The sequence below is a fragment of the Cetorhinus maximus genome, chromosome 12 (genome assembly GCF_964194155.1).
Source record: "Cetorhinus maximus chromosome 12, sCetMax3.hap1.1, whole genome shotgun sequence".
Taxonomy (NCBI): Eukaryota; Metazoa; Chordata; class Chondrichthyes; order Lamniformes; family Cetorhinidae; genus Cetorhinus; species Cetorhinus maximus.
Window position 1 is genome coordinate 113,323,895 of NC_135890.1, and position 144,179 is coordinate 113,468,073.

General features: G+C 42.2%; 3 protein-coding genes across 4 annotated transcripts; 1 reads left to right on the top strand and 2 right to left on the bottom strand.

Moving 5' to 3' along the window:
* Positions 1-12,792: 12,792 nt before the first annotated feature.
* On the bottom strand, positions 12,793-59,907 carry lrrc74b (leucine rich repeat containing 74B). The gene is made up of 14 exons (XM_078554457.1): positions 59,857-59,907; positions 58,327-58,503; positions 54,014-54,167; positions 51,579-51,721; positions 45,635-45,767; positions 42,658-42,864; positions 38,005-38,114; positions 33,984-34,099; positions 31,702-31,780; positions 27,990-28,085; positions 21,857-21,973; positions 20,004-20,132; positions 14,962-15,047; positions 12,793-13,743 (listed from the first exon to the last, which is right to left on the bottom strand). The coding sequence occupies exons 2-14, from the start codon at positions 58,498-58,500 to the stop codon at positions 13,713-13,715; spliced, it is 1,575 nt and encodes a 524-aa protein (XP_078410583.1). The 5' UTR covers positions 58,501-58,503; positions 59,857-59,907; the 3' UTR covers positions 12,793-13,712.
* Positions 59,556-96,790, top strand: chek2 (checkpoint kinase 2). Of its 2 annotated transcripts, none has more exons than XM_078554458.1 (14): positions 59,556-60,065; positions 66,651-66,775; positions 67,938-68,085; positions 70,029-70,119; positions 71,020-71,128; positions 72,824-72,892; positions 72,973-73,037; positions 75,057-75,156; positions 82,527-82,613; positions 84,072-84,235; positions 85,420-85,535; positions 86,207-86,292; positions 91,227-91,307; positions 93,010-96,790. In XM_078554458.1, exons 1-14 carry the CDS (start codon positions 59,837-59,839, stop codon positions 93,103-93,105), a joined length of 1,566 nt encoding a protein of 521 aa, XP_078410584.1. In that variant the 5' UTR covers positions 59,556-59,836; the 3' UTR covers positions 93,106-96,790. The 2 variants fall into 2 exon arrangements, with proteins under 2 accessions (XP_078410584.1, XP_078410585.1); XM_078554459.1 differs by lacking the exon at positions 59,556-60,065 and adding an exon at positions 62,119-62,266.
* Positions 96,791-105,299: 8,509 nt separating this feature from the next.
* On the bottom strand, positions 105,300-115,470 carry gstt2 (glutathione S-transferase theta 2). Its single transcript, XM_078554460.1, has 5 exons — positions 115,185-115,470; positions 113,695-113,782; positions 111,784-111,934; positions 107,886-108,062; positions 105,300-105,759 (listed from the first exon to the last, which is right to left on the bottom strand). Exons 1-5 carry the CDS (start codon positions 115,306-115,308, stop codon positions 105,619-105,621), a joined length of 681 nt encoding a protein of 226 aa, XP_078410586.1. The 5' UTR covers positions 115,309-115,470; the 3' UTR covers positions 105,300-105,618.
* Positions 115,471-144,179: the final 28,709 nt, after the last annotated feature.

The following is a 144,179-nucleotide window of genomic DNA, read 5'->3' on the forward strand; positions in this document are numbered from 1 at the left end:
GTGTGTGTGAGAGAGAGAGGAGGGTGAGTGAGTGTGTGTGAGTGTGAGAGAGAGGGGGGTGAGTGTGTGTGTGTGAGAGAGAGAGGGGGGTGAGTGTGTGTGTGTGAGTGTGAGAGAGAGGGGGGTGAGTGTGTGTGTGAGAGAGAGAGGGGGGTGAGTGTGTGTGCGTGAGAGAGAGGGAGGGGGGGTGAGTGTGTGTCTGGGTCACTCCCAGTCTCAGGGCTCTTATTCACTCTCACCCCCAAACACCGAGAGGCATTGCCACCCACTCACACAGGGGGCGAGGGTGGGTGAGGACCCTGAGACGGTATAAGCTGGTCACACACACTCTCACCCTTTCACACTCTAATAGTTGCCTTTACTTATTATTCATTTTAAAAAATAATCAGTTTATTGTTGTGACTTTTTTTTTTGCTCAGCAAGTTGTTTCTTTTCATGAGTCAGCGTCTTAAAAAGTATTCATGGTTAATATTGTCCCGAACCTTATCTTGCTGAAATTTGTTCATCGCTGCCCTCCCCTCCCCCACCCCACCCACCCCCACTGAGTGTGAGAAAAATTGAAATGTGCCCCCCCACATGTGTTGGCCAAACCTGCCATAGAGCCAGCTGCTGCAGCCAGGACTGCAACCTCCGGACAGGGCTGAGGATGGCACTGTCAGAGGCTCTGAAGGTGATCGTGGTCAGGAACGTCTATGCTTCAAGCTCCTTCCAGGAGGGAGCAGGCAATATTTGCAACAGCTGGAAGTTTGTCGTCCACTGTGCCATAAAGGAAGTGACTGGAGCTCTGTATTTCAAGGGAGCTGACGACATTTCATTCGCTCTTGCAAGAGGGAGGCAGACAAGGTGAGCCCACAGCTTCACAGGGATCACAGGTTTCCCCAAGGCGCAGTCTCTGTGGGTGATACATGTCAATTCTGAGAATTGCGCTGCCACCGACAGGGATTCCACTCTCTCAACACCCAGTTGGTGTCTGATCACAGGCAGTGAATTATGAAGGTCAATACCCGGTATCCTGCCAGCAGTCATGATGCCTTCATTCTGCATCATTGAACTTTTTGCGGCATTGCTTCCAGGTCCTTGGGAGTTCGATGGCTGGCATTGACCACCACGGCTATCTGGTCCAACTGCCCTTACAAAATTTACCTGGAGAGCCTCCTGGTCCCTGTGGATAAATTGCATCTCTCCTCCTCCTCCGACAAGATGTCCAGTGCAGCGTCAGCGTTAGACCATGCTCTCTCCCCTGTTACACCATATTCATTCTCTTGTTCCTGCTCTGACTCTCTCCCATGAAGTTTTGGTGCTGTTTTCATGTGAAGCGGATTGCGATCCACCTGTTATTGAAGGCAGTTGAATTTTGCCCAGGATAGCTGTACCGAGTTATTTATAGACTAAATCGCGTTTGTCAAATGAATTTTAGACTCAACTTTGTGGATTGATTGTTCATTGTTTTGTCAAGTTCGCTAAAGATGAAAATACCTTGGTCCTATGGTTTGAGTGACAGGTAGCGGTTTGAGTGACAGGTAGCGGTTTGACTGACATAGCGGTTTGCCTGACATAGCGGTGTGAGTGACAGGCAGCGGTTTGACTGACATAGCGGTTTGAGTGACAGACAGCGGTTTGAGTTACAAAGGCTGTAATAAATAGCTTGCCACATGACAAAGATAGACTGTGTTTAAAAAATAAAAACACATGATTCAGAAGTCAATGTCTGATGCCACTTGCAGATACCTCTAAGAGGTCCTCCATGTACCACACCACCCGAGGTTATACTCCATGATGCTGTTCTGTCTCCAAAGAAGCTAGAGTCATCTTGTCGGGAATCTCCATACTCGGTTCTGCGTGCTACAAGATATGGATATTGCAATGCCCCTACTGCTTTATCAAGGCTGTGAAAATGCCCCTTTAAGACACTGATGGTCCATTCAGACAGAGGCAGGTATCTCATTGCAGCTGCACTACTTAGAAGGTCAGCAAGGGGTCCCCGCAAATCATCCATTCACATGATTCTATTCCTTTAAGTGCTCAGCGAATTGCTAAAAACATTGTCAACCTCTGGCAGTGATATGAAGGATTATTTGCATTTGGCCACACACAATCTGGATGGCCCTTTCTATTAAGCAAGTTGAGCAGGTTAGGTTTAGGATTTCATAAGGGCGTGTATTGCTAACTGCTGCAGCTTGTGCTTTGGGAAATCCGGCAATGTGGAGAGACTTGATAGCTATATTGTTTATTCTTTCTGGAATGGGGCATCACTAGCAAAGCCAGCACCTGTTTCCCATTCCTAATTGCCCTTGTGGCTTGCTAGGCCATTTCAGAGGGCAGTTGAGAGTCAACCACATTGCTGTGGGTCTGGATGCTCATGTAGGCCAGACCAGGTAAGGGTGGCAGATTTCCTTCCCTAAAGGGCAGTGAACCAGATGGAGTCTTTATGACAATTAATGATAGTTTCATTATCATCAGAGTTTTCAATTCCAAATTTATTAATTGAATTTAAATTCCTGATGTGGTGGGATTTGAACCTGGCTCCTCAGGGCATTAGCCTGGGCCCCTGGATAGTAATCTCACTCCAGTGACACTAACACTATACCTCCATCTCTTCCTACTTAATACTGTTCTGTTCCCTTGCTGTCATACTGAAGCTGCTAAACTTTGCAGCTCTCTTAAAACGTATTAGTTACTTTATTGATACAAGCCCAGATAGCCTCGTGGGTGATGTTGCACGGATCCCGAAGGTTGCTTGCAGCACAGAAGTTCAGTGTATTCATCACATTCACAGCAACGTTCAGGGCTGCCTGGGCACATGATCGTGGCCAAGTAGTAGCTGCCACGTCTCCCCCATTACCTCTTTGTTGTTGAAGGGTAGTCTTCTAAAACAGACTCCTAATGAAGGTGTTCACAGGATCTTGGGGGGCGCGGGGTTGGTGGTGGGGGTGCTGTGAAGGAAAGGACTATTGTGTAGTAGGGCACCTTCCATTTAAATGCTGCTTCACTCTTCTTTCCTCTTGCATTTATAAACTGACTTTCGTGACCTCAAATGCTTCAGTCAATTAAGTACTTTTGCAGTGTAATCACTGTTGCAACAAATACTGCAGGGAATGTGTGCACAACAAGGCTCTACAAAAAGCAACATGAAGACCAGATACAAAAATAAAAATACCTGGGAAAACTCAGCAGGTCTGGCAGCATCTGTGGAGAGGAACACAGTTAACGTTTCGAGTCCGTATGACTCTTCAACAGAACTAAGTAAAAATAGAAAGGTGAAATATAATCTGGTTTAAGGGGGGAGGAGGGTAGAGCTGGATAGAGGGCCAGTGATAGGTGGAGATAGCCAAAAGATTTTTATTTTTGTTTTGGATTTCCAGCATCCGCAGTTTTTTGCTTTTATCTTTATGAAGTCCAGATAATCTGTTTTAGTGAGGTTGGTTGATTGCATACTAGGGATTAGCAATTTAGAATCATGAAGCGGTACTTCAAACTATTTAGAGTGGGTGGAGTCAGAGGATTTCCAGTCATCTCAGAGGACATCAGATGCCAGAACCAAGTCCAGCTAATTCCAGGTAGCAAAACAAACCTGCTTTAAAACACCTTCTGCTGCTTCAGCAAGCTTTCTTGATAGTCGACCCCTCATCCTGAGACTAAGGGCCAGATTTCCATGGAGACTCCACAGACCTTTAAAATTGGCAGGCAGCTCATGCATTTAGAAGTCCCACCCCCCAATTCATTCAGTAGAGAAAAGGGGTATGGGGGTGCAGGTGGTCTGGCTCATACACAAGGGAAACCTGAACATTTGAAGTCAGTGCTGTGTTCAGACAGACCCCATTTTCACTGTAGCAAAGGCCTCAAGTCACAGTGTGGGAGCCACAAATTTTTACAGTGGATGTAAATGTTCATGAAGAGGAGATAAGGTCTATAGAACTGTCAAGCTGTGAAGTTATTTAAATCACCAGCCCTTTAAAAGTTAAAAGAAAAGCAGCCTGGCTGTATAAAGGGGGAAAAAATGTTCTAGGTCAGTAAGAGGTGCATGGTCAGAGAGGGGAGACTTAAGCCTGAGTGAGACAGAGACTGAGTTAGGAATTTGGTGCACAGGGGGAAAGAAATGCTTTAGGTAAGGTTTGCTGCAAGAAGTAAAGTGTGCTGAGTGGGGAGTTCGGTGAAGGGTGGGGGAGGAGGTGCATTTTTTCTTCTCTTTTTCATTCTCCAGTATTTGATTTCCACTTTAGTGCAGCAGAAGGAGCAGGTAAATCAATAACTGGTGTTATTAGTTTTATTAGTATTGTAAGTACTGTATTGTCTTATCAGTATTGTAAAGTTCACTGCAGTGCCAAAACCCATTTAATTTATTAATTATAATTAATCATCAATTATTAATTAACACATATTGGAGATTGCAGGGCAGGTGATGTGCTGTGATTGCAGGATGTGGGGACTTCTGGATAGCAGTGTGATCTAGGACAAACACATCTGCAGTAAGTGTTTGCGGCTACAGGAACTTCGGCTCCGAGTTATTGAGCTGGAGGCCGAGCTGCAGACACTGTGGCATATCAGGGAGGGGGAAAGTTACCTGGACACTTTATTCCAGGAGGCGGTCACATCCCTTAGGATAGGATCTTCTGATTTGGTCAGTGATCAGGGACAGGAGGGTGTGACTGCAAGTGAGGCAGGTAAGGGGACCCAGAGGGCAGGAGTGCAGGAGCATCAGCCCTTGCAACTGCCCAACAGCTTTGAGGTTTTCTCAGCTTGTTTGGATGAGAGTGGGGGCTGCATGGTGGATGAGCTAAATGGCCATGGCACCGTGGTACGGGAAGCCATTCAAGTGGGGGGAGTTACAAGGAATGTCGTGGTAGTAGGGGACAGTATTGTCAAAGGGATTGACACCATTTTCTGCAGCAAAGAGCGTGAGTTCAGACGGCTATGGTTGCCTGCCTGGTGCCAGTGTTCAGGCCATCTGCTCGGGGCTGGAGAGGAACTTGCAGTGGGAGGGGGGGTAACCCAGTCATCATGGTCAATGTTGGTACCAGCAACATAGGCAGGACAAAGAAGGAGGTCCTGCAAAGTCCGTATGAGGAGCTCAGCACCAAATTAAGAAGCAGGACCTCAAAAGTCATAATCTCTGGATTATTACCCGAGCCACGTACAAATTGGCATAGGGTAAATCAGATTAGGGAGAGGAGTGCTTGGCTCAAAGTCTGATGTGGGAGAAGTGGTTCTGGTTTATGAGGCACTGGCACCAATATGGGGGAAAGTGGGATCTGTACCGTTGGGATGGTCTACACCTGATTCCGTGCTGGGACTGGTGTTCTTGAGAACCACATAACTAGGGAAGTAGAGAGGGTTTTAAACTAAGCAGTGCGGGCAAAGGCACAAATTTGGGAAGATGTGGTAAATCAAAGTGTCAAGACAAGGCAAAAAAGAAAGGTATTATTACGGGAAATGAAACACAGACCATGACATGAAGGGATAGAGAGTACACATCTAACAGTAAATCAACATAACAGACTAGAGGTTATAAAAAGAATAAAAGGATCAAACTAAAGGCTCTGTATCTGAATTCACGAAGCATTCGAAACAAAGCAGATGAACTGAGAGCACACATAGAGATAGATAAATATGATTTGATAGCCGTTACAGAGACATGGCTGTAGGAGGACATGGATTAGCACCTGAATGTTAAAGGGTACAGGACATTTAGGAAGGACAGGAAGTGAGGAAAAGGTGGAGAGGTGGCTCTGTCAGTTAATGATGGTATTAGCACAATAGAGAAGGATGACCTAAATTCAGGAAACCAGGATGTGAAAACGGTTTGGGTGGAGGTGAGAAATGGTAAAGACAAGAAGTCACATGTTGGAGTCATGTACAAGCCCCCTAATTGTAAACACATGGTAGGATGGAGCATAAAGGAAGAAATAATGGGAGCTTGTCAGAAAGGCACAGCGATAATCATGGGAGACTTTAATGTACATGTAGACTGGAAAAGTCAGATGGGCAAAGGTAGCCTAGATGAGGAGTTAATAAGAATGTTTCCGGGATAGTTTCTTAGAACAGCATGTTCTGGGGCCAACCAGAGAGCAGACTATACTAGACCTTGTGCAATGAGATGGGATTAATTAATGATCTCACAGTGAAGGTGCCCCGAGGTGCATAGTATGATTGAATTTTAGATTCAGTTTGAGGGGGAGAGGAGTGGGTCCAAGGCTATGTTTTTAAACTTAAATAAGGGCAATTATGAGGGCTTGAAAGCAGAGCTGGCTAAAGTGAATTGGCAAATTAAGTTAAGGGATAGGTCAATAGAGATGGTGGAAAACATTTACGGGGATATTTCAGAATACACGGAGGTACATTCCAATGAGAAAGAAAAAGTCCAAGGGATGGACACATAGTTAACTAGAAAAGTTAAAGATAGTTTCAAACTTAAAGAAAAAGTATATAATTGTGCAAAGATAGGTGGAAGGCCAGAAGATTGGACAGAATATAAGCAAAGGATGATTAAAAGATTAATAAGGAAAAAAAAACTTAAAGAGAAAGCTGGGGGGGTGGGGGGGGGGCGGCAATTAAGGCTTATGTGCGCGAAAGAGCGCTTCAATTCTCCTGAGGCTCGAAGCTGCCTCAGGGACATTGAGTCGATGATCAAATGATTAAATAAATGGTTGAAACATTTATTTAAACATATCCCCTCGTTTGACTGTGTCACATGAGATGGGACATGTTTTTATATTTAGGAAATTTAAAAAATTTATTTAACGTTTACATATCAATGGGCGCGCAGCCGACTTTGGTGTGCGCCAACTGAACGAAGTATCACGGGACTGCGCGATGACATTGGGACGCACGCCCGTCATTTTACGTGTTGGGCCTGTCCCTGCACACCGACTGAAAAATACTGCCCTATTATTAAAGAAGCTATAGCAGGTGTCAGGAAACTAACTAATCTTTTTCCATTATATTATTATAGTTTATTGTAAAGTAGGTGTATGGGTGTGAGTGTAGATGGTTCTGTCTGTGTGATTTAATTGAATTAGAGTCAGATAGACTGCACGCTTGAAATGATCAAAAGTAGTTAGGGGTAAAAGACATTTAAAGTACTAATGAGTAAACATGGATGAGGGCATGTCGGGTGTGAAGGAAATTTGCATTTTTAGATACGTGAAGTGGTTGTTTAGGTTTCAAAGGGATGATAGGATGTTTACAACTAACAAGATAAGCAAGGCTAAGCAGCATGTTTATTTTTACATAAAGGTACTGACCATATTGGCAACATGAAAGATTTTTATATTACGGGCAAAGTGAATTTCCAAAGACATATAGAAGAGAGAGGTTATGTTGGGGTTGGGGATGGGGGTGGGGGTGGCATGTAAGATCCACGAGGACTGTGTAAAACAACTTTGGGGAAGCCTCCAGCCAATTTTACAGATGTTTGATGTGTCCAGTAACCAAAGGTGGAGGAAAGCCTTTGGAATTGCACTGTCCAGTGGGTGCTGTGGTAAACTTGCTGGCTTGCTATGTAAATTTAAAATCTATTTTGGACAGTTGCCTTAAAGGGGGTGTGTAGTTGGGAATCAGGTTAATTTGGAATTTGGGGATTTGTATTAGGTAACTAATCTTATGTATGTGTTGGAAATTTTGTTTTGTTAATTTTTAAAATCTGTAAAGGGGCTAGTGGACTCCTTAATTCTGAATTCAGTGCACAAATTTTCATGCAAAATAATAAATACAAATTGCAAAACCACAGTGATAGTATGGCCATTTCCTTGTAGATTTGGTCTGCATGGTCCACCTGCCATGTCCTAATGCAGGACATTTGGATAAGTTCAAAGTAATCAGGCAGAGTCAACATGGTTTGTGAAAGGGAAATCATGTTTAACCAGCTTATTGGAGTTCTTTGAGGGAGTAATATGTGTTGTGGATAAAGGGGAACTGGTGGATGTACTGTACTTAGATTTCCAGAAGACACTTGATAAAGTGCCACATCAAAGGTTATTGTGGAAAATAAAAGCTCATAGTATAGGGGGCATATTGGCATGAATAGAAGATTGGCTGGTTAACATGGAGAGAGTAGGCATAAATGGGTCTTTTTCAGGTTGGCAAGATGTAATGAGTGGTGTGCCACAGGCATCAGTGCTGTGACCTCAATTATTTATAATTTATATAAATATCTTGGATGAAGGGACAGTTGCCAAATTTGCTGATGACAAAGAAAAGTAGGAAAGTAAGTTGTGAAGAGGACATAAGGAGGCTACAAAAAGATATAGATAGGTTAAATGAGTGGGCAAAGGTCTGACAAATGGAGTATAATGTGGGAAAATGTGAAATTATCCATTTTGGCAGGAAGAATAAAAGAGAAGCACATTATCTAAATGGTGAGAGATTGCAGAGCTCCATGATGCAGAGGGATCTGGGTGTCTTAGTGCATGAAGTACAAAATGCTAGTATGCAGGTTCAGCAAGTAATTAGGAAGGCTAATTGAGTGTTATCATTTATTGCAAGGGGAATTGAAATTAAAAGTAGGGAGGTTATCCTTCAGTTATATGGAGCACTAATGAGGCCACATCTGGATATAATGAAGGATATAAATGCGTTGGAAGCAGTTCAAAGAAGGTTTATCAGACTAATATCTGGATTAGGCGCGTTGTCTTATGAGGAAAGGTTGGACAAGCTAGACTTGTATCTGCTGGAGTTTAAAGAGTAAAAGGCGATTGAAACATAAAAGATCCTGAGGGGTCTTGACAGGGTGGATGTGGAGAGGATGTTTCCTTTTGTGGGAGAATCTAGAGCTAGGAGTCACTGTTTAAAAATAAGGGGGTCACCCAGTTAAAATGGAGATGAGGCAAATTTTTTTCTCTGAGGGTTGTGAGTCTTTGGAACTCTCTTCCTGAAAAGGTAATGGAAGCAGAGTCTTTGAATATTTTTAAGGCATAGGTGGATAGGTTCTTGGCAAGCAAGGGGGTGATAGGTTAACGGGGGTAGGCAGGATGCAGATTTGAGGTTACTATCAGATCAGTCATGATCTTGTTAAATGGCAGAGCAGGCTCAAGGGGCTAAACGACCTACTCCTGATCCTTGTTTGTATGTTTGCAGTAGATACATTAGCTGTTTGTTGACATTTCCCCAAGGGCTATTGCTATTTCTTTATTAATGCTTGGCTGCTTTCTAAAGTGTATAATTATCTCAGCAGGCTGATCACAAGTTCAGTTTGACACCTCAAAGAGGTTATGAAAGGATTAGCTGTCTTTGATGTGGGATTATAAATACAAATTTGTTTGCATAAGGGGTTTTATAAGGGGATGTAAATGTTTTGAATGGGTTTCTATGAATGGAAGTCTTTTTTAACTATATCAAAGACTTTAACAGGTTTTTAAACCTTTATTTTATTTAATCTCAATGTGGCTCCTGAAGTCTGTCCATGGTGGATGCTGCGTGAGTTGGCATGGAAACTGTGAGGGCAAAAGCTTGTGGGGGCATAGGTTGGCATGGGAGCTATAAGGGGCCATGGGGTGGTTGGGGAGCATGGGCTGTTATGAGTTGTATGGAGGTGGATTGGGGAGTCCGTGGCAGGGAATAAGGGATGAAGGCCAGACTAAAATTTAAGGAAACAATTGAGACAAATTCCCAGAGAAAAAGCCTCCGATCTGTGCCCAGCAGTGGTTGACCTGATTTCATCCCGCACCAGCATCCCTTAAACAAAAAAATTGGATCTTCAGAGGTGGGTATGGAGAGCCAGGAAATTTCCCAACTCGCGCTACCTGCCTTGGGAGCAAAAATCCGATGATATGAATCCTCATTCTAGATTCTCTAGATGGGGAAACAACCTCCCGTCTACCCTGTTAAGCCGTCTAAGAACTTTAACATTTCAACTCATTGTTCTAAATTCCGTAGGCTCATTTTACTCAATCTCTTATAAGACAACCCGTCATCCCCAGACATGCCAACTTTTATGATTTTATTGTAAGCAGTGGGATTTCTCAACACAATTAATCCTCTCTCGTAATCTTGCTTGAGGGCTCTGAAGTCTTGGGATTTTTTTTGAAGGCTGCTACATCCTCGAACAAATATGAATAATTGCCTTCAGATAAAGTCTTCTTAGAAAATATTTATTTAACTTCTGGAGGCACCACTTTAGTTTGAATATTTGGAGAACACATTAAAGCTGTTAACAATTGTTAAATCCTTGCTCTATTTGGCTGACTCCAGCACAGTCTCTGCACCTTTACATCAGATTAGAATTAAAAGAAAAACAAGCCGCTGCTTCTACTCGGCTTTTTTTCAGTGTTTCCTTTTGATTGCTGCTCAGGTAGCAGTCTGTACTGGGTTGCTGACTTTATCTGCTGACTGGCTGCTTGGTTACAGGGAGCAGGTCTGCAAGGACATGACACTGCCGCCGAATGTTTTTTAATATGGCACTCAGTCCCTGACCGCTTCCAACAAAGCAGCGCTCATCACTTTCAAAGAGGTTAAGTACCCTATTATTTTTAAAGCCACAGTACACATTAATCGTATCAAACAATTGTGGCATTACAATTACTGAATAGTTTGTAAATATTCCTACACCCAAATTTTGCACAAAGTGTACAATATGACAGCCCATGTTTAACTCACATTAAGTAAAAGCATCTGTAATAGAACAGATTTTATGGTATTATATCAATTTATAATTTTTTTTTAATGATGGAATTAATTTGACTCCACTTCTGGAATTTAGAATGCTAAAATACTGATTCTGGATTTTCCACCAAAATATTTATCCAAAGTTAATACAAGAAAAATAATCATTTTAGCATCCAGGCAATTAGCATGGCCATGCTTCAGCATTTAATCTGCTGTTACTAGGATGGTTTATAGCGACAGGGCTAGAGCACCATTAATGTCACTTTCATATAAATGAGAGTAATACTTGTACCTTGACATCCTGTGTTTACATTGTAATATCTACTACTGTATCCCAGCAGTAGAATCATGGGCCCATGAAAATCTCAGCTAGACAAGGGAAGCAGATTTAGCAATGTTATACAAGGGAGCAAATGCATATCATTCACTCTCTGATATTTGTTAATTCTGTAGTTTTGGTCATAAGAGCATGGAAATCGACTTCTTTCCTCATAAGAACGCTAGTCAGTTTTAATTTGGAAAGGAAGTAGGAAGAAAACTAAATGAGGTAAGGGGTGCATGGAGATGAAGGAGCTCCAGAATCTGGGTCTGCTTTTGTAACTGTAATTAAATTATTGGGTTCAGTATAGCTTCGCATGACCTGTTAGATAGAGATTGAATAAGCTACTGAAAACATTTAGAAACGTAAAATGACATGTGGTGATGTCGAGCATGCATCCAGACATCACCGCACGTCATTCCGATCTTCAGTTCGGCGGGTGCACACTGGAGTCGGCTGCGCGCCCGAACTGCCAAAGGCCTGTTAAGGCCATTAATGAACTAATTAAAGTACTTGTCAGGGCTGCCCATCCAACCTTAAGGGGACATGTCTGAGTAATTTTATTTTTTAATTTTTTTCAATGTTTTATTATGAAGTTGATCTCTGAGGCAGTTCCGTGCCCCAGGGAGATTTCTGCACTCTTTCGCGCACGGGCCCTGACTCTCCCTCCTCCCCCTGCCGCACAGGTGGTGCTGAGCGGTTCTGGGTAAGCGTCATGCTGGGCGGGCCTTAATTGGCCCACTCACGTAAAATGGTGGCCCGCCTGACAGGGAGAAAATTCTCCCCCCAAGTGTTTATCTATATTGCTTCATGTTTGAAAAAAGAGCGACACAGTAGGGTTGGTGTTACTGCATCCCAGTGAGTAATTTTGAGGAAAAATACATGAAACAGCCAGATTTTCCTCCTGAGAACAGTCAAAGTTTCCCAAGTCAGACTTGTAAAGAGGTTATACTGCAATAATATCAAAATACTTACAGAAAGCAAATCTATTAAAAGGTCAATATTTGAGCTAACCCAGAGTACAAGTGTAGGTTTTGAAAGAGTGAGGTGTCAGATGTACATCACTAAGGCTTGGCAAACATATCAGCAAAATACAATTCAGTTAGAACCAAGATTTTTCACTGGAGAAAGTAAAATGTACACCAACATTGAATTAAGTCCCAAATAAAAGATAAAAAAAACTTGATTGTTCAAATTTATGTTTTGATTATATTAAAATTAATTTAAGGGTTTATTTATATTTTCCACTGTTTTTATCAAATTAATATTTAATTCTAAAATTTCAATCATGAAAAGATAAATTTAGGCAGTATTCTCTTGTACAAAGAGCCAAGCTGAACAAGAATGTAGATTGGGTGTACAAGTCAGTGCACTTGATTTGAGGTGTTCCTGTTTCTTTGAGTCATTAAAGTTAATTGCCACAACATGGGATTGCCCTGCGTCAAGTGCATTGACATCTGCATACAATTCTCCAAACTGCATTTCCCCATGAACCTCGTCTCAAGCTGTAACTTAAAATGTACAAAGTACTAAAAGATAAAGAGAAAATGATAGTGGAAAAGATAGCAAAGTATAGAAGTAATTTGGTTTACGTGACATGGTATATTTGAGCTTGATACGTAAGAGGCCCATGGTCTATCTTAGATGGTCGCTTGGGATGCCTGAAAAATAGCCTGACCCAACATGAGGTCGAATGTCTTTCAGATATTTCCCATGTTCTTATGTATCCTAGGAAGCTGATCCATGTGAAACAGACAGATTTCTACTTCCAAAGACTCCTATGATTATGAAGTAATTATAGTTTGGTATCTAATTAAGACAGGCTTATTTGCAAAGCTATTAGTTTCTGAGCAGCAATTTGTTTAACTCTGAAATAAAAAAAGTAAAATTGTTAACTTTATTGAAGGTATTACACATGAGGCTCTTGGATAAATAATTTCCCCAACAGTGATAGCATTGTCCCTCGACTCCAACTGTTGCGTCTCCAGTTCATATGATTTCATTTTTAAATCTGTACTGGCTGTAATAAATCATCTGAAACATATATTTTACAGACACAGCGGAACATATTGATAGAAAAATGCATTCCCAACCATTTCAATTAGGGGAAGGTAAATTTCATTTTCCGACCTTTCTTCCTGAAGGCACTCTTGGTGGGAAACAGTCCAATAGGTGGCAGGAGCTATCTGATACCTTTTAGAAGTCTTCAAGGGCGAGGCCATTCGAGCATGGGAAGCATCAATTAAGTCCGAACTTATTCCTACCTCTGCAAGAGCCAAACGAGTGCGTTCTCCTGCAAGAGCCAATAGTTCCCAGTCGGGAGCAGAATCCTCAGCCCAGGGGCGTTGAGTCAGTTACAGTGCCCCAAATGTTGCTACAGTTGAGAGCAGCAAACTCTGCCAAAAGGGTGGAGTGTGTTCAATATCTTATCAATTACATTGTTAAGGTTTGTTAATGTCATTTACATTGTTAAGGGAAACAGGTTGGTGGAGAAGCTGCAAGATGAAACTCTTCCTTTCAGGGAAAATAAAAACTCAGTATATACTTAAAATGAATGTAAACACTTACGCCACTAAAGTGCTTTTTTTTCCTTTTTGACTGTTTGACTATAGAAAAGAAGTCATGGTAAAGAAAAATAATAGTGTCAGCTCTAGGAGTGAGAAAGTGATGACGCAGGGCTAATGCTTAAAAAAAAACACGCATTTCCTTTCATGTCCATGCAGGTGAATTCTTAAGATTCCTCTGGTTATGCGGCTACAACATCTCATTAAGACAGGCTTTGCTTGCACTGAGATTAGTTGCTTAGTAGCAAATTGTTCAATTCACTGAAATAAAAAAATGAAATTGTTAAGATGATTGAAGATAGTATACAGATGAAGCTCTTGGATATTATTCTGCGAGACCAGTAACATTGTACCTTGACTCAATTGTTGCAACCCAGCTCACACAATTGCAACCTTCTCAACTTTGATAAAAATATTTTTCTAAGAGTTTGAGGGAAAATAGAATATCAGTGTTGCACTACCAATTTATTGATTTTACATTGTGGTGTTTTTGTACACTATTCATGGGGATAGGCAGGAAAGAGAAAAATAAACATGCCTCTCGCCCTTCTGTGAAATCTGACCATTAAATGGACGTTGCTAAATCAATAAATTGTTAATGAAATTGCCAATGTTGGTAACACTGTGAAGTTCACAAAACAGCAATTCTGGAAGGTGTTGATGAGGTTTAGTTCACTTTTTTCCCTACCAGTTTATACTCTAGAATCTTGCCTGCATGGTCATTTTTCAAGTGTTTTCCTAGGCAGTGACTGTCAGCAGGTTATTCAAACATAGGGGGCAGCACAGCAGAGAGGCTTCAGACCACACACTTGCCTTTCCAGCGAATGCATAATGATTAGTGAAACTTGGACAATCCTTTAGACAGGGTCTCAAAGTTAATAGCAATGCCCCTTACTGTAACCCAGCTGAGATCGGCCAAATCATCAGGGCTAGTGATAAAGTCTGGAATCTTCCTGGTTTGTGTAACTCAGCTAATTACTGGATAAACTCAGTGACCAGGAAGCTCATAGCTCCCCAGTAAGGATGGGGTCATCTTCCTTTTTAAGAGGCAAACAGTTTACAACATAGGGTTAACTTTATTGAAGTTTATTCAGTAGGTTTTTTGATTATCTAGAGCATACGGCTAGACAGTGGAACATCCACCGTAGTGCTTCATTTTCATTATGATAAATAATGGATGTTTCTCTATCCAGCTAGTTGCTATCATGTTTATGGATTGTGACTGCAAAAGAATGAAAACAGCACTTATTAGTACTGAAATTATATTGATTAAAGATTTTTGAGAGGTTATTGTGAAGGCATCATGTGGAGTAATACTGTCAAATCAGATCATAATAGGAGTTAATTTTCATCTTCAAGGCAAAATTACTGGGAAACTGATTATGACGATCGTTAATATGCCTTATTGGCTATCAGCTCTTGGTGTCTTATGCAACGGTGAATAAAACAGAATTTCATTCTGTAAATAGAGTCTTTTACCTGAAATCAATCTCGCCATCCTTTTCTTTGTCCAGTAAATCTATCAGCTTTTGCTGTTCAACCTCATTTAAAGGGACTCTAGCATTCTGAAACAGATAGGAGTTATCACTTTATAACCAAGCAAACATTATCTTTGCTTACACATTATCCTTTGGCTCTATAACGATCAGATTGATTCCACTTTGCAGCGGACATAGACAAAACAGCTGAATTCCAGAGGTCAGGTAAAAGTCACAGCCCTTGATATCAAGGCAGCATTTGACTGAGTGTGGCATCAAGGAGCTGTGGCAAAATTGATGTCAATGTGAATCAGGGGGAAGACTCTCCAATGGTTGGAGTCATACCTAGCAAAAAAGAAAGACAGTTGAGTTTGTTGAAAGCCAATCATTTAAGCCCCAGGACATCACTGCAGGCATTCATCAGGGCAGTGTCCGAGGATCAGCCATCTTCAGATGCTTCATTAATAACCTTCGGCCCATCATAAAGATCAGAAGTAGGGATATTCACTGATGATCGTACAGTGTTTATTTCCATTATCAACTTGTCAGATAATGAAGCAGCCTCATGCAGCAAGACCTAGACCACATTCAGGCTTCAGTTGATAAGTGGCAAGTAACATTCGTGCCAGAAAAGTGCCAGGCAATGACCATCTTCAACAAGAGAAAGTATTTCCCATGACATTACCATCTTTCACGATCTACATCCTGGCCGGGTTGGGGTGTGGGGGGTGGCGGTGGTCACCATCAACCAGGAACTTAACTGGACCAGGCACATAAATTCTGTGGTTACAAGAGCAGACCAGAAGCTGGGTATTCTGTGGCAAGTGACTCACTTCCTGACTTCCCAAAACCTGTTCACGATCTACAAGGCACAAGTCGGGAGTGTGATGGAATACTCTCCACTTGCCTGAATGAGTGCAGCTCCAACAACACTCAAGAGGTTCGGCAATCTGCCTGATTGGCACCCCATTCACCATGTTAAACATTCATTGCCTCCTCAGTAGCTGCAGTAGGTATCATCTACAAGATGCACTGCAGCAATTCACCAAGGCCTCTTCAACCTAAAATCCATGACCTTTACCACCTAGAAATACAAGGGTGGCAGGTACATAGGGACACTGCTACAAGGTCCCCTCCAAGCCACATCCTGAGTTGGAAATATATCACTGTTCCTTCAATGTAACTGGGTCAAAATCCTGGAAATCCCCACCGCTGTACAGGACTGTGGAGCACCTTCACTACATGAATCTATAGCATTTCCAGATAGTGGCTTGTCACCACCTTCATAAGGGTCCTTGCCAGTGAGGTCCACATCCGATGAAGGAATAGAATAAAAATACAGTATGTATAAATTGCACCCTCTGGTGCTTCAAATTATGCACAACACTTGGGTTTGGAAATGCACCAGTTCTTTTAATGCAAAGGACACAAGATTTCCACAAGTTGCGTAGTTTCCATAGCCATTATTTTTATGATGAAAAACATTATTTTCTATTTTAAATCATTAGCAGAAGGTTGGACTTTGGAATCAAAAGCATAATTTCTCAATTTGTGGATGACATCAAATTGGGGGTGGTGGGGGGGGGGAGAATAACCAATACTGAGGAGGACTGCAACAAATTACAGGAAGATATGAATAAATTGGCAGAATGGGAAATAATTTGCAAATGAATTTCAACACAGATAAATGTGATGTAGTAGATTTTGGTAGGAAGAATAGGGAGGTCATTTATTACCTGGAATATACAAGCCTAGGTGGGATAAGAGAACAAAAGGGATCTCAGCATAAATAAAAGCTGCATGACAGGCTAGAAAGCTGTAAAAAAGCAAAGTAAGCAATGGTTTTATTTCTAGAGGGATAGAATTGAAAAGCAGAGAAATTATGCTAAACTTGAATGTGAACCTTGGTTATTCCACACTTAAGAGTATTGCATGCAGTTCTGGACTCCAAATTATAAAAAGGACATAAGAGACACTGGAGAAGATACAGAGGAGATTTACAAAGAAATGCATGGATAGACATGTCAGGAAAGGATTTTCAGGCTGGGTCTCTTTTCTCTTGAGAATATAAGGCTGAGGGATGAACCAACAGAGGTGTTTAAAATTATGAAAGGTTTTTATAGAGAGAATGGTTTCTCTTGTGGGTAAGAGCATAATTACAGGCCATCAGTATAAGGAATTCGAAAGAAACTGCTTTACCGAAAAAGTGGCAAGAATATGGGATTCGCTACCACAGGGAGTGGTTGAAGCAAATAGTACAGATGCATTTAAGGGGAAGCTAGACAAGCGTATAAGGGAGAAGGGAATAGAGGGATATGATGATAGATTTAGATGAGAAAGGTTCGATTGGAGCATAAATACCAGCATGGACTGGTTGGGCCGAATGGCCTATTTCTTTCCTGTGTACCTTACGTAATATGATTATAAAAGGCAACATTTAGTTTATTAGTATATTGTCCTTGATCATATCAAAGTATCAGCAGTGGCCATTTACACTTGTTGGCGATGTTGCTTTGCACCTGGAGATATAAAACAAGAGCATCTCACAAGGTGGTGCTCCCAGTCTCCAGGAACATGCACACTAGCTCACTTATACAGAGGTGCAGTCTGCAAAGACAGAGATTTGGTATAAATGAGATATCAGGTAGGGTGTACAGTGAAGCTTGTAAATCACAGACACTTTACTGATTAGCATCAGCTATCCTTATTTTAAAAGTGATCAAAATATGTATGGTAAATCTTTCAGTAGGATGGAGCGTTCTTTATCAATAATGGATACTGGTTAAAGAGCTCCCCATTCCATAGAAGCCACTTCTTTCACAAAATCCACTGCCACCTTGCACTGACCAGCATGTCCCACGTTTTAAGTTATAAAAGATATGGTGCATTAAAGGTTGCCTGCAGTTCTGAATTTGCAGTGTCAGTGGTTTCAGAGTGCATTTTGCATATTTTCCATCATTGACATCCATCCATCTTCATAAGATGATGGACATGCAGCAAATCTTAAACACTGGGGATGGGGGTAGCTTCATGTGGTGCATTTTTGCTAATGGCTGAAGAGACCAATCCGTAAGAGGTAGGTTCTGCTACATATGAAGTGGTTATCATGTGTGTTGCCACCGGTTACCCAGTCACTGTAGCCACTGATTGTCAATATGGCACATTCCAGCCCATAAGTGATGTCGCCATTTCCTTCTGTCATCAGCTAGTATCTGCCAGGTGTGATAATCAATATTTACAGCCTTCATGTCACGCTTGCAAGCGTTCTTGAAATGGAGATTTGGGCTTCCCTCTGGTCTTCTGGCTCCAGCTACTTTGCTGTACAGAAAATACTTGGGTCTACATCCATCTTCCATTCTGTGAATGTGCCCATGCCAGCAAAATCGCCTCTGCCTGATGAGTGCCAACATAGCTACTTAGTGCTGATGTGGGGTTTACTGAGGGGGGTTTGTGCTGGGATGTGGGTTTCATTGAGCAGGTTAAAGTTTTGAGGTGGGGATTATTGGGGGAGTTTAATTGCTGAGGTGAGGGTATTATTAAGGGGGTCTATTGTTGAAGTGAGGTCTTTATCGAGGGGAGTAGTGATAAGATGGGTCTCGTTGGCTGTCATGGGGGGTTGGGGGACTGGTCACTGTGGAAGGATTGTAGGCTGACTCATCTGCCTCAAGAGGCAGCTTTCTACTGGCTTTGTATTCCTTTTCCCTCATATCCAGACCCTGCTGGATGGCACCTTTAACTTTAACAACAACAACATTGAGAATGAAAGGCTAACAGAAAACCCGACATGAAATCTGGAGTGGAGTCCCATTAGGCAGTTGAAGTTTCCTTCAAGTTAACACCTTCTGGAAACTCCTGCTACCGATTAGGCCCCAGATGTATTGTTTTTCCTCTAGATACTATCATGCACAGTACAGACATGTCATATTATGAACTTTCAGTCAATACTTTTAAAAATTGGATACAAACAAGCTGTTACGATTGCTGCTGCAAATCATGTGACTTTTGGCATTTGGACTACAGTCTCCGGTGAATATCTAATTAAATCTGGACATAAGTGAGGGTACCTGACAGCCATTTGTGGAATTCACAGATCTCATTGTTTAAGGATGTATTTCCAGACTGCCTGTCTCCATGTTTCATTTTGGACAAAAGGGAAGATTGAAACTCAATGGCCATTATGAACTTCCCATTTTATCTTGATCGCCACTCCCATCTAAACTAGGCTGGGGAGGGAGGGGGTCTCAGAAGCATTAACCCAGCAATCATGTGATTGAAGCTGTTTTCAGGGACTGCACCCCTATTATCCCAGGACCCAGCATGTCCATCTGTACCATCCATCATCAGCTAGTCTGAGAATCAGACTCTGAACTAGTTACAAGTCATCAAATCGCCAGAATACTTAACCTGTTCCAGTTTCAAAGTTCACCTGAGAACCAACCTCCTAGATATTCAACTACAAGAAACCTCACAACCCGCTGAAACCCTTTGCCTTACAAGCCCCTCAATTCAACTTTAAATCATCAAATCCATTCAAGAAATTACAGGCCTGTCACGTGGGAGACCGGAAATCAAACCAGAGACTGAATTAACTGTAATTTGTAAAAGTGCACTATCTTTACTTATATTCAATCTTTGTGCGTTTCTGTGATGTTACATTGATTCTGTGTAGGTGTGTGAGAATAAATAACCTTCTTGATTTTTAAACTCACAAAAGCTTGCTGCTGAATTATTTAATTGGAACACACTCCAAGGGTAAGAAAAGACAAACTTCTTTCCATACAAAACCTTGATTACGGGCAGTAAAAGAGCAAATACATTCTGTTCGTGACAATACCAACCTATGATATCAAGGTGGGGGGGCGGAGTAGGAGAGGTGGTGAGGGGTGGTTCAGATGCTAGGCAATCGTGCATCTCCTAAAACCATGCCCAGGCTATGCTACTATATGCATTTTACCATGCAAGTTATTTGGGTGTTTTGATAAGTGTTATTTGAGAGTGTCTGTTTATAAAATTTTCAGTAAATTTTGATTATAAAGAACTGACCTTCAGTCCCTCCCAGAAATCCTTTACGTTGATATATTGGTTCTCAGTTTTATCAAAGTTGTCTACGAAATGCTCCAACTGCAGGTGGTGCTGCTTCATGAATTCTTTCAGTTTAGTAAGAGGATCGGCCTGTGACAAATGAAAAGGAATTACATGAGTCAGCATCAGTGGAAATGTAGTACAGTTCGGCTGTGTCTAACTATGTTTGGCCAATAAAACTCCATCTCAGACTTCCTTTTCTGTGTTTTTTGGCATTTGTTTTCCCTTGGCAATGTTTTTCCTTCATTTCCTCACTTGAAGGTACTGATTCTCCTCTGCAACGTGGGCCATTCGTCACTCACACGTCAGCTTGGTCAATAAAGTTTTGGCAGAATAACCGCTGGGGCATTACAGCTAACCTGACCCTGTTTTATTAGCCATTCACACCTCTCTACTTCTAACAGGAGTGGGGGTTGGGGTTGGGTGTGTTGGCAGGTGGGGCGACAAAGTCATTGGACGGCAACCAAGAGCAGGAGCCCTGGTTGATTTTTTTTCTCCCTAATCAAGGATACACTCTCAATGACATTTGCTAACTCAACACAGGTTAGCAATCAAAGATGGGATATTCCATATTTACATGTCTGAGCTGTGATGAGATAAGCTTAATAAGACATGTGGGAGCACTATAATGGATTTTTAAAAAGATAGCTGTTGGCATTACTGCAAATTCTTAAATATTTACATTAAACATCACCTTCAGAAAGTATTAATTTAGATTTTAGATAAAGTGGATTCTGGTTATAATCCCTTTGTTAGTGACAGATTTCTAGATCATTTAAAAACCTAAGAACATATTTTATGTGACTGAATAGAACAAGTGAAATGAAAAGCAGCGAAATAACCGGGATTATGGGAAGAAATCATCTGTGGGATTCATTTTGGATTGTAGCAAGTGCTGCCATGGATACAATGGTATGAATGGACTTCTTCAGTAGTTCTAAGATGCTCTTGCACACAGATGAGCCACAGACGATGCTCACCAAATGGTACTGAGAAACTTCACCTAAAAAGAGAATTAATCCAAGTAGCTCTCCTGCTCCTCCTAGGGGAGAAATTATAGAACAGCGTCGCCTGGGGTCAGGAAGCAGATCACCTGCTTGCCCTCACATAGTAATGCCTGTTATACTTGGGATAGCAATTAGTTTGCCTCCTTATGTCCGTCCTGCAACATTGTGGATATACGATTAAATCTTCAAATTACACATAAATGAATTTTCTGCTGATTTTGCTTATTTCAATGGCTAGTCCATCCTATAAATGAGAAAGAATTAATTTAAAAAAAACTCAGAGTAGAAATACATTTACCATCTACTTAACACTTTTCTCTGTAGTGAATTTTATTACCAACACAGAGGGAACTAAGAAAGTGATTTACCAGAACTAATGACCCATCCTGAGGGATTGGTGTTCGATAGCAGGAGGGGGAAAGTAATCATTTTGTTTTGAATGAAATTGCACCTTGATGACATATTGGTGAGGAATAATGTTGCATTCGGTGGAACTTAACATTATCATGTTACCAGGGTGAGGGCAGAAGACAGACCGTACACCATGTAAGCTACTTCTCAGAGACAGTTATAAAGCATTATATGCAGAAGTGGAAGATGATCAGGTAACATCAGCAGATGGAGAAGTATATTTTATAACATATAGGGTTCATTACAGTTCTTCTTTGTGATACTTGAATTCACATGACCTGAAGAATTTATAATATATCATAAAACAATAGGTATTACAGGTTAGGTGAAGTGCACAAACTACTGAAAATATTTTTTTTTGCCCGACAGAAAATTAATGGGAAAGTATATTTTTACCTTGGATCTTGGTCTTCTAAACTGATCTGCATTCTTCTCATGTTTCACTTGAAGATTTGGTATTTGTTGTTTCACATCATTGAACAAGTCCTCAAAGTCCTTATTAACTCTGATATCCTGTATAGAATTATAATGATTTAACATGGGGACACACAAAGACAGTTTAAGTGGAACACTGATCTCAGTGGTGAAACAGCTCATGTCTTCATTAGCACTAAATAACATAAAAGTCTTATGTATACTGTACATTTATTGCCACCTTTTAAAGCCTGAAAACACTGCATCAGGGTGATACACCTCAAGGTGTCATCATGGAACAAAGGTTAACAATTAGCTGAGATAAAAACCAGTCCTACTCCGGTCCCCTCCCACAACTCTTTCTCCGGTACATCGATGATTACTTCGGTGCTGCTTCATGCTCTCGTCGGGACCTGGAAAAATTTATTAATTTTGCTTCCAATCTCCACCCCTCCATCATTTTCACATGGTCCATCTCTGACACATCCCTTCCCTTCCTTGACCTCTCTGTCTCAATTTCTGGTGATAGACTGTCCACGAATATCCATTACAAGCCTACCGACTCCCACAGCTCCTCGACTACAGCTCCTCACACCCCGCTTCCTGTAAGGACTCCATCCCATTCTCTCAGTTCTTTCGCCTCCGTCGCATCTGTTCTGATGATGCTACCTTCAAAAACAGTTCCTCTGACATGTCCTCCTTCTTCCTTAACCGAGGTTTTCCACCCACGGTCGTTGACAGGGTCCTCAACCATGTCCAGCCCATCTCCTGCACATCCGCCCTCACGCCTTCTCCTCCCTCCCAGAAACATGATAGGGTCCCCCTTGTCCTCACTTATCACCCCACCAGCCTCTGCATTCAAAGGATCATCCTCCGCCATTTCCACCAACTCCAGCATGATGCCACCACCAAACACATCTTCCCTTCACCCCCCCAGCGGCATTCCGTAGGGATTGTTCCCTCCGGGACACCCTGGTCCACTCCTCCATCATCCCCTACTCCTCAACCCCCACCTATGGCACCTCCCCATGCCCACGCAGAAGATGCAACACCTGCCCCTTCACTTCCTCTCTCCTCACCGTCCAAGGGCCCAAACACTCCTTTCAAGTGAAGCAGCATTTCACTTGCATTTCCCCTAACATAGTCTACTGCATTCGTTGCTCCCAATGCGGTCTCCTTTACATTGGAGAGGCCAAACGTAAACTGGGCGACCGCTTTGCAGAACACCTGCGGTCTGTCCGCAAGAAAGACCCAAACCTCCCTGTCGCTTGCCATTTTGACACTCCACCCTGCTATCTTGCCAACATGCCTGTCCTTGGCTTGCTGCATTGTTCCAGTGAAGCCCAGCGCAAACTGGAGGAACAGCACCTCATCTTCCGACTAGGCACTTTACAGCCTTCCGGACTGAATATTGAATTCAACAACTTTGGATCTTGAACTCCCTCCTCCATCCCCACCCGCTTTCCATTTCTTCCCCCTCCCTTTTGTTTTTTCCAATAATTTATATAGATTTTTCTTTTCCCACCTATTTCCATTATTTTTAAATCTATACCTATAATGCCTGGTCAGTCTTTCCACCCCACCCCTACTAGAGCTGTACCTGTGTCCTGCCATCCATTCTTAATTAGCACATTCTCTTAGATAATATCACCACCTTTAACAACTCTTTGTTCCTTTGTCTGTAACATCTTTTGATTATCTGCTCCTATCACTGCTTGCTTGTCCCTACAACCACCCCACCCCCCACCCACCTTAAACCAGCTTATATTTCACCCTTCTCCTGATATTGCTCAGTTCTGTTGAAGGGTCATGAGGACTCGAAACGTCAACTCTTTTCTTCTCCGCCGATGCTGCCAGACCTGCTGAGTTTTTCCAGGTAATTCTGTTTTTGTTTTTGTTAACAATTAGCTGGTCTGTTTCAATCCGTCCAGAATTCTTACTGCTGAAACCTGACTCAATTCTGTTTCTACTTTGATTGTTTGATTTCTGCTGCTTCTAAGTTTGAAATTGGTAACTTTGAAAAAAGTTGGGCAGATTGACTTCTCAGTTTTCTATTCTTTCTTTATTTGTACCGACTGATCAAATCAAAAGCAGTTTGATTAGTTCTCATTTAATTAAATTGATACTCGGGTTGGTTGAACCAACCATTTTTGCCTTAAGTGTATGAGACATTTTTAAGATGTTACGACATTGATCATGAGGCCTTTGAAAAAGATGATGCATAAATACAAACTTTTAACTTGTTAGAATCATCTCTCTCAAGATTGAAATTTTCTTTTACAAAATTCAAGGATTTGGCGTGATCTTGTCATCTGAAAGCTAACCTGGGATTTTTTTTTAAAGGTAGGTCATAAGTTCACCTTTAAACTGTCAACAAGTAGGCCTCTTCCAAGAAATCACCTGACCTATATGGTACTTGAGAAGGAGTTGTTTGTTTGTGTTGAACTGCAAAGCACTTTGATTAATGAAAAGCTGGGAGACAAAATGCAATCACATGGGAGAGAGGAAAAAACTAAAGTTGTAAACTGCTTGATTTGAAGGTAGTCTTGTTGAAGAACAAGCTAAGAAAGGAAGGCTACCTTGACTGGCTTCCCTCTCTCTACCTTGCCTAAAATTGTGTGGTTATCAACCTGTAGCCAGAGAACCCTTATCTGAGTGTAGCTAGTCTGCATTTGGACCTGCAAAGCTGAGACCAGTGGTGAGAACTTCCAGACATCCACCGGGACCAGTGGCCCGCCTGCACACAAGAGAACTCCAGGTGGACAGTGTCGAGACCCTGCAGACTTTATCCTTTACTTTTTATAACACCCATTCTCCAAAGCCCATCTTTGCAGAGAGACTCTGTTTGTCCTTTGTTTGTCTGTGTGTGTGTGTGTGTCTACGTGTGTGATGGAAAATTCTTTCGGAAGAGATAGATAGTTATACTTCCCGATTACAATTGCGTGTTACCCAGTACTTGCAACTTGTTAAAAGAAGTTTTGTTTTAAAAATAAATTAATCATTCTGAGTTTTTGGAAGAAGCCTGGTCAGAGTCTCTTTTCTTCTAGCTACTGGAGGTATAGTACACAATTGGCCATTTCGGAGAGAGAATTAAACATTTAAATTAATGGTATGCCCTGCGGGGTAGTGGGGCTTGATAATTCGCTCACTCCTCCCATCCCGGTCTTAACAAGCTGTATGTGCTAAATTAAGTGCTCAAGCTGTATAGCGGGGCCTAAATCTACATTCTTCTAATTCAGAGGAAATAGTTCTACCAGTGAACCAAGGCTGATACGCCCTCTCATGCCTCCTATTCAGATGGCACAAGGTTCAAGTCCTGATCCAGAGACTAGAACGCATAATCTAGGCTGATACCTCAGTGCTGCACAGTCAGAGATGCTGCCTTACAGCTAAGATGTTAAATCCAGGCTCTATCCTTCCTCTCACGTAAAAGATTGCACAATACTATTCAAAGAAAAGCAGGGGGTTCTTCCTGGTGTCTTGGTCATCATTTGTTCCTCTACCAAAATCACTAAAATAGATTGTATGCTCCTTTAACTCACTGCTGTTTGTGGGACCTTGGTGTGTGTATATGTTGGCTGTCATGTAGCCCCATATTATAACAGTGAATACATCTTATGTACTTCAATTGATATACATCACTTTGGGATATCATGAGGATATGAAAGATAACAAGAGCACAAATATTAAACAATCACAAAAATTTAAAGGGGAGGTTGTTAACTGGATCCCTGCCAGTTGCTGAAGTTAAAAACTAAGACACAGCAACTTTCTTTGCTGGAGAGAGTTTATTGACTTAGTTCACAGTCAACACTACTCCACTCCATCAGTGTCCCAGCTATCCCCATTTATACTCTTTCGAGTTATCAACAGTCACAGATTGCAACTCTTTGAGTACAATCACAGTTCTTGGTTTTCCGGGAGTGGGACATGAACCCACAACCCTCTGATTCAAAGGCGAGGGTTATCCCCATTTATAGGTGTACAAATACCCATCACCTGCTTAACAATTAATTTCCATTAAACCTTAACAATGTAATTAATAGGACATTGACAGAGGTTAGAAAAAAAAACCATAGAGAGCGATTACAACATGAATCATGCATCACAAACTGTTTAAGCATAGTTCATAAATTCTTTTAGGTGAGATTTAGTTAGGTTATTGAAAAGAAGGAATAAAAAAGCGGTAAGAAGAGTGGAAGAGTACAGGAATGCTCCTCCGAGCTCCACAGCAATCCAGATTGCCACTGCAGACTGCGAAAAAACTTTTTCACACAATGAGTGGTTTGGGTCTGGAATGCACTGCCTAGAAGGGTGGTGGAGGCAGGTTCAATTGAGGCATTCAAGAAGGCATTAGATGATTATTTGAATAGAAACAATGTGCAGGGATACGGGGAAAAGGCAGGGCAAAGGCACTAGGTCACAATGCTCATTTGCAGAGCTGGTGCAGACACGATGGGCCGAACGGCCTCCTTCTGTGCTGTTAAGATTCTGTGATTTCCACTACTCCCTGCGTCCCCCCAACAACTGCTATTGTTTCCCCTCCTCCATGTGACTTACCAGAGGCTACTGTTGGTGAGGTAAGCAGCCTAAGATCCAATCCTTCTGAAGGGAAAGCTGCCTGCGTGGGTACAACAGGTGCTGGAAGCTGGCCTGGGATATTTACATAAAACCCAAAACCAAATTTCGGGAGGCATCAGGCTTCTCGGTTAAGGTTTTTTAATGTTTCTGTGTATTCTTCAATACTGCTTTTCACATAAGGAATCCACAAAGTAGCTGATAGAATACTGCTAAAGTATACCAAAGTTAGCTACCAATTTTTCCTTCAGAGACTGCAAGCCAGGACATAGTGTAAAATATTGCTGAAGAACAAGACTTTGCAGTCCCCACTAGCCCTGGTAAAACTGGTGACTCCTCATCCACTGTGTCATTCACCCTTTCTATTACACACAGCATTTCAGAGACATTCAACCAAAAGGATAGAGGTAAGGTATATAAGGAATTGACACCTGGTGAGATAGAGCTTAAGGAAGTCAGATGATATTGCTGTGGAAGTGGGCCCTGATGTACTTGACTGGAGAAGGCAGACATGCTATCCACTGACCGAAAAGTAAAATGATGATGATCCCAGAGCTCCTGTCATGAAGAGAAGTATGCTAACAAAGCATCAGGCACAACTGGCATCTTCTCAAGATGCTGCTTGAGTGTTTCCAGCATATTTTGTTTTTAATATGGTCTAAGACAGTGGTTATGCTTCACTTGAGGCTCTTCCCTTTTTACTTCATCAAACACCTTTAGCATATCCTTCTACATCATTGCCCCTTATGTACTTATCTAGTTTCATCTTACTTCTGCCTTGCTGTATGAGCCTTGGCAAATTGCAGCTCTCAAACAGTGGTGCAAATTATCAAGGGTTGTTGGAAAGATGGAAGTCCTAGAATTTATCTGGGTGAGGCCATTCAACCATAACTCTGTAATTTGCATGTCAGTGCCATGATTAGAAAAACTGCTTCTTATGACTCCCCGTCACTAAACTAAATTTCTGCATGAGTGAGATATAAAATATTCTTATTTTGAGTGGATTATGTGATATACAAATGAGTGCGACAAATCAGATAGCTCTTTCAAAGAGCTGTCATGAGCACGATGGGCACAAATGCTGCATAATTCCATAACTTTACAATGTAGCTTTGGTATATTTTCCACAGTTGTACTACAGTGATGTGCAAACCATTGCTAACTTGAAAACTGGTGTGGCACAACAGTAAAAAAACAAAAATTGCTGTCCCATGTTCTGTGAGAAACATTGTAGGAAATTTGAATAAAAGGATGAAACCGTAGATGCTGGAAATCTGAAATGTAAAGAGATAATGCCAGATTCGGCCAGTAAGCAGTTGTGGAGGAATAGAGATGATAACAATTCATGTATGGAATTGAGGAAGAAGTTTGGGAAATGAGCTAGTTTCGGTTTTAGACAAGAGAGAGCGACAGAAAAACTTGCATTTATATAGAGGCTTTCACGACCACCGGCCATCTCAAATTGCTTTACAACCAATGAAGTAATTTTGAAGTATAGTTGAAATGGTACTATTTAAAGGAGCAGAATAATACTTACAGAGAAATCCAATAATTCTATGGCACTTTTGGGATTTTCTTTTAAGGCTTTCAATATCGCATAGCATCCAGCACTCTGCATGGGATTCCGGGCCATCTGTGAACACAAGATCACAAAATTGTAATTACTTGAAGTAACATTTAAAATGATTGAAATCACCTTCTTCTCAATTTGCATCCCTTCTCCCTTGAAGGGGCCAACTCTTGCTGGGGTGCATTTCCATTGGCGCTGGCAGCCTTGAGTACCTTGTTCAAGTGTCAATTCTTCATGTGCAAGTTATAACAGAGGATAAGCTATACTTTCCTGAGTGGGGAGGCATCGAATACAAGGTTCATCATGTTTTCACCCAACACACTCATATACCTTCAGGCAAAAGTGCTGAGTGGATGTTCTTGCTCAGCCACTTCCTGAGGTCCCCATTGTGTCAGATTCAAATCTTCAGCCAATTCGATTCACACCATGTGATATCAAGAAATGACTGGGTGCACTGGACATAGCTAAACTATAGGTCTTGACAATATACCAACTATAGTGTTAAGGACCTGTGCTTCAGAACAGCCGCATATCTAGCTGAGCTGTTCTTTTCTCCAATCATAAGGTCAGAATGGGGATGTTCGCTGATGATTATACAATGTTCAGCACTATTTGTGACTCCTCAGATACTGAAGCAGTCCATGTTGAAATGCAGCAAGACCTGGACAATATCCAGGCTTGGACTGACAACTGGCAATCAACATTCACATCACACAGTGCCAGGCAAGGACCATCTCTATTGCCCCTTGACATTCAATGGCATTACCATCACTGAATCCCTCACTATCAACATCCTGGGGGTTGTCATTGACCAAAAAGTGAATTGGACTAGTCATATAAATACTGTGGCTATAAGAGCAGGTCAGAGGCTAGGAATCCTGAGGTGAGTAACTCACCTCCTGACTCCCCAAAGCCTGTCCACCATCTACAAGGCACAAGTCAGGAGTGTGATGGAATACTCTTCACTTGCCTGGATAAGCGCAGCTCCAACAACACTCAGGAAGCTTGACACCATCCAGGACAAACTAGCCCACTTGATTGGCACCCCATCCACAAACATTCACTCCCTTTGCCACCGACACACAGTGGCAGCAGTGTGTACCATCTACAAGATGCATTGCAGGAACTCACCAAGGCTCCTTAAACAGCACCTTCCAAACCCATTACCATTACCATCTAGAAGGGCAAGGGTAGCAGACGCATTAGAACATCGCCACCTGGAAGTTCCCCTCCAAGCCATTCACTGTCCTGACTTGGAAATATATCGCCGTTCCTTCACTTGTCGCTGGGTCAAAATCCTGGAACTCCCTCCCTAACAGCATTGTGGGTGTACCTACACCACATGGACTGCAGCACTTCAAGAAGGCAGCTCACCACCACGTTCTCAAGGGCAATTAGGGATGGGCAATAAATGCTGGCCTATTCAGTGATGCCCACATCCCATAAATGAATTTTAATAAAATCTGGTGGATCGCACTTGCAGAAAAAACTCAACTGTACGCTGAGAATGGCGACATAAGTAGCTTCCATGAAGCACTAAAATCTGTCTATGGACCAGCATATCAAACTCAAAACCCCCTAAGGTGCACCAATGGCAAGACACTACATACCGACAAAGAGTCAGTACTGGATCACTGGTCAGATCACTTTGTTACACTCTTCAGCGTCAAGAGTGCAATGCATGATAGTGCATTGCATTAATTGCATCCAACGACTGCCTGTCAAAGAAGAACTGGATGAGAGCCCAATTCTGGAGGAAGCTGTGACTGTCATCAACCAGATGAAGAGCAACAAAGCCCCTGAAGTCAATGGAATTCCACCCAAAGACTTGAAACAAAATGGTCCTATCCTACATACCAAGCTTCATGAGTTTTTCATGGCCAGTTGGGAACAGGGCAGGCTTCCACAGGATCTTCGTGATGCTTTTATCATCACCACGTAGAAAAACAATGGAGAAAAGTCAGACTGCTCCAACTATCAACTACCCTCATTTCTATTGCTGGGAAGGTCCTGGTTAGAATACTTCTGAACATATTTGTACCTATAATCATGGATGAAATCCTCCCGGAAGGCCAGTGTGGTTTCAGAGCAAACAGAGGCACCACAGACATGGTATTTGTAATCAGACAAATGCAATAAAAATGTTGTGAACAAAACAAAGGCCTGTACATCACTTTCGTAGACCTCACGAAGGCATTAGACATTGTGAGCAGAATTGGACTTTGGAAAATCCTTGAAAAACTTGGGATGCCCACCCAGGTTCCTTGCCATGGTAAAACAGTTTCACGAAAATCAGTATAGACAATTCAAACACAACAGCAACCGCTTGAATCCCTTCCAAATCTCCAATTGCATTTAACAGATATGTGTGCTGGCCCTGACTTTATTAACCATCTTATTCAGCATGATGCTGCAGCAGGCAACAAACGACCTTGAGGAGGGAGTGTACGTCCGCTTCCGGACCGTTGGAGGACTTTTCAACCTCAGGCTCACACAAAGACACAAGAAAAGCTCATCCATGAACTTCTTTTTGCTGATGACTGCTCTCTCCTGGTCCACAGTCAGACAGGCCTGCAATGTATAACAACAGATTTTTCAAAAGCGGCACAACTCTTCAGGCTAAAAATCCGTTTAAAGAAAACTGAAGTCCTGCATCAGCCTGCACTCCAAGAAGAATATAGACCACCAATCATTGTTAGCGAGGGAACCGAGCTGAATGCCGTCAGGTCATTTACCTATTTGGAGAGCGTCATCTCATTTGATGTCACCATAGACAAGGAAGTGGACAATAGGCTTTCAAAAGCAAACAGCACATTCAGCAGACTCTACAAACAAGTGCGGACCAACCACAGCCTCAGAGCACAGACCAAACTCAAAAAGAGTACAAAATCGTAATCCTCATCACTTTTCTGTATGGTGCCAAGTCATGGGTCCTGTACCACCATCATGTAGGCCTTCTAGAGCGCTTCCATCAGCACTGCCTCTGCAGCATATTTAGGACTGCATCACAAACAATGAAGTCCTGGAAACGACCAACAACATCAGCATCGAGGCCATCCTCCTGCAAAGTCAATTGTGTTGGGTCATGATGCCTGGATGGACGACAGTCGCCTGCCCAAGATTGTGTTGTATGGAGAGCTGACTACTGGTAAACGGAATAGAGGGGCCCCACACAAAAATTTCAAGGAATCTCTGAATAAGTCACCCTGTGTGCCACATCGACCATCACCAGTGGGAAGCACAGGCCATAGATTGTGATGCCTGGAGATGCCACATCAGGAGTGCTACAGACACCTTTGAGACTGAGCAAAGAGCCAGCATGAAAGAGAAAAGGAGAAGGATAGATCCAATTGCCCCCAGCAGCGACTACACCTTCACCTGCACCCGCTGTTGGAAAATCTGCCTGTCACAGATAAGCTTGACTAGAATCAGCAGGCCTGCAATCGATGAGAAGAAAAATACAACCTTCCTAAAAACCTTTGTCCATGAGGAAATGCCAATAAGAACATGGGTCCTAACCGGACCAGGACGTCTGTACATCTCACCTGTTTTCGCATGCTATCCAGTTTCCACACAGAGGTTTGTTGAAACTATAATTAATTATTTGATGCAATGGTTGGAATACCTCTATTAAAATGAGCCATTTGATAAGCATATACCTGTTTGGTAATTTACTTACATTAAGCACAGTAAGTGTGGTATTGCTTCTCAGTCCAATGGATAACCACACTGCTCCTTCTGGAGAAATACGATTATTACTGTAAGAACAAAATAAAATATAAATCGCAAAACTTTCAAATCTCAAATCCACACACATCACAGGTTGGATATCTAAAGCAATATGGTATATTTATTGGACCAAGGTAGAAGTTAAGCTTGTAATGATTGTAATTATGCATGCTGATTATAGTTTCTTCTCAAATCACAAAAAATCCAATTTTATTATAGTTTTTACAAATTTATCACAGTTGGTAGCACTGTTGCCCGAGTCACATAGTTTTGAGTTTAAACTCCAGGGTTTGAGTACATGAAACCGGTTGATAGTTCAGTGTGATATTGAGGGAATGCTGCATTGTCAGAAGTGTGCTTCTTTGAATGAGATATGGCATCTGTTTTAGTGGATCCTAGAAATGCCATTGACATTATTCAAACAGGATATTTGAATATCCTGGTGTGTGAGGCAATATTTTCCCAATAGCAATAAAACAGATTATCTAGTCTTTCATCTCTTTTCTGTCTGTGGGTTTGCGCAATGAGCAAAATGGCTGCCCCATTTGCCCACAAACTGCTTTCCAAAGAAATTCACTATATATGTAACATATTGAAAGATGTGATAAGATGCCATATAAGTACAGATAAATGTATTTTCTCTTACAAAAACATTGTCTGCAGCCTCGTCACAATTTCACATGTAGTCCAGATTACCAAAATACTTTACAGCATTTTGTAATAACAAATATCTGCTACAACTGGTTATGGGATCCAGGGTTTTTTAAAATTTTAATAATGAAGAATGAAGTGTTGCTCGTTTACTTCTCTCTTCTTCTGCAAATTAAATCTTAAAATTCAGTATTTTCATATTTCACAGGAGAACCAGGTAGGTAAATCTACCACATATTGTGGTATTCAGTCAGACAGGCTAAAGAAGTCCTAAGTTTCACCCTGGTCTGTACGGAGTTAAGGAAGTATGGAACAGGAAATCCATCAGTGCATTTACTCTCAATTGTTATCCGGTCCCTCTGCCTGAGAGTGCTTGTAAATAGATGTTGAGTGAGACGAGTCTCAGCTATGATTCCCAATGGCTGAAGGACTTGCTGACACTCATTGTTTAGGCTCCCACATGATGAATAGCATGATGGATGAGGAAGTAGGAGGCTCATAGTGTCCAGCATAAGTGTTTTCAGAACAGCAGACAAACATTTTTCTTTAAAAAAATGTCAGTAAACCTCTGTCACGACTTACTGGGAATAGTGCACTGTAATATCAAGCCCCACTGTTCCCGAGCAGCAACAAATGTGAAAAGTTTGACCAAACCACTAGATTGCCCTAATTCTACCTAACTTTTTAATTTAGGTTCACAGAATATGAGCACCAGGTTTGTAAATTTAACAAGTAAATAACTGTTTATTGAACAAATTGGTCTTTAACTTGGCAAAAGAAAGAAACATCACTAACTTCTAACACTACAACTTAAATGCTACCTTCTAACACTATAACTTAAATGCTACCCCCCTTCTTTCTTAAACGTACACGCCACACACACACGCCACATACACAGACACGTGCCACACGTCACATACACACATGCCACACACACGATTTTAAGGGTGGGATAAAACAGTTCAAAAGCACCAATCCAGAGTCCAGGGCTCCTTCCTGGCACCATCCTGTCTTTCATGGCACACTCTGTTCCAGGACTGCAACATTGTATATATCTCTCATCCTGTTCCAGTGGACATGTATTTCAACTTGCAGCCATTGTAATGCTAATCCACAATCCAACAGAAAATAAAAAGATATGTTCTTTACAGCAGTCCAGCAGAGATAAAAAGATATGTTCCTTACACTTCCTAGTTCAGTCCCTTTTAATGTCACCCCCCATCCATTCACTGATACTGTCACTCTTTAGGACCATTCAGTCCCTATCCAGTCTAGGAAAGAGACCTCCCTCCAAAGACCTGCCTTTTCCCAAGGCTCAGAGGCCAACTAAGATGCCCGATACTGTGGTGTGCGGTTTCCAGCAGCCCAATTTTAATGGGCTGTGGCTCCTGCCAGCACTATCTGCTGATCACCAGATCCTTTTTTTTAAAAAAAGGGGAAAAAAATAATTTCTGCAAACTATAAATTCTTACTTGAATAAACTATTCCAATCAACACCATGATAGCATGCAAATAAACTGCCTTATACAAACAGAAAAATGGTACCCAATCTGCAAGAAAAGAACGTAGATGTTGATATACCTGATATTCAGTTGTTCAAGCACATTATTAACTTTAAGGGCAGCACCGAGTGCTTTTGCTCCATCATTCCCAAATCCATTGTAGGACAAATCCAGTACTTTCAAATAAATATTATCCTAGGGGAAAGAAAATAGTTTTCACTCAACTGCTCCTTCTAATGACAGAATTTGTAAATTTTGGTCAATTCAGTTTCCCAGACCTGACATCAGATTTAGGCAAAGGTTTATCCCAGTGAGAAAGAAAGACTTGAGAAGGATGCATTATCTGGGGCTAAATAAGGAAATTAAGGATACTGAGAAAACTAGTAGATCTAAAGATTGACAAGTCCACAGGAATTAATGGCTTGCCTCCTAAGGTCTTAAAAGAAGTGGCTTCAGAGACTGAGAGGCATTAGTTAGAATCTTCCAATCTGGAAGGGTCCTAGTGGATTGGAAAATAGCAAATGTAACACCTTTTTTTAAGAAAGGAGGCAGACAGAAAGCTGGAAAATTTAGGCCAGTTAGCTTTTTGTCATAGGGAAATTGCTAGAATCCTTTATCATAAAGTTTTAGTAGGATACTTAGAAAATCGTAGTGGGATCAGGCAGAGTCAGTATGATTTTATGAAAGAAAAATAGTGTTCAACTATTTTTAAAGAGTTCTTTGAGGACATAACAACCAACATGGATAAAGGAGAACCTGTAGATGTGGCATATTTGGATTTCCAAAAAGCATTTGTAAGGTGCCACATCCAAGGTTACTACACAAAATAAGAGCTCATGGTGTAGGGAGTAACATATTAGAATGGATAAAGGACTGGTTAGCTAACAGAAAGCAGATAGTAGGTATAAACGGGTCTTTTTGCATTGGCAGGCTATAATCAGTAGAGTGCCACAGGGATCAGTGCTGGGGTCATAACTATTTACAACCTACATCAATGACTTGGATGCAGGGACTGAAGGAATGGTAGATAAATGTCCTGATGACACCAAGATAGGTGGAAAGAAACTGTCAAGAGGAGGTAGAGTCTACAAACGGGTATAGATAGGTTAAGTGAGTAGGCAAAAATTTGGCAGATGGGAGTATAAAGGGGGAAAGTGTGAACTTGTCCACTTTGACAGGAAGAACAGAAAAGCAGTATCCTATTTAAATGGAGAGAGATTGTGAAACCTGGTGGTAAAGAGGGATTTGGGTATCCTAGTACATGAGTCACAACAAATTAGTATGCAGGTAAAGCAAATGATTAAGAAGGCAAATTGAAAATTTGTGTTTATTGCAAAGGGGAGTGGAATACAAAAGTTGGGAAGTTTTACTGCAGCTGTACAGGGCCTTGGTGAGGCCACATCTGGAGTACTCTCCTTATTTGAAAAAAGTTACAATTGCATTAGAAGCAGTTCAAAGAAGGTTCACTCAACTGATGCCTGGGATGAGGGGCTTATTTTATTAAGAAAGATTGAACAGGTTGGGCCTGTATCCATTTGGAGTTTAAAAGAATGAGAGGTGATCTTAATGAAACATATAAGATCCTGAGGGGACTTGATAGGGTGGATACTGGGAAGATGTTTCATCTTGTGGGGAAATTAGAACCAGGGTACGTGGTTTAAAAATAAGAGGTTTTCCCTTTAAAGAGACTTGAGGTGAAATTTTTCTCTTCAAGGGTCATTAATCTGTGGAATTTTATTTTATTCCCCAGAAAACAGTGGAATCTGGGTTGTTGAATCTATTAAAGGTTGAGTTAGATAGATTTTTCATAGACAAGGGAGTCAAAGGTTATGGGGGTGCATACAGGAAAATGAAATTGGCCATGATCTTATCGAATGGTGGAGCAGGTTCGAAGGGCCAAATGGCCTACTCTGCTCCTAAGTCCTATGTTCCTATTAAGACATTTTCACTTTAGAGACTAAAGCCTAATACCACGTAAGTTGCATTACAATTCAAATGCAGGTTTTATGAATCAATTCTATTTTTGCTCCTTAAAAACTGCTGCTTATGAATAACATTGAGACCAGCAGTGAGAAGTTGAAAAACCTTAAATGGATAGTATTGTAAAATTTGGCTTGGGCCTCAAACCAGCATGGACTGACACAGAAAGCAATTGCTCAAATGACTTTACATCCATTTTAGACACAATTTCGACATTGTGTGACAGTGTAAAATGGATGATGTGTTTAGCAGCTTGTTTTATATCTCTCAATTTTTATTTCAATTTGAAGTTGACAGTAATACAATTCAGGAGAGATGTAAAACAGACTGCTGATTCTATATGCTATGACCCATTGAGGACAGGTGGAAGCTCTTGTAGGTTTGAATTTCCTTGAACTTTCTGCTACAATAGGGCAGTAACAATGGCAGAAGTGCAGTGGAAACCCTTATGCACATACAAACGGGGTTTCTGCTGCACTTTGGGTTAATTTGTGGCAGTACAATGGCAAAAGTCAAAGGAGAAATACACTCAGATCTTGGTCAATGCTGCTGATAAATACAGTAGCAGCTAAGATGGGTGGCTGTGCCTTTGAATTTCCCCCTTTTTCGTACAGAACCATTGCTCTGTCTCCCTCTGCTACGCATGTCTAAGAGCAAGAGCTCATGAGAAATTAACACCTAAACACTGAGGGACACAGCATGTTGATGCTCCACAATGCTGAAATGTAAAATCTTAATGTGCTGAAAAGGGCAATTTGACAGTGTACACCTCATTCTTAGCACTGAGTATTACTGAAGGAATTAGGGCATGTCTTGACCGCAGTAGGTGAAAGCAGTACTATATAGTTGTTTAACCAAGGGCACTGCAATTCAGGGAATTTCAAATTCAATTTAACAGTTCACTAAACATGGGATAATAGGTATCCAAGAATGTGTTACTAGGTGGAAACATAGGAAAGATTTAGACGACTGTACAAATCACTAAAATGAAGCACAATCAGTTTGACAATGTATGTTACCATCTTGAAATATGCTCAAATATTTTTTCTTTAATTCATTCAAATTCAAAAAATCTCTATGTATGAAAAGGTATGTGTGCTAAATAATAAAACAGAATTACAAATGTACTTGTGATCTAATTTAATACAACATAAATACACAATTTAAACTGGAGTAATGTTGAGATAGATTTTCCTCTGCCCTGCTCTCAAATGATACCAGAAAAACAAATGCAGAGAAAAAAAGATTATAGTGCAGTGGAGGCTGGGTCATTGAATATATTCAAGGTTGGGTTCAACACATTTTTGATCTACAAGGGAGTCAAGGGTTTGGGGTGGGATGGTCACAGGCAGGAGGCCACAATCCGATCAGCCAAGATCTTATTGAATGTCAGGACAGGCTTGAGGGGCTGAATAGTTTACTGCTGCTCCTATTTCTTATGTTCTTAAGATGAGCTGTAATCTTTTGTTGCCATTTTGTGCCTGAATAGCACCGACCCAAACTTTCTCAATGGCTTTTTTTGATGTTTGCACCTCAGTGTGCCTGAAGACAGACAGCCCCCCTAAATACCTGGAGCTACTATTTCCTGAGCTGTCTGCCTTAAAGAGAGGGACTGGGTATTATCTTTATTTTTGCTTGTTTCATATTCAAAATGATAATGCAACTTAACTTTAGAACTTTTGCTGAATGTTTTAATTCATTCATTCATGTATGCTCTGCCCAAAGGCAGGTGCTTGGCTCATTGGCTCAAGATGAAACATCAACAGACAGTTTCTTGGCATTTTTGTCAGTGGTGATTTGCCATTACCGTCCACTCTCAGGGGCAGGACAAGAGGGCAGGTCCCAAGTCCACCTTGGCTTGAGTGGGAATTGAACCTCGCTATTGGCGATATCCTAAACTGCATCTAGCCAACTGAACTAACCAGCACTGAATAATGTAAGCCTTTTCTAATTCGATATGGAGGTCATGTTCAATAATGTGCCAACAACCACCTCCATGCCCTGTTAAGTTGCATTTGAAACCACAAAATACCATGCTGTGCACATATTATCATGGTGTATAACTATAATTATTCCCCTCCAAACAATCACAGGAATCCACATAGTCTTGCAGTACTCACGCTGAGGCCTTCTGCTACTGCTATACATGCCTTGCCACGTAGATAATTCCAGCTTAGGTCCAAGCCTATTAACCCAGTGTTTTCTGCTATTGCATTTCCAAGGTCTTCACCTTTACAAAGTAACAAGTATGTTACTGAAGCCTGAACTTCTTTGTAAAACTTAATAAACTGCGTGAAATTTGCTAAGTACCAGAGGACAGTCAGAATGCAAGAAAGTGAGAAATTGGAGAGGACAGGAAAATTATGCAAACAGAAAGTCAGACATTTACCCTTGGTATATTTGTGTGGCCAACCATTACAGATACACAAAAAGAATGATGAGCAGAAAAAGACCCTTGATCCACCCAGCCTCTTCCACACAATTATGTATCACAATATTATAGAATCAAAGAACAATGCAGAAGGAGGTCATTTGGCCCACTGAATATGCACCAGTTCTTTTGAAGGGCAATCCAGTTAACCCCAATCTCCCACTGTTTCTCCTTGTCCTTGCAATTTTTTCTCCTGCAAATTTTAATCTAATTCCCTTTTGAAAGCTGCTATTGAATTTTTCAAGCACACAACCAGGTAGCGCACTGCAAATCCTAACCACTAGAGTAAAAAGAAATGTTTATGTCGGACCTGGTTCTTTTGCCAATAATCCAAAATCTCTGCCCACTAGTTATGGACCCTTCATCTATTGGAAACAGTTTCTCTATCTACATCTTTCATGACTTAAGCATCTTTATCGGTTCTCTTCTCAAGCCTTCTCTAAGGAGAACAACACTAGCTTCTCCAGTATATTCAGTAACTATAATCCCTCATCCCAGGAACCATTCTCATTCATGACTTCCTGAAGTATGGTGCCCACAATTGGGCACAAGAATTCAGCTGATGCTGAAGACACAATACTCCAGCCTAAGTCAAACTAACATGTTTCATGTAGGTTTTGCTAAATCTCCTGGGTTTTGTACTCTATGCTTCTATTTATAAAACTCATTAACTGCTTTGTTAATCTGTCCTGCCACCTTCAAAGATTTGTGAACAAACACTTCGGGGTCTCTCTGTTCTTGCATCCCCTTTAACATTGTACCATTGTCTCTTCTCATTTTGATGACCAAAATATATTGCTTCACAGTTGCCTGCATTGAAATTAATCTGTCATGATTCTACCATTCCACTGGCCTTCTATATCCTCTTGAAGTCTATTACTATCTTCCCCACTGTTTACTACACATCCAAGTTTTGCATCATCTGCAAGTTTCAAAATTGTGTCTTGTACCTCCAAGTCCAAGCCTTTAATGTATATCAAAACAGCAGGGTTCCTTGTACGGAATTCTAGGGAATGCCACTGTACACCTTCCTCCAGCTCAAAAAATGGGTATTCAACACAACCCTGCTTTCTATACAAAAGAAAAATTCCTCAGATGCTGGAAATCTGAAATGTAAACAAAATACTAGCAATACTCAGCAGGTCCGACAGCATTTGTGGAAAGAAACAGAATTAATTGGCTGGATTTTATGCAGCCCATCGCAGTGGGAACAGTCACAGTCAGGCACACTGAGGGCCCACGTCAGTCTTCCAACTTCAGGAAAACCTCCCCGCTGATTAAGTCAGAGGGCGCAAAAGACTGATGTGGGAATCCTGGCCGTCGCTTATTAATGTTCCTATTGACACCCGTTATCCCCGAGGCCCCTGCAATTTAGTGGTAGCGCAGGGATTAAATGGAGGCCGCACTGGTTTCACCGCTCCCGTTGATGCTGGTGACATGAGGAGCTGCGAGCTTTGACTGGCCTGCAGCTCTTGGCAGGCAGGACTTCCTCCTCCGGGGACCACAATCGTGGGGAAGGCCCAACAGCAGCCAGTTAAGTGCTGAAGAGCAAAAACAAAAATTGCTGGAAAAACTCAGCAGGTCTGACAGCATCTGTGGCGAGAAACACAGTTAACATTTCGAGTCCGTATGACTGTTCTTCAGAACTAAAGAGAAGTAAAAATGTGGTGAAATATATACTGTTTAAGTGGGGTGGGACAGATGAAGCTGGATAAAAGGCCAATGATAGGTGGAGGCGAAGGAGAGATTGCAAAAGATGTCATAAACAAAAGGTCGAAGGGGTGTTGACGGTGGTGATACTGGCTAAAGGAGGTGCTAATGGTGACATTAAGAGTAAAAAGCAGAATGAGCAAATGACAGATGGCCCTAGTGGGGGTGGGGTGGGGGAGGGGACGGGGTGTCGGGAAAAAAGATCAAAATAGGATAAAAGGTGGGGATAAAACAAATGAATGGAAATAAATTTTAAAAATAATAATAATAATAGGTGTGAAAAAATGTGTATATATATATATATATAAAAATTAAGAAATAAATATTTAAGAAAAGGGGATCAAAAAGGGGTGAGGATGGAGGAGAGAGTTCATGATCTGAAGTTGTTGAACTCAACGTTAAGTCCGGAAGGCTGTAAAGTGCCTAGTCGGAAGATGAGGTGCTGTTCCTCCAGTTTGCGTTAAGCTTCACTGGAACATTGCAGCAGGCCAAGGATGGACATGTGGGCATGAGAGCAGGGTGGTGTGTTGACATGGCAAGCGACAGGGAGGTCTGGGTCATGCTTGCGGACAGACCGAAGGTGTTCTGCAAAGCGGTTACCCAGTCTGTGTTTGGTCTCTCCAATGTAGAGGAAACCGCATTGGGAGCAGTGAATGCAGTAGACCAAATTGAGGGAAGTGCAAGTGAAGCGCTGCTTCACTTGAAAGGAGTGTTTGGGCCCTTGGACGGTGAGGAGGGGAGGGGGAAGTAAAAGGGCAGGTGTTGCACCTTCTGCGATTGCATGGCAAGGTGCCGTGGGAGAGGGTTGAGGTGTTGGGGGTGATGGAGGAGTGGACCAGGACGTCCCGGAGGGAACTGTTCCTACAGAATGCCAACAGGGGGAGTGAAGGGAAGATGTGTTTGTTGGTGGCATCATGCTGGAGTTGGTGGAAATGGCAGAGGATGATCCTTTGAATGCGGAGGCTTGTGGGGTGAAAAGTGAGGGCAAGGGGGACCCTATCATTGTTCTGGGAGGGAGAAGAAGGTGTGAGGGCAGAGGCACAGGAGATGGGTCGGACGCGGTTGACCACCGTGGGTGGGAAACCTCGGTTAAGGAAGAAGAAAGACATGTCAGAAGTACTGTTTTGGAAAGTGGCATCATCGGAACAGATGCGACGGAGGCGAAAGAACTGAGAGAATGGGATGGAGTCCTTACAGGAAGTAGGATTTGAGGAGTTGTAGTCGAGGTAGCTATGGGAGTTGGTGGGCTTGTAATGAACATTGATGGACAGTCTATCACCAGAAATTGAGACAGAGAGGTCAAGGAAGGAAAGGGAAGGGATGTGTCAGTGATGGACCATGTGAAAGTGACGGAAGGGTGGAAATTGGAAGTAAAATTAATATATTTTCCAGGTCCAGACGAGAGCATGAAGTGGCACCAAAACAGACATCGATGTACCGGAGAAAGAGTTGTGGGAGGGACCTGAGTAGAACTGGAACAAGGAATGTTCCACATACCCCATGGAGACAGGTATAACTGAGGCCCATGCGGGTACCCAGAGCCACACCTTTTATTTGTAGGAAGTGAGACGAGTTTAATGAAGCAGCTGAAGATGGTTGGGCCTCGGACACCATCCTGAGGAACTCCTTCAGCGATGTCCTGGCACTGAGATGATTGGCCTCCAAAAACCACAATAATTTGCCTTTGTGCTTGATACGGCTCCAACTAGTGAAGAGTTTTCCCCCGATTCATATTGACTTCAATTTTGCTAGGACTCCTGATTCCCTTGCTACTCTCAGCCTTTCTGGTATTTCCTCTTTATTTATTTTTATCTCATCTAGTATCCTGACAACCTCCTTGTTTACTGTAGATTTGGCAAAGTCCTCTTCCTTGGTAAACACTGATTCAAAGAACTCAGCCATGCCTTCTACTTCCACCAATAGACTTCTATTTTGGTCTCTAATCCACCCCCATCGCTTGTCTAACATCCCTTTGAATGTTGACATGCTCATAGAGAACCTTTGATTTCCAATTGATGTGAACTCCCAACTTATTCTTGTACCGTCTCTTTGCCTCTTTTACTGTCACTCTCCACTCCACTCAAAACCATGAGTGAGGCGAAAAGCCAGATAAAACCTTAGGCTTATCTAAGGGAAAAAAAAATCTGGAAAATTTCTCTCCCAATCTCCTAGGCTATCAAAACTGGTTCAGGACGTCACTCTGGCCATGATAACTCTATGCAGTACCTACCTTTAAGAGGTGTTCTTCATCTCAGCCAGAAACAGGTCAAACTCTCACTTGAAGGAAGTCAGTGAATCAGCATCCACTGCATGAGCTGACAACCTGTTCCAGAAGTTCACTGGTCTTTGGGAAAAGAACCAGCACCTGACATCTCACCTAGATCTATCCTTATGTAAAACTTGAAATTGTGATCTCTGGTCCTCCCTAATCTACTTGGAGTAAATTGTCAAACTTGAATACAATCTATTCCTTTGATCAGATCATCCGAAAGTCTACGCTTCTCCAAAGTATGAAGTCCCAGCATCTTTCGCCTAACCTGATAACTTTGCTTAACGTCTATTGATTTGTGGACACAAGATAATTTACTTGTATGCGAATAAAAATTGCAAAACATGCATTGTACAAACTTACCTAAGCTATTGCCAATTTTGTTGTGGCTCAGATTCAAGAATTTCAACTTGTGAGAGCTGCTTATAGCCTCAGCCAGGAACACAGCAGCATGATCATCAAAATAATTCCCGGAAAGGATAGCTGTTGTCAGTGTTAAATTTTCCATGAGCATGGAGGCAATTGCTCTGGCTCCTTCAACTCCCAACTGGTTGTCCGACAAATCAACATCTACAAGTAAGAAAAATTTAATCACTTTTTAAAAAAAAATAAAAAGGCACAGGAATATTAACAATCATTAGCTTCCTATTTATAATAGAAATAAGAACAGTAAGGTTTCAAGGTTTATTTCTTTAAAAACAAAACATTTCTAATTCCTAATTTTCACAGAATCACACAGTGCAGAAGAGGCCCTTCAGCCCATCGAGTTTGCACCGACACGTGAGAAATACCTGACCTACCTACCTAATCCCATTTACCAGCACTTGGCCCATAGCCTTGAATGTTATGACATGCCAAGTGCTCATCCAGGTATTTTTATAAGGATGTGAGGCAACCTGCCTCCACCACCCTCCCAGGCAGTGCATTCCAGACTGTCACCACCCTCTGGGTAAAAATGTTTTTCCTCACATCCCCCCTAAACCTCCTGCCCCTCACCTTGAACTTATGTCCCCTTGTGACTGACCCTTCAACTAAGGGGAACAGGTGCTCCCTATCCACCCTGTCCGTGCCCCTCAATCTTGTACACCTCGATCAGGTCACCCCTCAGTCTTCTCTGCTCCAACGAAAACAACCCAAGTCTATCCAACCTCTCTTCATAACTTAAATGTTTCATCCCAGGCAATATCCTGGTGAATCTCCTCTGCAACCCCTCCAGTGCAATCACATCCTTTTGGAGGCTCAAGCCTAATCCTGTCTTCATCAGACATCTTTACCAGATATCTATACAAGTTTGCATTTCAGCAAAAGTCACTACATAACAATCAGGATCCAAACTGAGGTTAACATTTCCATTTCCAAGGCTAGGACTGCTGAAGCCATTTATAACACTGTTAATTACCACCTCATCTGAAATCACAGGCCAAACTTGGGACCTCTGGTCTGTAAAGCTTAATGTTACAAGTGGAGTGTATTGTGCACCAAGCCATGAAGGAAGGGAACTCTATAAAGTCTGGATAAAGATTATTTCTGTTAGGATGAACACTGGAAAATAATTAGAAGTCAATGCAGAAATCAGGTGCATCAGAGACCAAGTTGCAAAGGTTATGGGCTGCATCTTACCTATGTCAGGCGGGCTGCGTGGGAGCGGGCGCAGAGCCGATTGCCACCTGCGATCAGCAGCATGCCGCCATTTTATGTGGCTCGACCAATTAAGGCTCGCTCAGCGTAACACGTGGCCGGTAGCGTGTGTTACCTGTGCGGGTGGGGGGAGGAGGGAGAGTTGGGGCTTGTGCTCTGTTGCGCAGTAATCTCCCTGAGGCATGGAGCTGCCTCAGGGAGATAAAGTTGTGAAAACAATTTTGTTACAAATATAGTAATAAATTATTTAAACATGGCCCCAGCTGGGATATGTTTGTCAAGTTCACCAAATTTATTTATTAATTTTATAAAACCTTCAGGAAACCTCATCCCGCCCATGGTTGAGACTTCCTGGAAAACGCAAAGCCACTTGGGCTCTTCGCCTGCCTACCAGTCTTAAGGTTGGATGGGCAGCGGTGTTAATGATCTTAATGACTTTATCAACGGCCTTAATAGGCCTTTGACAGTTTGGCGGGCGCGCAGCCGTCTCCAGCGTGCGCCTGCTGAACACAATATCTGAATGACATGCGATGACATCGGGATGCATGCCTGTGTCATCTCACGTCATTTTGGGTGTCAGGTCCACCCCATCACGCCAACGGCAATATTCTGGCCTATGTGGTTTAAAATGGTTATCTGCACCCCAAAATTAGATTGCTATATTGATCTATTGTTCCCTGATACATATAAATAACATTATAAACTAGTAAGGGGTGAAATTGGTTCATGCTAACAGTGTGAACCAATGGGCAGGACTTTGAGGCACAAATCAGGGTGGGTGGTGCTGAATATCACACCGCTCGTCAGCATGCCAGTTCCTTGGCACCATTCTGTCCCAGTCATTTTTCCCAGAAACAGAATGAGGGGGCAGTGGGGCTTTTTGCCCAGAAGTGGCAGGTAGCCTAATGACCTTGTTAACGGCCTACTGTCAAGAGGTCGACTTCCAGATGGCCTCCAGGTCCCCAGAGGCATTGGGGAACAATGTAGTTGCTGGGATGAAGCCTTCCAGCAGTAGATCGGGGAAGGGGAGGTTGGTGGTGTGGGGGACAATACTCCAGGCAGGTCTAGAGGCCCTCTATTCTTGCATGGCTGCAGTTGCAACTGCAGGCCACCCTGTGGAGGGATTCCCCTCCAAAATGGCAGCCAAGCTGCTAAAGGCCATTTTTTACTTGAAGTTGGAGGGATGACACCTCCATGTTGGGGGGCCCTCTCCCTCACTTACCTTGAAAGACCAGCTTCTACTTCTTCAGTGCTGGAGAGCCTCCTTTTGGCCCTTCAGCTTTGTGAGCCTACTGGCTGTCCTTAATTGGATGGTGAGCCCATTCTCTGGCCACTAATTAGCCAACTCAGGGAAATTCACAGTTGGGTGACTGTTCCTCACACAGCGCTGGGCCAGGACCCCTATTTGAGCCTGACGGCAGGGTCCTAAAGCCCCCAGGGAGAATCCTGTTCAAGCTCACAGCTAATTAGCAGTCGTTTTACACTGAGCATGATTTTCTTTTCCACTGAAGTTGATGAAATGAGTTTATCAATTTCATTTTTAGGAGTTTTCCAATATGTCCCCTTGTTCTCTACTTCCCTCCTGAAAAATGCAGTTTTTACTGGACATGCAGCTACAGGTGATGCGTGGATATATGTGGTAAAATAAAAAGCAGCACAGACTTAACGTCAATATGTTAAGATAGTATAGAAATGCTTAAACCTGTAATGTAGCAGTTATCCTTCAGCATTTCTGCAATAGCTCTGGCACCTTCTGCCTCCAGCCAGTTATCCTTCAGATTCAACTTTACGACAGATGTGTTGGTTATCAGAGAAACAGAAATTGCCTTCGCACCCTGAAAGTAAGAAAATAAAACTAATTGATGGAATTTCCCTGCATTAGAGATTTTACAAAATATACCTACAGCAGTTCAAAATGGGGAGCACTGGAAAATGCATGATACTTGCTGCAATGAAGAAAAGTGACATTAGTTTTGACCAGTAGGGCGCTGAAAAAGTTTTGTTTTGTTTGCCTTTTGGTTGAGATATTAAACCGACTTGCTTCTCATGTGGATGCAAAGTATCCCATAGAATTATTACAACAAACAAACATCAATTACATTGTGATTTGCTTGTAGAAGTGAAGGGTCATTCTTCAGTGATGTATAAGTCAAAGTTCTCCTCAATGTCCTGGCCAATATTTATCCCTCAACCAACATAACTAAAATGGATTATCTGGTCATTATCACATTGCGTTCTCTGTGCAAATTGGCTCCCCCATTTCCTATGTTAAAACAATGACAGCACTGCAAAAGTTGGCTGCAAAGCACTCTTGGGAGGTCCTGAGGCCATGAAAGACACTTTACAAATCAAGTTAGACTGGTAGTGATATAACCTCAGCCTGAGAGTCCTAGGAAGAAAAATGCTATTTAATAAAAAACATTTCTTCATAACTTTTCTTCTTGACTTACTAGCTCACTAGTAAATGAGGTAGGGCTTCAGAAAATTAAAGAAAAATACAGGTTGTGCATATAGTTCCTAGCATTACTACCCCAAGATGAACAAGTGCAGCCAAGGGCAGACCTCCTCATGTTTATATGCAATTTATATTACAGTATTTTCTATAAATTTAAAGATAAATGAGGCTGAGACAGGGAGGAAGAGATGGTTTCAGTCATGGGGGAAAGAGAGGGGTGAAAGAGAAGAGGAGTGGTGTGTCTACCCCCGCACACTATTTATTACAAAAATAGAAACAGAAATTGCTGGAAGTATCCAGCAAGTCAGGCAGCATCTTTGGCAAGAGAAATAGTGTTAATGTTTCAGGGTGATGACCATTTCTAACTGAAAATACTGGAAGCATTCAGGTCAGCCATTTATCACAAAATGCTTTCACTTATACATCACTGAAGAGCGAGCCTTCGCTTCTACAAGCAAATCACAATGTAATTGATATTTGTTTGTTGTAACGAGGTTCCAAGGCATTAAGGAGTTTACCACAACAGAAATTATAACAAATAGCATCATAAAATCATACAGCACAGGAGGAGGCCATTCTGGTCATCAACCGCTCAGTATGGAGAAACTTGTTATAAAACGTTACATAATGACAGGATCTCAGCCTCTGGAATGTAGAGAATGTAAGTGGGTTTGTGTAACAGTCCCTGTGAATAATCTCTTAAGAGAAAACTAATTAAAAATGAAAACCAATCAGAAACTCAAGTTTTTAAGTGCATAAAATGCAATGATTTTTCATTGGAGAAGAGCAGTGTCCAGCAGTTAGGTTTTCTGACACTTTTGCTAAGTCAATGGCAGGAATTTTACACTGAGGCAATAGCTCCACTCCCCGGCTGAAATGTCGGGTGAGCCCACCTCCACTTGGCTGGGTTTCCCCACAGTGATTTATTGGCTACTGGGCTGTTAATTGGCTTAGGCTGAGCCTTCAGCCCTCATCTGGGAAGAAGACCCAAGAACCCTCCAAGAACTGCTGGCAATCAAATGGTCGACAGCTCTCTAGTCCCAGCAGCGGCATTGGGAGGAGATACTTGAAAATCAAGAAGTACAGGGGAGGGAGGAACTTAAAAAGGTCACAATCACTACGGCAAGGTACTGGGAAAAGTATTCAAACTAAATGTTGACAAGTATAGCTCTGGTGGATTCAGGGATGCCATGCCCCCTTTTTTTACGAGGTCTGGGGGGGGTTCAGAGGTCCTGGACGGGTGGAGGGGTTGCCACAGGGTGGGGTGGCGGAGGTCAGGAGGATGGAGGCTTGGAGGTAGGGGTTGGGAAGGTCGGGTTTGGGTGGATTGGAGGTGAGGAGATTCCTGTCAGGTTGCATGGGTCAGGAGGAGGGGGAGGGGGTATCCTGTAGGGGTGGGGGAGTCCATAGGGTCGGTCTGGGTCTTTACAATAGGTACCCAGAAGTTAGAAGAGGTTTTAGTTCTCCTAACCTTTTCTGATTAACTATTAGTGTAACCCTGTCGGAACCATCCGAAGTTTGCAATTTAAACCGCATTTTCCAACAGTGCAAGTGTGCACTTCTGGGCAATTGCCATGCAAACCCTTACCTGGGAACTTCCGAGGCGCATCTTTGGGGTACCCACAAATCCAATGCTGGGTAGCTTGGAAGTTACGGCTCTATATCAATGATTTGGATAAAAGGACTGAATGTAGGCAGCTAAATTTGCTGATGACATAGAGATAGGGAGGAAAGTAAGTTGTCAAGAGGGGGTAAAGAGTCTACAGAAGGATTTAGATATGCTAAGTGAATGGGCAAAAATTTGGCAGATGGATTATAATGTGGGAAAATATGAACTTGTTCACTTTGGCAGGAAGAATAGAAAAGCGGTGTTATTTAAATGGAGAGAGACTGCAAAATTCTATGGTACAGAGGGATCTGGATGTCCTGGTACATGAATCTCAAAAAGTCAGTATGCAGGGAAGCAAGTGATTAGGAAGGCAATCAGAATGTTGGCATTTATTGCAAGGGGAATCGAGTATTAAAGTAGGGAAGTACTGCTGCAGCTGCACAGGGTGTTAGACTGCATCTGGAATACTGTGTACAGTTTTGGTCTCCTTAATTACAGAAGAATATAATTGCATTAGAAGCAGTTCAGAGAATTTCCACCTAACTGATTCCTGGGATGAATGGGTTATTTATGAAGCAGCGTTGAGCAAGTTGGGCCCATTTCCCTTGGAGTTTAAAATAAGGTGATCTTATTGAAACATAAGATCCTGAGGGTACTTGATAGGGTGGATACCAGGAATAAAAACAAAAAGCTAAAAGCTACTGCGGATGCTGGAAATCCAAAACAAAAACAGAATTACCTGGAAAAACTCAGCAGGTCTGGCAGCATCGGTGGAGCCACCGATGCTGCCAGACCTGCTGAGTTTTTCCAGGTAATTCTGTTTTTGTTTTGGATACCAGGAAGATGTTTCATCTTGCGGGGAATCTAAAACTAGGGCACACAGTTTAAAAATTAGGGGTCTCCCTAATTTAAGATTGAGATAAAGAGAATTTTTTTCTCTCAGAGGGTCATTAGTGTTTGGATTTCTCTTCCCCAGAGAGTAGTACAGACTGTGTCATTGAATATACTCAAGGCTGAGTTAGGTAGTTTTTTGATCAATCAGGGAGTCAAGGGTTATGTGGTGCAGACTAGAAAGTGGAGTTGAGGTAATTATCAGATTAGTATCCAGTGGCGGAGCAGGCTCGTGGGACTGAATAACTTACTCCTGCTCCTACTTCTTGTGTTTAATGGTCTGTTTGACTGATACTTCTATAGGGTTGTATGAACAGCAGCTTTTTTCTCAAAATGGGATTTGTGACTGGTGTTTTTTTTCCCTTAGCAGTTCTACACTTGCCATTGTTATTATATGGCTCAATGGATACTGAGTGAATGGCATGGAAGGGGTATGAGTTAGAATGGGCACTATGAGGGGCCAGGGGTTGGTTGGGGGTATGAGTTGGCATGGATTGAAAGAGGGGTGACGGTGGTGCACCATGAGTCGGCATGGAAGGGGCATGGGAAGACATTTTGAACTTACATTCCAATTCCAGACTACGGTTCACAATTCTTTTAGAGGGGTTATGAACCATGAGTCATAGAGAAGTTGGCCTGACTCCATGAAAATTGTAGGCAGCGAAGAGATGCCTACCTATGCATTGGAGCCGACCAGGTCGGGAGTCCAGGGTGCGGGTTCGCTACCCACACCCTTTTCCTGTGCCCATCAAAAATTGGGGAGGTGTCAAGAATGGGGGCAGGGATCCTGGAATTGAGTCCCTCCCGCATTTTTAAATGGCTCCGGAGTCATATTGAATTCATAGAAATCCAGGCCTAAGAGTCAAGATGAGATAAATCAAGAGGTAACAATTAGGTTGTGATGGGATACAGAGATAGTTAGGTAGAATATAGATAATTAGGTGGAATTCATATGTAATTAGGACATAATACTTTAGAATTGAATAAATGGGTACTCTTTGTTAAGAGGCAGAAAAGGGCTAAAGCTCTTACCCAGAGACCTTTGCAGACACAGGGACATCTCTTCATTTAATCAATGACAGATGACCATTACTTAATGTTTTTAGAATTCACTGGAATTTTAAAAGCTTTTTTCGGACACAGATACCAGATACAGACTATCTTGAGAAAAAACAGAACGTTTAAATTCTATTTCATGATTCTAAATGACTTATTCTTTAGCAAAAGAATGTTAAAAGGTTAATTCAGTCTGCAATTCTTAAAACCTGGTCCAGGATATCGCTAAAGCTCAGTGGACTTTTATCAGTCAGAATTGAACATTATCAAACACTCCTACAAAGGACAGATGCTATGGATGTGTAGCCCTTGAATGATCTAATTGAAAAAAATTCCAAAATGATCGTTTAAAAATATTTTTAAGAAAATACAGAAAGAAGTGAATCTAGTTGTAAGGGTTGCTATAAAACCACATTACAAACATCTATTGACCAGATAAACATGCACAACGTTCACATAATAAGGCAATCCTCAACAATTAAATAATTATCAATTATAATGAATGATTGAACCTTAAAAGGATGCTCAAAGAGGGAGGAGCTTAAATAAAGAAGTAACACCCACAGTTGCTAAGGATGATATAATTCAATTCAATATGGTGTACAGATAGGAACCTTTACGATTGAAACTCAGAAGTATTGAAATCAATGCTTCTCACTAAAGCTGACTGAGTAGTTAGACACTTCTGATCTTAATTGAGAAGGGATGTCCTGCTAGTCAGGCAGCTTACTGTTTGGGGATTTAAGGTAACACTTTACTTTAGATTTTTGATGGACATTCTAAGATATTTTTGATGTAGCATTGTAAGGGTTTTGACTTTTGGATTCTTTATTAGAACTAAAATTATGTTCTCTATCTTTTTATAATCGTTAGTGTTATGATGTACTTAGCTACTTAAAGTGTATTGCATGTTTCAGTTCTTTAATAAATCTGTAAATAAATGAGTAAGATATAACATCTCACGTCGTATTCTGTATACAACTTTAAAGAACCCTTCTCTGTATTCTCCTAAGTGGGGAGATACATTTTTGAAGGGAGACCCCCGGACCCTCATAATGTCCGTGTTAATTATAGCCTAGCTGGTAATTATTTAAAAAGGCTATCTGGAAGAAGGAAATAGTTCTTGATGATTATTTTACTTGAGGGAGAAGTGCTTCATTTACTCAGACCCAAAACAATTGTCTGCAGGAGATGGCTACTTTGAACTCAAGTGAAGGTGGTTATTGGGGAAATGCTCCCGATCTGGAACAGGTCCGTAAGGGGTTAAAGATATAATCCACTTCAAGGTGGTACCAAGTTTAGATGTTAAAAGCCTGAAGAATGTGTAAGAGGAGAATATTGAGAGAGGTAGGATCATCCCACGGTTTTGAATGTCTTGGAAAAGAATGATTTAGATTAGAACAAGTTGGATGAGTGTCAATGCAAGATTATCGATTTCCACATGAGAGCGGACAAAATATTTCAAATAGATGCAATGGCAAATGTAAGTGCTCTGAACAGTGTCATAATGCAAACAGGAAATAAGATTTACTAGAGTCCCAAGAAGCTTTATTAGATTAAGTGAAAACAGACTGGCAATAAGAACAGTGTAAAAGCTCTTCCAAATACATATACACAATAAAAAAAATTGTTTACCTGAGGTCCAAACCCATAATGCATCATAACTAGTTCTGTACCATTCATATTGCGCAGGAAGTAGGAGATTGGCACTACACCATACGTTTCACATGCCTGTTTATACTTGGTCTTCCCTGTGTGATCATAAATTTTCGAAACATCTGAAATAAAACCATACAAAGTTAGCAAGTTCTATATTACAATATGAAATGCAATGTGTTCCAGCCTTATTTAAGTTAATATTGTAAGTCTGGTATAATCTGTCACAGCACACCGGGCCCTTTTCCTATTATGAAAACGCTTCACCCTTCAAATAAAGTAAAAACTTGCCTTGCTGCTGTATGGTAATAGAACACGACTGCCTTCTGCAGTCTCATCCAAGTGAACCTTCTTTATGTATCTGGCCAGCTGTTTGACTGAGGCCAAATCTGTTTTCATTCAATCCTGTCAAATACACATTTTTCTGCAGGGGTCCCATGACAGTAATGAGGAACTGAAACTCTGGCCGATCCTCCCCAGCCTTTCCAGGGCCTTAAAGTTCAATTGTGGGACTTCGGCTGCTACCCTGTTAATTCAGACCAGGAATAAAACTAGCATTTTTGGTCTGTTTGGTTTAGTTACCATTGCTTTTATTAATTGAGCCATTAGAAAATTGGAGATTGCTATTCAAAGATGTTTTCTCTTCTTAGTTTCCTGTTACTGCTGACTCTCAATTCTCCTATGATATTTATGTGCACATGCAATTGTCAATAAGATATAAAAGAAAAGGTTAAACAATTAAAGACGATCTTACCAGGTTAAAGTTTATATAAATAGGGCAGCAACTAATGAACTATTTGCCCATAAGAACAGGAGTAGCCATTCAGCCTCTTGAGCCTGTTCTACCATTCAATTAGATCATGGTTGATCTTCTACCTCAATACCATTTTCCCACACTATCTCCATAGCCCTTGATGTCATTAGTCTCCAGAAATTTATTGCTTTCTGTTTTGAACATACTCAATGGTTGAGCTTCCACAGCCGTCTGGGGTAGAGAATTCCACAGCTGCCTCACCCTCTGAGTGAAGAAATTTCACCTCATCTCAGTCTTAAATGGCCTTCCCCTTAACTTGAGATTATGTCCCTTGGTTTTAGACTCAGCAGCCAGGGGAAACATCTTTTCTATATCTTAGATAAAAACAAAAAACTGCGGATGCTGGAAATCCAAAACAAAAACAGAATTACCTGGAAAAACTCAGCAGGTCTGGCAGCATCGGCGGAGAAGAAAAAAGTTGACGTTTCGAGTCCTCATGACCCTTCAACAGAACGGAGTAATATTAGGAGAGGGGTGAAATATAAGCTGGTATTTCACCTCTCTCCTAATATTACTCAGTTCTGTTGAAGGGTCATGAGGACTCGAAACGTCAACTTTTTTCTTCTCCGCCGATGCTGCCAGACCTGCTGAGTTTTTCCAGGTAATTCTGTTTTTGTTTTCTATATCTTCCCTGTCATGCCCTGAAAGAATTTTGTAAGTTTCTATGAGGTCACCCCTCATTCTTCAAAACTCTAGGGAACAAAGAGCCAGTCATCCCAATCTCTCCTCAGAAGGCAATCCCACCATCCCAGGGATTAAATCTGGTGAACCTCTGTTGCACTCCCTCTATGGCAAGTATATCCCTCCTCAGGTAAGGGAACCAAAACTGTACACAATACTCCAGATGAGGTCTCACCAAGGCTCTGTACAACTGCAGCAATATATCTTTACTCTTGTACTCAAATCCCCTTGTGATGAAGTTCAAGATACCATTTGCCTTCCTAATTGCTTGCTGCACCTGCATGCTAATTTTTAGTGACTCATGAACAAGGACACTCATGTCCCTTTGGACACCCGCACTTCCCAACTTCTCTCCATTTAAGAAATATTCTGCCTCCTGTTTTTTCCAACCAAAGTGAATAACTTCACACGTATTAACATTATATTCCATCTGCCATGTTCTAGCCCATTCACTTAGCCTGTCCAAGTCCACTTGAAGTCTCCTTGCAACCCCCTCACAACTTATATTCACACCCAGTTTGGTGTCATCAGCAAATTTGGAAATGTTACAATAGTCATTTACATAGTTTGTGCCCAGTTAATTGCTCTAATCAGGCAGGAGTGAAAACCTGGATCGATTTCCCTCCTCCCTAACCCACAAACATTGAGAACCAATTGTGCTCTTATTCCGTAACCAGATATCATCTGACTCATTATAAACAAGGGATTTAACCTGGTATCTTACTGGTCTGCATGGTTCAGTGCCACACCAGACAGTGGCATTATCCACTATGGCATAGAGATTAGCTCTTGGGCAGTCCTTTAAGATTTCATATTGTATAGAGCTTGGATAAAGTTTCAATACCTTCATGTGTGCCTCCCATTGTTTAAAAAAAATTAGGCTCAACATGAATCAAGTGGCATTGTTAGTTTTTCTTACCTTCCAAATCCACATCCAGTCCTCCATCGCTTAGTGTATCATCAGAAAGCTCTTCAAATGATTCGACAGATGCTTTGTCAGAAGGTACTATAATTTGGCAGATTTCTTTTTTTTCCTCCTTTACATGATAACTGGTTTGTAATCGAGTAACTATCTGGAAAGTTTAAAATTGGAATGAAATCAGATTGATTAGCCTACACTAGCCTTAGTTATTTTAAAATATACCAGCAAATAACATGCCCAGTCTCAACTGATGGAAGGACAACTATTGTGAATAATGTTATAGTGTTTTCACTTGGAAAGCTGATCAAAAGCAACTGTGAACATCGCTGAAAAAAGAAATGTTGCTGAAGCTTTTTGTCGTGCACTCATCAGGACAAGTACGAGAATGCCAAATTTCAAATGACCACAACAATTTATGCCACAGAAGAAAAGGGTGCCGCTTGGTTGGCAAGTCGACTTTTCCTAAAGTTGCAGTTTTCTATATCGCGTCTCCAAAAAAAAGTGCTTCATATGGGTCGTGAGTGGCTTAGGGACATGAAAGACGCTACCAGGAAGTAGCAGTGCAGGAGCCTCAGCCCTTGCCCTTATCCAACAGGTTCAAGATTCTTGCTCCCTGTGTGGACGAGAGCGGGGACTGTAGGGAGGATCAGCAAACTGACCATAGCACTGTGGTGCAGGGAGCCATTCAAGTGGGAGGAGAAAAGAGAAATGTAGTTGTAATTGGGGATAGTATAGTTAGGGGAATAGATGCTGTTCTCTGTAGCCAGGATCGAAAGTCCCAAAGGCTGTGTTGCCCACCTGGTGCCAGGGTTAAGGATATCTCATCTGGGCTGCAGCGGAACTTGGAGTTGGAGGGGAAAGATCCAGTTGTCATGGTCCACGTAAGTACCAACGATGTAGGTAGAAGAAGTAAAGAGGTTCTGCTGAGGGAATACGAGCAGCTAGGAGCTAAATTAAAAAGCAGAACCAAAAAGGTAATAATCTCTGGATTACTACCTGAGCCACGAGCTAATTGGCACAGGGTCAATAAGATTAAAGAGGTAAATGCGTGGCTCAAAGATTGGTGTGGGAGAAGTGGGTTCGAATTCATGGGACATTGGCAACAGTACGGGGGAAAGAGGGAGCTATTCCGTTCGGACAGGCTCCACTTGAATCATGCTGGGACCAGTGTCCTGGCGAATCGCATAACTAAGGTTGTAGATAGGGCTTTAAACTAAAGAGTGGGGGGGGGTTCAGTTGCATGGAAATATAAAAAATCAAAGTTTAAGGAGAAGGTAAGAGTGCAGGTTAGTGACGAGGCTGATTGCTATCAAAAAGTGAAAGGAAGGGACAGAGTGTGTGAACGCCATATTGCACCAAAGAATCATATAAGAGTAGGGAAAATTGACAATAGGGCAAACTTAAAGGCTTTGTATCTGAATGCACGTAGCATTTGGAATAAAATGAATGAGTTAACAGCGCAAATAGAGATAAATAGGTATGATTTGGTGGCGATTACTGAGACATGGTTACAGGGAGAACAAGTTTGGGAGTTGAATATCCAAGGGTACTCAGTGTTTCGGAAGGATAGGCAGGAAAGAAAAGGAGGTGGTGTAGCTTTGTTAGTAAAGGAAGAGATCAGTGCTATAGTGAGGAATGATATAGGCACTGGAGAGCAAGACGTAGAGTCAGTCTGAGTAGAAATAAGAAATAGCAAGGGAAAGAAGTCCCTGGTGGGAGTAATGTATAGGTCCCCAAACAGTAGTTTAGCAGTAGGGCACAGTATAAACCAGAAAATACTGGGAGCATGTAAGAAAGGCACGGCAATAATCATGGGTGATTTTAATATGCACATAGACTGGACTAATCAAATTGGCAAGGGTAGCCTTGAGGGAGAGTTCACAGAGTGTATTAGAGATTGTTTCTTGGGGCAATATGTTGTGGAACCAACCAGGGAGCAGGATTTGGTTTTGTGTAATGAGATGGGATTAATTAATGATCTCATAGTAAAGGATCCTCTAGGGAAGAGTGATCATAGCATACTAGAATTTCAAGTTCAGTTTGAGAGCGAGAAACTTGAGTCCCACACTAGTGTTCTGGAGTTAAACAAAGGTAACTACATAGGTATGAGGGCAGATTTGGCCCTAGTGGACTGGGCAGGAAGACTACAAGGTAGGACAGTTGATGAACAGTGGCAGATATTTAAGGAGATATTCAATTCCTCCCATGTAAAATATATCCCAATGAGGAATAAAGATGGTAAGAGGGGGAAAAAGCATCCATGGCTAAGAAAGGAAGTTAAAGATAACTTAAAGGCAAAAACTAAGGCATACCAAATTGCAAAGGTCAGTGGCAGGCTGGAAGATTGGGAAACTTTTAAAGATCAACAAAGGGTTACTAAAAAAAACTTAAAGAGCAAAGGTAAATTATGAAAGAAAACTAGCCCAAACTGTAAAAACTGATAGCAAAAGCTTCTACAGGTATATAAAAGGAAAGAGAGTAGCTAAAGTGAATGTTGGTCCCTTGGAGGATGAGACTGGGGAGTTAATAGTGGGGAACGCAGAAATGGCAGAGACGCTTAATCAATATTTTGCCTCAGTTTTCACAGTGGAGTACACTAGTACCACCCCAATAGTAACAGGTAGTGCAGAGGACATAGAGAAAGAGGAACTTAGAACAATCACCACCACTAGAGAAAAAGTACTGAGCAAACTATTGGGATTAAAGAGTGACATGTCCCCAAGACCTGATGGCCTACATCCCAGGGTCTTAAAGGAAGTGGCAGCGGAGATAGTGGATGCATTGGTTATAATATTCCAAAATTCCCTGGATTCTGGAAAGGTTCCAGTGGATTGGCAAAATGCTAATATAACGCCCTTATTCAAAAAGGGGGGAGGCAGAAAGTAGGAAACTATAGTTTAACGTCTGTCATTGGGAAATTGTTGAAATCCATTATTAAGGAATTAGTAATGGGGCATTTGGAAAGTCAAAATGCAATCCATCAGAATCAGCATGGTTTTATGAAGAGTAAATCATGTTTGACTAATTTGCTAGAGTTCTTTGAAGATGTGACAAGCAAAGTGGATAATGGGGATCCTGTATATGTAGTATATCTGGACTTCCAGAAGGCCTTTGATAAGGTGCCACACAAAAGATTAATACACAAGATAAGATCACATGGAGTTAGGGGTAATATATTAGCTTGGACAGAGGATTGGCTAACCAACAGAAAGCAGAGAGTCGAGATAAATGGGTCTTTTTCTGGATGGCAAGCTGTAACTAGTGGAGTGCCACAGGGTTCGGTCCTTGGGCCCCAACTATTTACAATCTATATTAATGACTTGGATTCAGGGATAGAATTTATAGCTAAATTTGCAGATGACACCAAAATAGGTGGGAAAGTAAGTTGCAATGAAGAAATATGAAATTTACAAATGGATATGGACAGGTTAGGTGAATGGGCCAAAGTTTGGCAGATGGAGTTTAACGTGGATAAATGTGAGGTTATCCATTTTGGTCAGAAGAATAAAAAGGCAACTTGTTATTTAAATGGGGAGAAACTTCAGAATGCTTCAGTGCAGAGGGATCTGGGTGTCCTCCTGCATGAATCGCTGAAAGCTAGTATGCAGGTACAGCAGGCAATAAGAAAGGCAAATGGAATTTTGGCATTTATTGCTAAAGGAATAGAGTATAAAAATAGGAAAGTATTGTTGCAACTGTACAAGGCATTGGTGAAACCACACCTGGAGTACTGTGCACAGTTCTGGTCCCCTTACTTGAGGAAGGAAGTAGTTGCACTGGAGGCGGTTCAGAGGAGGTTCACTAGATTGATTTCAGAGGTGCGGGGCTTGTCTTATGAGGAGAGATTGAGCAGTTTAGGCCTATGCTCGCTCGAGTTTAGAAGGATGAGAGGAGATCTAATTGAGGTATATAAGATGCTAAAGGGGATAGACAAAGTAGACATAGAGCGGATGTTTCCCCTTGTGGGGCATTCTAGAACGAGAGGCCATAGTTTTAGGCTAAGGGGTGGTAGATTTAAATCAGAGATGAGGAGGAATTACTTTTCTCAAAGGGTCGTGAATCTGTGGAATTCACTACCTCAAGAGTGCAGTGGATGCCGGGACGCCGAATAAATTTAAGGAGGAGATGGACAGATTTTTAATTAGTAATGGGTCGAAAGGTTATGGGGAGAGGGAAGGAAATTGGAGTGGAGGCCGAAAGGAGATCAGCCATGATCGTTATGAATGGCGGGGCTGAATTGCCTACTCCTGCTCCTAGTTCTTATGCTCTTAATGCAGGTGCTTTCTTCATAGGTTTGTTATTGTACTTACTTTGGGGTCGACACTACCTCTACTGAAGAAGTTGCGGGGTCTGTTGGGGGGCTTGCTGCTGACACCTCCGAGTTGATAGGGGGAGGCATCTTCTGAGCTCCCCTCCTGTACCTCCTCCACCTGAGGGGTCTCCGACTCACTCCCTTCCTTGGACGAGTTCTCGCTGAGCACCATCGCCTTTGGACTGAGAGCAGAAAATAGTCCCGTCACACTTTCAATATCTTAAATATAGACAATGTAAACTTTTCTTCTTCTCCCCCCGCCCCCCAAAGATATTATTGTTATTGTTGCTGCTTATAAAGCAAAAAAAAAATCACTGCTGGAGCCTCAACAATCCCTCAACCTACCTTGATGATAAAGCAGGCGTCAGCGTTCAATGACTGACGTCGGGAAAGGCCAATAACGGCTCAAAGACGCACCGGTCCGGGGTCTTCTGACCAATCAGCTATTTGGAGGCGGGACTTGACCGAACTAATATGTTCGGTTGACTGGCCTGTTGCCATGGCGACCGAAAACATTTTTATTTTCTGATCCCCAAATATTGTTTTTATTCCCCCCCCACCACCAACAACAATTTCTATTTTCACCATTTGCCAGCCTGACAAGAAGTAAAAGACGTTGAACGGAGTGAAACCCGAGCCCATTTCTTTTTTTGAAACCAAGACCGGGACCGTTGCCTTCGCCCAGAATGCCTTGCGGCAGAAGACAAAACATTTTTTTAATGAAAATAAACCTTTTATTAAAAGCGAGGCGAGTTTAGAATGAAATACCATCTTTGATGTTGATTTGCGTGCAGAGATATAATAGAATCGTAAAAGATGTTCCTCGTGCGATGGGCAGCAGTTGGAGGAAGGTCAAAGGTGAAGAGTTGGCGCGATCGCCCTCGGAGGTTTGGGCGGGAGGTGAGAGGAGCAGAAGAAGGGGGAGAATTTAAATAGCTTTACGGTGGAATTTCGTTCCATGTGCGTAAAAAATAAATAAGATTGATGGATGTTAGGTATTATGAAAAGATAGGATTTATTGTTTTGGGAGCCACACATTTACGTTGCCCTGAAGCGGTTCAGCAAAGACCGAGCTGGTCTGCTGGAGGAAGCTCATTCTAGGCATTTGTCCGGCTTCCCTTCTATCATTTCCATTTATTTATTTATTTTTATTGCAGTTCGTTCAACATTTGGACATTTTACATTTGTCCACCTGGGATAATAGCTGGTGTTTCATTCCGTGATGGGGAGCAGACTCGGCACCGAGATGCAATGAGTTGAGTTTTAGCATCAACCTTTTTTATTGCTGGACAATAAACAATGACTATCCCCACGGAAAATCTCCCATAGTTTATCGTCAAAGTCTGGGCCAAACTTTTTAAAGTGGGGGTTAAAGTTTTTTTTAAATATTAAAAAAATTACCACGTCGCTGGAAGTTTTTTTGTGTGTGTTTTAGTTCCCCCCCCCCCCCCCCCTCCATATCCATCTCTTCTTTTACCATTGCCATTTTGGTCTGGTGTCAGCCAACAATGTCGAAGGAGAGCGCTACCGGCACATCTCAGTCCCAGAGTCAGTCTCAATCCCAGTCTCAGTCCGCCTCATCCTCCAGCGCCACAGGTTCGAGCAGCCTCTCCTCAGCAGCCACTGTCATCCTGGATTCCGCCTCTACCCAGGACCTTGCTACCATCCCAGAAGTGGAGGAATCGCCTAAACCCTGGGGACGCCTCTGGGCGTTGGAGAAAGGATTTTGGAACTTCGGTAAACAATTTTTACACGTCTTTGGCTACTGTAGGACTGCGCATCACTTTAAAAAAAAAATGCCTTAATCTTCGGATAGCAGTTGAATATGAAATCTGAAAAATGCACCTAATGTTGCAATTATTGAGAGCTGTGCAAGCCTGTGACGCTTTACAATTTACTATATACTGCCTATTTCGAACGCTTAAAATTGAGTTAAGCTGGAGAACTTCTCTGGCTTTAGTGACCTGGGTGGGCTTCAGAGATATTACTGATGGTTATACTTGTTTCTCTCTCGACCTCTGTATTGACACAAAAGGAGCCAAAAGTCAACTATGCAACAGTCTTGTTAGGAAAGCCTGTGCTTGCAAAGTGCTAGAAATGTTTGCAAATTAAATAAATTATAAGTTTTTAAAACAGGAAATGCTGGAAAATCTCAGGTCTGACAGCATCTATGGAGAGAGAACCAAAGTTAACGTCCTGAGTCCGTATGATATTCAGAGCCAAAGAGGGATAGAGATGTGGGTTTTAGCTGTTGAAAAGAGCGGGTGGAGCAAAATAGGTCAGGATAGGTTGGAGCTCAGGAGAGATTAAATGCCAAACATGTCATTTCCAGGATCTGCAGAGTTTTGTTTTAAATTATAGGTTTAAATTGACTTTTGCAGTGGTTGCAGTTATACTGTAGCAGCTAAGATGCTGATTCTTTTATTGGGCTTTTAAAAATTTATGTTCAGTGTTCACCTTTTTTATTTTGATGTGAAACAGGCTATTACAAAAAGTCATTTTTTATAATATTTGAAGAAACAACTACAAAATGCAGTCTTAGCTGCTTGATGTAAAATAAATGCAAAATTGCTTATGTACAATTACAATAGAAGATCCAGACAATAGCACTATCTCAAGGTAAATTGCTCATGTACTGTAGCAACACTCTTACTCCTGGTTTTACATTTGGGTAAGCATCTTTTTAAAGCTTACCTTGTTGATTGAGGCCTAATATGTTGCCCCTTCAAGGTCTCCTTAAGTGCAGACATTCTTGCAGGGGTGGGGGAGGGCCTCAAACTGCTGTTCGATCCCTAACTTTCATTTCCACAAAACTCTCAACCTATTTCAGGGCACGGCACAGCATGTTTTTTGGCTTTTACCCACGATGGGTGTTTCTGGCTCATAATCGGCCTGCACTTCCTTCCCGCCATTTTGGAGGCTGAGGATGCCATTCAGCACCCAAAAACAGGTGCTGCATAGCCAAATTTCCTGGCCAGTCACTCGAATTTGAGGCTTCATGTTACACTGCAATTCAGTGCAACAAATTGAAATTGGTTGTGGGCAAATGGCATAAAGCTGAGAGAGTAAGTAGGTTGTGGCAGTGGATGGGAGAATTGAATATATAAATGTTGGTTTAGAATTGACTTGCTATATTTGAGAAGTTCTGCATTTTGCTGTTGTATAACAAGCATGGAAGTTATCTGGATCTTGAAATCCTGCTTAGGAGTGTGGCTGTGAAATAAATTGTGTGGATTGAATTTTGTGCATGGCTGTAAGTTACTTTTTGCAGTGTGGGTGGTGTTACTGTTGGCACAAAACAAATAATATATTAAAGTGATAACTAGTGACTCTTTTTCTGAGTTGAGAAAAATATCACAATCTGAAATTAAAAACATCATGCGATAAATGTTCAACATGGCAGTCAGTGTCTGAAGAGCAAGTGAGGTTAATACTTCAAAATGAATTCTTCATCAGGGCCGCATGCTTTCTTCTGAATTACCAATGGTTAAAAAAAGTGGTGTAATGACTAAGTGCCACTGTCTAAAGTAATTGCAAGCTCTAATCTCTAACACTGTTGAAGCATTACCATAAAAGAGTTGTACCTTGAATGGTGTCGGATAAACCTCAAAAGTGCAAGCTAAGCATGAAATGGCACTGTTACTTTTTGTAATTTGTGATTTTATGTTTGTTTTTGAATGGAGGCGTGGAGAGAAAGACACTATATATGAATCATATTGGAAGGAGGAGCAGGAAAACATACTGGTATGTTAAAGTTTTGATTAGGAAACCCAGGAAATAATAAACAGTTTTGACATTGTCCTGAAAATGTTCTTGACATTGTGAAAATGTTTCTGGTAATAAATGAACATTTTATATATGGACTGGTTTGAAGAACAAACATTGACATTTACAGCCTTCATTTAATGTCATGCTCCCGTTTTCTCATAGGACTACAGGTAAATAAGGCTTTGTAAATTTTTGACTAAATTTTAATTACATGTTTATGTTTCATGACACTTTTAGGTCAGATTGATTTTAAAGTGGTAGAGGGAGTGAAGAAAGAGTAAATGTGTTAGTCACCAAGCAAATGCCCAGATATTGTGTTAGAAACTGAAGAAGCAGCTTATCTTAGAGAAGTGAGAGGCACCTAAAATTAATTTTCTTTTAAACTAGTCAAAAAGAAATAAGTTAAACAATAATGTTTTTTTAAAAATGAATTCATTATTGAGAAATGTTTTGAAAAGCCACGCAGACTTGAGAAGACTTTTCAGTCAAACTTCCTGATGCTCGGTTTCCTGTTTGTGTTTTTGTGCATTTAACAATATTTGATAGCCATTAATAGTTCATTGGCAGCCTGAAAGCAAACTGTAATACAATTTCTTCCTTCTGCTTTAAACTCGTTGTGGGGGTAGGGTCAGATCAAGACAATTTGGGCCAATGCTCAGTTAATATATGATGTGAAATGCTTGCTCTTAACCTACAAGTTTAGTCCACATAGGATAGTTCATATGTGAGAAGTTGTTCCAAACCTTGATTTTGTTGGGTCAATGCTCATGGTTACATGAGCATCGTTCACCCTGTAGCATCTCACTCAAGTGGCTTTTATTCATCTGTGAGCCTTGATGGCTGACGCTGGTTAGCATGAGGAGAGTCCAAGTGTCCATTCATTCCAGCAGGCTTAGTTGAATATTGATCAGGAGTAAACTTCAGGCTGACTTTACCATTTCTTTCCATAGTTGTTCAGGCCTCTTTTTGCCAACCCAGATCAACCAGCTCATCATAGACTATGGATTGAAACTGGAAGCTTCCTTTCTGCTTCAGCTATTTGTTCATTAAATGAGTTAAACCATTGGAATTTATTTAATTCCATTTTAAGTCTATTTAGATTGAAAGTAGTGGCTGTCCTGTTGAATACTAAGAGTTGATATCCTTCCTAATGGTGACGATATCTATTTTTGAAAGGTTAAAAATTTGAAAATAATCACTGTCTGTAAGAGCAACAGTGAGGTGTTGGAAAGTATGTCACATTATATTATATCAAATGTATTCTGTTTTGTGGACTTTTTATGGCAAAGCCTTGGTGTTGGAGCTATGTGTTTTCTCTTGACTGCTAGTCTTGTATGTGTAAAATGCTTTTTTTAATAAGGAAAAAATGTAATTCACTGAGACTTTGATCACTTAATAGAGTCTTTACAGCACAAGGGCATTGAGTTGTGTCTGATTTAAATAGGGAACTGGCGAGCAGGAGCAGAGCAATGACTAGAGTACAGTAATGGATAGGAGGCTCTGAATGCATCAGTTGCTTGGGGTACATTTACACATTGCTAAGGCACTGTTCCTCTTTTTCAAAACTCCTGACTTGTGTTTTTAAGAAGTTCGCTCCATATCCATTCACCCATGTCCAACTGCTATCCTCTTTGCACCATCCCATTCCGCTTCAAGGTCCTTGAATGATCTGGCTTATCTCAACTCCCATGTTCAAATCCTTTTTGTCTGACTTCTACCTTGCTCACACATCATGATTGCTCTGGTCAAATTCAGAAACCAAATTCTCTCATTGTGGCCAAGGTGCTTTATCCTTCCTGCTATCCTTGACTCCTACAGTGTTTGACACTGACCATATCTTCTTTATCATCTCCAGGAAGGAATTCTCTTACTGCTCCAGCACAGTTTCCTAAGAGTTCCCCAAGAACCTTAGTCCTTCCATGGTCCTCATCTCCATGCCATCTGTTGTTATGTGCTCTGCAGTTTTTGGGTCAGCTTCCTTGTGTATACTAACAACATCCAACCAAATCTCCCATGATCCAAAGATGATCTCTTTGCTGCCAGACTGCCTACATGACAGTCTTGGATAAGATATAATTGCCTCCAATTCAGAAGCATTATTTTTTTACCGGCCATTCACTTGCTACTGATCCTACTCCTCGACACTTGGTTTAGGCTGAATGAAGGGGTACAAAATCTTGGTGTTCTGTTTGATTCAGCAGTGAGTTTCAAAACCCATATCTTATTCACACAGTTTTGCCCATTGCTGACCCCACTTAACTCCTGACACTTGTACACTTTTATCACCCCTCCACTTGCTTTTCCCAACACCTTCCTTGCTGACCAGCCATCTTCCACCCTTTATAACTCTATTGCCAATATCCTGTGCATTCATCCATCATCCCGACCAACAATGTTTTACTGTGCTCCAGCACATTGTATTTAAAATTCTTGCCCTCTTCAAATCTCTTCACAACTTTTGCAACCTCATCCAGTGTGGCTTTTCTGTGTGGATAATTCTGACTCTAGCCTTCTGGCAATCTGCCCTCTTCACCCCACCATTGGTAGCAGGGTCTCCTGCCTTCTGTCTACCTTGGGTGTGTGGTAGCACTCTCACGTCTGTGTCAGAAAATTGTGGGTTCATTCCAAAGACCTGAGCACCTAGGCTGACTATTAAGTGCAATGATGATGGAATGCTGCATTGTTAGAGGTACTGTCTTTTGGATGAGATGTTAAATGGTGGCCCTGTCTGTCGTCTGGGGTGTATGTGCAAGATCCCATGGCACCTTTCGAAGAAGAGCTACAAGTTCTTCTGTGTGTTCTAGCCAATATTTAACTCAAAACCTAAAATCTCTAGAACAGATTTTCTGGTCAATGACCTCATTGCTGTTTGTGGAACCTTGCTATGGGCAAAGTGGCTGCTGTATTTACCTTCATTCCAACTTTTGGCTGCATTGACTGTAAAGTGCTATGGGACATCCTGAGGTCATGGAAGGTGCTTTATAAAATAAGTCATTTTTCTTGCTTTGCCTATCCTTTCTGATCCCTTTTTACTACTTATCTTTAGAAACCTTGTTAAAACCCATCTTTGCTCCCTTACATACATGGGCTCAGCATCTATGCCCTGTTTCCCCCATAAAATACTGTGGGAAATTTTTTCTACATTTAAAGGATGATATAGATGAAATTGCTGTTGTTTTTCTCTCTCTCCTGTCATAAACCATTCTGAAATGTTTCATTCCAACTGCATCGCAGTGATGGCCTGCAGCTCTGCATCTCCACTTCCTCACATTGTGACCTTCTGATTTGACTCTTGCATATTATGCCGTCCTGGGTAATTATAAGTTGGTGGCACTTTATCATGGAAAGGGTGAGAATCCCTAAATGATCAATAATTCGATTAAAACATCGGGGCAGAATTTTACATTCAGTGTGTGGGCGGAACGTAAAATGACACGCGATGATGTTGGGCGTGTGTCTCGACATCGTGAATTTGCACGATATTTCGTTCGTTGGGCGAGCGCTGCTGTGCGCCCGCTGAGAATGGCCTTAATAGGTCTTCCAATTAACCAGGTAGTTGACCAGAATTTTATGCTGCCCATCTAACTTTACGGTTGGCGGGCAGGTGAAAAGGCCAAGCGGCCTTTACGTATTTCAGGAAACCTCATTCACGAGCGAGGTGAGGTTTCCTGAAGCTATTACAAATTTAATAAAAAGTTTCAATCGAACTTAAAACATGTCCCATCTCTTGTGACACAGTCACATGTGAGGGTACATGCTACATTGAATTGTTCTGCTCTTTATTAATTTTTTTCAAAAAAGCGCTTCAATCTCCCTGAGGCAGTTCCATGCCTCGGAGATTGAAGCGCTCTTTTGCACGCATGCGCAAACTGCAAGCTAGGCCCGGCACTTCCTCCTCCCCTTGCTCAGTTCATAGTACCCTCGCCTTTGAATCAGAGGGTTGTGGGTTCATGTCCCACTCCCAGAAACCAAGAACTGTGATTGTACTCGAAAGAGTTGCAATCTGTGACTGTTGATAACTCGAAAGAGTCTCCCCTGCCCACACAGGTAGGGCTCAGCGCTACCACTCGCGATCAACGCAGGGCGGGCCTTAACTGGTCCGCCTGTGTGAAACCGCGGTGCGGAGCCGATTGCAGGTGGTGGTCGGCTCCGCGTCTGCCCGACAAATCGAAAATCCTGACCATAGTTTCAGCAGGTCCCTTCGTTTATTCTGTGGTTGCTGGGCTACCCCTATTTTCTCACTGGAAAGCAAAGCAGAATGAATGCTACAGAATGGCAGCTCCTGGGAAGTTTTACTTCCATGAGTGGAGGCGAGGAGGTGCATTGAGTAGCAGGTCCACTGAGCACCACAGTAGCCATATTGATCAGAGTTGTGCTAAAGCCTGTCATGTGACACAGAACTTTAAAGAGAAGATGATAACTGGTTGTACTGTGCTTGTCTCTAATGTAGTACCTTGTGTCACTTTTAAATAAGAGCTACCAAAATATACTTGCATATACTTTAGAAGGGGTTTTGGGATGGATTCATCCAGCTGCATGTCTTTTCTGTCACAGATTGCTTAAATAATGAATACTGGTTCGGGAGGGATAAATCGTGTCACTACTGTTTTGATGATCCTGTATTGAAGAGGAAGGAGCACTTCAAATCGTATAGCAAAAAGCACTGCAGAATAATCAGAGTAAGTGATGGCAACACTTCAGCGTGGTGGAACATTGAAGGTTTCCTCTTATGTGTTTGAGCAGGGTCTAGGTGCCAGTTCAAATGACCCTTTGCCAATTTTGTTATTCCATTGTCTCATTCTGAACATAGAAACTGGGGAACATAATACTTGATATATTAGAACAAAACTGATTTGAGTACCATCTTAAGATATGTGCATATACAATGCATACATATCAGATAAGTTATTTGATTGTGATCAACAGTTGCAGAACCTGTCAATCCTTGCTATTTAGGCAAATGGATGAAGATTGGACAACTGATACCAGAAGGCTGCCAGGGCTGGTGAAACTAACCTTGCAAGAGATAATTTTCTCCCCTGACCCCCCAAGATGTTTTTTTTTAAAAAGTGATATTTAAGACAATAGTCACAATAGATTTATTGGAAATCCTTTTATTGCAATCGGCATAAATTTATAAAAGTAATTCTATTAACTACTTTTTAATTATTCTCTTCCCCATGTTTCCTGATATTTGCGAAACTGTCTTAAAGTGGGAAGTAACAGCCAAGATCTGTTGAAATGTGGTTTCCCTCATTTCTCAGAATATGGTTCACTTGGTACGGTCGCAACTTTAAAGTGTTAGGTGCCCCTGGCTGAAAGCCTCTTTTGTACCCCTCTTAAATGAAAGGCTGAACTCCCCAATGGTTTTAATTGAAGCTGTTAATGTTATTTGTCATTTTTGATAACAGTGAGGTCTGATTTGTAGTTTTTGTGTTTGGAAGTCAGCTATGGTAATTAATTCAAGGCAGTGAGATTGAAAGTGTCAGTGTTTATTTTTAAATTACAAACTAAATTTAAAGATAAAAAATACAGCACATTTTCCCCCATTTATTGGTTCAATTTCTGCCCTCCTTCCTATATTTCCTTCCACCCCAACTGTGGATCAGCTGGAATAACAAATGTAAATGTTAATTGACTAAGTGGACAGAAACACGCAGTTCCAGTCAGTTTAGTCCGCGTGCAAAATAACGTGTTTGGAATTGGGATAGGAGTGCTACTATCTTCATCAATTTCAACAAACATTTATTTGAGATTAGGGAAATTCTAGGCAATTCTACCTCCTCCAATGCCCAATTAAGGCATATATTTTTTAAAAACTTATTTTGTGGTCTTAATTAGGAAAAGGGTCCTGGAAGCACATTTGTTGTATTTATTGAAGATCACAGTTCGAACGGTACCTTCCTAAACGGTCAGATAATTGGGAAAGATCGAAGATTTCCATTGTGCAATAATGCTGAAATAGCAATTAATCATGAATTGCACAAAGGTAAGAATGTGTTTTTAAAACCTTGGTTTTTGATCCAATTCATTTGGTTGTTTTGTAGACCAGATTAAACAGAACTTAGACAAAAACAAAAATAGCTGGAAAAACTCAGCAAGTCTGACAGCATCTGCGGAGAGGAAAACTCTTAACAATTTGAGTCCGTATGACTCTTCATCAGAACTAAAGAAAAATAGAAATGAGGTGAAATATAAGCTGTTTGAGGGGGGTGGGACAGGTAGAGCTGGATAGAGGGCCAATGATAGGTGGAGGACTTAGACATTTATTTGGAGCAAATTCAGATCACTGGAAAGTTTGGGGCTTGGATTGTTTCTGGAGGCCTTGTTCTAGCGCCTGAGTCCATTTCTGTCCCCTCAGGGATGTAAAAAATCCTGTGGAATCACTTAAATAAGAGCATGGAAACTTTCTCGGTGTCATGGCTGACATTTATCTTTCAACCTACATCACTAAAACAGATCATTCATATCATTGCTGCATACAAATTACCTGGTGTGTTTGTCTACATTGCAACAGTGACTACATTTCCGAAGTACTTAATTGGCTGTCAAGTAGTTTGGGACATTCTGAGTCGCGAAAGGCAATATATGAATTAAAGTTCATTCCTTCGTGTATGACATCTTTTCCCTTTTTAAAGACTTGAGCCTCTTTTTTAGGTGTCTGAGAGGTTCAACCAAATAGCAAACTGGAACTTTCAGAATATATACAGTGTCACTGTACAAGCAATCTGGACAAAACTCTCAGACACAGCCTTAAGCTGTATTGTCCCTTTTGAGCCCAATGAGTACCACACTTTGAAGCAGATAGGTATACAATACATCAGGATTTTGTAATTGTAAGAGCATGCTGTTGCTGCTTCAACTTGGTACAGCAATTAAAAAGGCCAGACAATATAAACAAATAAAATGCTAAGCTGTGAACTTTTGTTCTATATCGGGAAAATACAACCGATTAAAAAAAAAAAATGTAATATTGTGTACAATGGCTTGAAACATATAATAATGCAAGCATCCTTTATAATAAACAGAGCAGGCACTGCTGTTTTCTATTGGGTTAGTGCCTGGGAATGTTCCTGCCACTTCAGCCTCTATAAATTTGCTGCTTGCTGTTGCCAGATAATTGGAAACCAACCCTACTTCATCTGTGCTTCAACTTGGTTGTTTGGCTTCTTGGTACCCGTCATGTTGTGCTCCCTGGTCTACGTTCCGGACTGAGCAATACTGCAGGAGAGCCTCTATTTGCATTAATTAAGGCCATAGTTTTAGGCTAAGGGGTGGTAGATTTAAATCAGAGATGAGGAGGAATTACTTTTCTCAAAGGGTTGAGAATCTGTGGAGTTCACTATCTCAGAGTGCAGTGGATGCCGGGACGCTGAATAAATTTAAGGAGGAGATAAACAGATTTTTGATTAGTAGTGGGTTGAAAGGTTATGGGGAGAGGGTGGGAAATTGGAGTTGAGGCCGAAATGAGATCAGCCATGGTAGTTATGAATGGCGGGGCAGGGTCGGGGGGCTGAATTGCCTACTCCTGCTTCTAGTTCTTATGTTCTATGTAATTACCAGCTATTGAGCTAAAAATTTTAAAGATTTCTGAATAACAGTTCCCCTTTTTTTGAATCTGTTAAAATTGTAAATGCTGTGGTTTAATGCGGATGTTTTAATAAGAAACTTGGCTCCAGAGGAGAGTGAAATCACTCAGATACATGACACACCCCATGAGTTAAAAATGGCCTTTTAAAGGGCATTTTACTGTGCCACAGATAATGTAGTAACATTTCCTGGAATATTTGAAAATAGTATTGTCGTCTTCTCAACCCAAATGTGGGCTTTTCTATTACTACAGTTTGAAAGTGGGACAAAGTAGTACTGTAGTTTCAACAAAAGCTTTTTAAATGATGCAGATGATTAAATTTCCTATGTTGTTTTTTCTAGTTTTTGTCTTTTCTGATCTCACAACTGATGACCAATTGAACCTACCAAAAGGGTTCCGGGATAAATACATCATCTCAAAACCTCTTGGCTCGTAAGTACAATGACCTTTTTTTTTACTTTTGGCTTATTCAAAGCCCTTATTTTATTTTTTTAATATTCTGAGTAACAACTGTGCAATTGTTTAGGAAAACATTATACAATAACTAACTGGAAGAGTCAAGTTAATATACCTTTTCCTTTTTAAAGGATCTGCTATATATTCCAGCATTTTCTGCATTCATTTGAGATTTCCACCATCTGCAGTTTTTTTTTCTCCTTTTGCTGTGCTATGATTTTTAAGTGCCTGGAACCCCCCCCCTGCTATGCCCAAATGTTCATTCATCTTGTGTGATTCAGCATGGATGGGTTATTGGATCTTTGGGGAAGGGGCATGTTAACTTAGCCTGCTCAAACTTCTGTAAGGCCACCTGGAAGGTGATTGGTCTGATGGTTGGTTTCATCCTATTCCTCCCCTGTCCCCCACTGACCTTCAAAGAGAAACCTAACCTGGGATCAATTAGAAAATTGTACTGGCTGAAATCAATTAACATTGCATTAACCAGAATGATATTTAATAAGTTCCAAGTTCAAAATGCAATTAGTATTTTATGTTCTTAAATTGCTCAATTAAAATGAAAGATCATCAGTGTATTTTTCTTGAATCTGTTTTCTTACTGATCAGTCTGTTTACCATTCATGAATGCTATAATTCCTTGATTGGCTTAATGCTTCATTTATCGAAGTACAGAACCACATAATTCTATAAATCTTCTCTCTAAACGTGCATCCAAGGAGCTCCAATACTGTACTAGTGAATTATCATAATGCCAACGGGAATTATCTTCACAGCATGTATAAACCAAGTTCCTCATGTAGCTTATCTTTATGTGCAGTTTGTCTTATTCTTTAATTTGTATTAATTCCTCGTTTTAAATTATTCTTTGTCCTGCAGCGGGGTGTGTGGAGAAGTGAAGCTGGCATTTGAGAAGACAAACTGTAAGAAGGTGGCTGTGAAGATTGTACATAAGCCAAAATTTGCACAACTTGTGTCTGAGCAAGGAGTAAGTATGACCAACTGAATTGCTCAGTATCTGAGAAGGGCTTTTTTACAACTGAATGAGCTTAACATCGGCAAAGCAAGAAAGGAAGTGACAGAGGGAACCTTCGAGTTATGTAAAGTTATTTAACTGTGTAGAAGCCTCGGACAGTAATTCGAAGTATGCCATGAAAATTGTAACAAAAGCACAGGCTGCAAACTGCTGGTGAGCAAATTTAGGGCTGAAATTAGGAACTTGTTTTCTAACAGGCATTGCTCACTCCTGATAGGGTAGTGAAACGGAACCTTTCAATTACGTTAAGAGCTAGTTGAATCCTGTGACTGAGAGGGTGACGGGGAAGTGGTGAGGAGGAGAAAGGAACTGCACGTTTTTCTAGGTGGCTGAACTTAGCTGGGCCAAATATCCATCCATTACTTTAGGGTGTTAAAGTGTTATTTTAAGGAATGGTGAAGCTTGTGTTCATGGGTGTTATCAATTCTTGTGGCGAGTGCCCAATCTCTGCTTGAAAGACTTACAGGTCAGGTGATGGACTAGTCTTACCCACAGTGCCAGAAAATCAGAGGGTAAATCAGCCCACGCTACTATCATAACTCCTAGGGGTAGTTTCAAAGCAGCAGAAACTTGGGAACAAGTTGTATCATCTTGGGGAAGTAGTTGGTTGATATAATTGTCCTCTGTGCTTCTTGGCTGGGATGCACGTTGGGTGAGGGCATTTTAGAGACTGGTTTTAATATATGGGGCATGTGTCAATGCATTCATGAGAGAAAGCCTTTGGCTATCTGGCTTCCATGGTTTTCAATTGAAGAAAATTGCAGATGTCTACAACCTTTCAGATTCAGGCTGGAGGAAAATGATATATTTAAATCATTCTAAAAATTGCAGGAAAATGCTATGTGATGGCAAAAGCAAAATCCCTTTGTAAAATAACCTCCCATTGATAAATAATCTACAGGTAATGAATCCTGCCTGAGTAAATATTCCCTCTTAAACACATTTTTAGTTTTTAAACAGGTGTTTGCAAATCTTAACGTCAACAAATAAAGCTGCTTTTTAACAGCATAATATCAGCGTATGTGACTCATGAAGGGCCTGGCAAAGAAATGATTAGAGAGCTTTTCACTAGGTCTGCAACCTGCTTTGAGTCTGGAGCTATTGTACGGTATGTTTAACACAAGTATCTAGGCAGCTACAGATGTTCTGTGTGGCCCATTTTTTGTGGAAATTAATATGCCAAACATTCTGATAAATTTTCAATCTCCAGGCTGCATAAATTATCTTAAAACATGCCAGTCATTTTTTTTTTCCAAAAGCACTAGCCTGCTCCTGAAACTGCACACTGCATGCTGTTGAACACACTTTTGAGTGTTGAGGGGCTCAAGTAATTCATGTGTACCTCCAGTGCCCACTTTTCTGCAGGAGTCTCCTGGCTGCAAAGTAGTTATTGTTACTGAGGCACTGTGCCAGTTATACTGAAGGCTGCCAAACACAATTGTAATGCCAGAGTATTTGCATGAGGTGAAGCTGCTAATAGTTCAGCTGTTTTGTGCTATAAATCTTGCCTCAAGTTCATACACAAAATGTCTTGAATGGCTGATTAAAAGCCATTTTCATACAACTTGATTTCTGGATAAGCCTTGTACATGAACTAAACTTGTTAGCATTGGACTGTCTTTATTACAAGTCCTTGTTTTTCTGCAGGATGCTGCTGCAAAATGCTCCACTTCAAATGTTGCAACAGAAATTGAGATTCTAAAGAAATTGGACCATGTAAGTTACAGAAATTGCCTCTTTTTTTTCTACTGAAATATTAATGTCTGCCTAATAAATTATTTTTTTTCTCCTTAAAGCCTTGTATAATCAAGATTGAGGAGGTGTTTGATTTTGAAGACTCTTTCTACATTGTATTGGATTTGTAAGTGTTTCATCTCTTTGGCCTTATTTTAATTGCTTGGAAACTACATTTGCATAATCAGCAGCTGGAGACATCTAGTCTGTTCTGTTTCTTAGTGCAATCGCATTGGTTGAAGTCAAGTAATTTATTGAAATCAACATTCCTTCATTCCAAAGTGGAATGAATTGAAACAAACTTTAAAAAAAATTCATTCATGGGATGTGGGCGTTGCTGGCTAAGCCAGCATTTATTGGCTATCCCTGATTGCCCTTGAGAAAGTGGTGAGCTGCCGCCTTGAACTGCTGTAGTTCATGTGGTGTAGGTACACCCACAGTGCTGTTAGGGAGGAAGTTTCAAGATTTTGACCTAGTGACAGTGAAGGAATTGTGATGTATTTCCAAGTCAGGATGGTGAGTGGCTTGGAGGGGATCTTCCAGGTGGTGGTGTTCCCATGTGTCTGCTGCCCTAGTCCTTCTAGATGGTAGCATTTGTGGGTTTGGATGATGCTGTCCAAGGAGCCTTGCTGAGTTTCTGCAGTGCATCTTGTAGATGGTACACACTGCTGCCACTGTGCGTTGGTGGTGGAGGGAGTGAATATTTGTGGATGGGGTGCCAATCAAGCAGGTTGCTTTGTCCTGGATGGTGTCAAGCTTCTTGAGTGTTGTTGGAACGGTACTTATCCAGGCAAAAGGAGAGTATTCCATCACACTCCTGACTTGTAGATGGTGGACAGGCTTTGGAGAGTCAGGAGGTAAGTTACTCACTGCAGGATTCCTAGCCTCTGACCTGCTCTTGTAGCCACAGTACTTATATGGCTAGCCCAGTTCAGTTTCTGGAAATGGTAACCCCTAGGATGTTGATAGTGGGGGATTCAGCGATGGTAATGCCAGAGACGGTCATTGTTTGGTACTTGTGTGGCGCAAATGGTACTTGCCACTTGTCATTCCAAGCCTGGGTATTGTCCAGGCCATGCTCCCTTTGGACATGGACTGCTTCAGTGCCTGAGGAGCCTTGGACGGTGCTGAACATCGTGCAATCATCAGCAAACATCCCCACTTCTGACCTTATGATGGAAGCAAGGTCATTGATGAAGTAGCTGAAGATGGTTGGGTCTAGGACACTACCCTGAGGAATTGATAGATCATTAAATGGACATCAAGGAAATATTTGAAAGGGAATATTTATTCAGGCACTGATTAATTCCATGTGTATATAAATATGTAAAGTAACTACCATTGATCTTTATCCTTGGTGGGGTAGGAGGTGGAGGGCGAGTTAATAATGAAATCAAAATTAAGATGTACTCCATTATAAGAGAGATTTATTTTATCCTTTAAAATATAAAGTGGGGATAAAAGGGAGGAAACTAAATGATGGTCTTACTGAGCACTTCACTTCCTTTTTAAAGATGTGAAAGTGTATTTTTTCCTCTTTAGATTTTTTGATCAAAGGTTTTTCACCAAAGTTGGCTTTCCTCTGAAGTTGGATTTTTCTCTACGGGGAAACTAGCTGAAAGAAATAAAGAAATGTGGCTATTAATGTAAGAAGAGGCATTTAAATAATTTGTGCCTTGAAGGGACCAGGTATACCTCGAGACAGGCTAGCTTCAATGAACAGAAAAATAGAGACGTGCTATATTATAAACTATGGAGTGGAAATTCCTGTGTTAGCATAAAACATTATTTTGAGGTGTGATCAGTGTATTTTTGTGGTTGCTGCTTTATAAATTCTTATGCTCAACTTCATTTTACATTTAAAAGGGACTGGACTTGCTGCAAATTTGTGTATTAAGCATTAGTTGAGTTTGCTGAAGGATCCCAGTGCAATTGCTCATAACATCGTGGAAGTTAATTTACCACAATTCTGTTTAAGTTGTCTCCTGATTTTAAAATGTGGTTGTGCATTATTGAATTGTTTCTCTTTTGCAGTCCTATGTTGTATCCTGAAATGAATTCTGATTGCAATATGAATAAAAGAGGTTATCTTGTCATACTAAGGTATAAAAACCCAATTTGATTTAAGATATTATCCTTTTTTAAGGATGGAAGGTGGAGAACTTTTTGATCGAGTGGCGCGCACAAAAGGATTGAAAGAACAAACAGCCAAACTGCTGTTCTATCAGATGCTTCTTGCAGTCCAGGTATGTAGATGTGATTTCTGTTTCTTTTTTTAAGCAACAAGAACAACTTGTATTTTTATTTTTGATGAGCAGCTGAGTTTGCTGATCCTTCTGGTTTGAAAAAAGCAAAATACTGCAGATGCTGGAAATCTAGAACAAAAAAACCTGGAAAAACTCAGCAGGTCCGACAGCATCTGTGGAGAGGGATGCAGTTGACGTTTCGAGTCCGTATGGCCCTTCATCAGAACTAAAAAAAATATAGAAATGAGATGAAATATAAGCTGATAGGGGAGGGTGGGACAGGTAGAGCTCGATAGGGGGCCAGTGATAGGTGGAGGCCAAGAAGAGACTGCCAAAGATGTCATAGACAAAAGGATAAAGGGGTGTTGACGGTGGTGATATTATCTAAAGGATGTGCTAATGGGAACATTAATGGTAGCAAGCAGGACAAGCTAGTGGCAGATGGCCCTCGTGGGGCTGGGGTGGGGGGGGGGAAGGGATCAAATTGGGCTAAAAGGTGGAGATGAAACAATAGATCGAAATAAATTTAAAAATAGGTGGGAGAAGAAAAATATATTTGTAAAAAAATTAAAAGTTATTGGAAAAAGGGGGATCGGAACGGGGAGTGGGGATGGAGGAGAGAGTTCATGATCTGAAATTGTTGAACTCAATATTAAATCCGGAAGAGTGTAAAGTGCCTAGTCGGAAGATGAGGTGCTTTTCCTCCAGTTTACATTGAGCTTCACTGGAACATTGCAGCAGGCCAAGGACGGACATGTGGGCATGAGAGCAGGGTGGTGTGTTGAAATGGCAAGCAACAGGGAGGTCTGGGTCATGCTTGCGGCCAGACCAAAGGTATTCCGCAAAGCAGTCACCCAGTCTACCTCACAGAGGCTGAGCGTCAGCTCGCAGACACTTCCTCCTACCTCCCCCTGGACCATGACCCCACCACTGAACATCAAGCCATTGTTTCCAGGACTGTCACTGACCTCATCTCCTCTGGAGATCTTCCCTCCACAGCTTCCAACCTCATAGTCTCCCAACCTCGGACGGCCTGCTTCTACCTCCTACCCAAAATCCACAAACAGGACTGTCCCGGCAGACCGATCGTGTCAGCCTGTTCCTGCCCCACGGAACTCATTTCTCGCTATCTTGACTCCATTCTCCCCTTGTCCAGTCTCTTCCCACCTACATCCGCGATTCCTCTCACGCCCTACGTCATATCAACAATTTCCAGTTCCCTGACTCCAACCACCGCCTCTTCACCATGGACATCCAACCCCTCTAAACCTCCATCCCCCACCGGGATGGTCTGAGGGCTCTCCGCTTCTTCCTCGAACAGAGGTCCGAACAATCCCCATCCACCACTACTCTCCTCCGTCTGGCTGAACTTGTTCTCCCACTGAACAATTTCTCCTTAAACTCGTCTCACTTCCTCCGAATAAAAGGTGTGGCTATGGGTACCTGCATGGGCCCCAGTTATGCCTGCCTCTTTATGGGGTATGTGGAACATTCCTTGTTCCTGTCCTACTCAGGGCCCCTCCCACAACTCTTTCTCTGGTACATTGATGACTGCTTCGGTGCCGCTTCATGCTCTCATCTGGATCTGGAAAAATTTATTAATTTTGCTTCCAATTTCCACCCCTCCATCATTTTCACATGGTCCATCACTGACACTTCCCTTCCCTTCCTTGACCTCTCTGTCTCAATTTCTGGTGATAGACTGTCCACCAATATTCATTACAAGCCTACTGACTCCCACAGCTACCTCGACTACAGCTCCTCACACCCCGCTTCCTGTAAGGATTCCATCCCATTCTCTCAGTTCCTTCGCCTCCGTCGCATCCGTTCTGATGATGCCACTTTCCAAAACAGTTCCTCTGACATGTCTTCCTTCTTCCTTAACCGAGGTTTTCCACCCACGGTAGTTGACAGGGCCCTCAACTGTGTCCGGCCCATCTTCTACCCATCCACCCTCACACCTTCCTCTCCCTCCCAGAACCAAGATAGGGTCCCCTTGTCCTCACTTGTCACCCCACCAGCCTCTGCGTTCAAAGGATCATCCTCTGCCATTTCCGCCAACGCCAGCATGATGCCACCATCAAACACGTCTTCCCTTCACCCCCCCCCAAGCCCCGGCGGCTTTCCGCAGGGATCGTTTACTCCGGGACACCCTGGTCCACTCCTCCATCACCCTCTACACCTCAACCCCCTCCCACGGCGCCTTCCCATACAACCGCAGAATATGCAACACCTGCCCCTTTACTTACCCCTTCCTCACCGTCCAAGGACCCAAACACTCCTTTCAAGTGAAGCAGCATTTCACTTGCACTTCCCTCAATTTAGTCTACTGCATTCGTTGCTCCCAATGTGGTTGTCTCTACATTGGAGAGACCAAACGCAGACTGGGTGACCGCTTTTCGGAACACCTTCGGTCTGTCCACAAGCATGACCCAGACCTCCCTGTCGCTTGCCATTTCAACACACCACCCTGCTCTCATGCCTACATGTCCATCCTTGGCCTGCTGCAATGTTCCAGTGAAGCTCAACGCAAACTGGAGGAACAGCACCTCAGCTTCCGAATAGGCGCTTTACACTCTTCCGGATTTAATATTGAGTTCAACAGTTTCAGATCATGAACTCTCTCCTCCATCCCCACCCCCTTTCCGATTCCCCTTTTTTCCAATAATTTATAATTTTTTTACAGTGTTTTTCTTTTCCCACCTATTTTTAAATTTATTTTGTTTTATTGTTTCATCTGCACCTTTTAGCCCATTTCGATCCCTTCCCCCCCCCACCCCACCCCCATAGGGCCATCTACCACTAGCTTGTCCTGCTTGCTACCATTAATGTCCCCATTAGCACATCCTTGAGATAATATCACCACCGTCAACACCCCTTTGTCCTTTTGTCTATGACATCTTTGGCAGTCTCTTCTTGGCCTCCACCTATCACTGGCCCCCGATCGAGCTCTACCTGTCCCACCCCCTCTATCAGCTTATATTTCATCTAATTTCTATATTTTTTTAGTTCTGATGAAGGGTCATATGGACTCAAAATGTCAACTGTATCCCTCTCCGCAGATGCTGTCGGACCTGCTGAGTTTTTCCAGGTATTTTTGTTTTTCTTCTGGTTTGAAAGTTGTCCATAATCCTGACCACTATTCCTTTCATACCCCACCAACTGGTACCTTATTTTCCAGAAGTGTTGATTCATGCTGGGATATCGTTTCACAAATTCCAGACACTCAAGTGCCCATTGTTCATTTGTCAATCAGCAAGTGCCTACATGCTCTCGAAAGGAAGCGAAGCCCTGAACTGTGTTATCCTTTCCTCACTTCACTTCACTTCACACAAACATTTCTCAGCAGGAGTCACTGTACAATGACCAGATGTAGGAACTTTTGCCATTTCTTCTCTTGGCACCCCATTCTCCCACCTAAACTCCCACCATGCAAAAGACAGACCTGTCCTGGTCTTGTTGGGAAGCCCGCCTGCAGGCATATAATAAAGTCTCCGGAGATACCAGTTTAAATGTACATTACCATTGTTTCCTGTTAGCTTACACTGCTGATATGAACAGATCCTTCTGTTCAGGTGATAATTGGCTTAAAGTTTTCACTATTTGATGCCGTTGGAGTTTTTTGATGCATCGCTGTCTTGCAACATGTGATGTATTTAGTAACTTTCAGTTACTACTGGTTCAAATTTATTCCTAAATTTAATCTTGATCCTCAAAGCCTTTCTAACTTGTAATATTCTAAATAATAGTGTTCCAAATTTTTTTGCCACTAGTAGAAATTTACCCAGGCATGCTCATTTGTGCCAGTAAGATAAACCGCAGAAACACAATGTTAGAGCTCCGAAGTATGCATAAATTTTAAAATCCCTTTCATAAAATCATAAGGTAATGGCCCAGAATTTGCTGGAAAACTTAACAGCAAATGTGCAAATTGGCTAGTAACTTCTGGCAGAGAAGAGGCGCCTGAGAATTGTAAATCATCACAAGTTGCTGGCTGATTTTGTTGTTAGCTTTGTGAAAACATCTCCCTTAACCTTCCACTGATTTTCACAAAGTTTGTGTTTGCACATGAATTGTCCGTTAAACTCGCCACAAAATTAAGTCTAGTAATTAACATCACTTAACAATGATAATGACTGCCAATCCACTTCTTTTGCACAGAAACTGAACAACTTAAAGTATGGAAACTTGCCTTCAGATTATGAATTGTCGGAGATTTAAAAACTGTCAAGTTTAAAATTAGAACAAAAAATTCTCTTCTCTGTCTCTCTCTGGATGTGATTTGACATTGATTTTGCCTTCCCCTGTCCTCCTTGTTGGTTTTTCAAAACCTAATTGGTTAAGGAGATACGCTATCTGTCCTGTTGTTCTCCAAGGTCCTATGTGTTGTTGCCTTTGCTGCTTGCAAGGGGATTCTCTCAGACTAACCCATTTTGGTGAATTTAACATTTACCCATTTATCCAGCACTGAGAATAGAATTTTTCAAACCTGCGGTACTAGGAAATGGAGCTGGAGTAAGAAATCATGGGCTGTGGGCTGAATATCCCAAGAATAGGGCTACTGTAACTAATTGTACTAGTTCCTTTGCTGAGCTCAGCTAACTGCACTAAGTGGAATTTGAACCAAGCATTGTATGGTTCAGTGCTACATTAGACAGTGCATTTACAAACTAAGACACTGGAAAGCTTTTCTGTTACTCTTGCTCCCAGAACCAAAGAGAATCCTGTCTCTCTTCCACCAATTCTGATTTGACATTGAGGTTTTACTGGAACCTGTTTTAAACCTGAAAATTGACATGATTACATCTGACTTTTAATGTGTTTGTGCTGTGGTTGTTGAGGCTTAACTTATTCACATCTCATCAGCCTCCTAACGAATGGTCACAATGGTGAACTCTATGCATTATCAAAACGCTACCAAAAGTTCCGAGGGGCCTAGAAAAAAAAAAGCCCAGAAGTCTCAAAAGGTGATAAAACTCTAGTTAAATATCTAGTATTTTAGAACTGTGAATTTTGTTTATTTACTGATTTTTTAAAAAACTGTCACTTATTTCTATTCTGTGTTTGACAGTTTCATGTAATCTATGGTTGTATCAAGGATGAGAAAAGCCATCAGACCCATCTGTCTTTGTCACCCACCTATGACCAATTTTTAATCCCTAAATTCCAACCCTCCCTTCATCTCCCCTGCACCTATATTATAGGAGAGGGGACTAAACAGATCTCTGATTATTCTAGAGCCCCCATCAAAAGCTCCGAGGTTCCACCCCTATTATTATTTATTACTTGCACTATTTTCTCTTGCTTTCTCAATGCTCTTAGCACCTTTTGCAGTAGTTCATTTATTGCTACCTTGAGGGATGGTCAGTCTTTGCTACCTCCTACAAAATTCTCTTTTACAGGTCACTTACCTTGTGGAAAAAGTAAAACTCAGATCTGTTGATATTCCTTGTTCTAGTCCTACTCAAACAATGCACTGGTAAAAGAGGTTCATCAATGCCATGTTCTGTTCTGGCCCTGAACTAGAAAATTTCATCAACTTTGCTTCCAATTTCCACCCTTCTCTCAGCTTCGCATCGTCCTTCTTTGACTCTTTCCCTCCCTTCCTTGACTTCTCTATCTCTGTTTCAGTGCATAGGCTCTCAATTTATTCATTATAAACCCACTGACTTGCAGCTACCTTACACCCTGTATCCTGTGAGGACTCCATTCCATCCTCCCAGTTTCTTCCTCTCCTTCGAATCTATTCTGATAACACAATCTATCAAACAAGTGTTTCCAATATGCCTGCCTTTTTTTCCTCAACTGAGGACTCTTTCTGCCCCCCCCCCCCGCCTCCCCCCCCACATGATGATTGACAGTCCCCGATCTTGTCTGACCCATTTCCTGCACTTCTGCTCGCACCCCTTCTTCCCTCCAGAAGCATGATGGAGCTCCCCATGTCCTCACCTTCCATCCTGCCAGGCACCATTTCAACGGACAATTCTCCATTTTTGCCACCTCTGGCATGATGCCACCACCAAACACATCTTCCGCTCCCTTCCTCGAGGCACCTTTCCACGCAAGTAACACCCGCTTTTTTACTTCCTCTCCTCACCATCCAAGGCCCCAAACACTCTTGAGTGGGACAGTGATTTTATGTGTACTTTTTAAAATTAAGTATATTGTATTGTATTTTCTGTTCACAATGTGGACTGCCCTACACTGGGAAGACCAAGTGCAGATGAGTGTCTGCTTTGTGGAACATCTCCATTTGGTTCACAGATGTGACCTCCGAGCTTCCGGTCACCTGTCATTCCTGCAGTGTTCCAATGAAGCTCAACATAAGCTGAAGGAACAGCATCTCATCTTTTGGTTCACCACTTTACTGCCTTCTAGGCTCCACGTTCAGTTCAGCAATTTCAGACTGTAATCTCTGCCTCTTTTTTTCTTTTGCAAGTTTCAGTTTTACCCCTGTTCTTCTCTTGTTTTTGCTTTCGGATGGCAGTTGTTGTTCACTCTGCCATTTGCACCTCCTCTAGGCTGATATTATTTCCTTATTTGTCTCAATATCATTCCCTTTGGCCTTGCACCACCAACTTTCTTTGTCATTTAATCTCTCCTATCTCTCCTGCCTTCTAACCTATCACAGACCTTCTCTTGTGTTTTTTTTCCCACACTTCCTCCTTTCACTCGCTTAATGTTTCTAAGTTTTTCCAGTTCTGGCAAAAGGTTATTGACCTGAAATATTAACTGCGTTGCTCTCTCCATAGATGCTGCCTGACCTGAGTATTTCCTACATCTGGTTTGTTTTTATTCCAGTTATGTTGTTGACTTTTAATTACCCCTGAAGTGACCTGGCAAGACCCACAGTTTAAGAAAAGATAGAACAAGTGCTATCCGAGAGATGGCCCATTGCCTCTTTTCCGTGCAGCGAGAAGTGGGCAATAAATGTGGCTTTGCTGGTGTTGCTTGTCTCTTGAGAATTTTTTTTTAATTGGAGTACACTATCACAGGTTGTACTTCAGGAAGGGTTTGCTTGCTTATGAAGACAAGGAGCAGAGAGTTAGAGGGTTAGAAAACAATGCATAGAGCTGAACAGAGTGGGTGAATTATGTCTTGTGGTGCAGAATTTTGAAATAATCACACTTTTGAGCTCATTTGATGAAGCTCCTGCATTTACTACTTGGAGCCCGCCATGTGTTGCAGACTGCTAAGTTATTAGTTCATAGCACAGACTGTAGTGCAGTAGCAATTAATGTGGCATTCTGGATACTCATGTATACATACACATGAACCTATATCATATTGGAATAATATAACAAAATATTAGTTGGAAATTCGATGTAAAAATCAAAGAATCAGATGATAAATTTTCTCTCTATCTGCAGTACCTTCATGATAATAACATCACACACCGAGATCTCAAACCAGAGAACGTATTGCTTGAGAACAATGAGGAGAACTGCCTCATTAAGGTAAGGATTGTGATGCAATTTGATGCCATCTGCTGGTAAAACTAAGACTGAGTATTAAAAGGGCATCTTATTTTTAGAAATTGAATTGAGGTTTGGGGTGGTAAAATGATGCATTGCGCACCTAACATTGTCCTATTATGTGCATGAAATATTTACATGGTGAGTATATGGCTGTTTTACCTGCCCTTAGCCTTATTCTTATGTAAAATCCTGTATAGTGAGTAACATTCTGTAGTTACCCTGCTTTTGAATATGACCTCCTGTTTATATATACTTACATTTAAAATGACTCACTGCCCTTATACCCTTAAGATGAAGGTCAACATTCCAAAAAGTTCTATCCACCAAAAATTCCCACCTTCATGTGCAGAAATTCATTTTCTTCATAATCTCTCATTGTGATAATTTGGTTGAGATCAACTGTTGCTCATCCAAAAGGCAGTTTTCCTTCCCAAATTCCATGCTGGTGCTTAATTTTTAAATTAACTCCTCCTGTATGTGCCTTGCTGGGCTACTTGATTTTAAATATCACAACACTCGAGAACTGCAACAAATCCTAATGAGAATGCAATGATCCTAACTTGTACCAAGTTCTATTCAGCTGTCACCTCTGTGCTCACTATACTATATTGTCTCTCGTCCAGCTGCACCTTGAATTTAAAATTCTCGCCCTTGTGTTGAAATCTCACCCTGGCTTTGCCCCTTCCATCTCTGTAGTCTCGTCCAGCCCTGCAACCCTCCAAGATTTCAATGTTTCGCTCATTCTGACCTTGTTGGACTTCACCGATTTTTCTGTTGTTCCATCAGTAGCAGCTGTGCCTTCAGCTGTCCAGTCCTGGAATTCTCTCCCTAAAACTCTGTCTGTGCCTCTCCTTCAAAACACTCCTTAAGACCCACATCCCTGGCTAGTACCTCTTTATGTGGCTCAGTTTCATAATTTGTGTGCTGCTGCTCCTATGAAGTATCTTTAGTGTGTTTTTCTATGTTAAAGTCACTATGTAAATACATGTTATTGTTGTTGCTACTCCTTGGCTCATTGTCGCCATAAGATGGTGCTCCCAGGCCTTAAATATCTTTGGCTACATCATTACATTTATTAATTTTAAGCTTTTAATTTTCAGATACCCAAGTGTAAAGGGTCATCCTTATTATACACCTATATAATTTACACTTTCCATCTAATAGGTTTTTGGAAAAATAAATGTCCATGGACTCAGTTATCCCAAAACCCACCCTTTAAGTCTTTCATATAATGGATGTTGAAACCAAATTAAATGCTGTGTATTTGTTCAAGCTACTAAAGCTTGATGGCTCAATGCAAACTCTGTATTCATTAAATGCTGGCTTCTCCAGCAGTCACCAACATAGTACTTTGTCTCCCAAATCTTTGTTGTGTACCATTCAGTCTATTAAAAAAAATGAACCTAATTTTTAGTACAGTATATTTTTTCTTTTAAGATTACAGATTTCGGTCTGTCAAAGATCTTAGGGGAAACATCACTGATGAAAACATTATGTGGAACACCCACTTACCTAGCTCCAGAGGTGCTGTTGGGTGCAGGAGCAGGCGGGTACTCCAAAGTGGTGGATTGCTGGAGCCTAGGGGTTATACTTTTCATGTGGTAAGTCACTTGCCTTGCACAAAATTTTACTTACTGAATAATGGCTTTCAGGAGGAAATCACTATTTGAACATTGACCTTGTAAGCTGAAGCGCAATTATTTGCAGTTTCCACTTTAACTCTAGATTGAATTGTTAACTTGTAAATGCTTGTACCTGCTTTTGAAAATGTTGCAGTATATTCAAGTTTGGGTATTTGCAATGACTTGATGGCCTACAGGGCTTTCTTGGTTCCTCCTGTTGAAAAGCTGCTGCCCATATTTGCAAGCCTGACTGTAATAGACCAAGGTCAATTGAAGTTATTTGTTGCCTTTTAGGAACAAGGGAATGTATGGCTGTCTATTTGGCAGTTCACAAAGAACCTTGAGGAATATATTGTTTGCTTGTCATTAAAAATCATTATAAGACTAGCAACATGTTTCTAGTTTTAAATTGTGTTCAAATCAGCAGCTGGCATTGAGAGTTTCTACACATTGTGTTGCATTGGCTGGAAGGGACAGGCTGAGTGCACCAGTGGGTCTTTTCCTGTCTGTGTTATTTTTCATATGTTGTATGTTTGTTTGTACCCTGCAATTAAGTCACAATAGGTAATGTTTTCTGTATGTAGTGAGAGAACAAGTAGCTGGAAAGTGTCTTAAAATATATATGGAGTTAATGAGTTTGAAATGTACATAAAGCTAACTCTTAAATGAATCAAAAATTTATAAATTTTTAAAAGGACACACTTGAATCTTGTTGAATTTTCTGGCTCCTGTGAAAAGATTTTATTTATTAAATGGAAGGTCTGTGGAAGCTGTATAGTTGATTTTGACTTCTGTTTAAAATTCAGCTACTCCTTGATCAGTCAGAAAGGAGGAAACTAGCCTCCCTCTTCCTGATGGATCATGGAAATTGGCGGATAATGAAGAGTCCATAAAAAAAGTTTGGTCTTGCACATGAGGCAACATTGTTCCAGGTACAGGAAGACCAGTATACCTAAAAATAATGTAATGTTTCTTGAGCTGAGAGTTCTTTTTTTTCTAATCTCTCATTGCATAACCATTAATGCCAAGCTCCTCTTGCTGGACAATGTCTTGTGCAAAACTTTATCTTGGAAAAATTTCAGGCCAGCAGTGGGAAAATGAATAATGAGGTTCCATTGTAGTTACTAACCTAGACACTTTAACCGGACCGTTCTGTTTTTCAGCTTGGGTGGGTATCCACCATTTAGTGATCAAATCAAGGACATGAATCTGAGGGATCAAATCATAAAAGGGCATTACAGCTTCATCTCACAGTTCTGGGTAAATGTCTCTGAAACAGGTAAGCATGACGTTCGCATAACCCTTGACCAAATTGCAAATGATATGACAGGTGAAGCATGATCAGTATTCAAAGCATCAAAGCTGTTACCTGTTTTGTTTGAGCTCCCTTATCCTCTTGAGGCTGTAAAATAAATTTTCAAAATTGTTTCACTCCTGACAAGTAATGCATTACTTCGCCTGCCCGCACCACCCCACCACCAACCCCTGCACAACCTACTCCTTCCAACCTTGCTAATTGCAAAAGTCAGAATTTAACTTTAGTGGTGATGTTCAATTTGGTACAAATGCTTATGGAAATAAATTGATTGTGTACCATAGCATTCAGCTAATTGTTACTTGGAAGGCTCACCAGTTTATTCAAAGGCAAAACAGAGAAGTTCATCTTTAACAAAGAGTCAATGAGCTTTTCAGGAACAAGGTTTAAATGAAAAGCAGCAGTTATTTAGTACACATTCCCGCCTAAAATAAAGCTATGTTCCTTTCATGGAATCTGCCTTTATAGATGATCAGACTGTTGCAAAAGTTGAGCAGTTTCTAAATTAAAACTAAGCCTTTTGATGTCCATGAGGATTTTTTTTTATAATGTTACCATGCCTCCTTTAAAAGCAGGTTTATTTGTAGTTCTTTTTGCCCATACATAACTTCCCCCCCCACTTTTTTTCTGTTTAGCAAAGGACTTGGTGAAGCAGCTGCTTAACGTGGACCCAAATAAAAGATTCACAACAAAGGATGCCCTTAATCACCCGTGGATGCAGGTGGAGATTGCTTTTAAAACTTCTATTTAAGTGATGGGCACCAGCTGTTGTTCAAAGCCAGGAGCTATGATGAGCATGTTACCAATTTTGCCAACTTTCTTGAAGTACCAGATTCTGGAGGAGAGAGTTCTCCCACTGAAATTGTTCCTCTGAATTAATGATCTATTCTTGGAAATTTTGCATATGGCACGAGATACAGCTGAGTGGAATTGAGAAGTAAACAGTCAGCTTTCATAAACACACAAGTTGTCATGTTGAACATGACAACCAATTACTTCTGACTCAGTTGGTAGCACACTCAACTCTGAGTCAGAAGGTTGTGGCTTCAAGTCATGTTCCAGAGATTTAAGCACATAATGTAGACCGGCACTCCTGTACAGTACTAAGTGGGTGCTGCAAGCTGGAGGTGAATCCATAATCTTACTGAAGCATAAAATTCTAAAGTGGTATTTTAATTCTTAAGTAGATGCTATGAGGATGTTTCCACTGGCTGAGGAATTAGGGATCATTGGCTAACTGCTCATTCTGAGACAATCAGAATTGAAATGAGGAGAAATTTCTTCACTCAGAGGGTTATGAATCTTAAAAATTCTCTACCCTGGAGCACTTTTTGGATTCTCAGTTGTTGATCATATTCAAGATTCAGATCAATAGATTTTTGGATACTAAGGGAATCTGGAATGTGGAGAAAGTGCAGGAAGGTAGAATTGGGGTGGAAGAACAGCAATGGTCTTAATGAATGGTAGAACAAGCTCAATGGGCTGTACGAACTACTGCTCCTATTTCTCGTGTTGTGTAGCCTGAGGTGTTTAACTGAGCAACCAAAAAACTAACTGCAACAGACTAATGATGCATGTTATGTAAATGAGAAATGAGGACTAGAGTTATTGGGAAAGGAACTACTTTAATTTCCCTTTAATTTCAGAAAAGCCCAGTTGTCTGTGGTTATTTTTTCTAGAATTCTAGAATTTTACAACACGCAAGGCTATTTAGTTCATTGTGCCTTTGCCAGCTCTCCAAGTTTTGTCCATATCTGCCTGCTCTTTCCTATGTCCTTTATATATATTTTCAAATACTTGTCTATTTGTCTTTAATATGGATTCCATTTCCACGATGTTTCAGGTGGAGCATGTCCTAACAACCCTCTGCTTAACTTAAAAGAAGGAAAAGATCTCTGTCCCTTCCCTTTGGCAAAATTATACCATTTTAGCTATAGACAAATCAACCAGAGAAGCTGTTTTCCTTATTTTACCTTGTTAGGAGTCCTGACTCTCATTGTTGAGCACTGGCTGCAAACTACAGGCTCTGGGAGTTTCTGCACATGTGCAGATTGGGGGTAGGCAGCACATGCATAGTCTGGCGTTTGTAGTTCTTTAAACAGAGGGCAAGGGCCTATATGAAAAGAAAACAACACTCAAACCCCGATCATAGGAGTGGGGCATCATATCGATAAGAGTCCCAGGACAAGGGAGAGGTCCCAAAAGAGGGAACCCAGTGAGAGGGGACCAGAGGAGGTCCCAGAGAGCGCGAGAGAACCAGAGAAGAAGCGACTAGGAGGAGAACACCACCGGGGAGCAGAGCAACAAAAGAGGTTCCAAGCAGTAAAAGTACTGTGTTTGACAGACTTCAGGTAGTAAGGGCTGAGGAGAAGACCTGGAGATCTTTGTGCTGTCAGCCACTAGGGAACAGGTAATCCTTTGGAGCCGTGTTGTTTTGCTTGGCATGGCTGAAAAGATAAAGTTGTACTTGAGGTGGTGCTGGAGTGCAGACTCAGGAACCAAGGGGAACCGAGTCTTGGGAGACGAGATTGAAATCCTATGAGGTGAGCGGTTGTTGAGGCAGCAACTTTTGGAAAGAATTGCAAGGCCAGATCTTCGAAGGTAAAGACTGGAATCCCTTGTGAGAGACAGAGTTTCAATGAGATAAGAGACTAATAGCAATCCAAAAATACTAATTAATCAAGGGGCAAAAAGGGGGGATGAAATAAATACGATAACTAGCACTAGAGAAAAAGTACTAGGGAAACTAATGGGGCTAAAGGCCGATAAGTCTCCTGGACCTGATGGGTTGTATCTTAGGATATTGAGGGAAGTAGCTATATCGATAGTGGATGTACTGGTAGTAATCTTCCAAGAGTTCTTAGATTCTGGGAAAGTCCCAAAGGATTGAAAAATGTAACACCCTGATTCAAAAAGGGAGGGAGATTAACTATATGCTAATTAACTTAACATCTGTCATTGGGAAAATGTTAGAGTCTATTATAAAGGATGTAATAGCAGAGCATTTAAAAATACATAATATAATCAAAAGAGTCATCATGGAAATCATGCCTGACAAATTTATTAGAATTCTTTGAGGAGGTAACAAGCAGGATAGATAAAAGGGAACCAGTAAATGTAATATATTTGGATTTCAAAAAGGTGTTTGTTAAGGTACCGCACATGGTGTTGGGGGTAGTATATTAGTATGGATAGAGAATTGGCTAACTAATAGAAGACAGAGTTGGGATAAGAGGGGCATTTTCAAGATGGCAACCTGTAACTAGTGGAGTGCCACAGGGATCAATATATATTCATGACTTTGATGGGGAAAGTGAATGTACAATCGCCAAATTTGTGGATGACACAAAAATAAGTGGGAAGGCAAGTGGTGAGGATGACAGAGTCTGCAGAGGGATATAGACAGGTTAAGTGAGTGGGCAAAAACTTGGCAGATGGTATATAATGTGGGAAAATTAGGTTATACACTTTTTGGCAGGAAGAATAGAGGAGCTGAATATTATTTAAATGCAGCACAGAGGGATTTGGGAGTCCTTGTGCATGAATCACAAAAAGCTAGCATACAAGTTCAGCAGGTAATAGGGAAGGTAAATGGAATGTTGGCCTTTATTTCAAAGACAATGAAGTGTAAAATTAAGGAAATCTTGCTAAAACTATACAAGGCACTAGTTAGACCACACCTAGGATACCATGAACGGTTTTGGTCCCCATATCTAAGGAAAGATATACTGGCATTGGATGCAGTCCAGAGAAGGTTCACTAGGTTTACCCTGGGTATGGAGGGATTTTTTTTATGAGGAGAGATTGGGCCTGTACTCATTGGAGTTTAGAAGAATGAGAGGCGACCTTATTGAAACATATAAGATTCTTAGGGGGCTTGACAGGATAGATGCTGAGAGGTTGTTTCCCTTTGTGGGAGACTCTAGGACCAGAGGGCATGATCTCAGAGTAAGGCGCTGCCCATATAAGACAATTTCATCTCTGAGGGTAGTGAATCTATGGAATTCTTTACTGCAGAGGGCTGTAGAGGCTGGGTTGTTAAACATATTCAAGGCTGAGATAGACAGATTTTTAAATCAGTAAGGAAATCGAGGGTTATGGGGAAAAGACAGGAAAGTGGAGTTGAGGATTATCAGATCAGCCATGATCTCATTGAATGGCGGAGCAGACTCGATGGGCCAAATGGCCTACTTCTGCTTCTATGTCTTATGGTCTTATTAGTTGACTGTTCACTGATGTCTGGGCGGGTTGCTGAGAAATCAGCCAGATCTATCTTGGATGCATTTGCCATTTATTGTGCAGTGTAGTGTGTTCAACCACAGTTTGCCTGTTAATTCACATGTACCTCATTAACCCTGAATATTATAGTATAAGATATCATAAATTGTTTTATTTTTTTCTGACATTGTATAGTAAAGTTTATTTTGTTTGTTCAAAAACCATGGAATCTTTTGGCCTTATTCTCTTAGCCAGTATCTTGAACTTTGTCGTTTTTAAACAAAAAGTTACTGTCCCTAACCGGATTATGCCAAAAACATGGATGCCTGGTTTGTGATCATAACAACCTATGGTCAATATTTGTAATTTTCAAGTCACCTCTTCCCTTCTCTAGTGAATAGAGCCCAAGTTTCTTTGAATTTAAATGTAGCCAAAAAATAGGCTTTGAAGTAAGGCAACCAAACTGGACACTGTTGTAACACAGCTAATCAATAATTCACAGCAATTTAACATTACCTCTGCTTTCTATTATGGGCTTCTATTGACTAGAATCTAGGATCACGTGAATTTTTTATAACTGCTTTATCAATTTTCCCCTCCACTTTTTTTTAAAGATTTGAACTCGCTTCTTCCAAGATATACTGAACCAAACTTTTGAACACTGGAGAGATTGAATTTCATTTGACAGTAATGTATTAATGTGTCCTGTCCACCTGAAGTGGAAGTCCTTTTAAGAATCAACATATACACAAGATTCAGTGCACATAATTTTATCAAAATACCTATTTCCTCAAAAGTGTCTGGCTGTTCCTAATTGAACGTAACTGATTTTTTTTTTTGTGTTTTGCCCTCAAAACTTAACCTGATTTATTTATTTGCACTGCTGATTCTCTAGTGTAGTGGACCAAGTTTCATATTCAAGGGTGTTTTTGAAAGACTGGTCAGAACCTCAGCTATTTCCCCTATTTCTGTTTCCCACCCCAGCATTCTAGGCTACATGCCACCATCTTGCAGGGAGCTGGATTAATTTGATAGTTCTTTCAAAGAGCTGGCACAGACATAGTGGATTGAATGGCCTCATTCTGTCCTTTATGGTCCTATGATCTTATTCCACTTTATTCCACTAAAAGCATCTTTACCTATATTATGCTACTGCCTATTTTATTCTTATTGTCACACTCCTCTGTGAAACTTGAAGCAAATCATTCAATTTATTTTCAATTCCTTTTTGTATCATTTGGTCCTAGATTTATCATGCACCCTTTTATTAAGTCTTGTTCTAATTTTAATTTCCCTTCATCGAAGGCAGCTCTGGCTTGTAATTCCTCAGTTGCACGATAGAATTGTACCCAATCTCTACTAAATGAGATCAGGTTTTAATTATTGTGACTGTGAATTATTTGGTGAAAGCTTTCAAATAGTATTGTTTCAACCCAGGATGAGGAAATGAAGAGAAAGGCAAAGCAGCTGATGTATACTCAGAGGGAATTAATGTTGCCACGAAGCACAAGTGATCAGGTAAGAGTTGGCTTCACTTGCATCAGCAGTTTCCTTCACAACAGCACTTGCCTTTGTGTATAACTTGTTCATTCTTAATACAGTGGGTATTGGAAATACTAGAGGCTGTGCAGGGTTTTGCCTTAATGAATAATGATAATCTTCCATAAAACTGAAGCCTTATAATTACTAGTCAGACCAGATTGGAAGTGCTGTGTTCAGTTTTGGTCACCTTTATGATGAAAATAATGTATGTGCAACAGTGATCCAAATTGTAAACCAGATGAGATATTAAGAAGGCCTTACTCTTGGTTTTCACAAAATAAAAGTGTGTATAAACATGGAATGAAATTTCCCAAAATACCCAAATTCCATGCAAAAGTGAGCACGAAAGTGAGCTGAAGATTAGCTGTGAGTGCTACAAATTAACTGTACAAGAGAAGTGCACACCAACCCTGATGCCTTTACCCAGTAGGCCACCAGGGAATTGGAGAAGTCTAGGGATTGCAGAGGGAGACCCACTTTAAAAGATGGATTTCTGTTGGGATTGCAGATCTTTGTTTGCACCTGTGGGTGACAGCTGGTTAACTAGATATTGTAATACAGTATTTTGTAACATTAAAGTACAGTGCATGTTTAGTAACATTTTTTTGATTTCAGTACAATGCACCTGGAGCATAGGGATGATGGTGGATTTCTTCTAATCTCTGCTATGCCTGTGTAGTGCAAGTTATTTGTTTTAAATTTGTATTATACATTTCAGCTGCTGCCCTGGATCTAAATCTATTATTCCCTTTTTCCCTCTTGGGGACCCTTCTCCTGTCTCCCCCTGCTTGCCTTATCACCCCACTTGAATAGTTTGCCTCCTCCAATCCCTTCCCTAGCATTCACTACTTCTGATTTCCTTACTCTGCCATTTCATAGAATATTACAGCACAGGAGGAGACCATTTAGCCCATTGTGCCTGTAATAGCTCTTTTTAAAGCTTTCTCCTTTCCACTCTCTGTTTCTTTTGCCAAGCTTGAATCCCTCTTGTGGTAAGGCCACAGCTATCCTCAATATACCCTTTTAGCATTCTGCAAAAGCCCATAAAAGGAGCAGCCCAGTCTGTGGTCTAGCTTCTGGAGTTTACCTGCCCCCTGGCTATTTGGGCTTTTCAGCAAACATTGAAGAATCTATTGGGTCGATCTTGAAAATTAAAAACACAATGGTATTAAAAAACTATACCTCTATTTTGGTGCTTTTGTCATTTAATCCAATGCCTTTTGTGTGTGGCAGAAATAATTCCGATTGTATTGTATTTATCAGTGATTTGGTGACTACCGGATTTTGGGGTTGCCACGTGTACGCATACCAAGTGCTGCTAGTATGGAAAATGGAAACAAAACTGATGAGCATTTTGTTTTGGCTGCCTGTTTGTGGATGTGGCCACAAAGTTTTCACTTGTAGCTTCAACTGTACCAACTGAGAATTTAATTTTTTTTGGGTGGATTAATGTTGTTAAAAACTTTGATTCCACAGCTTTTCGTCCCCACCCCTTTGGTCCTTTTTTTTAAATCACCTTCCTTCCTTTAATTTAAAAGAGAGGCTTTCACCAACCTCAGGGTATCCCAAAGCGCCTTTACAGCCAATAAAGTACTTGAAAGATTTGGGGAGGTGTGATAGGGAGCAAAGGTAGAAAGGAATTGATTAATCAAAGTTTTTTTTGTTTTGTTCTTTACAGCCATCAACTGGTATAAAAAGGCCACATGAAGAGGACTGTCCCTCAAATACTAAACGACCCAAGTGCTCTTCAAGCAAAACAGTTACTCAAGAGTAGGGAACCTAAAGTGGATGCAGCATAACTGTTACCTCCTGTGTGTGGAGTCCCCAAAGAAACTGCTTCATTTGATTTGCTCTGGGTGTCTATGACCCATTTTAGACAAAATGTTTTCTGTGCTTTGCGTCTTTTATGAAGCACATTCATTCTATCAATGCATCTAGAATTATTCCTATAACTTGTATTACAAATTAAAATGGTTTTCATTCCATGCTCTCTAGAGCCCATAATGGGAGATGGTCAGTCATTATACCCATTATACAGATAATTTGTTTTATGTTAAACCTCTACACCTTTTACATGCTTTATACATTGTATGATTTAAAGAAAAGTTTTGGTATAAATACTAACACAGCTTAAAGAGCTTAGTGTTGCCCTTACACAGAGTAAACTTTAGCTGGTAAAAATGTTATTGATTTATCATACTGGTCTTTTATATATAAAAGAAGTAGAATGAAGTGGGACTCAAACATACTGCTGAATGTTACACTACCTCACAAATTTCCCAAAATAATTGAGAGGTGGGGAATATAACCAGATTATGTGAAGTATGAAAAACTGAATAAATGACATTTCTAATTGCTGCACTAATAATCAGATTTGGCTTTAAAGCTGTCAACCGACCATGTGGGCTGGATCCCTAGGTTTCATTTCTGATAGCAGCCTTTGGTCATGGATAGCAAAGACACTTTAATATAATATGGGAAATGGAGACCTTTCCCTTCCCAAGGTATAATTTTTGCCCTTTATGAAGTTTGGTTCTAAAGCTGCAAAACTACCATTTTAAGTGTTTGTTTTTTTTTGTTGAACTGCAAATGCTCCATTTAAATGAGTGGCTGTCCTTGTACATCCTCAAATTTCTACAGAAGTGGATTTGTTGGTATCCCAGTGGTTTAGCGGGTATATCCACCATCCATCCATTGTACTGAGCCATACAGATCACTAGGATCCCAAGTTTGCTTCCTTTGTCTGTCCTGAAATTAAGCAGTTGCAACCAGGTGGCAGTAGGGTTACTACAACTGGCCTTGTCGTCTTTATGCTGGGAAGATGGGGTTTCTGCCCCTGATGGCTGACTGTTGCTGAAAAGTTTGCTTATGAAGCTTGAGTCATGTCGGATCGACCCAAGCTATGATGCTGTCTAATAGCCTAGATTTGCTGACCAGACTGGCAAATGAAGCTATGGCCCTTGGCTGAGATACTGGAGGTGTACTTCTGCCATGTGGAAACGTATGTTACCAAGAGACGGGGCCTTGAGACAGAAATGTGTGGAGTGCCCAGGGTAAATTTTGACTGAGAAAAAAAATCCAGTGTGGGTATTTAAGGCAATATGCAAAGGAAAGCCAGCTGCTATGAATCAGTGTAATCTTGTTTCTACTGCCAAATGGCTCAAATATGTTGTAGGCATTTGTTTTTCTCACTCCATTATGTTAGAGGTTGTCCCCAGATTTGTATTTAGCTGAGCTTTTTCACCTTAAATGATCATGCAAACTTAACAATGTTTTGATGTCATTTTGCAAAGCTGTAAGACTATTCCATGGTGGAACTTGCACGTATCCATTTTCCACCCTCTATAATCTTTTATGATCATCTTTCTATTCCTAAATATTTTAACCTGTCTTAATGACAACTGCACCTTGTGTTGCAACTCTTTAATCATCTAAAAATCTGACGTGAATTGTATATTCATTTAGCTGACTCTGTCTAGTTTTACAGTCCCTTATGAACTTCCATAAGCCTAATTAATTATCTTACTGCAGCAAGCTTTTCACCTGTTCTTGATTCTCATCGTTCCTTTCTGCATCCTTGTGCATTTGTAACTTCACTGCGTGGATCAGTTCTATTTCTTGCCCTGTTACAAACATTAGGATAGTGATGCTTAATTCTATCATGCTAGATGCAAAAACTTTCTAGTGTAGCTTCTGAAATTAAATAGTAATAATTCTGATGAACATAAACTTCCTTTTCCATTCAGAGTTGCACTTATGCTTAGATGGTGTTTAAGGGAGGAGAGTAGCCGTGCTAGCTGATATTCTGCCCATGTAAGTGTATATTGAAAAGGCAGCAAACAGCCAAGAGCATATTAAAATGCTTTGAATTGTACAAGCTCAAGCAATATGAAAGTAATATACAGTATGAATGACACTTCACCTCAGAACATGTTTGTTTTAAGAATGTTTATGGAAAGTGTCCAAGACATCATGTGCATTGAGATTCCATCTGCTGTGGTTAGAAGTATTTTTTTTTAGTTATTTTGTTTGTGCTGTACCGACTGCACTTGTGTGTGTCAGGGTCAGCACCCTCATAAAGCCTATGACAGCAGTTAAATGTTATCGAGGGAGAGCTTTTTTCCTTTGGATTAGCTTTAACCAAGACAAGGAAACAAAAAGGTTAGAATTGGACTTGAAATCAACACCAACTTTTGTGTTTTCTTTTTAATAAAACTTGCACTTGTATAGCCAAAACACTATTAAATGCTTCATTGAGCCTTTAAATTTGTTTTTCACTTTGTGTAGCTAAAGCTAGTCAGTAGAGCCAAAAAGTTGGACTTATGCACAAATGTTCAATCTCAAGATGATTATATTGTAAGATGAAAGTGTCGAAATGTTGTCTTGCTGTATTTTCATAGTGATATATTGAACTTTGGTTTGGGAAAGCCAGAAGAACAGGAAGCGAGGATGAAGAATATTTAGAAATGTAGTTATGGAAAGCCTTAACGTTTGAGGTTTAAATTGCTCTGTGTTGTATTTAGTACACTAATTAATGTCTTTTTCCCCTAAGCTGGTAGAGACGTGAATTGAATTAGTGTGCTAAAACTGGGGAAATTAAATCCTCATAAGCTGTTTGTCCTCTGCTTTGAAAATATTATTTATCTAGAAGTCTTGCTTCTAGTGTATGGCTGTTAAGCCTCATTACAACTGCAAAACAGTTTTTCAAAAGAAAACACAAAATTGATCATTGACCTTTCAGTTACAACTCCCTCTAACTGATCTGAGGAACCCGGAAGCAACCACAGTTATCCTCCCAGGGAGCTTTGTGACCTTTTCCAAAAGAAAATGAGCCAGTTAAGTGTCACAAACCTTCCCCTGACTACTTGTGAGCAGTGCACTTATTATACAATTGAGTGGTGGTTACACTGAAGCAAGGAGTGGTAGGTGAAAGTTTACAGTCATGCCCTTGTACAAGCTGATATGACTCTAAAAGACAGGTATTGCCGAGGGATTGAGTTACAGTTCAAGGCTTTCCATTTTTATTTGGATATACACCACCTGATGTGATGTTTTTGTGATTGTTGGATCCAATAGTTGCTCAAAATGAGATGCTACTTCCAGCCTGCCAACCTTGGTTTACATTGTATTCTGAGCTTGTCCACAGAATTGGAGGTGTATTATATATTTAGTATTTAATTTTCTCTTGTTTCTGTAACTTCTCTTTCTGACAATCCCACCCCCCCCCCCCCCCTCCTCACGCTGCAAACATGGATCTTTTTGACTCTTGACAAATCTTATAATTGAGAAATTAATGAACTTCCAAAACATTGCTGTTTTATCTGCATGTTGGTTCTTTTTTAAGATGGGTTTAATTTTCTGTATAGTTGGGGAAGATGGTTTACATGAAAACTTGTTTTATAAACCAAGACTGACTACATTTTGTACAAAAAAAATCAATAAATGATTTCTAAGAATTATACAGCTTCATTATTAATTCCTTGAGGAAAAATAAATTGTTTCCTGGTAGTAACAGCTTGTAATGTGCCAATTGATGCTGGAGATGCCCAAGCCCATTGTAGGATTGAGTTTATTTTATTATAGTACTGTTGGGACTTAGATGACATATCCTTATGCACCATAACCACAAAGGCATGATGGATAAATGTTGGCTACAGTTCTGCATGAGTCATGATGTGCTAAGAAGTGATGAAAAAGGACAAATTCAGACCAAGTTTTAAAACCCTCTGTTTAAAAGTCATGGAATGCGGATAGCTCCAAGGAGGCTGTTAGCCTTTTAACTGGTAATGACTAAATATGTCTAGCTAGATAGCTGTGAAACGGGACAAATCCACATTGATCTCGTTAAGTGACTTGAGGTGGATCCCCCCCAGAATGACCATGAGCTAAACCGGGCTCCAGGTGCCATCTTGACCAATCAGATGGACAGAAACGGGGTTTTACCTCGTTCGGCACAGAGCCAAGCTGCGAACAGTGTATATAAGTAAGGATACTAAGCGTGCACCATTATCAAGGAGTGGACTGAAACTTCCATTGTAATGTGACTGCTAACCACTGCACTTTAAGTATCATGATTTTGTGCTTATTGAGGAAAACTTTAATAAAGTCTGTGAAGCTTGTAGAAACACCCTTGTATCTGTGTGGTTATGTAGCTCCTCTGAGCTGAAAGTCCCTTTTTAGATCTGCTTTCCCAACTCGGTCAGTGATTAAGTGACTTCAGTCTTGCGATTAAAGCAAACGCTGGACCTTACACCACCAGGCTCATCAATTGCTCAAATCAAGGCTTTAGTTAAAAAAGTTGAGATTGATTCCCACTCGGGGGTTGTTGTGGGGGGGGGGGTGACCTGGACTGGAGTTGACTGGCACCAAAAATGATATGAACTGCCACCTTCATGAATACATAGGAGTATGCAGCAGTAAGTGTGGGCTTGATGTGGACATGGAAGCTGCTTGTTGGTTCATTAAACAGTCAGGAGGCAGCAAATCCCCATCATTCTGTAGCTCCAGAGCAGACCAACCGCGTTATGAGAAACATCTAGTGTGACGTCACAGGAAAACAGGTAGTTGCTAGGTTTGAGTTGTTGCAGCCTGTATAGACTTAACTGGGAGTGGGAGAAGTGGCAGACCGGTGTGGAACCAGTCCTGAGCAGGAGGATGTAAATCAGGGCCAGGACTCGAGGCCTACACATAAGGCACACCAATCTGCTGCTTGGATTGGCACAGAGTTTGAAGGAAGAGTTTGGGGGGTGGGGGGGAAACTGACATCGCAGCAAAGTCATAAGTTAATTGGTTGGTGGGTATCTACTGTAAAGATGTGTCCAGGTAGCTAGATCAATTCACTACTTTTAGGAAAGATGGGTAAATAGCTGGATTATAGAAAAACATAGGTTTTCCATAATCCTTGGGTAACTACCTTTATGGGCATGGGAGAAGGAGCTGATTGGTAAGGGTGAGTAATTCTACTTTCTAGTCTCCAATTTATAGTAAATAGTCCAAAAGTAAACAAGGTATGGCAGGGCAGATCGGCCACAGGGAATACACATCCTCTGGCATTCGGGGAGTAATTGATGCTGCATATGGTAAAGATGAACACGTACAGGAAGTATCACCAGCTGCAGAAACTTGAGCTCCAGGTTTCAGAACTCGAGCAACGGCTGGAGTCGCTTGGTGCATCCATGAAGCTGAGAACTATGCGGATAGCACGTTTAAGGAGGTGGTCGCGCTGCAGGTTAGGAACACGCAGGCAGAGGGGGAATGGGTGACTGCCAGACAGTCTAGGAGTGCCTCTTGCTCACTAACCGGTTTTCCATTTTGGATACTGCTGAGGGCAATGGTTCCTCAGAGGAGGTAGCGATAGCCAAGTTCGTGGAACCGCCCCCCCGGTGGCTCAGCTGCACAGATTGGAAGAAGAGTGACAGAGCAATAGTGGTAAGAGATTTGATAGTTGGGGGAACAGAAAGATGTTTCTGTGGCCCTAAACATAACTCCAGGTTAAACTTAGCAGGGCTTAGCAGGAGTAGGCCATTCAGCCTTTTGAGCCTGCTCTGCCATCTGATAAGATCATGAGATAAGTCAACTTCACTTTGCTGTCTGTTCCCTATAACCCTTGATTCCCTTGTCTATCAAAAAACTGTTTAACTCTTCCTTGAATACATTCAATGACCCCAGCCTCCACTGCTTTCAGGCAAAGAGAATTCCACATACAAACGATACTTTGTGACAAAAATTTCTCCTCATCTCTGTCTTCATGGTAGACCTCTTAGTTTTAAACTCTGTCCCCTGGTTCTAGTCTCCCCCATAAGTGGAAACGCCCTTCCTGTACCTATTCTATGTTTCCATAAGATCACCTCTCATTCTTCTAAATGCCAATGGGTATAGGCCCAACCTCTTCAACCTTTCTTCATAGGATAAGCCTTTCATCCCAGCAGTGAGTTGAGTGAACCTTCTGAACTGCGTCTAATGCAATTATATCCTTTTTCAAATAAGGAGGCCAAAACTGTACACAGTATTCCAGATGTGGTCTCACCAAGGCACTGTACAGCTGCAGTAAAACTTCCCTACTTTCATATTCCATTCCCCTTGTAATAAATGCCAATAATCCATTTGCCCTCCTAATCACTTGCTGTATCTGCATGTTAACTTTGTGATTTATGTAGCAGGACCTCTGTACCACTGACTTTTGCAATCCCTCCACTTAAATAGTTATATTGCTTTTCTATCTAAGTTTCTATCTAAGTTTAAGCTAGCTTGTAAGGGGGTTGGGAAACTGAGAGGGAATTTGGATAGGAGGAAGACAAAGCGGGTAATAGAAAAGTAGTAAACAAAAATGGAAGGCAGCAGAAACAAATGCCAGCATCAATTAGAGTCAAAATATGGAATAATGTTAAAAAGGCTGAATTAAGGACACTCGATCTGTTGAGAATGCTGCATGCATTCAAAGTAGGTGAATTGGTGGCACAAATGGAAGTAATTGGGTATGATCTAATTGCCATTTTGGAGACATGGCTACAGGGTAATCAAGACTGGGAACTAAATATTCAAGGATATTTGACAATTAGGAAAGACAGACAAAAAGGAAAAGCAAGTGGGGTAGCACTGATAAGGGCTGCGATCAGTACATGGAGCTAAGAAAAAGCAAGGGTCAGCAAACATTGGCAGGGGTTGTTTATAGGCCACCAAACAGTAGTGATAATATAGGGTGCAGTATAAATCAGGAAATTAGAGGTGTATGTAACAAGGGTAATATAGTAATCATGGGTGACTTCAATCTACATGTAGACTGGTAAATCTAATCAGCTTTAATGCAGTGGAAGATAAATTCCTGGAATGTGTACGAGATGGGTTTTTTTTGAGCAGTATGTTGAGGAACCAACTAGGGAACAGGCTATTTCAGATCTAGTATTATGCAGTGAGAAAGGACTAATTAATAATCTTGTAAAACAATCTTTTAGGGAATTGTGACCGTAATATCATGGAAAATTCTAAGTTGAAAATGATGTAGTTCAATCTGAAACTAGGGTATTAAATCTAATCAAAAGAAACAATGAAGGTAGGAGGGGCAAGTTGACTGGTGGGTTGGAGAAGGGCTGGGCCAGGCCAAGCCCAAGGTTTCCACAGGCTAATGGTGAAGCGGGGAGAGGTGTCCAAACTGTAAAGGCATAACTGAGAAAGAATGAAAACTTTCAACCAGCACACTTGAGTAGCCAATCCTCTCCCCCCCCGCAGAATGGATTAGTTCCGTGCGAATTGGGAAGAAGGTTGTGGACAGATTCCGACCCTCGCGCATACATTGACGTCACAGGTCAAAGACACCAACTTAGCACGAGAAAGAGAGGAAACTTACTGAAGGAAACAGATGAAACACTGTGATAGTCATTACAGAAGGAGAACGTTATCAGATCTTCAACCAGGAGAACAGGTTTGGATCAGAGATCAATCAAGAAATAGTGGAAAAATCGCCATAGCCGAGATCTTACATTGTTCAGATGGAACTGGGCACCGTAAGAAAAAAACAGATGAGCTTTGATGAGATTGCATTTGAGCAGCAGAGAGCTCACAATCATCACAAATGATTGAAAACACCGAAGCAGATAATCCCAAACATCTAGTCGTTTGAGTTCTGTTCAATCACATCCAAAAGATCGACATCAGAATGAGTGCGCTTTACTCCCTACAAACTAGAGAAGAACTAGGTACGGTAGACTTGTGAAGGCAACACGACACTTACCAATGTAAGAAAACATGGAGGGGAGAAGAGAGACCATGGAGAAAGAAAAGTTACATTTATTTGAGAGAGCAAAAAGAGGCTGCCTTTCCTGTGGGACTACAAAACACATGATTAGGAGACTGAAACACTGGGTCTTCAGGAACAACAGAGAAGGTTGAAGTCTGAATGGATACTTGAGGGAGATGTAGTATAATGGGGCATGTTAGTCTAAGTCCCATCAAGACATAACTGTAACAATCTGTGATGTCATGGAAAGTAGTGACATACACTCATGTGATCTGAGACAAGAGGAGAGTAAGTCTGGTTAGAAGCTAGTGTAAAGAGGTGTTCTCAAAACTGTAAATATGTTACAATAAAGGTACTGGTTTGCAGCCAGCAGTCTTTCAGAATTTATTGAAACTACTCCAACCCAACAACACAGTATGCATTATTAGTGCTCGGTTGGTAGTGTCGGATCTCTGGATAGGCCTGCACATTTTCTTTCTGACACACGGAATAGTGCGCCTGGCAGTCCATGCTGTCTAATGACCATTCCATTCAGCATACCGGCCATTCTCTTCCATTCTGGCATTAATGCATCAAAAGATTCTATGAAGACATACCCAGGTTGTTCTTTCACCTGTGGAGACTTAGTCCTCCTCTGACAAATAATTTTTCCCTCAAATTCTTTACCACCTCCTCCTTCCCTTGATTTTTCTTCTTTCTTCATATTTTTAAAAACATTTTGTTTCTTCTTTTAATTACATATACATGAGAAAACAAACAACAATAAAATGCCTCTCCATCCTCACCAGGCTTGGCCATTAAATCCTTGAGGGCTTGGGCATCTCCAGCGTCAAGATGGCTGGCTCTGAAGGAGAGTTTACGGACTTGAAACGTTAACTCATTTTCTCTCCACAGATACTGTTAAGATCTGCTGAGTTTTTCTAGCATTTTCTGTTTTTGTTTGGCATATTACAAGCTGTTCTGCTTTTTTTCTGTATTTCTTTGTATTTCTCCTTTGTCTTTCCACCACATTGAAAGATGATGTCCATGATACAGCTGACAAGGGAACTTGGACTTTGACCAATAGCTACTGGAAAGTTGCCTTTGAGAACATGTCGCTTTTAGCATGTTATTCTTTCTCAAAAACATGGCAGGGATTGTCAGATGTACCTCTGCGCCACCAACTGATGGGACCACTGATGAATGATTTGCAGTGTATTTGCAATTCTACAATCCTCTGGGACCACCCCTGAGTCTAAGGAGGATTAAAAAATGATGACCAGTACCTCTGCAATTTCCACTCTCACTTCCCTCCGTATGCTTGGATGCATCTTATCCGGTTCTGGTGCCTTATCAACTTTAAGTACAGATAACCTATCCAATACCACCACCTTTTCAATTTTAAATCCATCTAGTGTCTGAATTACCTCATCTTTTACCATGGCCTGAGTAGCATCTTCTTCCTTGGTAAAGACAGATGCAAAGTATTTATTTAGCACCTCAGCTTTGCCCTCTGCCTCCATGTGTAAATCCCCTTTTTGGTCCCCACTCCCCGTCTTACCACTTTTTTTTTTACTATTTATTTGGCTATAGATGATTTTGGGATTCCCTTTTATGCTAGCTGCCAGTCTCTTTTCATGCTCCCGCTTTGGGAGCTTATTGGCTTCCTCATCTCTTTGAACCTTCTGCGTTCATTTCAACTGTATTTTTTACCTGACACCTGTCATAAGAACACTTTTTTCTTCTTTATCTTAATTTCTATCTCCTTTGTCATCCAGAGAGCTCTGGATTTGTTTACCCTACACCTTTCCCTTTCGAGGGAATATACCTTGACTGTGCCCGAATCACCTTTTCTTTGTAGGTAGCTCATTGTTCAGCTACTGTTTCTCCTGCCAATCTTCAACTCCAATTTATTTAGCTCAGATCCGTTCATACCCCATTGAAGTTGGCTTTTCCCCAGTTAGTTATTCCTACTCTGGACTGTTCTTTCTCCTTTTCCATAACCAGTCTAAGCTTTATGATACAATGATCACTGTCTTCTAAACGTTCTCCTACTGAACTTGATCTACTTAGCCCACCTCATTTCCAAGAACCAGGTCTAGCAATGCCTCCTTTCTCACTGGACTGGAAACATACTGAAGAAAATTTTCCTGAACACAGTCTAGGAACTCTTGCCCTTTCTGCCCTTTACATTACTATTATTCCGGTCTATATCTGGATAAGTGAAGCCCCCATTATAAGTACGGTATAATTTTTGCAATTTTCTGTAATTTCTTTACAAACTTGTTCCTCTACATCCTTTCCAGTAGTTGGTGCCCTATAGACTATACTGAGCAATGTAATTGCGCCTTTTTTGTTCCCGAGTTCTAGCCAAAAATCAATTTTGTCCTTGATCCTTTGGATATCCTCTTTCTCCAGCACTGCAATACTCTTCTTAAAACAATACCACCACCCCTTCCCCTTTTCATCCTTTGCTATTTTTCCAGAACACTCTGCACCCAGGGACATGTAACACCTGGTCCTGCCTTCTTTGAGCCAGGTCTCTGTTATAGCCACAACATCATATATCCACATGGCAATTTGTGCCTGTAACTCACCGGTCTTATGTACCATACTCTGTGCATCCTCATACACGCACAATTAGCCTGATTTAGACTATCTTATTATCACCTTTACCCTGAGCCCACCTTTTAACTTATTATTCCCTATTCTAGTGATATCTATCTCTCCAAGTATTCTTTGACCCTTGTTGATTCTCTCTAATATTCTCTCCTGGTTCCCACACCCCATGCCGAGTTAGATTAAACCCTCCCCAACCCTAGTGCCAACAGCACTAGCAAAACAAACAGAGCCAGGGCTGAGTACCTTGTGGTCCTGGTGCAACCCATTCAGCCTGTACAAGTACCATCTCCCCTAGAGCTGCTCCCAATGTCCCAAAAATATGAAGCCCTTCCTCCTGCACCATCTTTCCAGCCATGCATTCATCTGTCTAATTTTCCTACTCTACACTTATTTGCGTGAGGCACTCGGAGTAATCTGGAGATTATTACTTTTGAGGTCCTGCTTGCTAATTTTCTAACTAGCTCCCTAAATTCAGACTGCAGGATCACAGCCCTCTTTCCACCTATGTCATTGGTACCGATGTGGACCACGGCTGCTGGCTGTTCAGCCTCCTCCCTGAGGGTGCTCTGCAGCCACTCAGTGACATTCTTGACCCTGGCACCAGAGAGGCAATACGCCATCTTGCATTCACAACTGCAGCCACAGAGACTACTATCTATTCTCCTAACTATTGAATCACCTATCACTATTGCTTTTCCAGACTTCCCCACTGTACAGCTGAGCCACCCATGGTGCCATTGACTTGGGTCTGGCTGCACTCCCCAGATGAACTATCACTCCCATCAGCATTCAGAACTGAATACTGGTTGGAGAGCGGGATGCATTCAGGGGATTCCTGGTCTACCTGCCTGTTCCTTTCTGACATTCTGGTGGTCAGCCCTTCGCTCTCCCCTTGCATATTCTTAAGTTGCGTGGTGACCACATCTATAAACATGCTATCCATGTAATTCTCAATCTTACGGATGCACCACAGTGACACGAGCTGCAGCTCAAGTTCCACAACTTGTTGAGCTCAAGCTGCTATAGCTGATGACACTTCCTGAACAAATGATTATCCAGGACATGGGAAATGTACTGGAGTCCCCACATAGCACAGGATGGGCACACTCAAGTTTGGAGCAGCCCAGCCATTTCTCTGTCAACTGATAACCTTGTAACTGTGATTAAACCTTACTGCTGGCAATAAACTTCCTAATATTAACAAACCTTTACATGGACACATGGCCAGAATTTTTCCCATTTTGTTGCCAACAATATTTTAGATTGCAGGGTTAATGCACGTTTATCCCATCTAAACGAAAAATAGGAAAGCTTAGCACAGTTTTTTTGTTTTCTAAGCTGAATAGTTTAAAGCTTGTTGAGCCCCAAGTACCCCAGTGCCCTGTTGGAGATCGCAAAGCCTTAGCTCTTCTAACCTATGGCTAAAAGGCACTGTCCACTTCACAACAGGTAATTTTCTTTGAGCACAGGTTTGGATCAAACACATACCCGAGTTTAAAAAAAAAGTCTGCTTATGCCTGCTCTAGATAGAAGATTCAGAAAAGATGTAGTTAATAATACACAATAAGACGCGCTTTGGAAAATACTAGTCTTGCACTGACTGGTGCCTGGAATGGAAATTGTATAAGGCCAGATTTTAAACAATTAAAATCTTATTTATTGAGGCACCTTATCGTAAACAATGATTACATCTGTGAGGTTACGGATGCATTCAACACCAATCCAAAGTTTGCTTTGCAAGTTAGTTTTGACTATATAGTTTTACCATGGTAACATTTGACTTCTGTATTGGATGGTTTGTTGTAATTAGTTATTTGGACGGCTATTAATGTTATTGAATCATTAAGTAGTACATGCATGTGATTTTACAAGAGTAAATTCAGACTCTTAAGTTGACTAACAGCGTATAATAACTCCCAGTGAAATTTACTGAAATTCCAGATGGTTTGGCTTTTAAAGTCTGGCTTTATTTCTCAGTTGATAAAGGAAGGAATGCACATCGTCAAATGTTTTCCCTAATGCCGACTGAACTCTGTTCCGCCAGGCGATTAATTTTGGACGATCTTTCAGTATGTCACGATCTGCTCCGAGTGGCTAAATAATTTGAAAACAAAAGGTGTAAATTATTCCGAATGCTACGTTTTCAGCCGTTTTCTTACAAGAGCAGGGAGACATGATTTCTGATCTCAAGTGCATCACCGTGGAAAGGCCTGAAGCAAAACCATAGAGAAGTCATTGATTTACTCGTATTTACGATTTAAGAACAGATCCTACTTGGACCAGATTGAACATATTTTACCTTGAAGCTTTCCAGTAACCAAATCTCAATTTTCACAAGTTATTGAAATTATATACATTTTTCAGGATTACTTGTGGGCAGCACCATGGGATAAGTGCCACTACGCTGCTAAGTGCCAGTGGTGGAGCCCAGGTTGGATTTTAATGGCCACCCATGAGCGGATGATCTCTGATTGATGAAAGGTTAAAGGAGAAATCAAATGGTGGAATTGCTGCTCTTAGCCTTTTATTCTGCAGTCGCCTCTGCAAGATAAGCTCTGAGCTGGTCAATACCAATCGCAGAGTGCTATCAAAAAACACAAAGGAGGAACAGGTCTAAAATTTGTGATGCTTCCTTGCACACGTAGCCAGAATATTTTCAAGGTGCGGTAATTCTTAGACCTTCTCATGCTGACCAACTATGGGTACAATGGATGCAGTCTGTGCTAAAAGGAGGCTAACTTAATAAAGTTTACATATACAGAACAACCAGGTGCCTGTAAGATATTTGTTTTTCTTCTCACCCTAATAAACTGTAATTCTCTGAACAGCCTCAATACTTGTTTTTTTTAAAAAAAATTACCCCTTACTCTGCCCTGTTTCTGCAGGAGCACCAGCCCACCTGTACTTGACCATTTCTTTCAGCTCTTGGTATGCAGGGAAGCACCATCTTGTGTTCTGTTCCATCACATTCCCCCATGGCTATGAGCTTTCTTCACTAATTTTTCAATAGTATGTCATAAATGATCAGCTGTCCTTTTTTTTTTACTTGACAGGCACCTTGATGTTCATTCTTGGTCATGTACAACTTAGAATTATCAGAAAGCAAAGCATGATTTTCTTAAAAAAAAATTAAAAGACTAAAATTCAGGATTAAGATCATCAGGTTTTAAGTTACAGCCCAAAAGGAACACGAGAGAGGCAGATTTGTTGCTGACATACAGCAGGTTGTATGTCGAGAAGGTTCACTAAGATAGTTACAACCCAAGAACTGCTGTCAATGCTGACCCAAAAAGCCAAGACTCTATTCGATGCGTTTAAAGGAAATGTTTTAGGAATGAAGCTGAAACTTTGTGAATTTTATTCTTGAGTGTGAGTGTCAGCAATAGTTTCTCTCCCTAAATGACTGCAAAATGGCAAGTGGCACTTTGTTGGGCAACGCTTACTGCTACCTCTTACCATGTCCAATTTAGACAGGTTTGGAGCTCCAGTTTGGAGATCAATTAGCGTGGGGTAAATAAATGACAGTCCAGGACCACTGCAATTGCTTACGGTATGATCAATTATACTGACTACATGTGAATAATTACACAAACAATTAAGGGCAATTGAAATGAAGATCAGTGCCTGGCAGAACCATACCTTTTTTTTTGTCTAAGTCTTCCCCAGGCTGTGAGCATCACTAACAAGGCTAAGCCTTTGTGGCCCATCCCTAATTTCCCTTGAGAAGGTGGTGGTGAGCCGCCGTCTTGAACTGCTGCAGTCCATCCTAAACGCTTAAAAAGAGCAACTGGCATTCTGGGCAGATGCCATATAGAGATGGCTGGTCAATATTGGTACCGCATGGTAGTATCAGCACGTTTAAAATACCGTCTCTTGTGCTATAGCTACCTCACAGCAGAACATTGTTACTGCATTGATCGTTGATCCATTGTAGGATCACGCATTAGAGCCGGGATGAATTTCTTGTTTCAGAATTCTAGGTTTAACGTCAGAGGTGTAGGTTACAAACACGTGCTTAACTTCACAACTTGGAAGCTCACTGAACTTGGGCTATGATTAAATGCATATTAATATCATGTGGTAAAGGTAGAAGTTTTCCCTTTATCTCTCACATTTTGGCCATTTATCCTCTTCCCCTCCAGAATGCACATTTTGTTGTGTCCTAGCAATGTCAACCAAGTTACCCGGTATCAGTTTTGAAAGACATTTGAAAATCACACCTGCATTAGTTCACAGATGGCCAATAGATCAGCCAATGTAATCTCATCACCACAGAGGAAAGGTTGTTTCTTCAGAAACATAGATTCCAACATGTCCAAGGTTCCTTTCAGTTCAGACAGAGCTTTGGTCAGCTTCATCTCATCAACTGGCTGGCCTGTCATCCGAGGCATCAGCAGCTGCATGAATATAGTGCAGAAATAAATAAGTGATGCTCCAAAACACTGTACCAGTTCCCCAATCATAGAAGCATAGAAACTTTCACGTTCCACGGAAGGACGCCACTCAGCCCATGCTAATGCTTTGAACGAGCAGTCATGCTTAGCTCCACCTCTCGTTTTTGTCCATAATCCTGTAAATACCTGCTCACCTGCAGGTATCTGACCAAATCCCTTTCCAGGTAGTGCGTTCCGGATTCCGACAACCGAGTGAGAACCGTTTCCCCTGATCTCCCCACTAGATCTTTTTGCATTGACCTGACAAAAGCCTGGGCCACTGTCACACCATCTGACTCAAGCATGGCACTGGCGAAGGGCTGGGTGCAGATTAATTTAACAAGAGGATATGAGGTGCGGGGAGACTTAAATAAAGGGAAAGAAAAATAAATAAGATTAAAGTTATATGTGTACCTTTCATGAGCTGCATGACAATGCATGCTCAGCTAGTTCGTGATGTTGATTTATTATGTCACTTCCTCATCTCATTGAATTGATTTGGTCTTACACTTTGGGCAGATGATCCTGTTAATGCTCAGACTGGTATTTGCTGCCTCTGTCAATGCAAAATGGCAGGATCCAGGCAGCAAATCACACTACACATGGTGCACACAGAAATTCATGGCATTTATTGCACACTTCTCCGTGATAATCACTTGTCCTACTTGACACTGTGATTATCACTGAAGTCAAATTGTTTCCCTTAGTGTATTTTGCTTTCTTGTTGTCACAGACTTGTAATTATATTATAGATGATGTAATAAACTGTAATCTCTTTTAAAAGTGGACAAAGAGAGTCTTAAAACATGACTCCCAGAAATAACATGACTTTTCTTGTGGATTCCAATTGCTGTCAGCCAGACTGTCCTTATCTCAAGAAGGATCACTGGACACTTGAAATTCAAAGATTCAAAAATTCAAAGGCGTGAAAAAAACCCTTTTATTTCTGAGAACAGGAGACAGGATGGGACTTCAAAGGATCTCACCATAATTGACTCTTTGCCTGATGGAATAATGACACCTAAATTAACAGAACAGCCAATTTGTGTTCTTTTCAAATTATGTAAAAAGCAGCAATTTTGCTATGGCAGTTTTGAGAGATGCTACCAGCCGGCAGCTCTCAGCTACAACACATGAGAGAGCTGGTGTTCCCTGCCACCTGAAGCTACAGAGAAAGGTGCTCAAAGGGAAAATATCATAGTTCTGCTAAAAAAAAAGAAACCAGGCAATCTTGAAGTATTGTACCGACGGAAGCCACAAAGAAAAAAGGGCTTATCCCTCGCTCCTCAAAGCTGACCTGCTGAGTCCACCTTTACAGGCAACCTCCAGACAGACGACTATAGAAGCCATCACAGCTGCTGAATATGACTTCAAGTTTCAAACCCCTTACTTAGTAAAGAAGTAATTCAAAGCAACGGGTGGCGACGATATCTCACAGAAAGACGAGATTTCAAATCGGTCTAAGTAACTTTTTTATCTTTATCTGCTTTTAATCTTTGTACCTGTATTTTATTTAAGTATTAATGATAAAGTTATTAACTAAATAGCTTTCAGCAGTAGTCTTGTAACAAACTAACCTTTATCTTAAGACTAAAGCTTGTCTGCTGGGTTATTTTTAATTGAATCACTCAAACTAAAAGGGGGTTACATACACACATACAAATTCTAAGCTCACGCATCACTTTAAGGAAATGCCTTTTACGTGGCTGTGCAATTGTTCTTCAATTTTCTTATATCTGGATTCTGATCCTTTAAAGCTGTAAAATACCTGCATGCATGTTAAACAGGACTTCGTGGATTGAACCTTTATCTCGTACCGATAAAGAGCACCCAAGAAAATCATCAGCCAGCATATACACCCTTTAGCAATGGTATAAACTGTCTGCTCATCAGTTACTTACAGGTACACTTTCATTTTACTTATGAGTCTAGGCCGTGGGTGTAGAATACTGCTTCCTCCCCTGTGTGATTTGAGCGATAGAAACTTCTTTGGGAACCATGGAGCAAACTCTCTGCTTGTTTCTCTACTCTCCCTGCATTTCTAGCTCAATTGTACAGCACTTCCTGTCACTGTCGTAGAGGTCAGCTCGCTCAGCAAAGACCACAGCTCCAACTTGGTACTACCCTGGTCTAAAAGACCCAGTTTCACACTGGGCGGAACATTCAGCACTGACACCATTGGAGGGGGATTTTTCGGTAGACTTGTATACCACTCGACAAATATGTAGTTGTTATTAACTTGGGAAGAAGATTTTAAAAATAAAGCTTAAGGAAACAGATCTATAATGTTAAATTTAAGAAATGGACTTCTCTTTTAAGTTTAATTGAAAAGTGCTCACTATTGATAAGAAATCCAAAAAAAGGGGGTAATTTTAATTTTGGGTGATATCAAATTAGCCAACCATATACAATATGCTTGAATTTTCTTATCATTATACACCATGCCTGAATTTCCTTTTTATTGAAGTCAATGCAAAGGAACAATCGAACAAGGTATATAATGGGCAGTCAATTCATTTCTTTCCATTTTATTGCTCAAAGTTAATATTACCCCTAATGAATCGAATTTAAATCCACCTTTATGACCAGGAATGGGTGGGTTGTCTTATGAGGAAAGGTTGGACAGGCTAGGCTTGTATCCGCTGGAGTTTAGAAGAATAAGAGGTGACTTGATTGAAACCTTTAAGATCCTGAGGGGCCTTGACAAGGTGGATGTGGAGAGGATGTTTCCGCGTGTGGGAGAATCTAGAAGTAGGGGTCACGGATTAAAAATAAGAGGTTTAAGACAGAGATGAGGAGGAAGTTTTTCTCTCTTAGGGTCGTGAGTCTTTGGAACTCTCTTCCTCCAAAGGCAGTGGAAGCAGAGTCTTTGCATATGGACAGATTCTTGATTAACAAGGGGGTGAAAGGTTATCAGGGGTAGGCAGGAGGTTGCAATCAGATCAGCCATGATCTTTTTGAATGATGGAGCAGGCTTGAAGGGCCAAGTGGCCTACTCCTGCTCCTAGTTCATATGACATTGAACTCATGAGGTCAATGCAATATGTGTCATCTGACAGATATTTGACTTTGAGAATTGAGACAAAGCAGAACAGATTTATCACTGTTAATGCTCGTCTGGAGCAACAGTTTAAGCTTTTCCTTACTTGATGTGGGGATTTTTTTGCCTTTTCCAGGAGATTGCATGGTGACTGCCGGTGCTGGGAAGCACTGGGTGTCTTGTTGGCCATTTACAACATGGCTGTACACTTCACATACTTAACCTCCTGACTGTAACACACCACACTACGCCTCAATTAAACCCCTTCTTGCCTCTGGTTCCAATCTTGTTGCTCTCCCCAACTCATAACCCTTCACCTAGATTTTCTGAATTAAAACTCTGGCACAGATTAAGGTGCATTTAGTGTACTGTATGGAGGCATTTTTAAAAGGAAATTCAGAGTTTTTAATTTGTTCATGGGAAGCAAGTGTCACTGGCTAGGCCAGCATTTATTGCCCATCCCTAATTGCCCTTGAGAATATGGTGGTGAGCTGCCTTCTTGAATTGCTGCAGTCCATGTGGTGTAGGTAACCCACAGGATGAAAGCATATGAACTTCCATTTAGAGTACTCCTTTAACACCAGTGTCCAGAGGCAAATTACAGCTCAGGAAGGTATGCTGTCTGGAGAGTGGTTCAATACCTACCTCCAGGATGAAGACTTTAGCTGTGTGATACCTCACATTGGCGTGCTGCCATGCCATGTACTCATCCACCTTTGCCCTTTTCATTGGTTCTTGAGGGTACCAGAAGAGAGGGGTATTGTACTTTGTTGCCAGGTACTTCAGGATAGCAACACTGCAAACGAAATTCTTAATACCAGTAAAACAAAATATTTGAGTGTTTTCTACATTTGAATCTGCTTCAGTCTGTTTCACTAATGATAACCTGCGTAATATTGATGTGCAGTCACTCATTTGCAATCTCACCATGAAGCAAACCAAGCTTTGGTGCCCTCTTCATTCTCAAATTTTGCTTAGATATTTTAAAACCAAGCATTACCATCAGTGCCCATTAGGCACAATTCTCGCTGTTCATTTCCGTCGTTTTCTGCTTTTATTACCAACTTCCAGCATTCATGACTTATAATTTTATCATTAAGAATCAAGCTACTGTGTAACATCGCTGTGGGGCCATTCTTGAACTACCCCAACTACATCGCCTGATGTAACATATGTAGGAGTGACTGGAGACTTAAGGAAAGAAAGGAATTCTGCAGATAGGATTATGTTTTGTATCATATCAAAGACCGTGGGAAAGGAACTAGAAGTTCTTTCACAGGGATATACTGTTCTACAACCTCTTGCGTTTGGCTGCATCTTCAAATTGAGATTAATGTACTGTACTGTCATCTCTGAAAATTTCAAATCCTGTGATTTCCTGATTCTTTCTATCCGCCTGCAAGCATCAGATTTTTTAAAATAAAGAAAAAGTTTGTTATCACCGACTTTAAAATATAATAGTACGCTTATATTCACATGCAGTTCTGGCACTGAGTCCAATGATCACTTTTTCATATGACAGTGAGAACTATAAGGGTTGCCAAGTGCACCAACAACAACAACTTGCTTTATACAGAACCTTTAAAGTAGCAAAAGATCCTGAGGTGCTTACAAGTAATTACCCCATACCAGGAAAGTGTACGTGGTTGGATATTGTGCGGGAGCTTGTTGGGCATGTCATTTTTTTTTTATTCATTCATGGGACGTGGGCTTCGCTGGCTGGGCCAGCATTTATTGCCCATACCTAGTTGCCCTTGAGAAGGTGGTGGTGAGCTGCCTTCTTGAACCGCTGCAGTCCATGTGGTGTGGGTTCACCCACAGTGCTGTTAGGAAGGGAGTTCCAGGATTTTGACCCAGCGACAGTGAAGAAACGGCGATATATTTCCAAGTCAGGATGTTAAGTGACTTGGAGGGGAACTTCCAGGTGGTGGTGTTCCCATCTATCTGCTGCCTTTGTCCTTCTAGATGGTAGTGGTCGTGGGTTTGGAAGGTGCTGTTGAAGGAGCCTTGGTGAATTTCTGAAATGCATCTTGTAGATGGTACACACTGCTGCTGCTGTGCGTCAGTGGTGGTGGGACTGAATGTTTGTGGGTGGGGTGCTAATCAAGCGGGCTGCTTTGTCCTGGATGGTGTCAAGCTTCTTGAGTGTTGTGGGAGATGCACTCATCCAGGCAAGTGGGGAGTATTCCATCACACTCCTGACCTGTACTTTGTAGATGGTGGACAGGCTTTGAGGAGTCAGGAGGTGGGTTCTCATCACCTCTGACCTACTCTTGTAGCCACAGTATTTATATGGCTAGTCCAGTTCAGTTTCTGGTCAATGGTAACCCCCAGGATGTTGATAGTGGGGGATTCAGTGATGGTAATGCCATTGAATGTCATGGGGCGATGGTTGGACATCTGTGAAGCTCCCCATGATTAAATAATCTACTAACTATCTAGACTTACATATGAGGAATGTTCTTTGTATTGTAGGGTATGTGTGTTTATCACAGCAAGATAAACTATTCAAGAAAGGAAGGAGAATGAGAAAAACAAATAAAAGGCAACACTCACCTCTCAGTCAGAACAAAACCATTGTCCTCAATCACTGGCACTTTCTGCATTGGATTGAGTTTAGTAAACTCTGGACTCCTGTGCTCATCTGTTCAAATAAAACAGATAAAGATTAACTAGGAACCAAAGTAGTTATCATTAAAAAAGATCAGATATATAAAAGCTAAAGAAAGCAGTGCCTCTTCACCCTGTCTTACTAGTGGCTCCGCAGTGAACTTTGCCCCCTCTCCTCTCTAACCCCACGACCTTATCTCGTCATTCAATTCTGCAGTTTTAGGAAAATTTACAGACACTTCCCAGACATTTGCCACATCTTTAAAGTGTATTTTACTCGTTCATAGGTTAGGGAAAGGTAGCTAACAGGATCTCAACAAACTATTAAACGGCTCAGATAAGGTAGATCCAGAACATTCTTCCAAAGTAAACCCATCGGGTGAGAGCTGAGGATGTGGAATGCACTGCCCAAGAGGTGGAAATAGATTCAAAATGAACTTTCAAAAAGGAATTGGATAGGTAATTTAAAAAAAGAAATTTTACAATACTATGAGGAAAGAGCAAGTCACTGGGCCTAACTCTTTTAAAGAGCCAGAACCGGCGTGAAGGGCCCTCGGTGCTTCATCCAAGTGGCGTTCAACATGGAGGGGCACTGGGTCATAATTGAGGGAGGGCAGGAGGTGGAAATAAGCAGGAGGTCCCCTTGGTCATGTTTGAGCTGATGCTGCAAGACCTTAAGGAGTCTGGAATCAATGTTGAGCACTCCACTCTGTCCCATCTGAAGATCACTGTGCTGACACCTCAAAGATGGCGATGGAGAAGTCTGGGGCATTGGCTGAAAGCTGCCATTCTGAGAGTATGACTGATCAGCGAGTTGCTTGACATCACACTCCCAGATTTTGGCACAAATCTGCAGGTGTTAAGAGTAGGACTCCACAGCGACCAACGTCGGTGGTCTCTGATTGCGTTAGTTTATTTTGTAGCTGCCTGGTACAATTGAATCACTCCTTCAGAGGCTCTGGGTAAGAATAGCAGATTTCCTTCCATAAAGAAAATTAGCGAACCAGATGAGTTTTTAAACCACAATTTGGTAATTTCACGATCACCATTACTGATACTGTTTTTTAAAAAAAGAATTTAATCCCCTATTTATTTAATTGACCGAATCAAAATTCTCCAGCGTTTGGGGTGGGATTTGAACTCATTAATCCATATCTCTGGGTTGTGATACAATTAATCACCATCCTACTGTACTCCTTTTAATTTACTTGGACTCTGAACTCGCTGTGTAAATACACCAACTGCAGTTGTGCAGTTGTGACTTTGAAATCTCTCTATTTTTGTGGGGCTCATTTCTAACATTTAACAAGGGGGTGGGGTGGAGTTTGACATCCCGGGGGCTGACTGCATGACCACAACCACAACCACCCACACCCCCACTTCCCTCCGTCCTCTTTTCATTCGGCAGCAGAACAAACGCGCTTTCATTTTCTCACTCTTCCGGAGGGCCACGGGCTTTTCGACGTGCGGGATTCCGGTGCGTTTGAGGAAGATGAGCACGGCCCTGCTGGGCTGGGATAGCAGGTCGTAGTAAACTCGCAAGGGGAGCCGCGAAGCCATGTGTATGTGTGTGTGAGCGAGCAGCCCAGCAGTGCAGTGCAGTGCAGTGCAGTCCAGTCCGACAGTAACAGCTACAGTAACAACTCCGGCTCCGCAACTTGCAACATGGAACTTTGATACAATGTAACCAACAAGCGGCAGATCAGAGGCACTGCAATCGACCACTGCGGGACGGATACAGACCCTGCCGCGGAGCGCAGACACTATTAAACGGTTCAGAAACACGCCCCCTTTTCAAGTGACTGCTAACTCCTGTGTATTTTTCTCATATACTCCCCCACCCCTCCCCTTGAGGTGTCAGCTGTGGCTCAGTTCATAGCACCCTCGCCTTTGAATCAGAGGGTTGTGGGTTCATGTCCCACTCCCGGAAACCAAGAACTGTGATTGTACTTGAAAGAGTTGCAATCTGTGACTGTTGATAACTCGAAAGAGTTTCCCTACTTTAGAGGTGTCAGCTGTGGCTCAGTTCATAGCACCCTCACCTTTGAATCAGAGGGTTGTGGGTTCATGTCCCACTCCCGGAAATCAAGAACTGTGATTGTACTCGAAAGAGTTGCAATCTGTGACTGTTGATAACTCGAAAGAGTTTCCCCTGATGTTTGGGGTGTCAGCTGTGGCTCAGTTCATAGCACCCTCGCCTTTGAATCAGAGGGTTGTGGGTTCATGTCCCACTCCTGGAAAAACCAAGAACTGTGATTGTACTCGAGAGAGTTGCAATCTGTGACTGTTGATAACTGGAAAGAGTTTCCCCTCCCCTTCCACCCGCACTGTCAGCCTTTTGCAAGCGTCGCTTTTCACAGATCCTCCTCGAGCAGTGTTTTCCCACGCGGGGAAACAAACTGCAGAAAGACAAACATCAGTTTCGCCCACTGGGAAAAGGGGGCCTCCCATTACCGCGAAGCTGACCCACGTAGCAAATTTTATCGTTTGGTTTTATAACGTTCTTTTTTTTTGGTTGAGTATCGCAGTAATTATAAACAAAAAACAGAATTACCTGGAAAAACTCAGCAGGTCCGGCTGAAGTTTTTCCAGGTAATTCTGTTTTTGTTTTGGATTTCCAGCATCCGCAGTAGTTTTTTTGTTTCTATCGCGCTAATTATTGTAGATTATTGATGTTGACCAATTTCGCAACCCTGTCTCCTCGCCCAGTTTATTGCCTACCCATAGTAAAGGGCTCTTACCCCAAACACTTGCATGGTATTGCCCCAGCCGCTGGATAGAGGGCTTTCTCTCGTGCACTGAACTATGGGTATTTTATCCTCCATTTACTTGCACATTTCCATTGCCCCCTGTGTCTGCTGGCTGTTTTTGTCTGCAAACGTAAATCAACGGGTAAAAGCAAAATGCTGCAGATGCTGGAAATTAGAAACAAAAACAGAAAATGCTGGAAAAACTCAGCAGGTCTGACAGCCTCTGTGGAGAGAAAAACAGAGTTAACGTTTCGAGTCTGTATGACTCTTATTCAGAGCCTTAGATTAAAAGGTGCTGATCTCAAAATAATGGGTGGCTGGCGTGTATGAATCCTTGGCTATGCTGTGCAGCAATACAATTTTGTGCAGTTGCGATCTTTCTGCCGATACTGGGGCTTTTATTTATTTGGACCTAGGTATTGTGATTATGACTTTAAGGGAATACAGATGAGCAAGTAAGCAGGATGTACAGCAGCATGCAGCCAGCGACTAGTGTACGATTTGTAGCTGTGCTGTCTCTGTGAGTCATGGCTGCTAAATCCCTAAAGTAGATCTGTCTGCCGAGTTATCCTGTACTGAATCACAGAACTGAATTGTTACAATCTAGAAGGAGGCCGTTTGGCCCATCGTGTCTGCAGTGGCTCTCTGAGCATTTTAATTTAATGCCAATCTCCTGCCTTTTCCCCATAACCCTGCACATTGTTTTTATTTAAATAATCATCCCTCTTGAACGCCTCATTTGAACCTGCCTCCATCACACTCCAGGCCGTGCATTCCAAACCCTAACAGCTCGCTGTGTGAAAAAGACTTTCCTGTATCTTCAAATAATCCGAACCTACATATATTTTACTTTACTGGGATTGGTAATTCTGTGTGAAGTAGACATAGAAACACAACACTAGGTAGGCTGAAATGAAGCATACTAAATTCCACCACTCACCTTCGAGTTAGCTTTCCAGGCATTCCTGAGGTCAGTGCTGTCCCCACAATTTGCCGAAAATAATCCAGATCCTTCTGATTATGTTCTCCTTCAATTTTTTTTCTCAATCCCTCCTTTTAAAGGTGTAGACGTGCTGGGGTATAGGTGCCCAGCCCAGCTCCCTGGCACAGTGCACCCAAAGATTTGGCTTTGATTTTGGCCGTTTTTATTTATATGAATGTCTACTTGCAGCTATTGGATTTAAATAGTTATCAAGTAGGGCGGGTGATACAAAGAAGTTGTTTGCAGAACCAAAGTGTTCAGTAACTGCACAGACATACTGAATAAAAATCAACTCTGGCCAGAAGCATCACAAGGAGCCCCACTCTCTTCCTTGAACTGCCATGATCTCTAAGTCAGTTTAGTTCTTTTATATATATGAGTGGGTCATTTTGTGCTTGTGCGACTGTAATTTAGCTGAGTATCACAAAACTGTCTTGGATTAATTGGCCAAGTGTTGGTCATCCTAGTGCAGAACCTCATTTAGGTGGTTATTTTATGTATGTCAGAATCATAGAGTTATACAGCACAGAAGCAGGCACTTTGGCCCATCGTGTCCATGCTGGCGATCAAGCACCTATCTATTCTAATCCCATTTTCCAGCACTTGGCCCATAGCTCTGTATGCTATGGTGTTTCAAGTGTTCATCTAAATACTTCTTAAATGTTGTGAGGGTTTCTGTCTCTACCAGCCCCACAGGCAGTTTGTTCCAGATTCCAACTACCCCCTAAACCTCCTGCCCCCTACTTTAAATTGATGCCCCCTGGTTATTGACACCTCCGCTAAGGGGAAATGTTACTTCCCATCCACCCTATCTATGCCCCTCATAATTTTGTATACCTCTATCAGGTCCCCCTTCAGCCTTCTCTGCTCTAAAGAAAACAACCCTAGCCTATCTTTCTCCCTTCATAGCTGAAACGCTCCAGCCCAGGCAGCATCCTGGTGAATCTCCTCTGCACCCTCTCCAGTGCAATCACTTCCTTCCTATAGTGTGGTGACTAGAACTGCACACTGTACTCCAGCTGTGGCCTAAATAGTACTTGTGTCTGTGTTAAGCCCAAAAAGTAAACGTTGATGGGTTAATTAGATTTGGTGAGATTGCCTGATTCACATTCACATTTGTGTACATTTTATTAATAGTCACTGGATAGCAATCTAGACTGGGAAACCCGGTTTAACTTTATTTCTTTTTTGGCCAGGTAACTGAGTCTGATTGTTGCAGAGTGGAGACCCTGTTCATGGACTTGTCAAGCCTTTGCCCTCTCACAACATCTGGGATTGGGGAAACATAGGCATTGGGATGAGCAACCTGTCTCTGTGGAGGTTGACCTCAAGCACGGTAGCACTATGGTGTGACAGTTAGCCTCTCCAACCCCCAAGTGCAAGGAGCTCCTGGACCTCTATGTCACTAAGATTGAGACCATCTGTTCAGCTGCCTTTGCCACTTCCTTTACTAGCTCACCAAGCCAAATTCCCCCAGAGGTTTCTCCCTGCCCTATTTCTGAACTTGCATCTTTCTCTAGCTTCTATCCTATCTACCCTTACTCTGAACTCAGCTTGCCTATTTGGCACACCTCTTCAGCCCATTACACCAATCCCACCAAAACTGCTGACTACCCAACTTCCCCTCCTGGCTCCCATGGTAGCTAATATTGTTAATGCTTCCCTCTCCTCAGGTTCTGTCCCCCTCCCTTTCAAATCTGCCATCGTCAGCCCCTTCCTCAAAGAATCCACCATTGATTCATCTGTCTTTCCAAACTATTGCTCCATTCGAACCTTCCTTTCCTCTCAGAAGTCCTGGAATGTGTTCTCACCTCCAAAATCTGTGCCCATCTTTCCCACAACACCATGATTAAAACCATCCAATCAGTGTCCCCTGCTCCTGCCACAGCACAAACAACCCTTATCAAAGGCATAAAAAAGCATTCTGTGTGGCTATGGACATGGTAAAGTATCCCTCATCCTTCTTGACCTATCTGTGACCTTTGACACAGTTGACTGCACCATTCTCCTTCAACGCCATCTAGCTGTCACCTAGCTGGATGGGATTCCTCCCACCTGGTTCCATTCCTAGCACGTTGTAGCCAGAAAACCACCTACCCTACAATGGATTCTTTTCCTGCTCTCACCCTGTTACCTCTGGTGTCCCACAAGGATCTCCCCTTGGGTCCCTTCTATTTCTCATTTACATGCTACCCATCAAAGGCATCATCTGAAAGTATTAGTTTCCATATGTTTGCTGACGTGACCCAGCTCCCCCTCACCACCACTTCTCTTGACCCCTCCACTGTCTGTAAATTGTCAGACTGCGTGTCCAGCATCCAGTAGGAGAGGAGCAGAAACTTCCTCCAATCGAATATTGGGAAAACTGAAGCCAGCGACAGAAAACAAAGGATAATCATTGATGGATGTATTTGTGAATGGAAAACGGTTTCCAGTGGTGTTCCACAGGGCTCAGTATTGGGGTCCTTGCTGTTTGTTGTGTATATTAATGATTTGGACATAAATGTGGGAGGTATGATTGGGAAATTTGCAGATTATACAAAATTTGGCCGTGTATTTGATAGTGAAGAGGATAGCTGTCGACTCCAGAATAATATCAATGGTTTGGTTGAGTGGGCGGTGAAGTGGCAAATAGAATTCAATCCGGAGAAGTGTGAGGTAATGGATTTGGGGAGGGCAAACAAAGCAAGGGAATACTTAATAAATGGGAGGATATTGAGAGGAGTTGAGGAAGTGAGAGACCTTGGAGTACATGTCCACAGGTCCCTGAGGGTGTCAGGACAGCTGGATAAGGTGGTCAAGAAAGCATGTGGAATGCTTTCCTTTATTGGACGATGTATTGAATATGAAAGCAGGGATGTGATGCTGGAACTGTTTAAAACGCTGGTTAGGCCACAGCTGGAATTTTGTGTACAGTACTGGTCACCACATTACAAAAAGGACATAATTGCTCTGGAGAAAGTGCAGAGGAGATTTACAAGAATGCTGCCAGGGCTTGAAAATTGCAGCTATGAGGAAAAATTAGATAGGCTAGAGTTGTTTTCCTTAGAACAGAAGAGGCTGAGGGGTGACCTAATTGAGGTGTACAAAATTATGAGGGGCCTAGATAGGGTGGACAGTAAAGGCTTGTTTCCCCTCGCTGAGGGGTCAATTACCAGGGGGCATAGATTTAAGGTGATTGGTAGAAGGATTAGGGGGGACATGAGGAAAAATGTTTTCACCCAGAGGGTGCTGGGCGTCTGGAATTCTTTGCCTAAGTTGGTGGTTGAGGCTGAAACGCTCCAATTCATTTAAAAGGTACTTGGATCTGCATCTGAATCACTGTAACCTACAAGGCTACGGACCAAGTGCTGGAAAGTGGGATTAAAATGAGCGGCTAGTTTCTTTTTTTTTCCAGCCAGCACAGACATGATGGGCTGAATGGCCTCTTTCTGTGCCGTAACTTTTCTACGATTCCATGGTTCCTTGTCTTAAGTTCCTGCTACAAACTCTGTTTCCTGACCACTCACTTCCTCCCTCTCCCTGGCCACTCTAAGGCTGACCCAGATTGTTCACAACCTTGCTGTTCTATTTATCCCTGAGATGAGATTTCCAACTCATAACAATGCTATTACCAACTTCCACCTCCATAATATTACCCATCGCCGCTCCTCCTTCAGCTCATTTGCTGCTGAAACCATCGTCCATGCCGTTGCTACTCTAGATTTGACTTTTCCAATGCTCTTTTGACTGACCTCCCATCTTTGTAAACCTGAGGGCATCCAAAACTTTCCTGCCAGTGTCATAACTCACAACAAGTCCCATTCACTCATCATTCACTTGCTCATCGCTCATTCACTCGCTTGCTGACCTTCACTGACTCTAGGTGTAGCAACTTCTCAATTTTAAAATCCTCATCCTTGTTTTCAAATCCTTCCATGGCCTTTCCGCTTTCTATCCCTGTCATCTCCTCCAGCCCTACAACCTCCCTGCACGCCTCCAATTCTGACTTTACTGCAGCCCCAGTTTTTAATTGTTCCAGTGGCAGTTGTGCCTTTAGCTGCCCAAATCCTAAACTTTGGAGTTCCCACCCTAAGCCTCCACCTCTCTAACTATCTCTCCTCCTTTAAGATGCTCCTCAACACCTACCTCTTTGACCAAGCTTGTGGTCATGTGCCTTAATGTCTCCTTAAGTGGCTTGTTGTCAAATTTTACATGATGATGCCCCTGTGAAGCACATTGGGAAGTTTTACTATGTTAAAGGTGCAATTTTAATACAAATTGTTGTTGTTAAGTGAGGGAAGGGAAAATAGGTGAGGCTACATTCTCCCTCTTACAATCCATTGGGTAAGGACAAGAACAGGTTCAGCCATGAGGGCCACCCACCTCCTATCCTTTGTCTCGTGTGTAGCCTCCCTGCTTCACTGAAGCTGTGCACAGCGCTTGGGGTAGATATTGGAGAGTATCTACCAACACTCACCTTAGCAAGGATTCGGTGCCTTCAAGAAAGATTGGGTGGAGGTGTATTAAGACTTGGAGTTACACGAGTAATGTCTAGAGCAAAGAAAATATTGAGTTGCATTGCAGGTGTACTTGAAAGATACAGTTATGTGTACAGCTCAGTACAAATTAACAATAAACTGCTGTGGAAGCAGCATTATTCTGATCAACCACAGGAATTCACTCTAAGAAAGCGAAGGTCAATTCCACAAAACAGGCTGATTGGATTTGCAATAAATTCAGTAATGAGTCTGCCAAGTCAACACATCTTTACAAAACATGGAGAATTTGTGAATAATTTAAATATTGTACAGCGAGCTGTGAAAATGCGAATAATTACATGGAATAATTAAGTGCTTTGAGCACAGCTGCAAGGATCTGCTTGAGCCCCTGTTTCTTTTCATATCAAAAACGAAATTAGTTCAAGTGCAAAATATTAATTTTACTTTTCAATGCTTCTGTGGTTCTGCAGTATTTGTTTAAGCGATAGTTTCTTTATAAAATAAATGTTGTGAAACAAAATTCGTGCAATTAAAGGCTCTCTCTCACAATATTGGGCCAGATGTAAGAAAAGGCTTGACATCTGATGACTGACCTTTCTCTCTCGCTGCTAGCATCCAATGTCTATCTCTATCAGAGCCCTTTCTCATTGCTCTATTTTTGTCAGTGTTACTATGCTCATTGATCCTCTGAATCTTTCTTTCATATTCCTCTTAAGCTCCAAATAGGTTTTCTTACAAGCTTTTCCTCCCTCCATTCTCACCATATGCACATGTTACTTCATTGTGTACTCCATCTCTAATTCATGCTTTTTTCTGGGCCACTGCTTGCCTCAGTGTCCCCCTGTAAATACTGACACACACCAGAGGGAGGGGGGAACACATCACCTGTAAATACTGACACACACCTGGGGCGGGGGTCACCTGTAAATACTGACACATGCCTGGGTGGGGCCACCCACAAATAATGGCACACACCTGGGGGAACCACCTGTGTCATGAAAAGCCGATTACTGCCACAAATTACTTACGGGCATATTGAACTTTTTAAGGGAGACTTGTGTGTTTTAAAAGAAATACAAGCAAGGACACTGAACAAAAGATGGCTGATAATGTAAAGTGACCACTTTCTGGAAAATCCCTAGGTGGATTATACTGACAGACCTGTCCTGAGCGTCTCACACCTGAATGTCACACCCGAAAAGGTATCCTGGCCTTCTTCAAGCAGAGACACTTGAAAGAGAGATAGGAAAGATGCCAAAGACTGAGCTTTAATCTCCTGTGGCTGCGGAGATAAAAAAGACTGAATTGCACGTCTCAGCAGTTGCCCAAAAATCCATCTCCCGTTGCTTTGTATCTCAGAGTGTGTAAATAGTTCTGAGATGGATGCAAGACTTCCCCTCATGGAATACACGGCGAAAATGGGTTTAAAAAGCCAGCAGCGGAGCAGTGCAGTGTGTGCTGTGAGAGTGTCAGCACATAATGACCAACTAGTTAACCCTGCAGTTGCAGCCGATGTCTCACTCCCTTTCACTATATTGCTGGAGGCAAGGCTCTGCAGAAGCCACAATCAAAAAGGAAATAGGACAGCCTCTTCAGCTACCCTGTGGGTCCAAGTGTCTCCAGACTCACTGCGAAACTGCCAAAGTCAGCTCTACCAGAGTCACCCAACTTAACGGCTGCACTGTACCTCACGGACAAGCCAAAGACTGATTCATGTGTTTTTAACTTTTATTTTGACACTTAACTTCTCATTTCTGATCTCTGTGTATGTGTGTTGCGTTTTTACTATTTTTCTCAGGTTTTAGCAACTTACTCTTTCTTTGACTCCAGAAAGCCTGGTTAAATTGGCTCCTGCTAAAAAAATTAATACATTTAGACTGGGAAAAGACATCCATGGGGAGATGGGATCCCTTTTAAATTAACCTTGTTGCGACCAACCAGGGGAGTTGAATAAAGAAGGGGAGCCAGCTCATTCCTCCTCACCCGGGAACGTAACAAAATTGGGGTCCTGATCGGGAAGTTAACAAATTAAAGTATCTCACCCAGGAACTGGTTGTGACACCTGTAAATACTGGCACGCACCTGGGGGACCGCCTGTAAATACTGACACACACCCGGCTGACTGCCTGTAAATACTGACACACACCTGGGGGACCGCCTGTAAATACTGACACACACCCGGGGGACCGCCTGTAAATACTGACACACACTTGGGGGACTGCCTGTAAATACTGACACACACACCAGGGGGACCGCCTGTAAATACTGACACACACCAGGGGGACCGCCTGTAAATACTGACACACACCCGGGGGACCACCTGTAAATACTGACACACACCTCGGTGGCTGCCTGTAAATACTGACACACACCAGGGGGACCGCCTGTAAATACTGACACACACCCGGGGAACCGCCTGTAAATACTGACACACACCTGGGGGACTGCCTGTAAATACTGACACACACCAGGGGGACCGCCTGTAAATACTGACACACACCCGGGGGACCGCCTGTAAATACTGACACACACCTGGTGGACTGCCTGTAAATACTGACACGCACCTGGGGGACTGCCTGTAAATACTGACACACACCCGGGGGACCACCTGTAAATACTGACACACACCTCGGTGGCTGCCTGTAAATACTGGCACACACCTGGGGGAACCGCCTGTAAATATTGGTACATTCCTGGGGGACCCCTGGCACATAGCAAACACTCACACTTAGTGTTTTGGGATCATTTACCTTCGCCTGAGATGGCAGCTGGGGCCTCAGTTTAATGTCCTCTCTGAAAGGCAACATCTCCAACAGTGCAATTCTCCCTCAGCTCTGTACTGAAGTATCAGCCTGGATTATGTGTGCAAGTCTTTGGAGTGGGGCTTGAAGTCACAACGGACTGACTCAGAGGCAGGAATGTCACTACTGAGCCACTGCTGGCACTTAATGCTACGTGAGAAGGGGTGGGGGGGAAGGAGTAACCCTTAAGGAACTTATGGTGGGGCAGTGGAAATAGGCCTCTCATTTTTGTGTGTCCAACCATGTAGAATTACCCAAGTGCTAGTATTTCAATGGAATTTGCAGTCTAGGACTCAATCTAACTTCTTTCACAGTTACAATTCATTTGACCAATTGTAACCAATTCATTTGACTTTACTTTCACTAAAGGGTGAAGGGAGATTCAATAGTGAGGCACTCTTCCAGCCCTACAGTCTCTTCAAATGATTTTCCAGTGAGATTTTATTGTGTGGTAGGAAACTACTTTGGATTGAAATTACTTGCGCTGTATTTGAAATCACAGAAAATCACTAAAACTATCTTATTTTTGCACATTTCTTATTTAAGAACTCATTTTCAACACCATGGTTTTAAGTTCCTCGATTTGTGCCTAAGATGGTGGATAGTCAATGTTCTCCTGGCATATGGATCATTTGGTAGCATTCATGCATCTCTAAAGAAGATTCAAGCTCCACTCTAAAGTTGAGGTTACAGTCTAGGCTGTCATTTCATTGCAGAGGAAATAGCACATTCCTGGATCTGCCCGCCCAAGTGTTCAAGTCCCCCATGTCTCCTGACCAATGTTCCTTCCTCAAATAATACCACAGTAAACACTAGCCACTCATCCATCACATTTCTATTTATGAACGTCACAGGTGCAGAATGGCTATGTGCTTGCCCACACAATAGCAGTCATTGTATCTCAAGGATAAAAGCAAAACACTGCGGATGCTGGAAATCTGAAACAAAAACAGAAAATGCTGGAAAAGCTCAGTAGGTCTAGCAGAATCTGTGGAGAGAAAAACAAGAGTTAACGTTTCGAATCCGTATGACTCTTCTTCAGAGTTGAATTTCAAAGTATGTTTTGACACAGTTCAATGAAATGATAGTCCAAAGTCCAAACTGTGGGTTTCTTTCTTTCACCGTCAAGCAATGCACTGGATTTAGCCAGTGGGAGATGGAAATTTGCAACCTGACCTGGCATGGCATAGTGGATTATGGTATGTTCTGGCATTTGCTTCCAGGCCTCTTATTTATATACAGTTGACTCCAGTGTTTGCTCAGTGCTGTCAGTACAAAGAGATTACGGAGTCACTGTCTGTTGAATTACAAGCATAAAATTGTCATCCTTGGATCCGCAATATGGCCTTGTGTCGTTTGGACAATGTTGGCAATAAGTGAATGATGCCAATCTCCTCCAGGCTGCTGCTCCATCCATCTCCATTTCAGCTTTCATGGATCAACAAGTGGACTTGTGGAACATGACCGCCAAAGCAAAGAGCTCCTGGAATCCCAATTTAATGTCTTGCCAAGGAGATTAGATGGTTGTGGCAATGGGTGTCAGGTTATGGAAGGTGGTGGGAGATTGGGACAAAGTATTTAGTCATGATGCTCTGGCCATCTTGAGCTGGGGCACACTTGGTCTTTTTTTTGTCATCAATTTTGTATGTTCCAATGTTTATACTAACCTAGAATTTAACTGAAGTTACATATAAACATATGAATTAGGAGCAGGAGTAGGCCACTCAGCCCCTCGAGCCTGCTTCACCATTCAATAAGATCATGGCTGACCTGAACGTAATCTCAACCTCACACTCCCGCCTACCCCTGATAACCCTTCACCCCCTTGCTAATCAAGAATCTATCTAGCTCTGCCTTAAAAATATTCAAAGTTGGTTACTGTAAACCAGTAGTCCTGATTAGCAAACCCCTTTGTATATTATGGGCGAAACCACTGATGCATAAAACAGTGAAATATTTCAGATTCAATGCAATGAGATAAATATTTTTAGTCACTTTAAACTAGTAAGCCTGGTGGTGACCTTTAAATAATGGAACACGGATGCTTATGTCAGATTTTCCTCTCCCTATCGGCATCTAACTCCAATCAATGTTCACCTAACCAGTCTCCGGTTGGTGCATTTCCTTGGAAAACTCATATGCTGTCTTCTGGGCATTTCTTACATCGCTACTGTCTACTGTATATCTGCCCTGCTCTTGTTTTGAACACTGGTAGTAGTTGTGCATCAGACCTGCTGTTCTATGGAGCATGTCCCACAGAGTCATGGAGCAATTGAACATCACAATATCCAAAGTTCCTCATTCGCCAGCATTAATATAATCCCTTAGGAGAGACAAGAAGAACACCTATGATCTAGTTGAATAGCAGAACAGCTTAAAAGGGCTGAGTGGCCTACTCCTGTTCCTATCTAAATGATTTACTAAAACAATATCACGAACACAGGGAAAAGGCAACTTAAATATCACAGAATGAGCTGGACTAAATATGTAAGTGAGCAGGACATGGCAGATGATATATCGTGGACAAGTGTAAAGTACCGCACATTGAAAAGGACAAATAGGCAACACACATACACCGTGTGGTGTTGCAATAGTCAAGAATAGGGTTGCCATTTCTTTGAATTTCCTGGGACTCTGCTGGAAAGGAACAAGCATCTCTCTGGCACTGCAGCTAAAAGATTGAAGGGTGTGGTGTTCCACGAGGGAGTGCTAGCGCCAGCACAGTCACCAGGGGCCAAATAGCCTCCCCCTGTTCTATTATTCTATTACTTGATGAAAACCCTGCTTTATCGTTTCTGAGCTCAGTGAATGGTTTAGAAACGTTGGTGCTATACTGAGTACCCCAAACAATGAGCCCACAGTCTTTTATGCAATCTCTTGGTTTGGTTCAGATTGGTTTGTGCTGGCCGGTTCTGACGGGTTTAAGTATGGATTCCTACATTACAACCGTGACTATACTTCAAAAGTACTTGACTGGCTGTAAAGCGCTTTGAGATATCTGGTGATCATGAAAAGTGCTATATAAATGCGAAACTTTCTTTTAATTAGCTCTAACTGAGGCTCCCAGTGCAGAGTTCTTACATCTGGCTGGATTTTACAGCTGCAAATCGGGTGGGCTGTGTCTTGTTTTTTGTTTCAATGATGCACACAGGCCATCGACATTGTAGCTGAGCTAACTTATTGATAACACAGTTTCCTAACATAAACACATATCTGCAGTAACTGAATTCTATCAAGACAGGTTCCAGCATGTGCTATCTTCAAAACCCATGTCAGGTGACTCCCTACCTAGCACAGGGCACCGAGAAGTACCCATACACCACAATCACCATGACAGGCCAAGCCCCCCCAGCCTTTAAATAAAATATGGCGTGACGACATTGGGGTCGGCAATCCAACATGATCACTCCAGCCTCCAATATCACAGGAGGTGAACAGGCACCAAAATTGAAAACTCACTCGCCATCTTCGAAAAAACAATTAACAAAATTATTTAGCTGGTTAAAGACCGCAAATCCTCTTTGACCACGTTGTTTCTTGGTTGTCAGAGGGGAAAAGCTTGGGGGTGATTTATGCCAGGTATGAGGAGGTGGCATAAATACAGATGAAAAGGCCTGCAAATGAGACCATGGCTACATGTAGCAGCAGAGCCTGCTGCTGAAGGTGGCAGTGTTTGGATGTTCTTCGACTTTATTTATTCGATGTTTTTAGGCTGCCATTACAGACAAGGAGAGAGTGAGAGGGCAGGGGGCCTTTAAAATGGTGGCTGTGGCTGGCTCTGGTTCACAACGTAAGCCCGCTCCTGCCTCTCATCCCAGCCTAAGTGTCCAATTGAGTGCGGGGGGCCCTCCCTCCCACTAGTGGTGGTCACTAATTGGCCATCCGAGGCTTGATTCACAATGTTGAGATGGCAGGGGCAGGAGAGAGTGGATCACATACTACCCATTCTGCCCCCCTCACCCCGACAGAAACCATAAAACCCAGCCTATCCATTCGGAGACCTGACCCAAGGAAGGCAGAACTGGGTGTTAAATATTCCCGGGTACAAGGTGTTCAGAAAAGTTAGGAAAGGAAGGAAAGGAGGAGAGGTGGCGGTATTGGTTAAGGAGAGCATTGCAGTGCTGGAGAAAGAGGATGTCTCAGAGGGTGCAAGGACAATTTGGCTACAGCTAAGGAACAAAAAGGGAGCAATTACATTGCTCAGTGTAGTATACAGACTACCAAATAGTGAGAAGGACGTAGAAGAACAAATCTGCAGGGAAATTACAGAGATGCAGGCATTATAGAGTAGTTATAATGGGGGACTTTAATTACCTGAATGTAGACTGGGACAGTGCCAAGTTGGACAAGTACCCTATCGGGATCGAGGATCTGTATGCCAAATTAGCAGGAGGGAAGACTTACATTAAATTAGATATGAGTCACGCAGATCAGCAGCTGGAACTGGATGGTACATCCAGAGGATTTGTAACACACACATCAATACACACGCCTGCTTACAGTGTTTCTTTGGCCTGCGTGATTTTCCAGAGGATGATGGAAAGCTTGCTGCAAGGAATACCTCAAGTTGGGGTCTACCTGGACAATGTCCTAATAACTGGGTTAACAGAAGCGGAACACTTGGCTAACTTGGAAGAAGTCTTAAAATGATTCTTGGAAGCAGGGGCATGCGTGAAAAAGGAAAAGTGTACCTTTCAGGCAAGTGAAACCGTTTACTGTGACCACTGGGTGGATGCCCAAGGGTTACACCTGGTGGAAGAAAAGGTTAAAGCTATTACCGAGGCACCCTCGCCTACAAATGCCTCGGAGCTCAAGTCATTCTAGGGTATTGTAAATTACTATGGTCGACACCTACCCAACTTATCAACGGTCCTGGGCCCTCTACACTCATTGTTAAAGAAAAACCAACGTTGGTCTTGGAAGTCACCTCAAGAAGAAGCCTTCACGAAAATGAAAAAGCTCTTGCGCTCTTTAAATTTGTTAGTACGCTACGGCCCGACAAACGAATTGGTGCTAACTTGCGACGCACCCCACTATGCGTGGGAGCGGTATGGTCTCACAAGATGGATGACAGTTCAGGAAGGCCAATAGCCTATGTCTCCTCTCTACGGCCGAGAATGTTTATTCACAAATCGAGAAAGAAGGATTATCGATTATTTTTGGATTTAAAAAATTCCATCAGTACGTACTATAATTTACTATAATATCTGATCACAAATGGCTCTTGTGTCTTTTTAGCAAAGGGAAAGCTATCCCTCCCATAGCTTCTGCAGGAATTCAAAGATAGGCTTTGATTTTTTCAGCGTATGAATATTCTTTTATGCATAGACCAGGGATGCATATAACCAATGCAGATGCCCTCAATTGCCTTCCTTTGCAGAAGAGCATTAAACATGCTCCAACTACCCAAGAGATCATATTAGCGATGAATCACCTGGATCCTTCACCCGTCTGCACAAGACAAATAAGAAACCGGACGAACTGTGATCCAGTCTTGTCTAGAGCACGAGACCAAGTATTGAAAGGATGGTCCCAGGAACCAGCCCCCGAAGAATTGAAGCCATTCTTCACCCGAGGGGTGAATTGAGGAGTCAGGATGGTATCCTATCATGGGGTGCACGGGTCGTCATTCCTTCACAAGTAGGGAACCGTTCTTAACTGACAGCGCGCATCCTGGAATTTCCAAAAAGAAAATGCTTGCGAGGAGTTATGTCTAGTGGCCAGGTATAGACAGTGATATAGAGAAAATGGTTAAACACTTTCCCCAGTGCCAGCAACTACAGAAGTTCACCGAGCAGCCCCACTGCGCACGTGGGAATGGCCTGGTCAGCCCTGGGTGAGACTGATAGATTATGTAGGTCTATTTCGAGGCACCATCTTTCTACTAATAATTGATGCACATTCCAAAGGGTTAGAAGCATATGAAGTTAGATCACCAATGTCAGGTGTGACTATAGAAAGGTTATGTCAAAGTTTTTCGATTCACGGATTGCCAGAAGTCATTGGGCAACATTTTCCCCCCTTTTGTGGGGGGGATGTGCGGGAGCGGGCACAGGCAGGCGGGTTCCCGATCGGCGCCTCCTGTTGGGGGCGCGCCGCCATTTTATGTGGGCGGGCCAATTATACGCTGCCAGTGTGGGTGGGGGGCAGATTCCCTGAGCCAGGAGTGTGCTCGATCGTGCATGAAAGAGCGCACAGACCTCCCTGAGGCAAAGTGCTGCCTCAGGGAGATCGGCTCAGATTTGAAACTTCAAATAAAGATGAGAAAAGAATTTCGCGGCCATGTTCCCTCATATGACACCGTCCCATGAGTTGGGACGCGTCCATAACTTTTATTTTGAAATATTCTGAGATTTTTTAAATCGCTCATGAAACCTCATCCCGCCCGTGGATGAGCTTTCACGCTTTTTCAGAAGCCCACCTGGGCTCCCGGCCTGCCCGCCAACCTTAAGTTTGGACGGGAAGTCCATGAATGATTTCAATTAATTTTTTAATGGGCTTAATAGGCCGTTGACAGGTCGGCGGGCGCGCAGCAGACTCGGCTGTGCACCCGCCGACCTGAAATTCTAAAAGACGTGGGGTGACGTCAGGACGCATGCCCCATGTTATTTAACGCGTCGGTGAGTGGGCCCTGCCCCCGCTTGCTGAACAGAATTGTCTCAGACAATGATACTGAATTTTAAAGACTCGCAAGGTTAAACGGTATCAAACACGTAAAGGCAGCACTGTATCTTTCGTCGTCTAACGGATTGGCCGAAGAGCAGCACAAACTTTTAGAGTTGGTATGAAAAAATTTATCAGGAGGATCACTGGAGACTAAACTTTCCTGTTTCCTGTTTCACTATAGAACGACCCCCCCCCCACCCCCCCGAGACTATTACAGGTTCAATGCCTTCAGAGTTACTTATGAAGCGATGCCTTCGTACCAGATTCAGCCTGGTACTTCCCAGTTTGGAGGGGAGGGTAGAGAACAGTCAAGGGAATCAAAAAGTGACACATGGTTTGCATAGTTGAGAGTGGGAATTTACTGTCAGTGAAACAGTGGCCTGAACTTTCAGCTCAGCAGGGGTTGGTGGTGATCGGAGGGCCCAGGAGCGGTCGGGAAATGGACCGCCGACTGCGATCGGCCCCTGACCGCTATTTCACGCCTATTAATGGCCATCTCAGTGCTGCTGGGGAGGGGGCAGGAGGGGGAGTGGGCGATGACATTGACGTGGGCGTAGGCGAGCACTGACAGAGAGCTCCCTGAAGGCATAGAGCTGCCCCAGGGAGCTGAAGGCCCAAAACCCAGGAAATAAGGGTTTTACAATCAGGAAAGAAATGTCCTTTCAAGCATCACGATCAGGCACCTGGTTATAAAAACGGTGTCCACAGATTTCTAATTTCATCTTATTTAATAACAGAAACCTCATCCCGCCCTTGGATGACGTTGGCTGAAAATAGCAAAGGCCGATTGGCCCGCCCGCTGACCGTAAGGCTGGACGGGCCATGTGAAATGACAGACAATTGGAGCCCTTAATGGGCTTCATTGTCAGAAGCGCGCCCGCCCACCGAAATATCGCGTGAGATGACATCGGAGTGCTCGTCCGACATCATCTCGCGCAATTTCATAGCCCGATTGGGTTGGGCCCGATTAGCGTAAAGTTCAGCCCAGTATTTGTACGAAACTTTGGTGGTGGATCGAGTTGGGGCAGGATTTTTAGATCGCCGTGTGGGCGCAATCGGCGGTCCCATGTGCAGCCGGGGAATGGGAACACTGCCCGCGATTGGCCCCCCGACCGCGATTTCGCACTGGCTGGCCAATTAACCTCCAGCCAGCGTGAAGCGGCCCCGACATGATCAACGCTGCCTGGGGTTGGGGTGGCGGGAGGAGGGCGAACGCTGAGGTCAGCGCTGGCATGGGGGAGGGCTCGCTCACTGAAAACTCCCTGAGGGCCGAGAGCAGCCTCAGGGAGCTGTAGATTTCAAACGTATCAAATAAAGGTTTTTAAATCCGGAAAAAAAAATGTCCAAGCAGTCACCTGAGCATAGACGTTACAAAAATTCTGTGCATAGATTTTTTTCTTTATATTTAATAACGGAAACCTCATCCCGCTCTTGGATGAGGTTTCCTGAAAAATGTGAAGGCCGCCAACTATAACGTCGGATGGGCAGCGAAAAACCCCAGTTAATTGCGTCGTTAATGGGCTCAATAGCCCTCTTAATTGTCGGCGAGCACGCTTCCAAGTTTAGTGTGCGCCCACCGACCAAAACGTTGCTCAAGCGCACAATGACGTCGGGACGCTCGCCCGACGTCATCGCCTGTTATCTTATGCTTGAGCGGGTCAGGCACGTGCCCATCCGCTCAGCGAAAAATTCTGGCCCGGGTGTAATCGTCTCCGCGATTGCACTGTTGCCGTACCATGTAGAAGTGGAGGGGCGGATCACCCAAAGACACATGGATAATTTGAGAAGAAGGGAGACCGCCCCAACAAACCGAAGTTCCACCTGTAACCATTGTAGAACCTGTGGTCCCTGTTGTGACTGTTCAACCAAGGATAGACACACCATATGTCTCTGTCGGAGTGGATAACATTGAACTGCCTGGGCCTGATATTGCTGCAATTCCAGAAAAGGAAGATTCAGTAAGAGATTCGAAAGTCGTGAAGCTATGACGTTCCACCTGGATCAGGAAACTACCTGAGAGACTGAACTTATAATTTCTTAACCTGTGTATATATTTGTAATGTCATGAACGTAGTTGTCTTTGTAAATACAAATTGGTAAAAAAAAATTAAAGGGGGAGGAATGTAGTAACTGGACCTTTAAGGAATATAGTAACTGTAGTTTTAAGAAATCACAGAATCACATAATCACAGTGCAGAAGAGGCCCTTCGGCCCATCGAGTCTTCACCGACATGTGAGAAGCATCTGACTGTAATGAATGTAGTGACTGTAGCTTTAAGGCTTATTGTATTGTGTAGTATCAGGTGATATTGTGAATGAATCAGCCCGAGGCACGGGGAACATTAGGGGTGGAGTTTGTGTCTAGTTCTGGTACTTGATGGAAGTATGTAACTGCTGCTGAAGTCCTGTAAATAAAGTTCACTGTTTCTTATGAGAAACCTGTCTGGAAAATCAAGTCTTTAACAATGGCAGATGGTGAAATTTGAATTCAATATAAAAAAAAATCTGGAATTAAAAGTCTAGTGATGACGTTGGAACCATTGTCAATTGTCATAAAAACTCATCTGGTTCACTAATGTCCTTTAGGGAAGGAAATCTGCCATCCTTACTTGGTTTGGCCTACACCTGACTCCAGACCAACAGCAATGTGGTTGACTCTTAAATGCCTAGCAAGTCACTCAGTTCTCAAGGGCAATTAGGGATGGGCAACAAATGCTGGCCTAGCCGGTGATACCCATCCCATGAATGAATTAAAAAAAGGTCATGGGCCTGGAAGGTGCTTTTGAAGGAACCTTGGTGAGCTGGGAAGTCTGAGTACTTAGTACAGAAAAGTTAAATTGCAGAATAATATTTCAAACTAAATTATGAGAGGCAAATTTAGAAATGATATCAGCAGGTTGCTCTTCACAAAGAATGATTGATGCACAGATTGTATTTCTGCACAGGGTGGTGCAGGTGAAAATCCTGGAATTATTTAAAAACAACAGGATGTCCCTAAGATGAGCGGGGCGGCGGTGGGTGGGGCGGGTGGGGGGGGTGGCGCTAGTTTGTTACTAAGATGGATCTTTCTTACCTGCAATTATTTTGACATCTTGTAACTTGTACATTGGGTTTTATGGCATTTAACACCAACCAGAAACAATGCTGGATCTAACTCTATTCACCATTAGATGGCTCTGTATTAACGTGAAACCAAACATGTTGCTGGAGTGAAATTAAAACAGAAAGAACTGGAAATAGGCAGCAGCTCTGTCGGCATCTGAGGGCTGGAAGGGATGAGTTAACCTGTGTGTAGCTCTTCATTAGAACTTTCCTTTCTGTTGCAGATGTTGATGAACCTGTTGTGGGCTTCCAACATTTTACCTTTCAGATTTCCAGCTTTATTTTTCTTTTTAGCTTTTCGTTTTGCTTCAAAGCACTCCCCTCCCCTATTTACAACTACAAAACCTTAAAGGCGCCATGGCTTTTTCGAAGTCAGCTTGAGGGCCCTAAAGCCTTTCAGGCAATCCCAAGTTTATGTGGCACGAGTGCTTATCGTCTTCTGACATTCTTTGGCATTGGAAAGAATTCAGCTTCTCATTAGCAGAGGCTTGCTGATTGGCTGCTGCAGCATTTAATGTAGGTGACGGGGGGCTCGCCTGTAGTATTAGGGTGTCCAGGACTGTAAGGGTTAATGTGGGACAGGAGAAACAGTATCACCCACATTAGGATGTAGAGAGTCACGTGGGAGTAGTAGAGTGTAGCAGTGAGTCTGGTAGAAGTCGGCATGAAGGTAGCGCCGAGCCAGGGCTGTATCCTATATATGTGTACATGGTTATGTGTTATAAATAAGTGTTATATATATGTGTCATTGTTCAACCACACCAGCCTCTTCATGAGGCAACATGCAACCTTACAACATCATCCGTTGGGTGAAGAGTTGACAAGAGCTCCGTGTCACCACTTTTTGGGAAGACCTGCCGAATTAAAATCAAGTCTATCACAATGGCAGGTGGTAAAATTTGAATTCAATATTAAAAAAAATCTGGAATTAAAAGTCTAATGATGACATTGGGACCATTGTCAATTGTCGTAAAAACCCATCTGGTTCACTAACGTCCTTTAGGGAAGGAAATCTGCCAGCCTTACCTGGCCTGGCCTACATGCGACTCCAGACCATGAATTAAGTGACAAACAGGCAATTAGTTGGCCCGTGGCGGGGATCCAAAGACCCTGGGGATGGGGTGCACAAAATGGGAAAAGACCAAGGGGCTGAGTTTAGACCTGACAACATAAACATGCATTTTTTCTGCCACTAATCTTATTCGTTAGAGTGATGAATGATCCTGGGGTGTAGCTCCATTCAAGGCTAATCACAAATCTGTCTTCTTCCAAATCTCATGCACATACTGTCATGAAACTATAATGTTTTTCATAATATTATTCTAGGCTTATGGGTGTGAGTGAAGATGGTTCTGTCTGTGTGACTGATTTAATTGAATTAGAGTCAGATAGACTGCAAAGTTGAAATTATCAAAAGACAAGGTGTAATGCAAACTTTTGAAATGGAGATGGACAAGTGAGGGTGAGGGTTCCACAGATAAGGCGTGAATGAAATTTGCATTTTTAGATAAGTGAAAGGGTTGTTTGATTTTCAAAGGGATGATAGGATGTTTACAACTAACAAGGTAAATAGGGCAAGGTGTATTTTTGTGTATTTTTCCCAAAAGGAAATAGGCCATATTGACAACATTAAAGATTTTTATAATACGGGGAAAGTAAATTTCTGATGACATGTAGAACGATGGGATTTTACACATTAGAAAGAGAAAAACATATATAAAGAAGGATGGAAGGTTATGGGGGCGACATGGGGCAGGGGGTGGGGGTGGGAGGGTGGCAGGGGTGGCTGTGTAACATCTTGAAAGGTACACTGTGTAAAGCAGCCTTGGGGAAAAGCCTCTAGCCACTTTTGCAGGGGTCTGCGGTATTCAGTAACGAAAGTTGTGTTAAAAGCCTTTGGAATTCCATTGTCGAGTGGGTGCTGTGGTAACCTTGCTGGATTGCCTATTTAAATTTAAAATCTATTTTGGACTGCTGCTTTAAAGGTGGTGTGTAGTTGTGAGTCAGGTTAATTAGGAATTTTGGGATTTGTTTTCGTATTAAGTAACTGTAAACTTACCTATGTGTTTGAATTATTTTCTTTTGTTAATAAATGTTTCAATTTAATTTTTAAAACCAATGAAGGTTTCAGTGGACTCACTACTTCTGAATTCAGTGCACAGATGTTCTCGTAATAAATACAAATTTCAAAACCACTGTGATAGCGTGGTCAAGTTTTCCTTGTGGATTTGGTCCACCTGGCACATATCATCTGTCACATCATAACAATTCTAATTCTTGTAGGAGTACTGGATAATCACAGAATTGTTATAGTGCAGAAGGAGGTGATTTGGCCCATCATATCTGCACTAGTTCTCTGCATGAGCAACTCACCTGGTTCCATTCTCCTGCCTTGTCCCTGTAACCCTGCACAATTTTCCTTTTCAGATAACAGACTGATTCCCTTTTGAATGCCTCAGTTGACCCTCCCTCCACCACACTCCCAGGCAGAGCATTCCAGACCTGAACCACTCACTGCGTGAAAGAGTTTTTCTCATATCACTATTGCTTCTTTTACTAATTACTTTAAATCTGTGACCTCTCGTTCTCAATCCTTTCACGAGTGGGAACAGTTTCTCCCTATCTACTCTGTCCAGACCCCTCATGAGTTTGAACACCTCTGTCAAATCTTCTCTCAGCCTTGGAAAACAGTCCTAACTTCTCCAATCTATTGTCACAACTGAAGTTCCTCATCGCTGGAACCATTCTCATCAATCTTTTCTGCACTCTTTCTAATGCCTTCACATCCTTGCTAAAGTGGAATGCCCAGAATGGGACTCAATACTTCAGCTGAGGCCGAACTAGTGACTTATATAAGTTCAACATAACCTCCTTGCTCTTGTACTCTATGCCCTATTAATAAAGCCCAGGATACTGTATACTTTCTTAACTGCTCTCTCAACCTGTCCTGCAACCTTCAATGATTTATGCACATATACACCCAGGTCCCTCTGCTACTGCATCCCCTTTAGAGTTGTACCCTTTATGTTATATTATCTCTCCATGTTTTTCCTACCAAAATGAATCGCTTCACATTTCTCCGCATTGAACATTATCTGCCGCCTGTCTGTCCATTCCACCAACTCGTCTCTGTCCTTTTGAAACCTACAAAACACTTAAAGGGATAGACAGGGTAGATACAGGTAACATGTTTCCCCTGGTTGGGGAGTCTAGAACTAGGGAACACAATTTCAAAATAAGGGAGAAGCCACTTAGGACCGTGGTGAGGGGAAATTTTTTTACTCAGAGGGTTGTGAATATTTGGAATTCTCTACCCCAGAGGACTATGCAAGCTCAGTCATTGAGTATATTTAAAGCAGAGATTGACAGATCTCTAAATACCTGTGACATAAAGGGGTATGGGGACAGTGCTGGAAGGTTCATAGTTGTGTGGAACAGTATCAAACGCCTTTTGGAAGTGCATGTCCACCACATCGACATCATTACCCTCATCATCCCTCTCTGTTACCTCTTCAAAAAAAAACTCCTGCAAGTTAGTTAAACATGATTTTCTCCTAAGAAATCCATCCTAGCTTTCCTTAATTAACCTGCATTTGTCCATGTGACTAATACTTTTGTCCCAAATTATTGTTTCTAGAAGTTTCCCCACCACCAAAGATAACAATAATAATTTGCAGCAGCGTTCCTGACTGATTTTCCTTCATTCCCTAGCTGAAAGACCGTATTGATGAGGCCAATTGCACCCTTGTCATCAATTCCATCCCCCTGCTTCGCTGCTACTTCAGGCTGAACCAGACTGTTCTCAACTTCAAAGTCTTATTCATCCCCGAATCAAGCTTCAGATCCCATAACTTCTCCATCGAGAAGATTGCTTACTTCTGCCTGTGCCACTGCCTCGGCGTATCTTATTGCTAAAACCCTCATACATGCCTTAGTCACGTCAGACTCATTTATTCCATTGCTCTCCTGCTCCCACCCCCCATCTCCCATAATCTTCCTCTTACTCCAAACTTTGTCATTCACAACCTAGCCTATATCATGTCCTCCTTACCCATCACCCTGGCATTACTGGCCCACATTAGTTTCCAGGTAGCCAGCACCTCGCAATTCAAATACTAATCCCTGTGTTTAAATTAAAATTAAAAGCAAGACTTGCATATACTGCTTTTCATGATAACAGGATGTCACAAAGCCCTGCATAGCCAATTAAGTACTTCTTGAAGTGGAGTCACTGTTGTAAATTAGGAAACGTGGCAGCCAATTTGCGCACAGCAAGCTCCCACAAACAGCAATGTGATAATGGCTGGATATTGATCGATTGTTGGATAAATATTGGCCAGAGCACCAGGGATAACTCCCCTGCTCTTCTTTGAAACAGTGCCATGGGATGTTTTACAGCCACCCAAGGAGGCTGAAGGAGCCTTGGTTTAATGTCTCCTCTGAAGGACAGCACCTCCAGCAGTGCAGCACTCCCTCAATACTGCACTGGAGTGTCAGCCTTGATTTTTATGCTCAAGCCCTGGAGTGGAACTTGAACCTGAAACCTTGTGACTCAGAGGCAAGAGTGCTGCCAACTGAGCTGACATTGGTGGGAACTCAGGGCCAGGGTCCCCATAAGGATGTCAATCTATGCGCCGGGTTTCCTACGGATGTAGGTATTGGTAGTAGATTCCTGGGAGTGTGAAAAATAAATGTTCCAGTCTATCCAGGTGGTCAACAGCACATGAATGTTCAAAAACCACTGTGCACTGACACAAAGCAACTTCTCCAACAGGAAAGCCTCTGGTTTTGCTAGGAATAGAGCACATCTTGAAAGTTTAATACTTTCCCGTGGTACTATAACACCCAGTTAACTGCAAAAGGATATTAACACTAATCAGTATCATTTTAACTGTTTAGAATATTTTTTTTCCACAATTTTCCCTCATCCCATTTGGAAACACCAGCTTTCTGCTGGGGGACAGATGCACAATATTAGTAGCAACCTGATGCTCCCCCCAACTCTTCCTCATCTATGAGTTATAGATAGTGAGTTCCAGGCTACCTGAGTGGTGGGGAGAAGGTTCAGAATATCTTGCTCCCTAGCTTGGCGCTCAACAGCTGCTTGGCTGAGATCAACCAATATAGTTCAGACTGTGGATTGAACCCAGGACCTTCCTGGTTTCTGCAGTTCACTGCTATTATTTCCATTACTACAGCTACCATACAGAGTTGAAGGGGGTGGGGGGATGGTGTGCAGGTAGAAGTTGCACTTCAGCCATACAAAGCCCTGGTTACACCACATTTGGAGCATTGTGTGCCATTCTGGATACCATACCTTAGGAAGGATATGTTGGCTTGGAGGGAGCGCAGCACAGATTTGCTAGACTGATACCTGGACTCCAAGGGTTAAATTGAGAGGAAAGATTAACTAGGGATGTATTCCCTGGAATTTAGAAGATTAAGGGATGATTTGACTGAAGTTTTCAAGATATTAAGAGGAATAAATAGGGCAGATAGGGAGAAGCTTTTTCCACTAGTTGGGAAGTTTTGGACTGGGGTGGGTATAGGCTAAAAATGAGAGCCAGACCTTTCAGGGGTACCTTCCATATGCAAAAGGTGATAAAAGTTTGGAACACATTCTGTAAATGTTAATTGATGCTAAATCAACTGTTAAGTTTAAATCTGAGATCGATAGGTTTTTATGACCCAAATGTGTTAAAGAATATGTGGCAAAGGTGGCTAGATGGAGGATGGAGTTAGGTCGCAGATAAACCAACAGGCTAAATGGCCTCATTCTATTCCTATGCATGTTCCCCTGCCTTCAATATGGAAACCATTTCAACCCAGTTCACAGCAACATAATCAACAAGCAGAGGGATTTCCAGAGAATGGGGCTGAGGTGGCTGACGCCTGACTGCCAGTGACGTGCTCAAGTAGGTGGGAGGATGTACAAGAGGCTACAGCCAAAGGATCGGAGAGTTTTATGAAGGCAGTGTAGGACCGGAGGACGTTACAAATGAGGCACTGAATATTTTACCAAGCAGTGAACATGCACACTTAGCCATTGCTGGGCCCCAGCTATTGTTAATATTTTAATGTCTTTCAAGCTGGTTTTTATTTTGCCGTGTGACATGTCCTGTCTGTCTGTCCTCTAGACAGCTCCCTTTGTGAACAGTCAGGACTTCTCACTGTGTTGGAAAAGGGCCATGTTTTAAAAAACAGAGAAGCAGGATAATGCAGGAACTTATACGTTCTTCAGTAGTGCTCCAGTTCAGTTCCCAATTACATCCCATATCTAAAGGTAAAACACTGTGATCATGGCAACTAAGCCACTTGTGGCCTTTTAGTTCCACTTCACAGTGTAGCTTCACACTATCTGCCACACGTCTTGGCATCTATCTCTGACAGGAGCTGCGCTGAGAAATGTATGCATCTCTGCAAGAACACATTAATTGGGACCTCGCTCTGGTTTAAAAAAAAAATCACCCTTACCTCTTTCCTTCCACTAAATTGGCATCAACCTATTTTAATGACTGTGCAAATACAATCCCAGTGACAGGTCTGAGGGGGATAATTGCCCATTGTTTATTAAAGCATTGAATTCAAGCATTCACATCAATATCCCCCCCTTGATAGTGCTCTCCCTGTGACAGCTCATCAGTGCCAAGGCCCTTTTCTCTGGAATAAATAGGCCTTCACTGGCAAGAAAGGAAATTAAATTTAGGAGAAGTAGTTGGTTTTCAACTTCCAAAAAAAAAACGAAAAAAAAAGAAAAATCCTGGAACTCAAACAGCCCTCCTTGCTGTTGTCTATAGGAGTTACAGAGATCAATGTGACATCACAAAGAAGATAAGGGACCCCTGCTGAGTGTTTTTCAGCATTTCATGTTCGTGTTTTATTGTTAAAATGGGAGGCTGAAGTTTTTTTGCTCCTTTTGGGAGAGGGAGGAGGGTGTGGAATTTGACAGCTCCATCCCACCCTGGGCCATTTCCCCAGGGGGGCATTTGGGTGGGGGCGGCAGTGCTACCTGCCTGCAAGTGAAGAGTAACCAGCTGAGGCACTGAAGGGCCAGTTAAGGCCTATTATCAGAAAATGCTGGAAAAATACTCAGTGGGTCTTGGCAGGATCTGCAGAGAGAGAAAAACAGAGTTAACGTTTCATGTCCGTACGGACTCGAAACGTTAACTCTGGCCAGAATTTTCCAGTCGGCGAGTTGGGGGCCACGCGGAAATGACGTGGGATGACGTTCGGGGGGAATCCCCGGCATTATCCCACCCCATTTAAATGTTCAGGAAGGCGGGGGCACAGCGCAATCAGCTGTCCGCCCGCCAACCTGTCAATGGCCAATTGAGGCCATTGACAGGATAATTAAGACAATGAAAGGCCCTGCCCGTCCAACCTTAAGGCTGGCGGGCAGGCCAGGAGCCCCAGCGGGCTTCTGAAAATACATGAAACCTCATCCACCGGCGGGATGAGGTTTCATGCCTGTTTTTACAAAACTTTAATAAACTTTATGTGATATTTATTAACATGCCCCACTCGTGTGACATTGTCATGCGTCACACGAGGGGGACATGTTAATAATTTTTTTATTTTTCTATTTTTAAAGTTTCAAACACTGTCAGCGCTCTCCCTGAGGCAGCACTTAGTCTCAGGGAGATGTGCGCATGCGTGAGAGAGCACGCACTCTGACAGTTGGGGAATCTCTCCCCCCCACCCCCGCACAGGAAGTGCATAGCGCTTCCCGTCGGGCGTCATGCTGGGTGGGCCTTAATTGGCCCTGCCCAATTAAAATGGCGGCGGGGCCCGTTTCGGCGGCGGCGATCGGCTGCCCGCCCACCACCGAGCCGGTGGGGCCCGCCCGCCCATCAAGGGCAAAATTCTGCCCTCTGGTTTCTCTCTCCACAGATGCTGTCAGACCTGCTGAGGTTTTTTCCCGCATTCTCAGTTTTTGTTTCAGATTTTCAGCCTGCGCAGTATTTTGCTTTTAGCCTATTATCAGGGGGTGGCTGGGATTTTCCAGTCAAGCTCCAGGTCCCCGGGGGTGACGGGGGGCAGTTTAGCTGTCTGGAGGCAGCCTCCTGGTGGGAGATCAGGGGGCTGGTGTACCAGGCAGGCTTTGAGGTTCATGCCCACCCCGCACTGGCCTGCCTAGGCTCAGTTGCGCCGCCATTTTGAAAGTACCTCCATTTTGAAGCACCTCCTCCTTCACTTAACCTGCCTTGGCATCCTGCTGCTGCTTCCATGCTGCAAACCACCCCCCACCCCCCCCCCACCCCTATTGCCCCCCAAGCTTTCAGAGCCTGCCCGCAGTCCTGAACTGGATGGTGAGCCCACCCTAATTGGCCAATTTGGGGAAAATCACGGTGGGGGAGTGATTGGTCCCCACACAATGGGGCTTCAGACCCACATTTGGCAGGGTCCTAAAGCCCTTGGGAAAGATCCTGCCTTGGGTGTCTTTTTGACTCAATTACAAAGGTATTGATAGCCAGATTCTGGTACTGGGCACATGGTGCTGGTAAAGTATTGCTCTTTTAATAGGTGTAACCCCAATTCAGACTGGTGGCATCAAAATTCCCTCTTTGCCGGCTAAACGCAGTTCCAACTCAGTCCCCCACGTATGAGCCCTCATCACACAGGCAAAAATGTATACAAACTTCCGAAAGGAGGTAATACTGTTTAGCTAGGCGTTTTTAGAAATTTCTAAAGCAGCGTTCACAAAACTTGACATTCATAAATTCAGTGCGACCGTTCTGTGTCTCTATACCATATTGTAAATCAATCAGGATTACCCCAGTGATGATGAAGCAAGCTGAAGAGGAACTATCCCTTCTACACACCTGTGCTGGGAATGGACTTTACGGATGCTCCCAGCTTGAGGAGTAACTAGCGCACAACATATGGGCCCAGAATTTCCATTCCCCGGGAGGAGGGGGGTGGGCTTTTTACCCCAGGCGCACCCCGGAAGATGTGCGCGAGAGCCCCTTGGAAGTCCTCAGACAAGGACTGCACGGGAATTGCCCGGGAAATTTAAACTTCTGTTGGGCAACTACCCTGCACCAGGAGCCATCCAAAACTCTAATTTAAATGGGAGACTACTGATGGCTCCGACCATTTTAGTAGAATAGTTACCCAGGAAAAATGAGAAGGATTAAACCACCTCTAACTCCTGGGTAACTATGGCACTGACCCGCCCTGAACCCCCACTGGACCCCTCGACTACCAACCCGAGGCCCAACTACCCCAACCCGTCCACCATGTGGCCACCCCAGACAACTGCACCCCCCACGCACCACCCCCCCACCAACCACCCTACCCCCCCACCCCATGACTACCCCCCACCACCTGATCATCCCCTGGTTACCCGACCCCTCTGACCACCTTACTCAGCACCCACTGACCACTTGACCCCTCCAAACGCCGGGCACCGGACCCCACCCCCTCCCCAAATGCCCGACTCCTCCAGCCCCCACCAACCTGACCCCGCCCCCACCAACCTGACCCCACCCCCCCAATCCCTCCAGCCCCCACCAACCTGACCCCACCTCCCAACCGCCCAACCCCTCCAGCCCCAACTGACCCCTCCCCCCCAACCACTCAACCCCTCAAGCCCCCACCAACCTGACCCCACACCCCCGCCCAACCCCTTCAGCCCCCACCAACCTGA

Excerpts from the sequence above, each read along its gene's own strand:
- chek2 (XM_078554458.1), top strand. The coding sequence starts at position 59,837 with ATGTCGAAGGAGAGCGCTACCGGCACATCTCAGTCCCAGAGTCAGTCT. Across the intron at positions 68,086-70,028 it reads TAATCATGAATTGCACAAAG|TTTTTGTCTTTTCTGATCTC; the intron begins GTAAGAATGTGT and ends TGTTTTTTCTAG. Across the intron at positions 73,038-75,056 it reads TTCTACATTGTATTGGATTT|GATGGAAGGTGGAGAACTTT; the intron begins GTAAGTGTTTCA and ends TCCTTTTTTAAG.
- lrrc74b (XM_078554457.1), bottom strand. The coding sequence starts at position 58,500 with ATGGTGCTCAGCGAGAACTCGTCCAAGGAAGGGAGTGAGTCGGAGACC. Across the intron at positions 34,100-38,004 it reads CAGTAGCAGAAGGCCTCAGC|GATAATATTTATTTGAAAGT; the intron begins GTGAGTACTGCA and ends TCTTTCCCCTAG. Across the intron at positions 31,781-33,983 it reads CTTGAACAACTGAATATCAG|TAATAATCGTATTTCTCCAG; the intron begins GTATATCAACAT and ends TTGTTCTTACAG.
- gstt2 (XM_078554460.1), bottom strand. The coding sequence starts at position 115,308 with ATGGCTTCGCGGCTCCCCTTGCGAGTTTACTACGACCTGCTATCCCAG. Across the intron at positions 108,063-111,783 it reads CTAAAGTCTTCATCCTGGAG|CTGCTGATGCCTCGGATGAC; the intron begins GTAGGTATTGAA and ends ATATTCATGCAG. Across the intron at positions 105,760-107,885 it reads CCATCTGTGAACTAATGCAG|CCACTCGGAGCAGATCGTGA; the intron begins GTGTGATTTTCA and ends CAAATTATTTAG.